General features: G+C 46.0%; 1 long non-coding RNA gene across 5 annotated transcripts; it reads right to left on the bottom strand.

The window, feature by feature from the left end:
- Positions 1-33,836: 33,836 nt before the first annotated feature.
- LOC142830381 (uncharacterized) lies at positions 33,837-134,740 on the bottom strand. 5 transcript variants are annotated; one of them, XR_012905571.1, is made up of 6 exons: positions 134,428-134,731; positions 130,605-130,693; positions 93,805-94,242; positions 41,279-41,585; positions 40,188-40,297; positions 33,837-40,065 (listed from the first exon to the last, which is right to left on the bottom strand). It is a non-coding gene; the product is annotated as an uncharacterized LOC142830381 (long non-coding RNA). The 5 variants fall into 5 exon arrangements; XR_012905572.1 differs by having other exon boundaries at positions 40,183-41,585; positions 134,428-134,740; XR_012905570.1 differs by having other exon boundaries at positions 40,188-41,585; positions 134,428-134,740.
- Between the last annotated feature and the right edge of the window lie 9,439 nt (positions 134,741-144,179).

The following is a 144,179-nucleotide window of genomic DNA, read 5'->3' as shown; positions in this document are numbered from 1 at the left end:
CCCCAGAGAGCAAGAAAGCAAGTGTGAGTGGCATGATCTGCACACTGAAGAGCAATCCCAAGGTGTTTTCCGTGACTGCAGCCCATCACAATGATTCATGGACAGGGCAGTGACATGGCAATACAGACATTTTATGTAGCATTTTGATACATCATGTTTTGTCCATGTATTCCCACAGTTTTCCAGATGACAATGAGATGTCCTGGCCACACCTTCTCTTCTAATTTATGCAGCTACTGCCATATCAGTCCAAGGGGACTATGGAAATAAATCCAATCAATTGTAGAGGCGTGAGTCGGCAAGTGCTACCTTTGTGTTTGGATTTGGAGTATGTATAATTGAAATGCTAAATGCTGCAGTAGAGCTTGTTGGAAATTTGTCAATCAAAGGTTTGTTTAATCAAAAAATGCCAAATAATAAAACTCAAAAATGTTTACAGGAGAGAAGCAATTTTGCCAATTTTCTAATTAAATATGTTGAAAAAAAAAGATTTGGAATTCTTTAAAATGTCCTGTTATTTCATCTGCAAGCAGTTCAACGCTTTGTCGCAAAATATCTTTTATTTTGAAACTTTAATTAATTTATAGTATTTTTTTTTACCATTTTACAGAATGAGAAACCGAGACACCATTTTCAACCTGCCTGATCTGAGATTTTTTTTTATAGTTTTGCCACATTTATTAATTGCTTTGCTGTTCACTTTAGCCAAAGTAAAATACATAAGTACCTTTATAGAATCATGCAATCACAGAATACGACAACTTGGGAAGGGACCTTGAAAGATCATCAAGTCTAGTTCCCTGACCTCACAGCTGGGCCAATCACTACCTAAATAATCTCTGATAGATGTTTATCTAACCTGCTGTTAAATATCTCCAATGATGCAGATTTCACAACCTCCCAATTTATTCCAAAGCTTAATTATCCTGACAGGTAATTTTTTTAGAGTCTTTATAGAAAACTACTTGTAATGAACACATCACATTTTAAGTTTTCCATATTAACATTAAATCCATCATCAATGAACTTTAAGGAGAAAGTTCTTAAAGTGGTGAATGGAAGGGATTTGGGCCTCTCAGCTGCTACCTATGAATGAAATGCCTAAAGATCCTGATGAAAATGTATGCCCCTAAACATTAATATCATTCATTGAATTAATTCTGCTTTTCCTTTACATGAAGTTATTCTTTGCCCATCTCATACCTCCCTGAAAAAGAATAATGTCTAAATCCATTTAGCAGTAGCTGAAAATAAAACAGCTAAACTTAATTCCAACACTATCCCTCCAAACAAATATTTTAAATGAATAACATTAGGCCACAGTCAGAAAATGACAAGTTCTGTTTTCATTAAAATCTTCTCATGTTCATGTAATTGACAACCTTTGTGAGAGGCTGAGGACCTATCCACAGCTTTTTGGTTACCATGGCAACTTAGCTCCCACTGATGAAGCAATGATGTCCTCAGATAACCAGCAACATGACTGAACTTTAGAACGATAGCAAGATCACCAAAAATGTCAAGATCTTGCAGGTTAAAAGTTGCTGTCCCTGGCAACTTTATCACCACTGTCCGATTTGTTCTGTTGTGAAGTTTTAAACCCATTTGTTTCTTGGTATTTTATTTTGTATAAACAAATGGGCTCACTGAATTGCAGCTTTGGAAAGTCAGGTGTGTACTAGATTGTGTCCGGTTGTTTGTTTATGTTTTCTCCAAGATTAGAGCCAATTGTTAAGAAATATTCCAATCAAGGCAGGACATGGTAAAACCCTAATATTTTCCAATCCCCAAAGAGGCTTGAATTCCTAGCTCCAAATGTTTGTGTTCACATAAAATTCCAGCAGGAAATGTACCTACTATCCTTTTTAAAGTGTCATTTTTAGTTTAATAAAACCTTCCCAAAGGGAGGAATTCACAGTGCAGGAAGAGTCAAGGCTTTTGATGCAAATTGAAGTATAGTAAATGGATTGCTGCTAATGGATTTTGAAACATGATCTTCTTTGGCCTTTACAAAAATATTGCCCTTTCCTCCTTATATCACCAACTCCTGGTATTCAGTCTGATCTGATATAAAGAGAATCTAGGTCTGATATAGAAATGACAGATGTACATTTATTTGTTCATCATATTATTTACCCTGAGTACATTGTTTTGGCATAGTAGTAATAGATTTTATCATTTAATTGAATCAATCACTGTCCATTTACCTTTGCATTCCCTGATAGGATCAGAAAATAGTTCCCAACAATCAGACTCCTTCTAGAAATTAAATGAAACTGTAATGTTTGCTCCTTGGCATTCCACAGATGATTACAAAGAAGAAATTTTAAAGTGCAAGTGTTGATTATTGGTGCAGTACAGCCTTAGTTGAAAGCCCAGGGTACTTGAAAGGACAAGGAAATGTAATTTCTTTAAATCAAAAGCTGTGGTTACTTTTTGTACCATGGTAGCAAAATGAGAGAAGTCTCAAATGTATGTTCAGTTTAAAATTCTTCTTAGACAGGATCTCTCTATTATTTTATGTTTAAATAGTATCCAAAAGTCCCTCATCATGAGAGGGGTGCCTGGACACTACTGTAACACAAGTAAAATGTGATCATTAGTACTACTTATATAAATACCCTATGTTGCAGAGGGCAACGTTGTTTAGCAATCATAGAATCATGTGGGCTAGAAGGAGGCACCAGTAAAATACCTATTACATCCTCATATATCCTGCAGCATTGATTGAACTACCCCTAAGCTGGTTTGCTAGGTGACAAATACAGCTTTTAGTATCTTCAGTAAGAGAAAGGTGTCTGGCTATGTGCAGATGCCCTTCACATCCTGATTTAAAACAACATTCAACCCTAGATATTTATTCTAAAGAGACAGACTTCAACTTCTCTTATGCTGAAATGGGGTAATGAGCCACGTTTCTCAGAGTATGTCTGCATTAGCCCCCTAGTTCGAACTAGGGAGGCTAATGTAGGCATTCGAAGTTGCAAATAAAGCCTAGGATTTAAATATCCTGGGCTTTATTTACATCTTCCTGTCTGGGCACCATTTTTAAATCACCTTAGTCCGAACTAACTGCCCGCGGCTACATGCGGCAGTCAAACGTTAACTCAAACTAAGTCCTTATTCCACGAGTGGCTTTTGATGTGGCTCGCCCCAAGGGCAGAATTTCAGGCAGATGTGGGGGGCAGCAGCCATGTGCTCCAGGACACAGATTGCTTTTTTTGAGGAGTAACATTAGTTTGAACCAAGGGGTTTGGTTCAAACTAATGCATCCTGGCGCACACTTTCATTTTCGAAACAGCTGTTGATTGGAGTAACATGCCGGCGAGATCGTGCTAATGAAGCGCGGGATATTTAAATCCCCGCTTCACTGACTATTTCGAATGCCTGCATTTGCATCCTTAGTTCAAACTAGGGTGCAAGTGTAGACATACCCTAAGGGAATGTGCTTACTTTCTGTAGGGAATAATTCCGGACACACTGGGTACTGGTGAAAATAAGCTGAGGATTTATTGAACACCAGTGCTGGTGGAGTACCAAACAAGGGTTAACCTGGAGAGCACTAACTTAACCAAAACATACATTAGATTATATAGGCAGCAGATGGGTGGAGGGAAAATTATTAGATAGGTCTAGCGGCAGAAATTAGATAAGCACATAAGCCAATGAACTACGAAGGTTACACAATATTGTAGCCAGACAGCTCCCCCCCCCTCCCCCCGCCATCTCATCCATCTTATTTGCCTCTCTGAGGTTCCTGAAGCATACAGGACAGAGAAGGAGCAATAAAATCAGCATAGTCTATGCTGGCTCATCTGATCCTGAGAAGCTGAAAACATAGATATGAGGAGAGAATGATTAAGGTAATAAGCTGGCCTCGAGGCTGCGAGAAGTGCCCGGCTGGCACCCATGTTTATACGAACACACAGCCGTCCCTGGGAGAGGAATCCCCCACTGAGAAAAGAATCTCCAGTACTTCCAATTTAATCCTCTCAACTCTCTCTTACAAGTGTAAATTAAGTTCACAACTCCCTTGTAAGAACTGGTCTCACAAAAGGCAGACCAGCACCATTTGGCATCACAGATAAGAAAGAGAAATACGTGACCCCATGGGTATAAAGATGGGTACAGCAGCGCACTCACTTTTGAGTGTCAATCTACCCTCTACCTGCTGGTCGGGTTAGGTGTTTTGACCTCCCGAGGTTCCACGGGGACGCCCACCTCGTATTTTCGTCTTTCCGAGGAATTGAGGGACCGGCCCTGGCCTGACACGCTGGAGTCGAGAGGCACAGAAGGGGGTAAAAATTGTACCTGGATGTGGTCCTCTGTCTTAAGTGTACACAGACTTAGAGCTCTTTAAAGGTTAAGCTGTTACTTGGTACTATTATTTCTGTTTTTCCTATCTTTATCTTCTTTGTAACCATTTTTAAGATCTATATTTTGCTAGCAGTTAAGAAATAGAAATAATAGCCATTGCAACCATATGATTTATAAGCTTCCTCAATAAACCTGTAACTGTTTAAGCTTTAACCTGACTCCTTCAGTTGCTGTAACAGAACCAGGCACAATTTAAAAGAACTTCAGCCAGTCTTAAGGGACAGATATAGGGAGAGCTTGGGCGTTTGGATTTGTGTCACTCCCAGGTGGCAGATCCGTTGGGGGTACTTCTCAGCCTCCCCCAGGCTGCCCGCTGCGAAGGAATCACAGATTCTAGCAGCTAAAATCTGAAGTGTAATAAGCTCTCCCTGCAAACTTATTGGGGCGCTTGTCAACCTCCTCCAGGTTGCCCGCTGCAAGGGACCCCGGTCTCAGCAGTTGCAGTCTTGGGTGTATAGCACACACACACACCACTCACTGCCCTAACTGTCGGCTGACAAGTATCTCTGCCCATTGTCCATTAAACATCTCGTCAATAATACAGGTAGTTATTCCTAACAAACTAAATAAGCCAACATAAACAAAACGGACATGTTGATGTGAACTTGTTTTGCTGAGATTGTGATATGTCTACTGCAAGATGACTACTTCCTTGCATTGGCACAGTCCTTGGGATCCAAGCTGATTTATCTGAAATTACAGGAGACAGTGAGAAAAACTGCGCAGCCTGGCTGGTACCTTATCAGAGTGAAGCCCCTTTGGAATGTGGTTGCCAGAGGAACCAGGGTTATGGTAGCTGCCTGTCTGTATGCTTCCCAGGCCTGGCCTAATGACTTAGGATTTGAATTCTCAGTTCTCAGCAAGATACCATGCCTCAGTTTACCCCTACATGTTCCATGCATTTCTCTCAAACCTGGCTAGTGAAGGGAGCTCACCAGCCAGGTGTGAGAGGCATGCACAGAATGCAAGTTTTTTCCCCTCACTCTCTTAGGCTACGTCTACACTGGCCCCTTTTTCGGAAGGGGCATGCTAACTTTGAAGTAGGAATAAGAGATCCTCCGGAATAGGGCTTTATTCCGGAGGATCGGGCCAGTCTAGACGCTTTTTTTCCGGCTTTTCCCCAAGCCGGAAAAAAAGCGGCGGACATGTTTATATAAATCCGCGGGGGATATTTAAATCCCCTGCGGATTTCCCTACTCCCACTTTCAAAATTAGCATGCCCCTTCCAAAAAAGGGGCCAGTGTAGACGTAGCCTTAGTGTCCAGGGAACAGGATGAAAAGCTAGCCACATCCCAGAGCGAACGACTGTTGCCCCCACTACTGACTCAAAATTCAGAAGTGGGTCTCCACCACCATTTGAAAACTCACCACGCCAGACAGCTACCGCTCCATCAGGAACTAGTTCAGCATGGGGAGATCAACCATTGGGGCTATGCTCATGCAGATATGACTCTCTTGCTATTGTCCCAGGAGGGTGGTGCTAGAATGGGGCTCCTTAGGGAAGAGGGGGGTGGAGTAATCTCCCTCCCCAGGAGGTTGTCCAGTCCCAGAGTCACAAAGCCCTGTTTAAAATACAGCAAGGTGGGGTTGGTCGTGGTGTGAGGAAAGAGGGTTGGGTTCAGGGAATTCCTGACGGCTCTGGCAACCCTGTGATTCTCTGTTTTTCTCCTTCAATGGGTGGTGAGGGTCATCAACACCATACTGCTGCACCATCCAACAGTGCCATCCTGCTGCACCATCCAACATCACTTTGGGCGACGTTGACCCTATCGTCATTGGCTTTGCCGCCATGGGCTTCCCCAACTGTGTGTGTGTGGGGGGGGAGGCTCGATAGCACCCACATTCCCCACCCAGGCCCCCGGGCCCCAGGCATCAGATTATATCAACCAGAACGGGTCCTTCTCTATGGTCCTGCAGGCTGCCAGTTCATGGACCAAGGCCAGTTCATGGACATCAATGTTGGGTGGTCGGGGAAGGCACATGACACCTGTATCTTCAGGAACTCCAGTGCCTCTCAGAAGATGCACACTGGCACATTTTTCCCTGACTGCACCATCAGAGCCAGGGAAGTAATCATGACTTTGTGCATTGTGGGGGACTTCGCCTACCCTCTGCTCCCCTGGCTTATAAAGTTCTACATTGGACACCTGGACCACAGCAAAGAATGTTTCAACTGCAGGCTCATCAGGGCCCACATTGCTGTGAAAGGCATCTTCAGCCACCTCAAAGGGAGATTCCACTGTCTTCTCACCAGCTGGACCTCGGCAAGCCATATATCCCACAACTGGTGGCAGCCTGCTATGTCCTGCACAATATATGTGAGGATAAGCTGGGAGACATTCCTGCTAGGGTGGGGGGGAGGGGCCAAGCAGCTCACAAGGGCCTTTCAGCAGCTGCACATGGCTTCCACATGGTAGGCCCATCAAAGGACTGTGTGCATCCAGGAGGCCCTGAGGGAGAGTTTTAGCCAGGGCCAGGTGTGAGACTCCCCTCTGGGCCTCCCCACAAGGCGCCTCTGCATTGCCCCTTTGTGCCTTTCTTCCTCCACCCCTCCCTTCCCCTGCCCTCCCTTCCCCACTCTGCTCCACCTTCCCACCCTGCAGGTACAATAAACCAGACTTTATGTTTTGAACCAGTAAACTGTTTTTTATTTGGGAAAAATAAAACTGGGGAGGGACTGACACAGGAGGGGGAAGGAGGGAAGTGGAAAAGGGAGCAGGGAGGAGGAGGGACTTGGGGATGGGGCTGGGACTGGTGCCCCCAGTGGGTGGCCCTACGGCCTCATGTGTGAGACTCTCAGTGGCCATGGGGGACCTAGGATCCATAAATATCAATGTAGTTATTGACCCTGATCTAGAAATATGCTTGAAGCAAAGTGAAAGGTGCAGCATGTGTTTTGTAAAGAGCCTGGCTGTGAGGAGTGTAGACACAGGAAGAGCAAAAAGATCCCAAAAGGTCCAGTTATAGTAAAACACTGCACAGTTTGCCTAGAATAATTCTAAATACTAACTGTGAAATCCACTGAACTTAGGAAATTCCATTGACTTTTAGTAAAAATCTTAAATGAACCAAAATGTTCCATAGAATGTCTATGGGTAATGATTTCATGCTCTAATAATAAGATTAGCAGTAATGATATATTATTGACCATCTGATCAGGATAGAGCTAGGACTATGAAATGCTAAGGGAGGTTGGAGATGCTATCAAAATAAAAAAAAAACCTTTAATAATAAATAATAAATAAAAACTCACTAATAAACAAAAACCTCAATAATAGCGGGGGATTTCAACTATCCACTTATTGACTGGGTACACATCACTTCAGGACGAGATGCAGAGATGAAATTTCTTGATACCTTAAATGACTGCTTCTTGGAGCAGCTGATTATCAACCTACAAGGGGAAAGACAGTTCTTGCTTTAGTCCTAAGTGGAGCACAGGAGTTAAGGGGTAAATATAACTGGAACACTTGGAAATAGTGACTATAATATAATTAAATTTAACATCCCTGTGTGGGAAAAACACCTCAGCAGCCCAACTCTGTGGCATTTAATTTCAGATAGTGGAACTACGCAAAAATGAGGTGGTTAGTTAAAGAGAAATTAAAAGGTAAAATCCCTTCAAGCTGCATGGAAACTTCTCAAAGACACTATAATAGAGGTCCAACTTAAATGCATACTCCAAATTAAAAAAACATGAGAAGAAAACAAAAAATAGTGCCACTGTGGGTTAACAACCACGTAAAAGAAGCAGTGAGAAATAAGAACGCAGTGTTTAAAAAGTGGAAGTTAAATCCTAGTGAGGAAAATAGAAAGGAGCATAAACTCTGTCAAATTAAGTGTAAAAATATAATAAGAAAAGCCAAAAAGGAACTTGGAAAACAACTAGCAAAATGTTTTTAACTATATCAGAAGCAAGAAGCCTGCTAAAAAACCAGTGGGGCACCTAGACGATCAAGATGCCAAAGTAACACTCAAAGACGATAAGGTAATTGCAGAAAAACTAAATGAATTCTTCATTTCAGTCTTCAAGGCTGAGGATGTCACGGAGATTCCCAAACCTGAGCCATTCTTTTTAGATGACAAATCTAAGGAATTGTCCCAAATTGAGGTGTCATTAGAGGAGATTTTGGAAAAAACTGATTAACTTAACAGTAACAATTCGGTGAACCAGATGGCATTCAACCAGGAGTTCTGAAAGAACTCAAATGTGAAATTGTGGAACTATTAACTGTGGTCTGTAAACTATCCTTTAAATCAGCTCCCGTACCTAATGATTGGAAGGTAGATAACATTTAAAAAAGGGCTTTAGAGGTGATCCTGCCAATTACAGATCGGTAAGTATAATGTCAGTACTGGGCAAATTGTTTGAAACTATAGTGAAGAATAAAATTGTCAGATACATAGATAAACATAATTTGTTAGTGAACAGTCAGCATGATTTCTGTAAAAGGAAATCACCCCTTACTAATCTACTAGAGTTCTTTGAGGGGGTCAACAAACACGTAGACAAGGGGGATCCAGTGGATACAGTGAACTTAGATTTCCAGAAAGCTTTTGACAAGGTCTCTCTCCAAAGGCTCTTAAGTAAAGTAAGTTGTCATAAGATAAAAGGGAAGGTCCGCTCCTGGACTGATAACTGATTAAAAGGGTAGGAATAAATGGTAAGTTTTCAGAATGGAGAGATGTAACTAGTGGGGTTCACTAAGGGTCTGTCCGGGAACCCATCTTATTCAACTTATTTATAAATGATCTAGAGAAAGGGGTAAACAGTGAAGTGGCAACATTTGCAGATGATACCAAATTGCTCAAGATAGTTAAGATAGAAGCAGACTGTGAAGAGATTAAAAAAGATATCACAAAACTAAGCGATTGGGCAACAAAATGGCAAATTAAATTTAATGTTGTTAAATGTAAAATAATGCACAATGGAAAAATAATCCCAACTATATAAACAATATGATGGGGACTAATTTAGCTATAACTATTCAAGAGAGAGATCTTGGAGTCATTTTGGATAGTTCTTTGAAAACATCCACTCAATGTGCAGTAGCAGTCAAAAAAGTCAACAGAATGTTAGGAATAATTAAAAAAGGGATAGAGAATAAGACAGAGAATATCTTATTGCCTCTATGTAAACCCATGTTATGCACACATCTTGAATACTGCATACAGATGTGGTTGCCTCATCTCAAAAAATATATTGGCATTGGAAAAGGTTCAGAAAAGGGCAACAAAAGTGATTAGGGGTTTGGAACTGGTACCAAAGAAAAGACTAAGGGGTGATATGATAGAGTTTTATAAAATCATGACTGCGATGGAAAAAGTGAATAAAGAAGAGTTATTTACTTGTTTCCATTACAAAAGAACTAGGGGTCACCAAATGAAATTAATAGGTAGCAGGTTTAAAACAAAAAAGGAAGTTCTTCTTCATAAAGTGCACAGTCAACCTGTGAAAATCCTTGCCAGATGAGGTTGTGAAGACCAGGAATTTAGCAAGGTTCAAGAAAGAAGAGGATAAATTCATGGAGGTTAGGTCCCTCAGTGGGTAGGAATGGTTGGCAATTGGTGACAGGAGAGGGATTGCTTGAAGATTCCCTGTTCTGTTCACTCTCTCTGGTGCATCTGGCATTGGCTATTGTTGGAAGACAAGATACTGGGCTAGATGGACCTTTGGTCTGGCTTAGTCTGGCTGTTCCTATGTTCTTATGACTGCTTTGTACTAGAGGGACAGCACAGTTAAATCCCCAAAGCACTGGAGATTCAGTGTCCAAATGCATGAAAGAACTCTGACATACAAAAACTATGTTACCAAGGCCAGGCAAACTTTTTTTTCAGAGGCTCTCTTTGATCATCATGCAAGAAGTTAATCCTGATTCAGGTCTCCCTCGAGCATAGAAAATAAAGAGGCTGCAATCAGCAACTGAAGGGAAAGGCAGGGAAGTTTACAAAACAACCTTCTTTGTAATTATCATGTATTCCTCCTACCTCTGTGCAGGGAGTCCTGTTGACAGGGTGGGGGGAAAAGGGGGCAACTGCCCCACAGCCCAGAAAGTCAAAAGGGCCCAAGTGTCCTGGATGCTGCCACTGCTACTTTGGCACCGGTGGTGGCTGGAGCTAGGGGCCATTTAAATGGCTACCATAGCACCATGCTTTGTGCTATGCATGCAGTGAGGGCTGGCTTTCCTCCGGCATGACCCTTTTGCCCAAAGCCCCACTCTTTTCAGAGCACAGAGCCATCTCTCCCCACTTTGTTCAGAAGCTCAAGTCTGCTGGCTCCCTTGGGTGCAGGGGCTGGACAAGCTAGCCACTGAAGGGTCCCTTCTAGCCTTACATTTTTTATGATTCTAAGAAGAGAGAATTCCCCCATACTAGTTTAGAGTTTGGGATGCAGTCTAAGACCATGTCTACACTACAGAGTTATTTCAAAATAACTCATATTATTTCAAAATAACAAGGTGAGCGTCCACACAGCAAACATGATATTTCAAAACTCTTTTGATATAAAGGGCTTCTTATTTTGAAATACTAAACTCTAATTTCATGAGGAATAACACCTATTTTGAAATTTCTATTTCAAAATAGAGTGAGTGTGGACAGTGCAGCTGTGCTTATTTTGAAACAATTGGCCTCTAGGGCTTCTCACAGCTGCTCTAGTGGCCACTCTGTCCACACCCCTCAAAACACTATAGTTTCCCTTCCTCTGTAGCCTTTAAAGTTGCAGGCAGAAGGGAAAGGGCTTGTGGCATGACACAGGCCCTGCTCGCACAGTGCCACATATCAGCACTGTCATGATTATGAGGGTTAGCCAGCAGCCTGGGGACTAAGGGGTTAACTACACCTAGCCAGGTGGAGTGGCCAATAGGAGTGTAGGTAGGAATTTCAAACTGGGACAAAGGAATTCGGGTTTTTCCCTCCTTTGTCTCTGGGAGAGTTCCTCTGCAGCTACACAGAGAGGAAGACAGACATGTCTCTCTCCCCAAGAAACAATTCTTCACTTTCTGTGGGTAGGGTAAAGTTTAGATAAATCTATCAGGTTTTATTGTTTTAAGGTTTGGGTATGGGATCTGCTGTCCGTGCAGATTCCCAAAATCTAGGGTTTTAAGATTTTGGGGGGAAGTTTTATACCAAAGCCTGGTAGATAAGGCTTTGGGGTACACTTGCTGGCCCCCACTTCTGCATTTATCGTGCCAGAGTGGGGAAGGAGCCATGACAGCACCCTACTCTGCCTTCCCTGCTGCCATGACAGAACCTCCGAGCCCCCCATGGCTGCAAGCATACTAGCAGCCACCTCAGAAGTCTTTTGCCAGGGACAGAAGAGGGACCGATCCTGGACTCGTGCAGAGATCCTGGATCTCAAAGAGGTCTGGGATGAGAAGTCAAATCTCCAGGATCTTCACACCAGGTACAGGAATGCAGATGTCTATGGCTAGATGGCCACCAGCCAGGCCCAGAAGGGCCACATGCACACATTGGACCAGATGCACATGAAAAATAAAGGAGGGTATGTCTACACTACCACCCTAGTTCGAACTAGCGGGGTAATGTAGGCATACCGCACTTGCAAATGAAGCCCGGGATTTGAATTTCCCGGGCTTCATTTGCATAAGCCGGCCGGCGCCATTTTTAAATGCCGGCTTGTTCGAACCCCGTGCCGCACGGCTACACGCGGCACGGGCTAGATAGTTCGAACTAGCAAGCCATTCCGCACTATCTGTACGCCTCGTGGAATTACACCTAGCCAGGTGGAGTGGCCAATAGGAGTGTAGGTAGGAATTTCAAACTGGGACAAAGGAATTCGGGTTTTTCCCTCCTTTGTCTCTGGGAGAGTTCCTCTGCAGCTACACAGAGAGGAAGACAGACATGTCTCTCTCCCCAAGAAACAATTCTTCACTTTCTGTGGGTAGGGTAAAGTTTAGATAAATCTATCAGGTTTTATTGTTTTAAGGTTTGGGTATGGGATCTGCTGTCCGTGCCTACTTAGGAAATGTTTTGGCTTTTCTTTATAACTAAGTTCTAGGCCCCTGGAGTATAGTTTGTTACTATTCTATCTAGTCACGATGCTTGCCACAGGAATATTGTGGTAATAATATAAGTTTTCTCTTTTCTTTTTATTAACCTAGCATTAGTTAATTGTGTGCCCTGATTTTTATTTTAGGGGTGAGATTTCCCAAATGATCTTTCCCCTGATTTCGTGGAATGAGGTGTACAGATAGTGCGGAATGGCTTGCTAGTTCGAACTATCTAGCCCGTGACGCGTGTAGCTGCGCGGCACGGGGTTCGAACAAGCCGGCATTTAAAAATGGCGCTGGCCGGCTTATGCAAATGAAGCCCGGGAAATTCAAATCCCGGGCTTCATTTGCAAGTGCGGTATGCCTACATTACCCCGCTAGTTCGAACTAGCGGGGTAGTGTAGACATACCCGAACTGTGCTAGGCCTATGCCAAGGCCAGGGAACAAAATTCCCAATCTGGAGCAGCACCGCAGACCTGTCACTTCTACTCCCAGCTGGATGCATCCTGGGAGGGGGGGGATGGTCCCTCTCCCTCCATCATGGACTCTGGCCAGGCCACATACATCCTCAGCCTCCAGGAGGGTATGGCTGTGGACCAGAATGAGGATGAGGATGAGGAGAGGAAGAGGAGAAAGCCAGCCTGAACACAATGCCCACTGGCCAGGAGGTGGTCATCACCCTGGAGCCTGTCACTCTCTCTCAGGATGTCTCATAGGGCTTGACCAAGGCCAGGGAAGGCACCTCAGGTGAGTTCTCAACTTTTCCCTAGCTACACGTAGGGGTAGGTGGTGGGCTGCAGGGGGCTATACACTCCTCGCTCAGCCTTCCTGGCCTGGGGATCACACAACAGCCTGTGCACATTGGTGCACATGGAGTGTCAGTCTGAAGCACACATCCCCATGATACTGCCACATAGGAACCTGTTGCTCCTTCTCACAATGTTCCTGGATAGGCCTGCCTTACTCCAGACTCTGTGGTAGGACAACTTCCCACCACAAACAACCACTAAGGACGCTGGGGTCATGGAAACACACAGCAGAGCCGCACATAGCACAGGCTCAAGCTCACACTCTCAGGCAGTATCCCCTCCTATCATAGAATCATAGAACTGTAAGAGACCTCAGAAGGTCATCAAGTCCAGCCCCCTGCTCTAGGCAGGACCAATCCCAACTAAATCAACCCGGCCAAAGCTTTGTCAAGCTTTGTTAAACACCTCTAGGGATGGAGACTCCACTACTTCCCTAGGTAACCCATTCCAGTGCTTCACCACCCTTCTAGTGAAATAGTTTTTCCTAATATCCAACCTGGACCTCCCCCACCACAACTTGAGACCATTGTTCCTTGTTCTGCCATCTGTCACTACTGAGAACAGCCTCACTCCATCCTCTTTGGAACCTCCCTTCTGGAAGTTGAAGGCTGCTATCAAATCCCCCCTCACTCTTCGCTTCTGCAAACTAAACAGACCCAAGTCCCTCAGCCTCTCCTCATAAGTCATATGCTCCAGCCCCCTAATCATTTTGGTTGCCCTCCTCTGGACCCTCTCCAATGTGTCCACATCCTTTTTGTAGTGGGGGGCCCAGAACTGAAAACAATACTCCAGATGCGGCCTCACCAAAGCCGAATAAAGGGGAATGATGACATCTCTGGATCTGCTGGCAATGCTCCTCTTAATGCAACCTAATATGCCATTAGCCTTCTTGGCTACAAGGGCATACTGTTGACTCATATCTAGCTTCTCATCCACTGTAACCCCCAGGTCCTTTTCTGCAGAACTACTACTTAACTGGTTGGTCCCCAGCTTGTAACTATGCTTGGGATTCTTCCGTCCCACGTGCAGGACTCTACACTTGTCCTTGTTGAACCTCATCAGATTTCTTGTGGCCCAATCCTCCAATTTGTCTAAGTCATTCTGTACCCTATCTCTGCCCTTAAGCATATCTACCTCTCCCCCCAGCTTAGTGTCATCCGCAAACTTGCTGAGGGTGCAATCCATCCCCTCATCCAGATCATTAACAAAGATATTAAACAAAACAGGTCCTAGAACCGAACCTTGGGGCACTCCGCTAGAAACCGACCGCCATCCTGACATCGAGCCATTGATCACTACCCGCTGGGCCTGGCCTTCTAGCCATCTTTCTATCCATCTTACCGTCCATTTATCCAATCCACAATCCCTTAACTTGCTGGCAAGAATATTGTGGGAGACCGTATCAAAAGCCTTGCTAAAGTCAAGGTATATAACATCCACTGACTTCCCCATGTCCACCGAGCCAGTTACCTCATCATAGAAGCTAATCAGATTGGTCAGGCACGACTTGCCCTTTGTGAATCCATGCTGACTATTCCTAATCACTTTCCTCTCATCCAAGTGGCCCAATATGGATTCCTTAAGGATCCCTTCCATGATTTTTCCAGGAACCGAGGTAAGACTGACCGGCCTATAGTTCCCTGGATCATCCTTCTTCCCTTTTTTGTAGATGGGCACTACATTTGCCTTTTTCCAGTCATCCGGGATTTCTCCCGATCTCCAGGACTTTTCAAAGATAATAGCCAAAGGCTCCACAATGACATTTGCCAACTCCCTCAGTACCCTCGGATGCACTAAGTCCGGACCCATGGATTTATGTACATTTAGCTTTTCTAAATAGTTCCTAACCTGTTCTTTACCCACCATAGGCTGTCCATCTTCATCCCATCTTGCGTCACTTGGCGCAGAAGTCCAGGAGCCGACCTTGTCCGTGAATACAGAGGCAAAGAAAGCATTGAGTACTTCATCTTTCCCCACATCATCTGTCACTAGGTTACCTCCTTCATCCATTAGGGACCGCACACCCTCTCTGATCACCTTCTTCTTGTTAACATGCCTGTAGAAACCACTCTTGTTATCCTTCACCTCCTTAGCCAGTCGCATTTCCATTTGCGCTTTTGCCTTCCTGATAACCCCCCAGCATTCTCGAGCTATACCTTTAAACTCCTCCCTGGTCATTTGTCCAAGTTTCCACTCTTTGTAAGCTTCCTTTTTGTGCTTAAGTTCACCAAGGATTTCCCCTGTAAGCCAGTCCGGTCTCCTACCATGTTTGCCTCTCTTGCTACGCGTCGGGATGGTTTCTTTTTGTGCCTTCAATAAGGCTTCTTTAAAATACTGCCAGCTGTCCTGGACTCCTTTCCCCTTCATGTTAACATCCCAGGAGATTTTGCCCATCAGAACTCGGAGGGAGTCAAAATCTGCTTTTTTGAAGTCCAAGGTGTGTATTTTATTACTCTCTTTTCATCCTTTGGTCAGGATCCTGAAATCTACCATCTCATGATCACTGCTTCCCAGGTTGTCACCCACCTCCACTTCCCCTATTAGTTCCTCCCACTTTGTGAGCAGAAGGTCAAGCTGTGCATGGCCCCTGGTCGGATCCTTCAGTACCTGTGTCAAGAAGTTAACCCCAACATTCTCCAAAAACTTCCTGGTTTGCCTGTGTACTGCCGTATAGGTTTCCCAGCAGATGTCAGGGTGATTAAAGTCCCCCACGAGAACCAGGGCCTGCGATCTGGAAGCTTCGCTCAGTTGTCCGAAGAAAGCCTCATCTACCTCATCCACCTGATTCGGTGGCCTGTAGCAAACACCAACCACAACATCAATGCTGTTGCTTGCTCCTTTAAACTTAACCCATAGACTCTCAACAGGTTTTTCTCCCTCTTTATACTGGAGTTCAGAGCAATCGTAGTCCTCCTCCTTTTCTCCCCTGCCTGTTCTTCCGGAACAGTCTATACCCTTCCATGACAGCGCTCCAGTCATGCGAGTCATCCCACCAAGTCTCTGTTATCCCAATTAAATCATTTTTCTTGGTCTGGGCTAGGGCCTCCAGTTCTTCCTGTTTGTTGCCCAGGCTTCTCGCATTAGTGTACAAACACTTCAGGTAACCAGTTGATTGTCCTATCTTCTCCATTTGAAACATGGGTCCTCCTTTCTTGCCCCTTCCTCTCTGCATTTCTTCCCAGTATCCGACTTTCCCACCCCCCTCAGGGTTTTGGTCACCATCCCCCGACAAACCTAGTTTAAAGCCCTCCTCACTAGGTTTGCAAGCCTGCCCGCAAAGATGCTCCTTCCTCTCTTCGTTAGGTGGATCCCATCTCTTCCTAACAATCCTTGCGCCCGGAACAGAGTCCCATGGTCGAAGAAACCAAAGCCCTCTCTGCGACACCATCTGCGCAACCACGCATTTACATCCTCAATTTGACGATCCCTGGCCAGTCCTTTCCCTTCTACAGGGATCAAATGCCACAAGGCAAAGGACCCAAATCCCCTCCAAGGGAATCTGCTAGGGGGAGGAGGAGGAGGGAACCCCTGTAGCATTCTGTTCAGAAAGCAGCCTCTGACACACACACACCTTCTCCCACAGCATCTCCCCTCTCCTCCAGCAAGACCTGACATGCGCGGAACACAGAAGGAAGCCGAGTTACTCCCTCTCCCCTACCATCCACAGACTCCTAGCCTGGCTGGCACCTTCTCATGCCTGCTTGTCCCTGGGATATGAGGTAGCGAGGCTCCCCTGGGAAGTCTGTGTCCCTGCAGGACAGTGCTCATTGTTTAGGCAACAGATGGCCTTGCTCAAAGCACATCACCATCATCTGAACCAAGACTTGCATTGCTGGCTCAGATAGTAGAGCTAGGCTTCATGCATTGTGTTTCCTGAGGTGACTTCCCTTCTCACTTTTCTTCACAGGTGGACCAGGTGCGAGCATGTTTGGTCACCACTTCCCGTGCTATCAGCACTTCCTCATGAGAGCCATGGGTGGAGGCGACCCTAGGAATACCGATCTCTGAACTGCAACTTCAAGGAGGAGCGCCAGGAGTGCCATGCGGACAGGGAGCTGCACTGCACCATCTGGAAGCAGCTGTCCTGGCAGCACAAAGTGATGTGTGCATCATATACCAATGTCATTGAGTTCCTGGTCAGCACCACTGAGCAGTCCAGCAGCCCACACCCCCCCTCCAGTCCCGTGCCCCACCCTTGCCCCAACGCCCCTGGCTTTTACTCCTAGCCATCCCCAGAGGTACCGAGGGCCACACACATGAGGTGGTGGGACCTCTCAGGCAGAGAAGGCATCCTAATACACCCAAGGCAGGCACCAATTCAGGTCCAATACCTATGCCCCTCCGTCCTCATCCCCCTTCCTCTCCCCTTCCAGGTTCTTTCACCAGTCCCTCTCCAGTTATATATTTCCCAAATAAATATAACCTTAGGAAAGACTGGGAGAGAGGGTATGTGAATAGGGAAGTTAATAGATTTAATTATCAACAGTGGCAATTCTTGATCAAGAGTCAGGAGGATTAGAAAGAGACAAGGAGAAAGGCTGGAATAATTGTTAAGGGAGCTCATCTCCAACCCCCCCCCCCCCCATTTAGGTGTGCAATAAGCTAATGATATTAATTTACATTAGTTTATAGTTAAAGCTATTGCTTCTTATGTTCTAAAACTGGATTCCAATGGATCCCACTGTTTGTCACCATATGATTCTATGTTATATAGCCATGTCTTAACATGTCCCAAGTTGGGCATCCAATAATAAGGCACCCAAATTAAAACCTTTGAGTCCAGAAGGGACCACTACATCATCTAGTCTGACATGCTGTAAAATAACTCACAGAATTCCCATATTGAGATCAATATTTTGTTTGACTAAAGCATATCTTCCCATAAGGGCAACACATAACCAGTGCTGCTGCTCCCTTTCCAAGCAGACTAAGGATGCTACAAAGAGCAACCTCTTGTAGTATTTCAGCATTTCAGCTTCCCGTGCAAGATGAACTCAGAAGTTAAGAAGTCTGTAAAAGTGAAAAATAAATAAAATGGTTAAACTTTATATATTCATGATGACGGGATTTCCCCCCCCCCCATGTTTTTTGAAATGGACTTATAGACATGAATTTATTTAACTCAAAGGCGTGTAACCCTTATGCTGGGTAGGCCTGGCAGTAACCAGGGCTGGGTTCAATATCTTGGGGTCCATCTCACACAGAACCGGCTTGAGCCCCCATCTAGTAATCTGGGAAATTCACACACCCCTGGGTGCCTCTGACAGGCATTGCTTCCCACGCGCAAGCACTGAGTCTGAGTGTAGGAAAGAAACATTTAATGAAACAGAGAGAGAAATCATACGGCATTAACTTGGGGGAAACACCACAAACAGAGTTCATAGCCCAAACATGAGTTAAGCCCCCCCCCCAGCCAAGAATCACCTGAAGTCCAAAGAGTCCGACACCCCAAAAGTCTCTGTCCCTGGTCTGTGCCACCCAGAGTTCCAAAGTTCACCCACAGGGTTTCACTTCCCAACCTGGGTAGAAATGGGGGTGGGAGGTTAGATAGGGGCACCTTACGACACTCCGCCATGCTCCACCAGTGGTCTCATCCCACACCACTGGATGTTCCGCTGGTCGCCAGCCGCCACTCTTTGTCTGCTGCCACCACTGGCCACTGCTCCTCGTCTGCTGCCGCTCCGTGCCACACCACTGGTTGCCGCTCCTCGCCTGCCGCTGCTCCATACCACGCCGCTGGTTGCCGCTCCTCACCTGCCACCGCTCTGCACCACGATGCTGTGCCACGCCGCTGGTCGTTGCTCCTCACCTGCCGCTGCTCCACGCCATGCTGCTGGTCACCGCTTCTCACCTGCCACTGCTCCTACTGGCCACGTTATGCCACCAGCCAGTGATTCCCACCAGCCACACTGATGGTCACTGCCACTTCACTGGCTGCAATGGCTCTGGCTCTCAGCCAAACCAGAGATTTCAGCTCTCAGTGATTTCAACTCTTTAGCCACCAGCTGAACTGGCAAAGGAACCCAGCTTCCACTGGACTAGCAAAAGAAAAGACTCCTCAGGGAGTCTGCTTTAGGTCTGTCCTTTAAAACAAAGGGGGAAAGGGGCAGGTTGGGCCAGTCTTATAGCTCACACCTGGCAGGTTGAAGCAGGCAGACTCAAGCTCTTTAACCCTTCCCCTCAGCTCAGTTCACTCAACTCTGGAAGGGGGGAGGCTTGTTCTTCCGAGACCTCTTACTATGATGGTTGTGTCTCTCCTGCAAGCACTGGTGGCATGTTTTACAGTTCCCACATTTAGGGGTAGCATGATTAGTGACCCCCACAATAGTCCCAAATTATATACAATTCTCCACATTCCATTCCAACACTGACCCTCCATCAGCCCTAGCTGAATGGGATTTACATAGCCACACCTCGGATTCTCTCCTGAGCAGTATTTACATATCAACAGTTAACAGTTAATTACCTTGCAGAGCTAAACAACTGTAGTGGGCACACCCACCCCTCCTTTTAGCTGGTTGATAGCAAGCAGCAGTTCAGCCCCTGCTTACAGATGCTTTGAGTGAATTATTTCGTGTAACCCATCAATGTTCATGTCATGATCTGCTGGTTCTGTTTATCTTACTCTGTTCTATGTATCATTTGTGTGTGTAAAATTAGACACAAGGGCTGTGTCTACACTGGCAAGGTTTTTCCGGAAAATCATCTGATTTTCTGGAAAAACCTGCCAGCTGTCTACACTGGCCGCTTGAATTTCCGGAAAATCACTGACAATCTAATGTAAAATCATCAGTGCTTTTCTGGAAAAACTATGATGCTCCCATTCGTGCAAAAGTCTTTTTCCGAAAGAATTTTGCCCGAAAGGGCTAGTGTAGACAGCATAGTTCTGTTTTCCGCAAAAAAGCCCCGATCGTCATTTTCCAGAAAAGCTTCCTGCCAATCTAGACGCGCTTTTCCGAAAATGCTTTTAATGGAAAACTTTTCCGTTAAAAGCATTTCCGGAAAATCATGCCAGTGTAGATGTAGCCAAGGAGCGTGACTACTTTGTGAGTTTCAAATGTGTGAATGTGAGACATGGAGGGTGTTACCTGCAACTTCTTGATGAGCCACTGTTAAACTATCTTTTGTCCTTCAGTCTGAGCTGTGGTTGTTAGGGAGGGGCCTCAACTCCTTAACAAAAAGAATAGGAAAGCAGAGGCCTTGGTTTTTTGGCTGGGCTGCACCTGAAGAAAGGAACCTGAGATCCCAGGGTGGGGGAGACAGCCCTAGTTTGGAGTGGCAGCTGGAAAAGAGGTTTTAGGGTGAGTATGAAGAGTTTATACTAAGGTTTCAGTGGAGAATTAGCCAAGGATTTTTGCTTCTTTTGATTTGTAACCTACTTTGCTCTGCCTGTTCTCACTTATGCTACTGATTCCACTTAATAAAATTGTTTTTATTTTCTATCAAACCCAGTGTAAATAATTGTTACCTGGGGAGGAGGGGGCAACTAGTGTGCACATTTCTCCTTTCATTGTTAAAAGTGACTTACACAGATGGGCTGTGTCTACACTGGCACCCTTTTCCGGAAAAGGGATACTAATGAGACACTTCGGAATTGCAAATGCCGAATTTAAATATCCCCCGCGGCATTTGCATGAACATGGCTGCCGCTTTTTTCCGGCTCAGGGTTTTGCCGGAGAAAAGCGCCAGTCTAGACGGGATCTTGTGGAAAATAAGCCCTTTTCCGGAAGATCCCTTATTCCTACTTTCATCTGCCTAAATTAATATGTATGTCTGTATTGTGAATTCTGTCTCTTCATCTACTCCTCTTTTTAGCTTTTTGGAGTTTCCTCTTGGCCAAAAGCAGTTTTTTCAGGTTCTACCACATCTGGGACTATTGCTCATTAGGAAACTGTGTGTCTCTAAGTTATGCAGCATTCTGTTTGTTCTCTAGTCAAGGAATTCCTTCCAGTCAAGAATTCTTTATATCAACATCATGTCAGATAATAAGCCCTGGTACATATTTTCCTCTACATCTAATGCAATGAACTGACAGATGTTGAAGGAAAAGGACTGGGTAGGGATCGTCGAATTGAGGAAGTAAATTCGTGGTTGCGCAGGTGGTGTTGAAGAGAGGGCTTTGGATTCTTCAACCATGGAACTCTGTTCCGGGCACAAGGATTGTTAGGAAGGGCTGGGATCCACCTAACAAAGAGAGGAAGGAGCATCTTCGCAGGCAGGCTTGAAACCTAGTGAGAAGGGATTTAAACTAGGTTCACTGAGGGACACTGACCAAAAACCTGAGTGGAGTGCAGAAGTCGGATACTGGGAAGAAATGCAAAGAGGAACGAACAACAAAGGAGGACCCCTGAGTCGAATGCAGAGGGTAAAGCAATCAAATGATTATCTAAGGTGTTTGTACACCAATGCAAGAAGCCTGGGTAACAAACAGGAAGAATTGGAGGCCCGGGCCCAGTCCAAGAACTACGATTTAATTGGGATAACAGAGACTTGGTGGGATGACTTGCATGACTAGAGGGCTGTCATGGAAGGGTATAAACTGTTCAGGAAGAACAGGCAGGTGAGAAAAGGAGGAGGAATTGCACTGTATGTAAGAGAGAACTATGATTGCTCAGAACTCCAGAATATAGAGGGAGAAAAGACTGTTGAGAGTCTATGGGTCAAGTTTAGAGGTGTAAGCAACAGTAGTGATGTTGTGGTTGGTGTCTGCTACAGGTTGCCAAATCAAGTGGATGAGGTAGATGGGGCTTTCTTTGGACAACTGAGAGAAGTTTCCAGATCACATGTCCTGCTTCTCATGGGGGACTTTAATCACCCTAGCATCTGTTGGGAGACCAATACAGCAGTACACAGATGATCCAGGAAGTTTTTGGAGAATGTTGGGGATAATTTTTTGGTACAAAGTGCTGAAGGATCTGACCAGGGGCCGTGCGCAGCTTGACCTTCTGGTCACAAACAGGGAGGAACCAATAGGGGAAGTAGAGGTGGGTGACAACCTGGGAAGCAGTGATCATGAGACAGTAGATTTCAGGATCCTGACCAAAGGAAGAAAAGAGAGTAATAAAATACACACCCTGGACTTCAGAAAAGCAGACTTTGACTCCCTCCGAGTTCTGATGGGCAAAATCTCCTGGGATGTTAACATGAAGGGGAAGGGAGTCCAGGAGAGCTGACAGTATTTTAAAGAAGCCTTATTGAAGGAACAGAAAGAAACTATTCCAATGCATAGCAAGAGAGGCAAATATGGTAGTAGACTGGATTGACTTACCGGGGAAATCCTTGGTGAACTTAAGCACAAAAAGGGAGCTTACAAAAAGTGGAAACTTGGACAGATGACTAGGGAGGGACATAAATGTATAGCTCGAGAATGCAGGGGAGTTATCAGGAAGGTGAAAGCGCAATTGGAATGTGTCTCACAAGGGATATAAAGGATAATAAGAAAGGTTTCTACAGGCATGTTAACAAGAAGAAGGTGATCAGAGAGGATGTGGCATCGCAACTGGATGAGGGCAGTAACCTAGTAACAGATGATGTGGAGTAAGCTGAAGTACTCATTGCTTTCTTTGACTTGTATTCACAGACAAGGTCGGCTCCCGGACTAATGCTCTAAGTGATGCAAGATGGGATGAAGTTGGACAGCCCTTGGTGGGTAAAGAACAGGTTAGAAACTATTTAGAAAAGCTAAAAGTACAGCAATCCATGGGTCTGGACTTAATTCATCCAAGGGTACAGAGGGAGTTGGAAAATGTCATTGGGAAGCCTTTGGCCATTATCTTTGAAAAGTTGTGGAGATCAGGAGAGATCCTGGATGACTGGAAAAAGGTTCTGTCCATTTTAAAAAAAGGGAAGAAGGACGATCTAGGGAACTATAGGCTGGTCGGTTTCACCTCAGTCCCTGGAAAAATCATGGAGGGGATCCTCAAGGAATCCATTTTGAAACACTTGGAAGAGGGGGAAAGTGATCAGGAATAGTCAGCATGGATTCATGAAGGGCAAGTCATGCCTGACCAATCTGATTAACTTCTATGATGAGGTAACTGGCTCTGCTGATATGGGAACATCAGTGGATGTGATATACCTTGACGTTAGAAAGGCTTTTGATATTCCTACAATATTCTTGCCAGCAAGTTAAGGGAATGTGTATTGGATACATGGATGGTAAGATGGATAGAAAGCTGGCTGGAAGGTTGGGCCCAGCGGGTAGGGATCAAAGGCTTGAGGTTAGGATGGTGTTCGGTTTCTAGCAGAGTGCCCCAAGGTTCGGTTCTGGGACCGGTTTTGTTCAACATCTTTATTAATGACCTGGATGAGGGGATGGATTGCACCGTCAGCAAGTTTGCAGATGACACTAAGCTAGGGGGAGAGCTAGATATGCTGGAGGGCAGGGATAGAGTCCAGAGTGACTTAGACCAATTGGAGGATTGGGCCACAAGAAATCTGATGAGGTTCAACAAGGACAAGTGTAGAGTCCTGCACTTGGGACAGAATAATCCCAATAATTGTTACAGGCTGGGGACCAACTGGCTTAGTAGCAGATCTGCAGAAAAGGACCTGGGGATTACAGTAGATGAGAAGCTGGATATGAGTCAACAGTGTACCCTTGTATCCAAGATGGCTAATGGTATATTAGGGTGCATTAAAAGAAGGATTGCCAGTCAATCCAGAGGTGTGATTATTTCTCTTTATTCGGCTCTGGTGAGGCCAGATCTGGAGTATTGTGTCCAGTTCTGGGCCCCCAATTACAGGAAGGATGTGGATGCCCTGGAGAGGGTCCAGCAGAGGGCAACCAAAATGATTATGGGGTTGGAGCATATGACCTATGAGGAGAGGCTGAGGGAGTTGGGTTTATTTAGTCTGCAGAAGAGAAGATTTAGGGGGAATTTGATGGCAGCATTCAACTTCCTGAAGGGAGGTTCCAAAGAGGATGGAGAAAAGCTGTTCTCAGTAGTGATGGATGGCAGAAGAAGGAACAGTGGTCTCAAGTTGAGGTGGAAGAAGTCCAGGTTGGATATTTAGGAATAACTATTTCACTAGGAGGGTGGTGAAGCACTGGAATGGGTTTCCTACGGAAGTAGCGGAGTCTCCATCCCTAGTGGTATTTAAGTCTCAGCTTGACAAAGCCCTGGCTGGGTTTAGTTAATTGAGATTGGTCCTGCCTTGGGCAGGGGGCTGGACTTGATGGCTTTCTGAGGTCTCTTCCATGTCTATGGTTGTATGATTCTATGATCACCAACCCCACTACCAGCTCCCCAAAATAATATCATTGTATAATTTTTCTGATCAGGTACTAGTAAGCACTGTTGCATTATTATGCAATACACCTCCAAATGATAAGTAATTTACAACCTGTACAACCCCAATTAATTTATCTATTTTGGTAGATTGTCTCTAATACAATCAATTTTCATTGCTTTCAGTCTTCCCTTTTTGTCTATATTTATTAGACACTCTGAATGTTAATTTATTTATCAATGGAACTTTGAAACAGATTGGATACAACAGTTGGTTATGATTTTTTTTAAAGTTTTGTTTTTCTAATTGAGTTTATTTAGGCACAGAAAGATCATATTATTTGCCTGAAATCAAAAAATGATTTGGTTGCTCATTGGGTATTAGAATGCACACAGTGTTCTCACTTTCTAGGCATTTGTGTTGACTGGAAATTCATGCAATCTCTTTGATGAAACAGCCGTCCCTTTGTTATTGTTTCGATGCCCACATCCTCCAGATCGTGATTTCGCATACATGGGAAGCAAAACTGATTTTTGTGGATGATTGGGCTGGATGATCAGGTGGTCTACAAGTGAGCAAGTATGGATCAAAATTGATGAGGTGTGACAATTTATAGCAGCTGATCATTTGATCCTTGATTTTTAAGCTCAATAGGCCCATAGTAATCTGAACATTCACACATTATTTTGTATAAAAAAATCAGTTTTGTTTTTCCTTACTTGCAGTAAATGTTGCCTACACTAAGCAATGTAAAGTAAATGAAAGAAATCAGTACCCAGCACAGTTCATTGCAAATTTAATATTTAACTTGTCTTGTTTCTCCCTCTCACATGTAGTTTTTAACCATTGTTCATTACATAATGTTATTTTTTCCTTTCAGTCTCTTTACCCATCATAATTATTTTTTCATCATAATTCTATCCTGTTGCTGTCAGAGTGACAGAGTACAGTACTATGCTGTTTCTATTTTATCTTTGGAAATATCTTGACTTACGCATAAGTAGAGAGAGGCTAAAAACAGACTCTCAGAGGAGAACTGTTGACTGAGATCTATTGCTACTCACAAGCTTATTTTCTATATGTTCCTCTGACGGGGTGCCCCCGTTCCGGGGTGCGCCCGCAGACAACCCCGAGAGCTGGGGGAAGAGAGCGGAGACTGGCTCGCTCCCCCGGCAGTGCGGCGCATGAACCCAGGTTTGCCCGCCGCATTTAAAAAGTGGCTGGACCAACTGGTCGGGGGTGGAACCGGCAGAGAGCATGGGGCAGACTGGGGCGTCCCAGGGAGCGAGGACAGACGCCAGCCGGGGGAGGATCTTGGCGGGGGTGGCTGGGAGCAGGGAGTCAGCCAGGGCGTCCCCACGGACGATGATGGACTCCAGCCGAAAGAGGAAGCCGGCGGAGAACCTGGGCAGCGGCGGCGGAAGCAGCTGGGAGCATGGAGCAGGTCCGGGTGCCCCAATGAGTAGCCGTGGACGCCGGGCGGAGCGGCCCCAATGCCGAGAGCGCGGAGACGAGTGGCATGCGCCGAGGCAGGGCGACCCGGAGTGCCAAGTGGGCAGAGGCAGCCAGGGAGGTCGCTAGGAGGCGAAGGACTGGGATGCCAGGGGAAGAGCGGTCCAGACCCCAGGACGTGCACTGGACCCAAAGGCAAGACGGCTCAAGACGCCGGCCCCTTGAGCGGCACTTCCGACAGACCCGGAGGGGCCGTGAGTAACCCCCCGACGGGCGCCGGGTCCTCCCCATCCCCGATTACAGGGACTCTCCCGCAACCGTGGGGAAGGGGACAGCTTGCTGGGCGGTAGGTTGGTCTCTCCCAAATAAGTTGGCGTAGACCGCGACCTAACTCCCCATCAGAACGCAAGCCTAGAGCAAAGCTAGGGAGTGGGGCCTCCGTGCAGTAAACGCGAGGACCCATTCCCACACGAGTTTGGGGGGGGGGGGGGGGGAAGGGAGAGGATCTGTGACAGTTCCTCAAGCCTGCTTAAATAGAACTAAAGAGTTCTATGGGCAGGTACCATCTGCTCAAAAAATGCTGATGTTTCAATTTCATTACTTTTTTAATCCTCTTACTCAGTCTTTTTAGCTTTATTTATCTTACTTACTATCCTGAAAAAACATTAAAACTTTCTACCTGCAAAGGAGGAGAAGGTCTTTATAGTTTTATGAAATGAAGGGCAGGAACCCAACCTGTAGGATGTTCGGAGAAGTAAAAGAAGATTGATGGTGTAGATTCTTTGTGTGTGCCATACTGTAAACTGATAGGAAAACTGCTGGGTAGCTCCTGTGTATATGTGTGACTAAGCTAGCAGGGCTGTGATCAGCTCTCTCCATGTTGAAAGGTATGAAATATGTTTCCTAAGCCTCGGCACTGGCCTTCAATTCTATTTTACTTTTTGCATTCTCTGAGCATCACAGGATTAATAACATATCTGAGCATTAATTACATTCTTAAAAGATCATACCCACTTGGCTAGGTCAAGCATTTAAAACAATTGTATAAACAGTATCATAGCTCCTACCTCTCTTCTCTTGTATGGTCATATCTTACCATTAAAGAGAGAAAACGTACATATCTGATTTAGGCAGGCAGTTAAGGTAACAGAGAACAACAAAGAAACACAGCATCCTCCCTTCAGAGACCCACATACACTAGGAGTCTGGAAAAAGCTGTGTGGGCATGACCAAATTGCAACTAAGAAATGGCTGGAACTGTGTGTGAGAGTGTGGAGGTGGCATACTGTCTAGAAGGGAAGCATGCTATCAGAAAATGTGCACTATTTTAATCATATCACAGATGGTAGCTGATTTTTCTCTGTCACATTTTATATACACATCTCTCTCTCTTTTAGTGCATTGCTCCCCTTGGGCTGTCAGTATGAGGCTTCTGGGACCATGACCCAGTGTTTTGCTTTGCATAATTCCTTTGTGGCCTGTGGTCTACCTTTTATAGACTTCCTGACTCCTGTGGCAGAGTCTTTTCCAGAAAGGTGTTTTGCCTCCCTCTCCCCCCCCCCTTTCTTGTGGACAGCACTGATCTTAACATCTCCATCCTTTCCCTGGCTAAGCCCACTTGCTGAATTTTAAGGACATAACTGGATGACCTATGTCATACTAGTGACTCACTAGTAAAAAAGGCAAATACAGTGCCCATCTTTAAATAAGGGAAGAAGGACAATCCAGGGAACTACAGACCAGTTAGCCTTACCTCAGTCCCTGGAAAAATCATGGAGGGGATCTTCAAGGAATCCATTTTGAAACACTTGGAAGAAGGGAAAGTGCACATAGTCAACACGCAGGAGGACGGACATCCCGCCCCGCTGGCGGCACGGAGCAGCAGCGCAGCGGCCCCTAGGGCACCAGCAGGACGAGGCCGAGGAGCCGTACTTGGTGAATGCCCTGGTCGGCTCCGCAGGGGAGTCGGCGCTGGATGGGGAGTGGAAGGAGCCCGGGGCAGACTGCCTTTGGGGGCTGTGGACAGGCGAGTTTCGGGGACTGACCCCGCCTGTCGTGGAGGGAATGTGCTAATCCCTCCACTTAGGTCTCCGGGCTGGGACCCGGTGGAGAGGGAGGGCCCGGGTCCCCCACTCCGTGTCGCCCCCCCCGTCGTAGTCAAGTTGACTCGCTGCCTCTTCTGGGATTTCTGGACGGGAGTGGACCCCCAAATTGGACCCTAGTGGCTGTTGCCCTTACTGGCCGGGCATCTGGGGATAGGACCCCAGGACCAGTGTAGGGGGTGAACCCCCCCCAAACCCATATCAGGGACAGGACGCTGAGACTCTCACCAGGGTCCTAAAGGAGGGTTTGCTGAACCCTGTTGCTGGGTGGCGACGGGTGATCGCACCCACGGACCTCTTCAAAGAGGTCAGACATCGGGACCCACAACTACGGATCCAGATGATGAGTCAGCTGAACCCCACCCGGGAGGGTGCGCTTGCACCCAACAAATCCGTCACCCCTCAGGACAGGGGGACTGGGTACTGTACATGGTGGACTGGGGGTGGGGGGAAAAGGCTTGACCCCAGGGGCTGGTGCCTTCTTGCCCTCACACTTGCCTGGTCAGGGGGAGGGGGGACAGGCATGGACTCATGGGGGGGGCTCCTGTGGGGTAGGAGGTTCAAGGGGGGGCAGCCATGTCCCACTGGGAGCAAACAACCCCTCTCTTTCTCTGTTTAGTGTGCTTCTTTCTCTTCTTCTTCAGGTCGTCCGGTCCATCAACTCTCTGCTGCAGTGCAGAGTCATCCTACTGCAGGACCTGGATGCCACTTTGGGTGGCTTTGCTGTGCTGGGATTCCCCAGCTGTGCACGAGCCATCAACAGCATGCACATCCCCATCCGGGTCCCAGACCATTGAACAGCCCACTTTGTGAATCGCAAGGGCTACTTCTCTGTAATCCTGCAGGCCCTGGTGGACCACAGGGGCCACTTCACGAACATTTACGTGGTGTGATTGGGCAGGGCTCACAATGCCCGAGTTTTCCACAGCTCCAGCCTGTGTGCACAGCTGGAGATGGGCACCTTTTTTCCCTGACATGCTTTTCATGTAAGCAACCAGACTCTGTCAGTGTGAATAGTGTGGGATGCAGCATACTCACTCATGCCCTGGCTAATGCACCCCTACACCAGACAGCTGGATCGCACCCAGAACATTTTCAATGCCCACCACAACAGAGCCTCCCTCTAGGTGGAGTGCACCTTCGGGCATCTGAAAGAATGTTTCCACTGCCTCCTCACCCGCCTGGATGCCGGGGAGCAGAATATCACCGAGGTGGTGGCAGCCTGCTGTGTGCTCCACAACTTGGTAGGTGTGACGGACCGGGCCGTGTCTGGGCACAGCTTAGGGCGTCCGCTCAGGGCGAATTGCTCAAATCCGGGGCTCTTTACAGTCCCCCTGACTGGCGACCTCTCCAAACAGGCCACAAACCAGTCTCACAGAGCGCTTCAGCTGCCTGCCTGAAGCCTCCCGAGCAAAACCCCTCTGACACCCCAGCAATATCCGTGCCCCAGATGGCCCCGGGCCTATACACGGGTGGGGGGTCCTATCACCCAATCCCACCTACCCCGAACAAGTTCTGTCCAGTTCCAAGAAACCAGCCACAGATCCCTGGACAATTTACCCTCTGGATCTTACCCACAAATCACGCTGGGCCAATCCTTTAGAATCTATATCTAAAGGTTTATTATTACAAGAAAGAAAAGCCTGAGAGTAAGGTTATTAAAGTACAGTACGTTACATGCACCGAATCTCCCAGTCCTCGATGCAGGCTCTAGCAGAGATGTTGCAGCTGCTGGTTAAAAGTCCTTATTGCACATCCTACGATCAGGATGGGTTCACAGGTCTTCCGGGCTCTTCAATCCCTGCAGTGCTGCCTCTGGGATGAAGTGCTGAGCTGAGCACAAAATGGCATCGACCACATGGCCTCTTTATACTCCTTCCTGGCCTCTTCTTGTATGCAGCAAGTTACCTGGTCAGAGGCCAATCTCTATATTTCCTGCTGGCTGCCCTCAGGTGACAAATCCCATTCTTTGGGTGTGTCCATAGCCTATTGAGAGTCATTGTTCTACAGGGCTTTGCTACTCAGCCTGTCCATAGCCATGCTTAACCACATTCACAGAAATATTCAGCTTCCACACAGATTACAGATTCCTACCTACACACACAGACATTATACACTCACATAAATAATGTACATAAGATTAACAAACAATAATCTCCCATTCAATACCCCACATGGCTCCCCCCACACCAATTTCTGGGGCCAACACCCCCACCTAGGGGTGCAGCAGCGATTTGGCTGCTTCCCTCCAATTCAGCAACGTGACAGTAGGGCACAAGGCGGAGGCCTTCCTCCTGGTGTGGGTGGTAGAGGCCTCCCGTGAGTGCCGGGGCTTTGGACAGCTGCCACCAGCCAGGCCCATCAGCCCGAGGTGTGCATCTGGGAGGCCCTGAGGGAAAGGTTCTCACAGGAACCACTGTAAGTCTCCCCAGGGCCTGCACCCTTCCTTCGCTCTCCCTTCCCCCTCTCACTCCCTCCCCTTGCCCCTACCCCGACCTCCCAATAAACACACCTGCGTGGTTTTCAAAAAAAAAAAAAGTCATTTTTTAATTAAACATAAACGAAGGAGGGCTGTCTGAACTGGGAGGGGGGCTCATTATTGGGAGGGGGGCTAAGGACTGGGAGCAGTGTTGGGGCATCTTGCTGAGCACCCTTGGGTTTGGGGATGTCATCGGGGTTGGGCAGGTCTGGGGGCCTAATGAGGTGGACAGGAAGGTCAGCTGGAGTGGAGCCAGGGTCCGTGGGGGGGGGGGGGGGGTAGGAGGAGGGGCCATTTGCATATTTTTTGTGCAAGAGGGGGCAGTTTAGACATAGCCCCTTAGACATATAGTCACACAAATCAGTCCTTGGTTGGGAGTACAGACTCTCTTCTGCCCAAGTTGCCACAATAAAAAGTATGCTGTTGCTACAGAGAGTAGCCTTTGCAGGTTAAGTCTCTTCTATTCAGACTGAAATTATTGGGTAAATGGAATGATTTCAGCTTTTCTGGGTTCAGATGTAAATGCATGATACAATAACAAAAATGGTAAGACCTTTACATCTGTAATCTTCACAATACCACTACATGACAAAGTAAGGGTACGTCTACACTACAGCGCTAGTTCGAACTAACTTAGTTCGAATTAGTTAATTCGAACTAAGCTAGTTCGAACTAACGCATCTAGAACTAAAAACTAGTTCGAACTAGCGTTTTGCTAGTTCGAACTAGTAAGTCCACATTGAGTGGACTCTGAACAGGGCTTAATGATGGCCGGAAGCAGTGCCGGCAGGGCATAAAAGGAGGACTTAGAGCATGGAGATGCTGTCTCAGGCTAGCCGAGGGCTGCGCTTAAAGGGTCCCGACCCCCACCCCGGACACACAGTTCTAAGGGGTGCCCCGCTTGCAAAGAAGTTCTGGCTTGGAGTGCCCTGAGTGCCCACACTGGGCACATCACACCACTCGGCCATCAGCCCGGCTGCACTTGCCGCAGGCTGCCATCTGGGGAGAGGGAGTAATTGGGGGGCTGCAGGAGAGCTTCCACCCCCAGAAGCCCGCAGAGCCAGCCCAGTCCTCCCCATCGGGGGCTCGTACCCCATTCCTCCCTCACCTCCTTCCACTTGCCCTTCCCTAGCCCCCCTTCTTATTGATGTACAAAATAAAGATAACGTTTCTTCCAACATTGACTCTGTCTTTATTGAACAAAACTGGGGGAGACTGGGAAAAGGAGGTGGGAGAGGGGAAGAGAAAGGCTGGGAGAGGGGAGGGCAACTAACATGATCAGGGGTTGGGAACAGGTCCCAGATGAAGAGAGGCTACAGAGACTGGGACTGTTCAGCTTAGAAAAGAGGAGACGGAGGGGGGACAGGATAGAGGTCTCTAAAAGCAGGGGTTGGGTGGAGAGGGTGCATTCAGAAAAGTTCTTCCTGAGTTCCCATAAAGAAGGACTAGAGGACACCAAAGGAAAGGAATGGGTAGCAGGCTTGAAACTAGTAAGAGAAAGTTGTTGTTGTTGACAAAGCAAATAGTTAACCTGTGGAACTCCTTGCTGCAGGAGGCTGTGAAGGCTACAACTAGAACAGAGTTGAAAGGGAAGTGAGATCAAGTCATGGAGGTTGGGTCCATGGAGTCCTATTAGCCAGAGGGTAGGAGTGGTATCCCTGCCCAAAGTTTGTGGAAGGCTGGAGAGGGATGGCACGAGACAAATGGCTTGGTCATTGTCTTCGGTCCATCCCCTCCAGGGTCCCTAGGGTTGGCCGCTGTTGGCAGACAGGCTACTGGGCTAGATGGACCTTTGGTCTGACCCAGTACGGCCATTGTAAGCTCAGGGCTCAGTGTCGGGGGTCTCAGTGGACCCCCTTGATTTTCATGCACACCTGGTCCTGGGTGGCCAGGCTGGCAGCTCTCCTGCCCTAGACGGCCACTTTCCTGTGCCTAGTGCGGAGATCGTGGACGAGGTCCACGATGTCCGCACTAGCCCAGGAAGGTGCCCGCCTCTTGCGGTCCAGGGCAAGCTCCTGGGAGCCGCCAGCCTGGTCCCGGCAAGAGGGGGTGGGCTGGGGGGCATCGGGTGGGTGGCTCTGTGCCGTGCCAGGTGCAGGGTCTGCTAGCTGGGTGCTGGCAGGCTTGCACCTGGCACGGGCACCGTAGCCAGCCCGTGCCCCTTTAAGGGGTCCGGGGCCGGGAGGGGGGCATAGAGTTTCCCTGGTGTTGGCCAGAGTGGCCACCAGGGAAACCTGGGGAGGGCTAGCCTCCCACTAGTTCGAACTAAAGGGCTACACAGCCCTTAGTTCGAACTAGCTAGTTCGAACTAGGCGTTAGTCCTCGTAAAATGAGGTTTACCTAGTTCGAACTAAGCGCTCCGCTAGTTCGATTCAAATTCGAACTAGCGGAGCGCTAGTGTAGCGCATAGGAAAGTTAGTTCGAACTAACGTCCGTTAGTTCGAACTAACTTTCTAGTGTAGACATACCCTACTTGTTTACAGAAGGAAAAATCCCGGTCACAGGTTGAACTCATTTATCAGTGTTTGTCTGATTTTACTTAGACTGTAATAATGTTCCGTAAGTGGTAATGTCTGGGAAAGAAGGCACTTTAATTGGGAATAGACTCAAGAAATAGGGTGTGAACGGTAGGTACACAACTTGCATTATAAGGGCTCAGAAATGTCTCAGCTCATGGGGTTTCAGTTAATAGGCTTATGAATATTTATTGCCTGATAGATAAAATGAAAAAGTAGTTGCTTCACTATAGATAGATTTCATTTGAAAGACCCATCTTGTCCCCCTCCCTTGCCTCTCTCTCACATTCTCATTTGTCTATAGGTATGGAACCAACTCCCACCCAAACTGTGCCTTACATTTCAGTACAATCTAATTTTCAGTAATACAAACAGTGGAAGACACTGTTTAAGAAAAACAACAGGAACATTCTGAGGTTGAAATCTCTTCTCTTTCTCAAGAACAGGCTGTGGGGAGGAGAATGAGATTTTGAGTGACAGTTGACTCACACTCATTTAACTCGCAACAGGGAGACTTGAAAGTTAGAGTAAAGGAAAATGGCAATATTGAGCAGGCATTGGGAGTGTTTGGTTAATGATGTAGATGAATGGTGATATAAGTAGTGTCCTCAAACAGAAAGAGGGACAGGAAGAGTTGTAGGGAAGAGAAAGAGTTCCCTGGCAGATAACGTGTGTTTTAATCTGTGGGGGTATGTCTACACTGCCACCCTAGTTCGAACTACCTGTGTGCAGCTACACGCCACATGGACTAGGTAGTTCAAATTAAAGCTCCTAATTCGAATTACTGTTATTCCTCCTGCAAGGAGGTTTAACGGTAGTTCAAATTAGGAGCTTTAATTTGAACTACCTAGTCCGTGCCACGTGTAGCTGTGGGCAGGTAGTTCGAACTATGGGCATTTAAAAATGGCACTCGCCCGGGAACATGCAAATGAAGCCCAGGATATTTAAATCCCAGGCTTCATTTGCAAGTTCGAATGCCTACATTAGCCACCCTAGTTGGAACTAGGGTGGCAGTGTAGACGTACCCTAGGTTATGAGAACTTGTTAATATAAAAACTTATTTCATAGCAAATTGAACCATAAATCTACCCATATTATTTTGAGGAGAAGAAAGTGTTAATTTGGACCCTGCTGCTGTGCATACCAGTTTTGTAGGCCAGGTTTACCCCACAGCCAAAGGTCGGCTTAAGGTATGCAATTCCAGCTACATAAATAATGTAGCTGGAGTCAACATACGTTAAGCAGAACTTCAGCATCATCCTCACAGTGGAAGAGTGACAGGAGAAATGCTCTTGTTAACTTCCCTTACTTCTCACAAGGAGCAGGAATTCTGGTGTCAACGGGGGCACCGTAAGCATTCAGTTTTGCAGGTCTTTACTAGATTCACTAAATCGAACACCAGAAGATTGACTGCTGCAATGTCAATCTTCTTCATAGTCTAGCCGCAGCCACTTGTGTGTTTTGCAGTTAGTAAAAGTGGTTGCTTGTCTCTATTCAAAGGTTTGAACGCCAGACAGCAGTGGTGTTTCATGGCCCTGCAAGTAGTCACTCATGACAGCTGATCCCTCTTCAGAGATGGTCTCTAAGGGCAGGCTGAATAGTAGTAGAGAGGTAGCCGTGTTAGTCTGATCTTGCTAAAACAAAAGGAAAAACTATGTAGCTGTTTAAAGACTAACAAGATGGTTAATAGGTGATGAGCTTTCATTACTGTACAATTTAGAAACTGAATCCAAAGCAGAAACCTAAGAATGGAAAGATTCTATCTCACTAAGTCTTACAAGCTATTCAATCCTCAAGATTTTATCCTGTCATTTTTCATTGTTTTGTTTCACTCTGATGAAGAAAACTAATTATTTTTAAATTTACATTTTAAACAGATTAACAGGAGAGACAAATGTCTTTAAAATGACTCAATTACCTTATTATATAACAATTAAAATCATCCTGGACATTTGACAAATATCTTGCAAAGAATAATATAATCAAGTAAAATTTTTTGAATAACCTAATTAATTTCATAAATGTAAAATTTGATGAAAATCCACATTTTTCACCAGTGCATAAAAAATGAATATTTAATTATAATTAATTACTTATTCACTTAGTAATTAATGATATATGAGAAAGATAAATATTTTCATTAGGAAAAGTTTTAAAAGTGCTATTTCCCCCAGCATCCAAACCTGCCCCCACAATGAAAATCTTACATTCTGCATTGTAGTATTATTTTCTAGTACTAGGAGTATGCATACAATCCATGGGAAAACTGTGGCTGGGCAACACAGTCAGAATAAATTAGTAGTTCAATGAATATTTAAGCTGGTTAAAATCAGAGAGCACCCCACTGGGTCAACTCAGCTGCCTGTGTCACCTAGCCTAAAAATGGTGCTGATCTGGGAGACTGTGGTACTGTGAGAAATGGATGAAGGCAGCCTTTTAGTGCATTGGTTCCTGATTCTGCACATGGAAGGGAATCTAAATTAAGGCTAAATAGTTTTGGTTAAATTATATAGAAAAGACCATTCAACATAAGTTGTCTTTAAGTAACTTTCACCTTGTGTTTCTATAGATTTCTACATAACTTGCTGATTCAAATGGCTTAATTGCTGATCAGGACTAAACAATGTTCAGCTAACTTATTTGCACAGAATATTTTTTTCAACCTTGAAAAATTATTTTGGCGTTTTTGTTTTCTTTTGAGAAGAAAGTCTAGTGTATCACCCATTAACTCCGACTATAAAAAAGATATTTTTATTTTACAGTAATTTAAAAATCTTTCATTTGAAAACCTCCAAGCATTTTACAAACACAAGTTATCTCAGGTTCACGTTTACAGCTGGCTGTTGTAAGAAAATACTGTTATGCCTTCTGCAACAGTTTTAGACATAGGCTAACTACAGTGACCCCATTAAAAAATATTTACTGTTAGAATGGAAAATATCACTAATGCTATGACAAATTTAATTATTAATTGGACATTGTTCAGTTTTCAGAGATAGCCACGGGCTGCAGGTTGTGGTCTACAGCTCAGGTGTTTAAGGAGAATTCCTAATAACAGTAAGACAATTCTGGTCATTTGCTAAAACTGTCTTGAACTATTCTTTTCTCTCTGTTAATATACTGGCTCCCTTTTACGACTACAAACAAGCAAGCAGAAAGAGGGATTATATTTGAGGGGAAATGATGCATACAGGAGACTAGCCAAGCCGTTGAACTAGACAAGAATTGGGAAAAATTGTGCAGATGATGTCCAACCCTTTATTGCTTACAGCATCATTGCACCGAAGGCCAGGTCTGATTATATATTTTGTAGAAGGATGTACTCAGGCAGAGGATCAGGGTGTTTTTAAATGGAACGTGGCTTCTTTTGAAAACCCCACCTTATGTGGCTAGCCCAAGGATGTTCAGTGAGTCAATGGCGGAATCAGGAAAGAAATGAGGAGACCTGATTCTCAGTCTCCTAAAATAATAGCTGGACCATCCAGGCTGACTTAGTATGGTATATTTTAACAAGTAAATGACCTCCTGCATCTATGTGATTCTCATTATGCTGAACATCAGAAAAGGAACAGGGAGGGGGAACTCTGGGTCTCACACACAGGTAAACTTATACCAGCTTACTGAAACACAGGGGTGACACAGTCATCTTTGACCTTATTGAAAATAGTCTCAAGTCACAAAAAATGATACATTAACCTCCAAAATGAAAACCTTTAACTTCAACATGAGTCTTTTACTCTGTTAAATGCTGGGGGGCACTGACCAGATATTTTAATTGTTGCTAGGTCTGTCAAATAAATGTCAGGTCTCCAATACAAGCTGGGGGTCTTGGGCCGTTTGTACCAATAGATGCTGGGGGCTTCTATTGGAAATGTTACGGTAGTGAATAATGATGTCATAGTGAACAGTGAAAGCCTGGCAGATGACAATGAAATAGACGTCAGTTGAAATTTTTCTTAAATCTAGAGGTGTTGTGAAATATATCCAGTGAGCAACTTGTGCTGCCCAGGCTGGACTCTATAACCCCTCAACTGGGTTTGACTTAAACTAGAGCATCTACCAGCCAGGGCCTGATGGCAGCGTGCCACCTTGGGCAAACTCTTTGGCTGGGCCTGAAGGGATATAATTCCACAGACAGAGATATAAAGATCATCATAAACCACTAGTGCAGAATTTCTGTTATATGCAGCCAGAAAGTTGCAAGAGGTATTTTCTCTGTACCACATATTGTATTTTTTATTCATGAAAAATAACTTCTTATTCTTGTTCCTGTCAGCCTGCCATACTGATTATATGGAAAAATAAATAGTAGCTCCGATGTGGTCTACTCTGTAGAGAAGTTTTTGTCAGCCAAAGGTAGATATATTAATCTAGAAAATGGGGAAATTCAATTTCACCATAAAGATATTAGACCAGATGGGCATCTTATCTGAAATCTGTAAAGAACACATATTTTTATCAGTTCTACCATTATTTATGTATACTATCTATCTACGTCTCAGAGATTTTACTTGTGATGTGTACCATGACACTATCCTTCTCAATTTGTCATGGTATCTATGTTAGTGAGGTATAATATGTTCTATATTAGGTAGAGATGTGTATCATTCACACCCTTAAAAAACTGAATACATGGACTTTGGGATAAATACATTACAATCATAGACCTGTTGCCATGGCCACATGAAACTTTGTTCAGTGTGCATATGATAATATTCATAGAATCATAGGACTGGAAGGGACCTCAAGTCCAGCCCCCCACCCTCAAGGCAGGACCAAGCTCCGTCTACACCATCCCTGACAGATGTCTATCTAACCTGTTCTTAAATATCTCCAGAGAGGGAGATTCCACCACCTCCCTTGGCAATTTATTCCAATATTTGACCACCCTGACAGTTAGGAATTTTTTCCTAATGTCCAATCTAAACCTCCCTTGCTGCACTTTAAGCCCATTACTCCTTGCCCTGTCCTCAGAAACCAAGAGGAACAAATTTTCTCCTTCTTCCTTGTGACACCCTTTTAGATATTTGAAAACTGCTATCATGTCCCCCCTTAATCTTCTTTTATCCAAACTAAACAAGCCCAGTTCATGAAGCCTGGCTTCATAGGTCATGTTCTCTAGACCTTTAATCATTCTTGTCGCTCTTCTCTGTACCCTTTCCAATTTCTCCACATCTTTCTTGAAATGTGGCGCCCAGAACTGGACACAGTACTCCAGCTGAGGCCTAACTAGTGCAGAGTAGAGCGGCAGAATGACTTCACAAGTTTTGCTTACAACACACCTGTTGATACAACCTAGAATCATATTTGCTTTTTTTGCAGCAGTGTCACACTGTTGACTCATATTCAACTTGTGGTCCACTGTGACCCCTAGATCCCTTTCCGCCATGCTCCTTCCTAAACAGTCGCTTCCCATCTTGTATGTATGGAACTGATTGTTCCTTCCTAAGTGGAGCACTTTGCATTTCTCTTTATTAAACTTCATCCTGTTTACCTCAGACCATTTCTCTAACATTTCTTGTTTGTTTGTTTATTTGTTTATTTTTAAAGCTCGGTAATGCGTTGAAGGACTTAAGGGATGGAGGGCTGGGCCTAGCAACCCCTGATTACAGAAGGAGTCAGTCCTGGGAGAGTGAGACCAGGGTGATTTCCCCCTGAGGAGCAGCAGAAAGGAGAAATATTTCAGGATTTTAACCTGTTAGAAATGAGCAGATGCTTGCAGAGAGTCAGGACTGAGATTTCAACCAGATAGGGAAGAGAAAACTTTTATTGGTTGATTTTTGGGTGGACTTGAACTTTCCTTTGAATGTTAATTTAATAAATTATAAGCTGAGGAGGGAAGGAAAGGAAGTAATTATTTCTTGAGTTTCTTAAACAGTCTAAGAGGGTAAATTGAGAAAGACTGCTGTGCCCCAAAACCATTAGGGGGCTCATAGGGTGCAGGTGGTCTGGGTACAAGCAGGCCACCTAATTTTTTTGGCCTTTTAATAGAGCTTCATACCTCTTAGCAGTCCCAATTTCATGATGTTGATTTAGAAATCAGATCTTCAATAAAGCAAATGAGAGGCATGACAGTGCTGGTTTTAAAGGTAAAAAATGTACATGTTTTAAAAAGAAATAGGAAATGCACTGTTCAGTTAACACATACTGTATTCCAAAATTAAGAAATAGATTCCTCTTCTTACCCCTAATTGTGATATAGAAATAGTTTTTTATCAATTATTAATAAATAACCAATTATGTAATATAGATGTTTTAACACAATAAATGCAAGATCCATGTCTTTCAATGTTTTAGAAGATAGACAGTCCCATAAAGAGGCATAGCTGAAAAGCTCAAACTTACATCACTTCATACTGGACTCCAAAGGAGTAGAACATTACTGTATGTAGCAAACAAATGGCTATCATTTACATAATTACATTTAACCACAACTTTTAGTGCATTTGTAAGCACTTGAGTGAAACTGATGCATTCATGATGTAAACAATAGAAATAATGGATTCATTTGGGCCTGTTTGGAACTGGACAAAAAAAAAGGAGGAAATCATTTGCAAATGTATTAGATCTCTGTTTTGCTCTGATTGCATCCAGCACTTTATTTGTTCTTTCATTGACGGTGAATGAATTTTAGCTTTGATTTGTGCAAATATGGTGATTCCTATATAGCTGACCATGATTTCATATGCCAGAAGAGCTCGCCATATAAATGAGTGATTGCTTGATGACAAGAGAAAAGTAATGGAAGCCTGCTAGGTGGACAATATATCTGTCATATGTCTTTAACTCTATCTATTCAGGCTCTTATAATGGCACTCAACCTAATCGTATCTGAGTACCTTCCAAAAGAGTCACTCTATATTAAATCACAACTGGCCCATGGTCTGTTTCCTTCCATTTTCCCCCTTTATCCAAAGAAGTCACAGGTATGACTCCTGTTTTTGACATGGTATTGTTAATAAATTATTTCCTCATTATCTAGAATTTTTCAGTTTCTTCTCCCTCTTCTTCTCTGAAGTTCTTGCATCTCTCTTTTTCTTCCTCACATTCCCTTTTTTCTTCTTCTGTTCCTTTTGATTTGGTGTCTGTGGGAATATTAAACAAAGGGGGGTTTACACTTCATTCTGAAGGCAATGTAATTGGTTGCTCCAAATATTTGCTATTTCCTCTTGCTAAGAAAGCAGTAACTGTGAGAGCCTCACCTCACCTCATCATTCCTCACGAAGATCATTTCAGAGATTCTCTCCCTCTCAAGAAGGAAACCATGCAGCATTTAATTTGGGGGGCCTTTTACACAGCTATATATAATACATTTTCCTGTGCAAAAAGGGAGAGAAAAAATATTTAAAATGTCCTAGAATTCTTTCGGCCTGATTATCTTTAGTATCCTTCAAGTACTCACATTTTGTCTTTGAAAGTTTAAAGGTCCAGGAGATTCGTGTTCACTGGAAGTTGAGTGCTTGTGCAGGTGCACAGGAGTGATTCAAATGCCACACATCTGATTAGCAGAGTGCCCACAGTCAGACGCATGTGTTTCTACTGGTGTTTCACATCTGCACATGCATTGGTGCACATGACAAACTTTACTCTTAGAGGGAAAAGCTTAGAGGGAACATTGGTCCATGTAAGTCTATAGGATTTTTCTGTATTTTATTATATATAAAATTTATAGAGTGAACTAGTCAACAGGGATGAAATAAGATTTTGAGGGGCCTAAGACTAATGGGAGGGAAGGACCTAGGTATGAATTACATTTGCAAAAAAAATTATGAAGTCATCATATTTATATAAATTTAACACATTTATTCTACTCAATTCTCTAAACAATTTTGTATTTCTGGGTGTAGCTGTTGCAAAGTCATGAATTATGTCATGGTAATTCAAAGATCTGACAATTTCATTCTCAATGCTCAAGAGGGACATGGGTGTTCTTGAGGCATGGTGGATTGGAGAACATTTTTGACCCTTGTTAGAAGAGAGAAGGAATGTTCTCCCCTGCAGTTAGTGACCATTAATGACTAATACAGCTGCAATGCAATTTCAACATTTTATGGCATCAGAAAACAAGAGGCAATAAAAACAGAACACTTTCATTTTGAAGGTGAATGGAGGAGCCATTGTCTCTTGCCAATCTGTTTGTAGGCTTCACATATCTAAACACTGATTTGGACAGATAATAATTCCGATTGGTGTAGTCTCACTTTGTCAATGAAAAGTCAGCATCTAGATTCTGGTATTTCTCTGGGCTCTTCTCAGTCCAGTATGCAATGAGATCTTGAGAAGTCATGTCCCACTCACCTGGATTGCTGGAGGGTATTTTTATATTGCCATCACTGGGAAAGTCTTCAGAGCAGTGAGGTGGCACTGCAGCTACAGAAGTCACAATGACAGCCAGGCTGCTCCTTTTCATCAGGTGGAGGTGCAGCAGGTTCACTTGGACTGGTAATTGCCTGTACTTTCTCACCACCAGATTTAGAAGGCGGAAAAAACATTAGGAGAAAAGGAATAGCTTTCAGCACAACATCTTGTCTTTGCTTGGCCTCCTTCAATTTCTGTCATCCTTCTTTCTTTGACATGGTGGTTTCTGCTTTCCAGTGTATGTCTACTGTGTACAAAGTTAAATGTTGCTTAGACCCCACACAAAGACAAAATCACAAACACCATAAATTAAATTAATAATCCCCTTCTTCTACACACTGTCATCTGCCTGTCCCATTCCCCCCTCCTCAGCTCTTTCTCCTGTACTATATCATCCCTCTTCCTTCCCCCTGCAAAGGGTAAGGCTTAGACACAATCATCAGCATACACAGAGAGTGGCTGCAAAGATGTAATCTGCCTCTTGGATGCTATTTAATCCAGGCCATGATTTAGAGACCCTGGGCCTGCGTAAGGACTTTGGCTTCCACTAGTGACTTTTGGTTATGGGAGCTAGAGAGAGCCAGATGGATCTACTACAGGTCCTGTCTGTAGCCAGCAGACTCAAAAATAAATACATCTCCACTGCATTCATTAACTCTTCCACAACTAAAATCATAGAATAAAATAATCATTGGACTGGAAGGAAAGTACCTCTTTAGAGGCCATATAGTCAGGTCCCCTGTATTCATGGCAAGGGGACTATTTATTCTAGACTGTGAGATCAGCAGTTCTGACATGACATGTGATCTAAGCATGTGGTCCTGTATGCATGCATATGTTGTTTTAAAGGAGGGGTTGGCAACTTATGGCTCGTGGACCAACTATGGCTCACTAGGGAGCCAGATATAGCTCTTTTGAAGCTTAATCCCAGCTTTCCCTTGCTTCCCCTGCAGCAGGGAGCCCGCGCTGGTGCTACAGCAGGCCTGGGCAAAACAATCGGGCTTGCGGACACAGCAGGGAGCCCCCAGACAGACTCCCCTGCTTGCCCTGCCCCTGCACACAACTTAGCAAAGTGGCTACAGGGCTGTTTGTTTTTCACAACAGGCAGTGTGTGAAGCATAATATAGATTCTCGTCTCATTGGCATGAATCATAGAATCATAGAGCTGGAAGAGACCTCAGAAGGTCATCAAGTCCAGCCTCCTGCTCTATGCAGGACCAATCCCAACTATATCAACCCAGCCAGGGCTTTGTCAAGCCGAGACTTAAACACCTGTAGGGATGGAAACTCCACTACTTCCCTAGGTAACCCATTCCAGTGCTTCACCACTCTCCTAGTGAAATAGTTTTTCCTAATATCCAACCTGGACCTCTCTCACCACAACATGAGTATAATCAGGACTTGACAAACGGTGGCAAAAGCCACTTGCCAATCATGCACTTCGCGTGTGCAAGACCCGCATTGCACATGCATACACTGTAAATGAACGGGGTGCCCGGCTGAAATCTACTCACCACGGGCGAGTAGATTCAATACTTTGTCAAGCCCTGAATATAATCACCTATTCTAGAGTTGCTCCTGAGTTACAGTGAAAGGAGAATCATAGAACACTAGAATTGGAAGGGACCTTGAGAGATCATGGTAGGACCCAGTACTGTCTAGACCATCCGTGATAGATGTCTATCTAACTTGCTCTTAAATATCTCCAGAGATGGAGATTCCACAACCTCCCCAGGCAACTTATTCCAGTGTTTAACCACCCAGACAGTTAAGAATTTTTTCCATAATGTCCATCCTAAACCTCCCTTGCTGCAGTTTAAGTCCATTGCTTCTTGTCCTAAAAGCTTAAATTTAATTAGCTACGTGCTCTTAATACATATGTACATTCTTTCTTAGTAGGTCAAGAGAGAGTAAAGTGGAGCATATCTCTTGGGCAGTTGTCAACTTGATCCCGCCACCCCTGTGCTCTTTAGGCAAATGTCCTATACCTTAACCACCCCAGAACCCACCCCACATGAAAAAAAATCTGTCCAGGTCACTCTGGACCTTATACCTGCCCTCCAGTGTATCTACCTCTCCGCCTAGCTTAGTGTCATCTACAAACTTGCTAAGGGTGCAATCCATCCCCTCATAAAGATGTTGAACAAAACTGGCCCTAGAATATATCCTTGGGGCACTCTGCTAGAAACCGACCACCAACCTGACATTGATCCATTGATCACTACCTGTTGGGCCTGACAATCTAGCCAGCCCTCTATTCATTACAGTTCATTTACCCAATCCATATCCCCTTAACTTGCTGGCAAGAATATTGTGGGAGACCATATCGAAAGCCTTTCTAACGTCAAGGTATATCACACCCACTGATGTTCCCATATCAACAGAGCCAGTTACCTCATCATAGAAGCTAATCAGATTGGTCAGGCATGACTTGCCCCCCATGAATCCATGCTGACTACTCCTGATCACCTTCCCTTCTTCCAAGAGCTTCAAAATGGATTCCTGGAGGATCCCCTCCATGACTTTTCTGGGGAGTGAGGTAAGGCTGACTGCTCTGTAGTTCACTGGATTGTGTTTCCCTTTTTTAAAGATGGCCACTACATTTGCCTTTTCCCAGTCATCTGTGATCTCTCCTATCTCCACAAGTTTTTAATAGCCAAAGGCTCCACAATTACTTTTTCCAACTCCCTCAGAACCCTCGGATACATTAAATCCAGACCTATGGAATTGTGTATGTTTAGCTTTTCTAAATAGTTCCTAATCTGTTCTTTGCCAGCCAAGGGCTGTCCACCGCCTTCCCATTCTGTGTTGCCTAGTGCATTGGTCAGGAAGCTGACCTTGTCTGTGAAGACAGAGTCAAAGAAAGCATTGAGTACTTCAGCTTTTTCCACATCATCTGTCACTAGCTTACCTCCCTCATCCAGTGAAGGCCGCACACCCTTTCTGATCACGCTCTTATTGCTAACATACCTGTACAAACCTTTCTTGTTACCTTTCATATGCCTTGCTAGTTTCAATTCCAATTGCGCTTTCACCTTCCTGATAATGCAATTTATTTATATTCCTCCCTAGTCATCTGTCCAAGTTTCCACTTCTTGTAAGCTTACTTTTGGTGTTTAAGCACAACAAGGATTTCCCTGGTAAGCCAATCTGGTCGCCTACCATATTTGCTTTTCTTGCTGCTTTTCTTCGTGTGACTTCAATAAGGCTTCTTTAAAATACTGCCAGCTCTCCTGGACTCCTTTTCCCTTCATGTAAGCATCCCAGGGAATCCTGCCCATCAGTTCTCTGAGGAAGTCAAAGTCTGCTTTTCTGAAGCCCAGGGTGTGTATTTTGCTACTCTCCTTTCTTCCTTTGGTCAGGATCTTGAAATCTACCATCTCATGATCACTGCTTCCCAGGTTGTCACCCACCTCTACTTCCCCTACTAGTTTCTCCCTGTTTGTGAGCAGCAAGTCAAGCTGTGCATGGCCTCTGGTTGGGTTCCTTCAGCACTGGTACCAAGAAGTTATCCCCAACATTCTCCAAAAACTTCCTGGATTGTCTGTGTACTGCTATATTGGTCTCCCAACAGATGCCTGGGGGTATGTCTACACTACAAAGTTAGTTCGAACTAACGGACGTTAGTTCGAACTAACTTTAATAGGTGCTACACTAGCGCTCCGCTAGTTCGAATTTGAATCGAACTAGCGGAGCGCTTAGTTCGAACTAGGTAAACCTCATTTTACGAGGACTAACGCCTAGTTCGAACTAGCTAGTTCGAACTAAGGGCTGTGTAGCCCTTTAGTTCGAACTAGTGGGAGGCTAGCCCTCCCCAGGTTTCCCTGGTGGCCACTCTGGCCAACACCAGGGAAACTCTATGCCCCCCTCCCAGCCCCGGACCCCTTAAAGGGGCACGGGCTGGCTACGGTGCCCGTGCCAGGTGCAAGCCTGCCAGCACCCAGCTAGCAGACCCTGCACCTGGCACGGCACAGAGCCACCCACCCGATGCCCCCCAGCCCACCCCCTCTTGCCGGGACCAGGCTGGCGGCTCCCGGGAGCTTCCCCTGGACTGCAAGAGGCGGGCACCTTCCTGGGCTAGTGCGGACATCGTGGACCTCGTCCACGATCTCCGCACTAGGCACAGGAAAGTGGCCGTCTAGGGCAGGAGAGCTGCCAGCCTGGCCACCCAGGACCAGGTGTGCATGAAAATCAAGGGGGTCCACTGAGACCCCCGACACTGAGCCCTGAGCTTACAATGGCCGTCCTGGGTCAGACCAAAGGTTCATCTAGCCCAGTAGCCTGTCTGCCAACAGCGGCCAACCCTAGGGACCCTGGAGGGGATGGACCGAAGACAATGACCAAGCCATTTGTCTCGTGCCATCCCTCTCCAGTCTTCCACAAACTTTGGGCAGGGACTCCACTCCTACCCCCTGGCTAATAGGACTCCATGGACCCAACCTCCATGACTTGATCTCACTTCCCTTTCAACTCTGTTCTAGTTGTAGCCTTCACAGCCTCCTGCAGCAAGGAGTTCCACAGGTTAACTATTTGCTTTGTCAACAACAACAACTTTCTCTTACTAGTTTCAAGCCTGCTACCCATTCCTTTCCTTTGGTGTCCTCTAGTCCTTCTTGATGGGAACTCAGGAAGAACTTTTCTGAATGCACCCTCTCCACCCAACCCCTGCTTTTAGAGACCTCTATCCTGTCCCCCCTCCATCTCCTCTTTTCTAAGCTGAACAGTCCCAGTCTCTGTAGCCTTTCTTCATCTGGGACCTGTTCCCAACCCCTGATCATGTTAGTTGCCCTCCCCTCTCCCAGCCTTTCTCTTCCCCTCTCCCACCTCCTTTTCCCAGTCTCCCCCAGTTTTGTTCAATAAAGACAGAGTCAATGTTGGAAGAAACGTTATCTTTATTTTGTACATCAATAAGAAGGGGGGCTAGGGAAGGGTAAGTGGAAGGAGGTGAGGGAGGAATGGGGTACGTGCCCCCGATGGGGAGGACTGGGCTGGCTCTGCGGGCTTCTGGGGGTGGAAGCTCTCCTGCAGCCCCCCAATTGCCCCCTCTCCCCAGATGGCAGCCTGCGGCAAGTGCAGCCGGTCTGATGGCCGAGTGGTGTGATGTGCCCAGTGTGGGCACTCAGGGCACTCCAAGCCAGAACTTCTTTGCAAGAGGGGCACCCCTTAGAACTGTGTGTCCGGGGTGGGGGTCGGGACCCTTTAAGCGCAGCCCTCGGCTAGCCTGAGACAGCATCTCCACGCTCTAAGTCCTCCTCTGATGCCCTGCCGGCACTGCTTCCGGCCATCCTTAAGCCCTGTTCAGAGTCCACTCAATGTGGACTTACTAGTTCGAACTAGCAAAACGCTAGTTCGAACTAGTTTTTAGTTCTAGATGCGTTAGTTCGAACTAGCTTAGTTCGAATTAACTAATTCGAACTAAGTTAGTTCGAACTAGCGCTGTAGTGTAGACGTACCCCCGGTGATTAAAGTCCCCTATGCCTGTTCTTCCTGAACAGTTTATACCCTTCCATGACAGCGCTCCAGTCATGCGAGTCATCCTACTAAATCTCCATTATTCCAATCCAATCATAGTTCTTTGACTGGGCCAGAGCTTCTAATTCTTCCTGTTTGTTTCCCAGGCTTCTTGCATTTATGTACAAACACCTTAGATAACCAGTTGACCGCCCTACCTTCTCTGTTCAAATCAGGGGTCCTCCCTTGTTGCTTGGTCCTCCTTGTGTTTCTTCCCAGTATCCGACTTCCTCACTTACTTCAGGGCTTTGGTCACCATCCCCCAATGAAGCTAGTTTAATGCCCTCCTCGTTAGGTTTGCAAGCCTGCTCGCTAAGATATTCTTTCCTCTCTTGGGGTATTTCTACACTACAAAGTTAATTCGAACTAACGGACGTTAGTTCGAATTAACTTTGATAGGCGCTACACTAGCTCTCCGCTAGTTCAAACTTAATTCGAACTAGCGGAGCGCTTAGTTCGAACAAGGTAAACCTCATTGTACGAGGACTAAGCCTAGTTCAAACTTACTAGTTCGAATTAAGGGGTGTGTATCCCCTTAATTCGAACTAGTGGGAGGCTAGCCCTCCCTAGCTTTCCCTGGTGGCCACTCTGGCCAACACAAGGGAAACTCTATTGCCCCCCTCCCGGCCCCAGACCCCTTAAAGGGGCACAGGCTGGCTACAGTTCCCGTGCCAGGTGCAAGCCTGCCAGCACCCAGCCAGCAGACCCTGCACCTGGCACGGCTCAAGCCCACCACCCGATGTCCCCCAGCCCTCCCCCTCTTCCCGGAACCAGGCTGGAAGCTCCCGGGAGTTTGCCCAGGACTGAAAGAGGTGGGCACCTGCCTGGTCCAGTGCAGACATCGTGGACCTCGTCCCCGACCTCCGCACTAGGCACAGGAAAGCGGCCGTCTAGGGCAGGAGAGCTGCCAGCCTGGCCACCCAGGAGCAGGTTTGCATGAAAATCAAGGTGGTCCACTGAGACCCCCGACCCTGAGCTTAGAATGGCCGTACTGGGTCAGATCAAAGGTCCATCTAGACCAGTAGCCTGTCTGCCAACAGCGGCCAACCCTAGGGACCCTGGAGGGGATGGACCAAAGACAGTGACCAAGCCATTTGTCTCGTGCCATCCCTCTCCAGCCTTCCACAAACCTAGGGCAGGGACACCACTCCTACCCCCTGGCTAATACCACTCCATGGACCCAACCTCCATGAATTGATCTCACTTCTCTTTAAACTCTGTTCTAGTTCTAGCCTTCACAGCCTCCTGCAGCAAGGAGTTCCACAGGTTGACTATTTGCTTTGTGAAGAAGAACTTTCTGTGGTTAGTTTGAAGCCTGCTACCCATTTCTTTCCTTTGGTATCCTCTAGTCCTTCTATTATGGGAACTAATGAAGAACTTTTCTGTAATGCACCCTCTCCACCCCACTCATGCATTTATAGACCGCTATCATATCCCCCTCCATCTCCTCTTTTCTAAGCTGAAAAGTCCCAGTCTCTTTAGCCTCTCTTCATATGGGACCTGTTCCAAACTCCTCATCATTGTAGTTGCCCTCCCCTCTCCCACCCTCTCTCTTCCCCTCTCCCACCTCCTTTTCCCAGTCTCCCCCCGTTTTGTTCAATAAAGAGAGATTCTACTTTTGAATACAATTGTCCTTTATTTTGTACATCAGGAAGGGGGGCTAGGGAGGGGTAAGTGGAAGGAGGTGAGGGAGGTATGGGGTACGAGCCCCCGATGGGGAGGACTGGGCTGGCTCTGCGGGCTTCTGCAGCCCCCCAATTGCCCCCTCTCCCAGACGGCAGCCTGCGGCAAGTGCAGCCGGGCTGATGGCCGAGTGGTGTGATGTGCCCAGTGTGGGTACTCCGGGCAATCCAAGCCAGGACTGCTTTGCAAGCGGGGCACCCCTGAGAACTGTCTGTCCGGGGTGTGGGTCGGGTCTTGGCCGTATCGTTAGTTCCTACATGGAGAAGCAGGAAGGGGTAATGATCTGAAGGTTTGATCAGTCTCAGAAGACTTTTGGTCATATCCTGAATTCGAGCTCCTGGTAAACAGCACACTTCTTGAGATTTCAGGTCTGGACAGCAGATGGATGACTCAGTCCTTCTTAGGAGGGAGTCCCGACCACTACAACCCATCTTCTTCTTTGGGGGAGTGGGTCGTGGAACCCCCATCTTTAGGACTATGCATCCCATGCCTTCCGGTAGATGGTGTTCCCTTCTGATTTCTTCCCTGAGATGTCCTTGCCAAAGCATTCTCCTTTACAGTGCCCATGGAGAGATCCTGAAAGTGGTTACTTACCTCTACAGGAATGGGGGATACTGAGTTGGCCTTCTTCTTCTAGAGGTTACATGCTGCCAGTTTTCTTTGTTGTCCTGCACTGCCCTCACTGGCTCTTCAGCCTGCTGTGCCTGCAGGATTAAACACTGCCTTCTATCGAGGAAGTCTTCATCCTCTCTGATAGAACATAGGGTCCATACTTGGGCCTCAAGTCCTCTAATTTTTCATTCCATGAGGAGTACAGCTAGTTCGGATTAGGAAGCCTAATCCGAACTAGCTACTCCGTGCCGCGTGTAGCCGCGCGGCACGGGGTTCGAACTGCCGGCATTTAAAAATGGCGCCGGCCGGCTTTATGTAAATGAAGCCCGGGAAATTCAAATCCCGGGCTTCATTTGCAATTGCGGTATGACTACATTACCCTCCTATTTCGAATTAGGAGGGTAGTGTAGACATACCCTTACTGAGGTGTGGATGCACTTTTGCACAAGAAATTTTTGTGCAAGAACTCTTCCACAAAAGGCTTCTTGAGCAAAAACCCTGCCGTGTAGACAAAGTCTCAGTGTACACATGGCCTAAAGAATTAAACCCAAATAATGGGTATGCAGGAAGTGTTGGCAGGGACCAGCACAAGCCAGGAGAGCCAATGGGAAGAAAGTGTGAGATTTGAATTAAAAGCAGTGATATGCCTGCTGCACTTCTTTTGAGTAGTATGAGAGAAAAAGCTGGACAAAGAATTGTAGTAAATCTTGGGTGCTGGACATGGAATGTCCAGCAATATTAGGGTGGACATTAGGAAAAAGTTCCTAATTGTCAGGATGGTTAAACACTGGAATAAACTGCCCAGGGAGATTATGGAATCTCCATCTGGAGATATTTAAGAGTAGATTAGATAAATGTCTATCAAGGATAGTCTAGACAGTACTGGGTCCCACCATGAGGGCAGGGGACTTGGCTCAATGACCTCTCAAGGTCCCTTCCCGTCCTAGTATTCTATGATTCATGCCAGAAAAGGATAGAACCTTGGAATAACAAATGTGAGGAGACAGGGAATGTGTAGTTAGATGTGCTCAGGCTATTATTTTTTTATTATTTCTGGTTTGATGCTGAGCCCATGTCCACCCCTTCTCCATACACTGTAACTGAAGCTGAATCCGAGGGAAGCAGTTCTCTGTTTTAATCTATTTTCTCAGTTGCTCTGTGCCACCTGGCAACCAAGTATGCTTTACTAAGTATGGGTATGTCTACACTAGCTCAGTAGTTCGAGCCAGGTAGGCAAATGAGGGCAACCGGAGTTGCAAATGAAGCCCGGGGTTTAAATATCCCAGGCTTCATTTGCATCTTCCCGGGTGCCGCCATTTTTAAATCCCCCTTAGTCCGAACTCCGTGCCTGCGGCTACAGAGCCACAGAAAAGATACTGTGTAAGGTCACATGACTGGTAGTGGACAAGAGGCAAATGGAACCTAGTTTTTGACTCCTAGTCCAGTGCCCTATCAATTGGATTATATTGCCTCCCAAAACACAGTATTGGTCACTGTGCCCAGGTTTATTACTTAGAGGACTTTTTCCCCAACGGAACTTACATTTTCCCTTTTCAATCCTCTCAAATCATGATCCCAATTAGTAGATGGTGAAAGAATAGTAGGAAATTTAATACCTGTCCCATAAGAGCATCAGAAAAATACACCCAGAAAGATTGTCACCAGATCATCCAATTTACACTATCTGTCATGGCAACATTTTCCTAATTCCTGCGGTGACAAGACTCAGGATTCTATTTGAAGACAGAAATACAATACAATCGATGATTTTTAAACAGGTCAGTGCAGGGCTTACGAATGTGTTCAAATTGAAGCTTTTTTTGATAGACAATGGGAAGCAGCGTTCCATTGTATTTTATCTGGAAACCGGATAATGGTGCAAACAAGAAGCAATCTCCATTTTGCTATACATTAATCCAGGGGTGGGTAAAATAAGGCCTGCCAGGACCAGCGGCATAGCGAGGGTGGGGGCAAAGGCAAAAATTTGTGCCTCCCAATTATTTGTTACTATGTTGTGGAAGGGTCAGGGTCAGGCCAGGGAGCTGCTGCAGAGAGGGCCTATTTGAAATCATGGGAAGGTGGGCGGGCAAAGCCCGCCCATATTCTAAAAGCCCCTCCCCAACCTTATGGGAGGGACACTGAATCTGGGGGACAAAAAATGACAACAGGGTCAAGGAGTGCGGGTCACAGGTTTAAAATAAGGGAGCCGGATGGGGACACCAAGCAGAGAACCCCGGACAGCGCCCACTGGTCCTCAAAGCTGTTGATGGAGCCAGTGGACGCCGCCCAGAGGAACTCTGCCCGGATTCGTGACACGAGGGAAGAGCGGAAATAGGCCCCACAGTCGCAGAGAACCCCCTCGTCTAACTTCCTCCTCCTGTTATTATAGATGGAAGCTTTCGCTAAGGCCAGGAGGAGGTTGGCGAGGAGGTCTTGCGACTTTGTGGGGCCACGGATTGGGTGTGCGTAAATAAAAGGGGGAGGGGAAAAGTGCAGCCAGAACCTGAATAAGAGGTTCTGGAGGAGCCGGAATAGGGGCTGCAACCTGGCACATTCAAGGTAGGCGTGCGCCAGGTTCTCCCTCACGCCGCAAAAGGGGCAGGTGTCTGGGATTGGGGTGAACCGTGCCAAGTACACACCCGTGCTCACGGCCCCGTGAAGGAACCGCCAACTGATGTCCCCGACGGGCCGCGGAATTAAGGTGGAATAAACGCTGGCCCATCGGGGTTCCCCACCCTCTATAGGTCTGAGATAGTCCCGCCACTTTGTATTGGGGCGGGACACGAGGATAGAAATGCAAAGCGTGGAGCACAAGCATGTACAGCTGTTCCCTGGGCGCGGTCCAGAAACAGACCGGCTGCAGATTTTGCAGCCGGCTGGGGGTCCAAGGGTGGGAAGGCCGGGGGGGCCCGCGGGACAGGGGCCCGATAATGAGGGACGGAGGCTTTGCAGGAAGGGAGGGGCGGGGCATTCCCTCTCGCAGGGCTCTCTGTAGGAGATCGCGAGCGGGCTGCGACAAAGCCGCCTTCACCTCCTGGAGTAGGCGCAGGGGGATTCGAGGGGTGGAGAGCCCCATGCGTTGAGCGAGTGCTCGGGGATCCACCCAGTCCCCCCGTCATAGTCCAGGAGGTCCCCGACCATGGTGGTTTCTGCCAGGATCAGCCTCGGGCTCACCGAGAGAGACTCCGCCACCTGCACGCGCAAGGCTGGATTGTGGAGCAGGGGCTCCGCGAGGAGGTCTGCTTCCTCGGAGGCCTCAATGGACCTGGTCGCCAGAAACAGCTTCCAGGTCTGGAGGAGGTCCTGGTAGAATTCCGGCAGTTCTGAGAGGTCTCGCGGAAGGCCCCTCGGCTGGATAAAAAAGAGCTGCCGGTCGTATCGGAGCCCTTGGAGGCGGCGGAGGAAGGCGTGCCCCAAAATGCTCCATGCCGGACTACCTGCACTAAAGATGTTTTTCAGGGCCCGGAGCTCCTCCCTCTTCTCCCGGTACGCCTCGCGGAAGAGTGGATCCTCGGGGGCGGACGCCAGGCGCCCCTCCAGCTTCAAAACCTCCCGTTCCAACTGCTCTATCGCCGCATCCCTCCGCCGGCTGGCGCCCCGGGAGTAGTCACAGCAGAAGAGCCGGGCGCGCACCTTCCCCACGTCCCACCATCGCCGCATCAAGGGAAACGCGGGCTACTGCCCCCACCATGCCTGCCAGAACTCCCGGAAGGACGTCACAAAGCCCACATCCTCCAGCAGGCTATTGTTGAAGTGCCAGTAGGCCGGCCCCAGCCTCTCCGATGTCAGAGAGGCTTTCACGGCCACCAAATGGTGGTCCGCGAACGGGGCCGGCCGGACGCTGGAGGAGTGGGCTCGTGCCAGATGGAATCGCGAAAGGTAGATGCGATCCAAGCGGGAGTGGCTCGACCGCTCGTTCCCCACCCGGACGTAAGTGAAGGTGGTACTGTCGTCCGGGTGGTGGTCCCGCCAGACGTCCACCAGGGAGTGATGTTCCACGATCTCCCTGAGGACGTCTACCGCGGCCTGGCAGTTCGCGAGTCCTACACGGTTCCGGTCATCGAGGGTGGTGTTAAAGTCCCCGCCCAGGACCAGGCACTCGCGAGGATCCAGAGTGCCGAAGAAGGTGGCCGCCCACCGATAAAAGGTGACCTGGTCCGGGCCCGCGTTCGGGGCGTAGACATTGACCAGGTTCAACGTCTGCCCCTCCACGTGGGCCCGGACATGCAGCAGGCGGCCCGGGACAACCTCGGCAGTCCCCAGCACCTCGGGCCGTAGGGCAGGGGAGAACAGGGTGACCACCCCGGCCGAGCGAGCGCTGAGGTGGCTAAAATACACCCCGTCCCCCCACTCCAGCCGCCAGCCAGCCTCGACGGCTGGAGTCGTGTGGGTCTCCTGCAGGAAAACCACCGAGTACCCCCCCTCCCGGAGGAAGGAGAGCACCCGGCTCCTGCGGAGACCCGCCCTACAGCCCCGGGCGTTCAGTGTCGCGATGGTGGAGTAAGTCATACTGAGGGCTGGGGTGGGTCCTCGCGGGCAGGTGAATCGGCGGCCCCCCATGGGCCCCACAGCAGACCGCTCCCCGACCCAAAGGTCAGGAGAGCATCTCGAAACTTGCGGGTCCGGCGGAAGGCCGCGTCGTCCTGCCTATTGGCCCCTCTCCCCTGCTGCAATAGGGCTCTAGTGGCCTGGAGGATGGAGTGAAAGTCCCCCCAGCGCTGGAGGGCGAGCTGCACCTTTCCTCTTGCCCCGCGGTTGTCCGTGAGGAATTGGCGCAGCTCGCTCCTCAGCGCCGAGGGGGAACCAGGGTTCTCCTCCGTCCGGGCCCCCTGGTGGAGCTCACGGGCCACGGAGGCGGGCAAACAGGGGTCCGATCCCCGTCGCGGCGCCGACACGGCTGGCGCCGAGCTGCCTGCCCCCGACCCCGGCAAGGGAGGAGGCGGCGGAGGGAACACGGCAGCCCCTAACAGATTGGGGACACAAAAACAACCCCCCGAGGGCCGCCCATAGCTAGCGGGAATGAGACGGCCCTCGCAGGGGTGGCACTAACGGACATTTGGGGAGGTGGTAGGGATGAGTCGGGTGACACGACTGGGACCGGGATGAGAGAAGGACGGGGGGACGGCACCGGAAGGGTGTTTTCCACGGTAGGGGTGGGGAAAAGGGTGGGCTCTAGGCTGGACGATGGGTCAGGGTTGGGGAATGGGGCAGACATGGGGGTAGGAGAGGGATCGGGAACAGGGGAGGGTTCGGAACTGGAGATGGGTTCGTAAAGGGCGGAAGCGGGAGTGGGGGGAGGATCGGGACATGGGAGGGCATCGGAATCCCAGGCAGGGTCTGGGAAGGGGTCCCCCGTGGCTGTCCCACCAGGCTGCGGTGCTTCCCGAATGGGGACCTGGGGGTCAGGAACAGGAACGGGGGGGTCCGCGCCGACGCCGGGCTCAGATGGAAAAACTAGTATTAGTGCCTCGGCGTCGGCCAGTATGGTATCTTGTGGTGGGCCCCCAACGGGAAGGGAGGATGACCGCCCCACCCCGGTTACTGGAGGGGGGGCACCCTCAGCCCCTGGACTCAGCCGCTTGGCGCCAGCCGTCGCCCCAGAGGGCTCAGCAGCATCCGTTCCAGCGCTCGAGTCGGCCGGGCCAGTGGGCAGTATCAGGGGTGCCCCGAGCGTGAGGACGGGGTCAGCCACCTGGGACACGGGGTTAGGGAGAGGAGGGGGCGGCGCCACGGAGTCGCCGCCCAGACCGAGGCCCGCTGGCGGAGGGTCGTCCTCCCCCTGGGTGAGCGGGGTCAGACCCAGGGCCTCGATCTCCTCAAAGATGGAGCTCAACTCCATCCCCTTGACCCCGGAGCCTTCCCCTCCGGCCGCCAAGGCACCAATTACCTCAGCGGGGACGGAGGGGGGGGTCAATTGGAGCCTGGGCTGGGGGGGCTCCACCAGAGGCCTCCTCGTGGATAGGCTCCTCAGGGGGGACATGGTTGTCCCCCCTCGCTGCCACGGCTTCCTCGGCCGGCGCCTCCTGCTGATGCTCGCCAGGGGTGATCTCGACAGTGCTGGCTGCCCTCGGGATCTTTCGGGGGGCCTTCCCGCTCTCCCCATCGGAGGGGGGAGAGGAAGCCCGCGAATGGCGGGCTTTGCGCTTCCCCTGAACGGGCGTCCAGCCCTCCGAGGTGGAAGTGGAGGGCTGGTCAGCAAGGGCAAGGCCGGGGGGCGCATTTGATTTTCAGGGACGGCGTTGTGGCAAAGGAAGGTTGGAAGGGGATACCTCCACCCGGGGGGGGGGCCCTCTCCCTTGCCTGGCAGCAGCCGCGCCACCCTCTCCTCCTCGGGCCCTGCAGAAACAGATCGGGTAGAGGCAGGGCCCTCCTGCCCGCTCGGGCACGCCGGAGGGGACGCCTCCAGCTCCCGAGCAGGGCCGTCGGTTGGAGGAGGGGCGGCCGCGGGGGCCAGACCACCAGGGGTGCTGGCAGTGGTGGGGCCAGCGCCCTCACGGGCCCCGGGGGGCCCGGACGCCTCCTCCGACCGGGCCAAGGGACAGTCCCTCCGGACGTGCCCCATCGCCCGGCAGAGAAAGCACCGGGTCTCCCCCGAGGAGTAGTGGACTCGGTAGAGGGCCCCCTGGTAGGGCACCGAAAAGGACCCCTTGAGCACCTCCCCACCACGCGCCGCCGCCGCCGGCAGCTGCAGCTGTACCTGCCGGCGGAAGGATAGGACGTGGCGGAGGGCGGGGTCCTTACAGCCCAGCGGGAGAGGGCTGATGGTCGAGATGGGTTTCCCCAGAGTGGAGAGGGAGGGCAGCAGGGCGGCATTAGGGAGGAAGGGTGGGACGGAGGTGAGGATCACCCGTACGCCCAGGTCCTCCAACGGTTCGAGGGGCACGTGCACGCCCCCCACCGCCAGGCCCCTCTCCACCGCCTCCTGGGTGGCGGCCTCCGAGGCAAGGAAGAACACCGCCTTGTCGTACATCTTAGAGGCCGCCACCACGGCCGAGGCCCCCACCACCCTCGCCAACTCCCATAACACAGTGTTGTTATAAATTCCATTAGAACAGAGTCAAAATTATCCTGGTCACCCTGTTGTCTATAATATTTATGGGTGTCATCCTGATTTTCTATAATGAGCTTTTATTTGGCCTGCTTAAGCTGTGTAGAAGTCAGTTGATCTGGATAGTGGGGGCTTGTGCAAACTTTTGTTGGGTGTCAGTTCACATGGAACACCCTCTCAGTTTTGCATTCAGAGAGACAAACTTAAAATAAAAATGGGGTGAAAATAAAAATGATCCATGGTATTTCAGTCTATATACATACAAATCACTGAATTTCACCTAGGGTCCCTCACAATAGACATGATTTAAAGGGATTCAAGTTTGCATAGTTCCTTAAGTGCAAAGAGGAGTTAAAGTTGTTTTAAACTAGCATCTAAGTGTTGCTTTACCACCACTCACTCCTGAACTCCTTTCCCACAACAATTATATCAAGATTCCTAATAGTCATTTAATGTAGCCAGTGTCTCAGGTAGGGTACAGGCTTGATGTCTTCTAACCAGGGCCAGATTAAAGTTATGAGGTATCTAAGACTAGTGGAAGGGAAGGGCCTAAATATGAATTGTATATTGCAAAATAATTATGAAGTCAAACATTTATCTATACAGGGCGCCCCTACTATATGTCCAAGATATGTTCCAAAAATGTGGAGGTAAAGCAAAAGGACGTAATTTTTTTTCCTGCATCTGACTTCTGTTTGTGTGAATTGGTCTTTTTTGTTTGGTTGGGTTTTGTGTGTGTGTGTGTGTGTGTGTGTGTGTGTGTGTGTGTGTGTGTGTGTGTGTGTGTGTGTGTGTGTGTGTGTGTGTGATGGAAGAACGGGGAATAGGAGGACTTAAAATAGAACAGTTCCTACTAGGGATGTTAAATTTAGTTTAATCAACTAATCAAGTAGATGATGGAATTTCCATTGACTAGCTGATTAATCGATAAGTGGGGAGGAGGTGATGCACTTCCAGCTGGGCTCCTGGAGTCTCCTGTAGGCTGCTGTGCTAAGCAGCAAGCAGGTGAAAGAAGCTGGCTAGGGGTGTCCTCCACACTGGTCCAGGACTGCCTGAGCCACCCCCCACCCCAGCACCACATAAGAAAGGCAGAAGGGGCTGAAACTTCCCTTCCCCCTGCTCTAGATTCCCACCAGCATTGCCTGTTTCTTGCTGTTCTCCTTCCATCCCTGTCAGGGAGGAGAAGGAACCCCTTCTAAGCCACAGGAGGCAGCTTTGTCTTCTTCTTGCAGGAGGGAGTGCTCCAGGCTTCCGCAGGGCTATGTGAGCAAGCTCACTTCCCCTCCCTCACCCAACTCTAGCTGCCTAAGGCTGTGTCTACATTGGTGCGATCTTGCGCAAAAACGGCCGCTTTTGCGCAAAAACGGCCGCTTTTGCGCAAAAACGGCCGCTTTTGCGCAAAAACTTGCTGCCTGTCTCCACTGGCTGCGAGTTCTTGCGCACGTACACTGACGTTTTAATGTATGAAATCAGTGCTCCTTGCACAAGAGCTCTGATGCTCCCACTCAGGAATAAGCCCACTTGCGCAACTGTTCTTGCGCAAGAGGTCAGTGTAGACAGGCAACATGAATTTATTGTACAAGAAAGCCCTATGGTTAAAATGGCCATCAGAGCTTTCTTGCTCAAGAGAGCATCTACACGGGCATGGATGCTCTTGTGCAAATGCACATGCCAGTGTAGACGTTCTCTTCTGGAAAACGTCTTGCGCAAGATCATGCCTGTGTATCATAGAATCATAGAGCTGGAAGAGACCTCAGAAGGTTACCAAGTCCAGCCCCCTGCTCTAGGCAGGACCAATCCCAACTAAATCCACCCGGCCAGGGCTTTGTCAAGCCGAGACTTAAACACCGCTAGGGATGGAGACTCCACTACTTACCTAGAATTCCAGTGCTTCATTACCCTCCTAGTGAAATAGTTTTTCCTAATATCCAATCTGGACCTCTCCCACCACAATTTGAGACCATTGCTCCTTGTTCTGCCATCTGTCACTACTGAGAGCAGCCTCTCTCCATCCTCTTTGGAACCTCCCTTCAGGAAGTTGAAGGCTGCAGCGTAGACGTAGCCCCATGGGAGAGCCTAATTAGCTTAATGGTTAATCTCTAGCCCATAAGACCGCCTCCTTGTCCCTGACAGTTCAGCACCTTTTGCAAGACACAATCCTTTAAGATAGATACAGTAAGAGTGTAACACTGAAACAGAATGTGGAATCAGAATCAATAATGAAAATGCATCACACTCTGCCTTGAAGCAGATGCTACCTTTAAAAGGGTAAAGTTCATGAATGCATCAATCAGATAGTGGGTTGGTAGGCAAAACAATCTAATGGTGAGATAAGGAATTCTGCCCCAGACTCACAGGTGCTGTATATCACAGAAGCAATATTTCTTTGATATTAAAAGCTCAAAGCAATATCTGTGACATACATTATAATACAATACAGTAAAACCTGTGTTATCCGGCACCCCCGGGGATTAGGGTGTGCCAGTAACCTAAAAATTTGGGTTATCTGAGGGGGGGAGGAGGCAGGAGCCATGCGCGACCTATGGCGGGGGGAGGGGAGAATGTGGACTATGCAGGGGCAGGGATGTGGCCTGTTGGAGGGGAGTGGAAGCCAGGGGCATGAGAGGTGGAGATGGCAGGGGCGGCCTCTGGGGCAGGGGGGAGGGAGCTGTGGAGGGTCTGGACTGCCAGGGGTTCCAGGAGCCATGGGGGGAGCTGAGATGCTGTTTGCTTCTGGCTGCCATTCGCCCCTCCCCCGGGTACGTGCTGCATGCTCGTCTGAAGAGCAGTCAAGAACTTAAGGGTCAGGTTTTTGTTTTTGTTTTGCTTTTCTGGTTTCTACAGTTTTCCAGATGCTTAAGTTCCAGATAGTGCAAGTTTTACTGTACATACCTAGATAGTGATCTTCATAGACAACATCACAGACAGAAAGTCATAGGCAAAAGAGAAAAGGTAAGTTTTGAACAAAGCAAGTGATTCAAAGCTGAGGGAATAGGCTAAGAGGTCCAGCTCAAAGGAGCAAAACATAAAAATGAGCGACCCAATCTAGAAAGGGGATGAGAGGTAAAAATAAAAATCCTCCAAGACAGATTCCTCCTTTGGGTCACCCATTGTATTTTGAGACTGAGCAATGGCATCAAGTCTGTGTAGATTATACAGCTTTATTTACAAGACACAGTTTGTGTTTTCTTCTGTTATTTATATAGAAAACCAATCAACAAATAATATTTATCCAGGTTGGAGAATGAAGTGAGCTAAGAAGGAAGATGTTAGGTACCAGCCCCTTTATAAATAGTGTACAGGCAGTCCCCGACTTATGTCGGATCCGCACTTACAAACGGGGCTTTTCTCGCCCCGGAGCTCACGGGCGGCGGGTCGCCACCCGTGTCCTCCGGGGTGAGAAAAGCTTCTCCCGGTCTCCCTGATCTGCTGGGGGGGGGGGGGGGGTCCAGCAAAGCCGCTGGACCCCCCCCCAGCAGACCAGGGGGACAGGAGCAAAGCCACCCAGGCGGGGGTCCCACTGCCTGGGCGGCTTTGCTCCCGGACAAACGAGCAAAGCCGCCCAGGCGGCGGCTTTGTTCCTGTCCCCCTGGTCTGCTGGGGGGGTCCAGCGGCTTTGATGAACCCCCCCCCAGCAGACCAGGGGGACAGGAGCAAAGCCGCAGAGCACTCCCGCAGGGGACAGCCCGGGCGCGCCTGGGCTGTCCCGCTGCGGGCGTGCTCCGCGGCTTTGCTCTCCGTCTCCCTGGTCTGCAGGGAGACGGGGAGCAAAGCCTTGGAGCAGGCCCGCAGCGGGACAGCCCGGGTGCGCTTGGGCTGTCCCGCTGCAGGTGTGCTCCGCGGCTTTGCTCCCTGTCTCCCTGGTCTGACCAGCAGACCAGGGAGATGGGGGGCAAAGCCTTGGAGCAAGCCAGCAGTGGGACAGCCGCGGCGCGCCTGGACTGTCCCGCTGCCCGCATGCTCTGCGGCTTTGCTCCGCGTATCCCAGGTCAGCAGACCAGGGAGACAGAGCAAAGCCGTGGAGGACTTGGGCGGTCCCGCCACCCCCCCGTCTCCCTAGTCTGCTGGGGGGGGGGTGCAGCTAGTGCCCCCCCCAGCAGACCAGGCTTTTCTTGCCTACCCCTGGGGTAGAGCAGCTGGGGTCTGCCGGGTTGGTCCTGCAGCGCCGCTCCGGACCAACCTGGCAGCACCCCAGCTGCTCTGCCCCAGGCATCCTGATTCAGCTGCTGCTGGTCAGTTTCAGCAGCGGCTGAATCAGGACTCCTGGGGAAGCGGATGGGGTGCTGCTGGGTTGCTCCAGTAGCGCCAAGGAGCCACGCTACTGGAGCAACCCAGCAGCACCCCAGCTGCTCTGCCCCAGGCGTCCCCAAGTCAGCCTGTGAGGGGGGCACAAGGGGGTCACTCACCATCGTAGCAGGGGTCCGTCGTCTGTCCCCGGAATCAGTCCATTCCGTCTGGCCAGGCCTCCGCTCACGGGCGTTTCCCCTCTGGACCCCTTCCAGTCACGTATGTCTCTTCGCCACACTGCCCTCCAGCAGTGCCCAAGTCACTCGCTCTGAGCCCCCCTTTCAGGGGTTTGGTGTCTCTCCAGCAGGCCTCGCCGTAGGCCTAGCAGGCTGGCCGGTTGGCTGTCCAAGCGCCCTGGCCCAGCCTGACTCTCTAGCCCTGCCCTAGCTCCAGAGAGCGTCCTGCTCCCTCAGCAGCCAGGCTCACACCTTGCCGCAGGCCTAGCAGGCTGGCCGGTTGGCTGTCCAAGCGCCCTGGCCCAGCCTGACTCTCTATCGCTGCCCTAGCTCCAGAGAGCGTCCTGCTCCCTCGGCAGCCAGGCTCACACTCCTGTGCTGAAACAGCCCTTCCCCTTTATAGCTCCCAGCTGGGCCTTAATTGGCCAATGCCGCCCAGCTGGGCTGAATTCCCCGGCCTGCTCCAGGCCAGGGTTTGGCTCTTAAAGGGCCAGTACAGGGCAGCTGCCCTGTTACACAGCCGCTGCTGAAACTGACCAGCGGCTGACTACAGGAAGCCTGAGGCAGAGTTGCTCTGCCCCAGGCTTCCTGGAATCAGCTGCTGATCAGTTTCAGCAGCAGCTGACTTGGGGATGCCTGGGGTTCTTAAGCTGAATCTGTATATAAGTCAGAACTGGCATCCAGATTCATCCGCGGTTGAAACTGATCAGTTTCAGCAGCGGCTGACGCCAGTTCCGACTTACAGACAGATTCAACTTAAGAACAAACCTACAGTCCCTATCTTGCATGTAACCCGGGGACTGCCTGTACTGTGGCTTTGGTAGGACTGAGAGTTTTTATACATTGACCTTGTGTTTGCAAAAGGAGGTTTCCAAAAAAATGTTTCCATGTTATTGTATAATGTCATAATTATCATTAAGTATATGAATTCCTCACTCTCAGCAGAGGCCTGGCTTAATGGCTAGTAATAGTATTTGCATTTTAAATTGCCTGCCACCCGTGAGGTGGTAAAATGGTTCTTTGGTCTTTCAATGCTGGAAGTTAAAGCCTAAATCTAACTAATTCTAATTAAAGCCTAATTCTAATTTCTAACTCAAATAACAAAAAAAAGCACACATTTTTATCATTCAGGGCAATTGAACACTGTCACAAACTACCAGAGTAAGAGGTGGATTCTCTATCTCTTCAAATTTTCAAATCCAGGCATAACGCCTTTGTGGAAGGTATATACAACACAAGTCATTGGGCTTAGTACTGGAGTTGTCTTCCTTGATTCTACCCAGAAGTTCAACAGTGATGATGGGGCCAAGAGAAGTCTATTCTTTTCTATTCTATACCAGCTTCTTGCTTTCATTCATCTTATTTTTTTCATGTCATTCTTCACTGTTTTTATACAAAACATCATCAGTCTTCATCTAGTTCTAGTTCCTTGCACTCTGGTATGTAACACCATGTATGTCGTCCTTTCCAGATCCATTATTAACATGTCCAAACCACTGCAATTGTCTCTCTTGAATTTGCTTTAACAGCTTTGTTTCTTGCCCTAGCTATTTTCTTATCTCTTTTATTTTCTGTAGTCTTGACAGTTTCAGTATTCCCTTCATCTGATTCATTTTTTAATCAAAATCTTTCATTCATATTTCTCTCATACTTCAACATTCTGATCTATACAGCAGTATAAGTATGGCAATTACCTGAAACACACTGATTTTTATTGTTATTGAAATATATTTAGTCTTCTAGACCTTGCAGAATTTCCCAAATAAAGCAGCTAATTTGATTCTCATTTTTATGTCATCTTCACAGTTCTCATTGTTCATTACCGGTCCTCCAAGGTACTCAACAGCTTTACTCTTAGCATTATTTTGAAATAACAATGTGAACATCTACACAGACATTCTGTTATTTCACAATAATTTCAAAATAATCAATGGCTTACTCCAAAATCTGTAAACCTCCTTCTATGGGGAATAATGCCTATTCTGAAATAGCTTTTTTGAAATAAGGCGTATGTCGACGCTCCACTGCTGCTATGTCGAAATAGCCCCTCACCAGGGCCATTCTAAGTGCTTCCTGGAGCTCTGTGATGGGGCAGGGCTGCCCCACACTGAAGCCCCAGGAGTTACCCTGGACCAGGTGGCAGAGCAGGCTCCACCTGCACAACCTTGCTGGACATGCTCAGGAGGGAGGCTGGGGATAAAAGTCCAGTTCGTCAGTAAGTCAGGGCTGACCACTGGAGGGAAGGAGCTCAGGAAGGACTCCTTAACAGCCCCTGCAGCCCCTTCAGCCACCCTAGGAGCAGCACCAGCAGTCACAGCCACAGCTTCCCCAGGAGCAGCATCAGCAGCCGCAGTTGCCCCAGGAGCAGCACCTACAGCCACAGTGACAGCACCAGTTGGGGAAGTTGTTGGACTGGGTCTGACCTCCAGAACAGCATGCAGAGGACAGTGCAGTGCATCGGTGGTGGTAGGAAGTAGCCCAGGGCGGAGGATTGTCCTCCAGGAGCTCGGTGTGTTCTGGCAGGCATCCCCACCAAGAAGGCAGCGGAAGCATTCACTGCCAACAGGGCTCTCGGCGGGGACCCAGTGGAGCAGGAGGGCCCAGGTCCTCCTACCTCCCCACCACACCACAATCCAGCTCCTTAGGTTTTGGGGAAAGCTCAATTATGAACTAGGCCAGAGGGTTGCCTACACTCTGAGGCTATGTCTACATTGTATCCCTCTCATGCAAAAATGTATGTAAAGGAAGCACGGATTAGCATATTGCCACACTTCATTTGCATAATGAATATGGGGCCGTTTTTGTGCAAGGGGCTTTTGCCTGAAAAAAAGAGGAAGGACGGCTTTTGCGCAAGAGGGGGTTTTGCGCAAAAAGGAGCTGTGTAGATGGTTCCTTTTTGCTCAAAAGCCTCTTGCGCAAAAATGGTCCCTAACTCATTATGCAAATGAAGCACAGCAATATTCTAATCCGCACTTCGTTTGCATAGGCTTTTGCACAAGAAGGATGCAATGTAGCTGTAGCCTCTGAGAGGGGAGTGCGTCTAGGCCAGAGGGCCGTACATAACCCTGTAGAGGAAACTGAGCTCAAGGGATTGGGCCTAGAGGGCCATATATACAACTGTAGGGGGGGGACTAGGTCTATAAAACAGTATATACCCTAAAAGAGGGACATTGGTGAGAAACTGAGGGTGCCCCTGCCCAAAGGGAGCCCTAGGCCAGACGTTAGGGACATCTGGACCATCCAAGTGTGGGCCACCCCTTGACAGGCTCTAAATCAAGATAGTGCATCTACATTAGGGAAGCCTTCCTGGAACTAATTTTGAGGCTTTCCTGCAGTGTACACATGCTATGCCAAAATAAGCAATTTCAGAATAACTATTCCGGAATAGTTTATTTCAAAATTAGTGTGCAGTGTAGACATACCTTTATTCTAGTTCGTTGTCTGCAACTTTGATGGTTATCGCTGTCTTCTGTTTTCTAACTGCTCTATTTTTTAGCTTTTGGATATTCAAGCTAAATTTTCAGTTTTTCTAGTTTATCTTGTCAGTTATTCCCTGTAAATCCTCCTGTGTCTATGGTGTGGTATCAGTAGGGCTATGCCTAGACTGCAAAGAAAAGTTGGAAAAAGATACACAAATTGCAATTTGTGTATCTTTTCTACTTTTCTTTCAGAAGAGGCTTTTCTAAAATGTGGCCTGTCTACATGGGGCCAAATTTTGGAAAAAACTCCTCTTTTGACACATCCCTTCTTCCTCATACAATGAGGATTACAGGGATAGCAAAAGAACACATCCACTTTTTTAGAAATTGTTCTGAAAAAGCAGACACGTTTCTCGGATGCGGCATAGTTTTTCTGGGATACCTCCAGTATCTCGGAAAAGCTCTGCAGTGTAAATATACCCTATCATCTGTGAATCTAAGTTTATGCACTCTACTACCACCTAACATGATTCCTCTCATTTCAGCTCTTAGTGCAACCATTATTGGTCCTTCCAGTACCAGCTTGAACAAATCTGGTGATAGCATGCATCCTTGTCCCACTTTTATCATCATCCTGAGCCATTCCGTCAGTTTCTTGCCTATTCTCACCATGCTCATTAACCTGCTGCAGATGTTTTCTATCTGCTTGATCATTTTTGGGTGGATGCCATACATTCTGATAACTTGTCATAACACATCCATTCCTGCCAAATGCATTCAAAAGCTTGTTTGATGTATACATTTATAACAGGCTTGGTTTTGTTCTTCTCTGATATCTGTCTTATCACAAGTAACTGAAGGCATGTCTACACAATAGGGATAATGCCGAAATAAGCTACAAATCTTGAGCTATGTCAATTGCTACGTCAATAGCTTATATCGGCTTTTGGCACCGTCTACACAGCAGGAAGTCCAAGAGAGAGCACTCTTCCTCTAACTTCCCTTACTCTTGGGCTGCGTCTAGACTGGCATGATTTTGTGCAAATACTTTTAACAGAAAAGTTTTTCTGTTAAAAGTATTTGTGCAAGAGAGCATCTATACTGGCATGTGCCTTTGCGCAAAAGATTTGCTTTTGCGCAAAAGCATCTGTGCCAGTGTAGACGGTTTCTTGTACAAGAAATTTCTTGCCATTTTAGCCATCAGGCTTTCTTGTGCAAGAAATTAATATGGCTGTCTACCACGTTACTGTCTACCAGAATACTTGCGCAAGAGGGCTTATCCCTGAGCGGGAGCATTGGAGTATTTGTGCAAGAACCACTGATTTTGTCCAGTACAAAGTCAGTGTTCTTGCACAAATACTCATGGACAGTGTAGACAAGCAGCAAGATTTTGTGCAAAAGTGACTGCTTTTGTGCAAAATCTTGCCAGTCTAAACGCACCCTTGGTAAAATGAGGGTTATAGGAGTCGGAGTAGAGAAGTCCTCCAGCTCATCTTTATTTTGACATTGTCAAAATAACTTCTTGTAGTGTAGATGTGGACAATGTTATTTCAGAATAACATCAGCTACTGCTATGTAGATTTGTTCTTACTGATGGTACTTTTCCTTGATCTAAATCCATGCTGGTTCTCTGAAAACGCTTCTTCCATGTACTTTTTTGGTCTGCTGTGGGACATCTGTGAAAGCTTTTCCCCCTGCATCCCCCTCCTGTTCTGAAATGTGATTTGTCCTTTTCATATGTGTTCATTTCTTCGCCAAAGGATTAATGCCCACAAAACAGATATCAGACAAGATCACAAAGAAAAAACAGTTTCTTGCCATTTTAACCAGAAAGGACACTCTCTCAATGACTTAACCACCTGCATTCTGCTACAAAGACCTTTTACGTCTGCACTTGAAAGGGAATCCTCTGAACAGTCATTCATGTTAAAATTCGACACTCTCCGAGAAGGAATGAACAATCTTACCCATTACCAAGATAGCTTCCCCAATTATCACCTCTAATACCATTAGCTCACAAACATCCCACTCTCCCCACCTCTAATATCATCAATTCACAGACACTTTCCTTCCTTCCTCTCCCCCTCCCCCCGCATCTCCCTCCTGTTCTGAAATTTGATTTGTCCTTTTCATATGTGTTCCTTTTTTTTAATTGTATCCTTTGGTATATATGATTGTGACTATTTTCTTCCACTATTTGATCTGAGGAAGTGAGTATGGCCCATGAAAGCTCATCATCTAATAAACCATCTTGTTAGTCTTTAAAGTGCTACATTGTCCTGCATTTTGCATCAGCTACCCCAGACTAACACGGCTACATTTCTATCCCGGGTGCATTCAATAAGCTGATGATTCCTCTATAATTCATGTACTCACTCTTCTCTGCTTCTTTTAGATCAGTGCTATTATTGGTTTCCCCCATTTGCTCAGCACTTGCTCTTGTCTGTAAATCTTGTTGGATAGCTTGTTCATCACTTACAATACACTTCTTGCTTTGTTACTTCCCAGTGCTTTTTCTCTTTTTCAAACTTTCTATCAGAATCTTCACTACTCCTAAGAATTCTGGCATTTGCTGTCCTTCATTTGTGTGGGAATACGCTTTCAATTTGTCTATTTTGTGATCTTAGTTCTTTGTCATTTTTGTAAATTGCTTTCAGTCTCAACCTCAATGATGCCAGAAATACTTTATGATCTGATCTAATATTGCCCACAAATGATTTGTACAACAGCATACTTGATTTCTTTTTGCAATTCTCATGTACAAAGTCTGCTGTGTTCTTTGTTTGCCCATTGAGCGATATCTACAATCACTTCCTCTGCAACTTTCTTTATAGAATTAGCAAGTTTGTTATCATCAGGTTATGGCCGAGGCAGAATTTTTCGCCTCTTTGTTTTCACATCTGGTCAAATGTACCTGTTGCTCCAACCCAGGAATTCCAATTCAGTCCTACTTTTATGTTGCATAAAAAGCCTCTGCCTGAGCTATTACTTGATTTTACACATGCATTTTTCTGGAAATACACTAAAGTGTAAGATCCTGCCAACACGTAACTTAGAGACGACAAAAACCTCCTGCTGACTGAATTGCTGGGGGTAGGAGTGGGGGAGAGGCCAATTGTCTTCTAAGTCAGTCATGGCTGATGGTTTGTCTGCATTGCCTTTTAAACTCTGCAACTCATTGTAATCTTTGTTGAATCTTGCAACTTTTTAACTGTCAGCCACTTTGCTTGTAACTTGCCCTAAACTTCATTCTCCCCTGAGTGAATGAAGAGGGGTGTGTGTGTGTGTGTGTGTGTGTGTGTGTGTGTGTATTTGAAGTTGCAAGGCTGGGCACATGGTGATGCGTCGTCAGATTGCTGCTCTGCTGGACCAAGGGAAGTCTGGACATGCTCTCTGGTAACAAAGGTGGATGAGTCACGGGAGCTATACAGAAACAAAGGAGAGAGAACGTGGTAGAAGGCCCTCTCATTTTTCCTCTTCCTAAGAAGCTCTTCTTTCTACAGCCAATTTTCTTTCCTGACTAGCTCCCCAGCCATGATGAGCTGACAGACCCTCCAGAATCTACATGCTTTGTCTCCTTCTGCAACCCATAGGCCTGTGTAAGTGTGTGAGTGCATGAGGGCAGGAATGAATGTGTGTGAATGAGGGAATGAATGAAGGTGTGTGTACTTGTTTATTTGTGTGTATGAGAGCTAGCTGGTTCCCTCTTTAGTTTAAACCTTTGGTGGCAGCTCTGTCTTCTTTAGTTTATCAATAAATCCATGCTAGTGTAACCCTGGGTGGGCTCCAGTGGGAATTTTTGGGGTAACAATTAACTGGTGGAGAATGTGGGCAGACCACCACAAGGGTACGCTAGTGATAGAGCATGGGTGGGCAATGATTTTTATCTAGCCCAGGAATTCCAATTCAATCCTACTTTTGCACTGGCTAAAAGCCATCAGAACCTGCCTTGCTTTCCATTTTAGTACAACTTCTACAGGAGTAGCATGATGAATTTCTATAGCATGTGTTATCCAGGAGTTCAGACTAGATGAACTAATGGTGCCTTCTGACCCTAATGTCTATTAATCTAATTTGTTTTTAAAGAGATGCATTTATCTTCTAAAACTTCATTTTAAAGAATAAATTACACAGTTATCAGTTTTTCAAATAGTTATTTAACAGTATTAGGTATGCAAACTCCACTGGCATTAATGGGATAAGGATAACTGTATAACATTGGTGTGATTTTCACTGGCTGACAAAAGCTCAAATCCTCTTTTGTCCAGAATTCTATTAATCGTGTTCCTCATGTATCAGCCATTGATGTTGTTGAACAACTCATTCCTTTACTTGGGAATCATGTAAATAATCACTGCCATCTAGCTCCACCCCATCATTTAGTGTGAGCTGTCCTTAGGCATATGCAGCATATGCAGTTCCATAGTGCCCTATGCTGCATATGGCTAAAGCCATCAGCCGTAGGCAGCACCAGATCCAGTGTCCGTGTCCCCAATCCTCAAACACCCTACCCCCAGATCTGCCTCCCAGTCCTGTAAGCCCCAATCCCTTGGCCCTTGCTCCACCTTCCATCCCCATCAGCCCCAATCTCCCAACCTTTCGGCTTGCATCCCAGCCCCATTAACTCCAATCCCCCAGCCCCCTGCCCTGCCTCCTAATCCCAATAAAACTAAGATCTCTGGCACTACCACAATGCAAATTGTATCTCTCTGTTTATTTATATATATATGTCCTAGGGGACGAAAGAGTGACATCATCATGTCATCTTGTATCCTTATGCTGCTGCCGCCACCATCATCCACCTCCACCACTTGCTGTAGCCAGCCTTGGTGCTGTTCCCTCCAGGGATGAGCTGTTCTAGCTCCAGCTCCTGCTTGATGCCCCGGGGCGCTGTGCAACTGGAGAGAAGGTTCTGGGACTGGGTCCCCCCCACCATCTAAGCCTGACCCCCCTAACCCTCTTACTGCTCCCACTGAGAATGCGCACACACAGCCCGCTCCTGCCCCTCAAGCTGGCCTGTCACCCTGCTCCCAGCCTGCTCTTGCCTCCTCCCCCCAGGCCAGACACCTATCCCCACAGAGAGGAGGGTTGGTGAGCGTAGCAAGGAGGGGGTGCAGCCCCCTAGTAAATATTAATAATTTGGTAACACGGAGAGAGAAATCTTAGAACTAACCTTCCCAATCTCTGTGAGTAACTTTTGTACTATAATAACACAAACCTGTCACCCCATCAAGTCATCTCCTGTTTTCTCTCTCTTTACTGCAGCTCCCTCAAGCACTGAATTGCTCCTTTGATTATTGTTCAGTGAAAGGACAAGAACAACACCCACACAAAAATTACCCAGCTTGACAAAGTCTAATCAGAACCAGCTTTTATCACCACTGCAAACAGAATATTGGAATGTTCCATTTTAATCTCAGAGACAGAGAGCCAATGAACTTTCTTACTTCATGGCAGATCTATACTTAAGATCACTTTGAAAAGGAAATTATTAAGGCCTTGCACATTTTTTCCTCCTCTCACTATTCAAATCAACTCCTTGGGAGTTTGATAGTAAAATATTGGATGGGGGAAGAGGGTCACAAAAGCTGTATCTCTTGATTTTAGGAAGACATTTCACACACCCCCTTGTGACATTCTCATAAGCAAACTGTGGTCTTGATTGAATTACTCTAAAATGGGTGTAAAACTATTTGAAAGCTCATACACAAAGAGTAGTTATCAATGGTTTACTATCAAACTGGGGGGTTGTGTCTACTGTGGTCCTACAAAGGTCTGTCCTGGGTCTGGTACTAGTCAATATTTTCATTGTTGTCTTCAATAATTGAGAGAAGAGTATGTTTATAAAATTTGCAGCCCTCACCAAGTGGGGGGTGCAAGCACTTCAGAGGATGGTGTGGCCAAACCATCTGGGAACCCTAAGTGGCCCTGAAAGCTATCAGTTTTCATTTGTGCAGCCCTCAGTAGGCTTTGAGTTTGACATGCCTGTTCTACTCTATTCAGCACTGATAAGGTCTCAACTGAAGTGCTATATACAGACATTACAAATATGGTCAAATGAAAGTGTCCAGAGAAGAGCAGCAAAAATAAGTGTTTAGAACTTATCTTAAAAAAACCCAGGTGGGTTGAGTCTTGAGACAAGAAGACTGAAGAGAGACCTCCTAAGTCTTGGACTATGTTAGGGGCTATTATAAAGAGAACTGAAGGTGGAAGCAAAGAAAAAATTTAGACATTGTAATTTTTCCTAGTTGGGGAAGTCAGAATATAGAATTTCCACTATGTTTTCATCCAAATTGTTAAAATTTGAAAATTTTGACCAGCACCACTCATTACTACATTCTTAAGAGTTTTGATTTGCAGGTATTCACTTTTAGCTGAGCATGGGCTGACATGCTCTGACAAAACGTGTGGTATGAAAAGAACAAGATGTTATGTTCATCCTTCCTCTGAGTTACACTGAATTCCTGTATAAAAAGAATTCCCTTTCCTTAGATGGGGAGGGAGATTTTAATTGTATTTGACCATATCTTGGTAGGGCTTTAAAGAAACCCCTTTCTTCTCAGAAAGTCCTTCTTTCTTTGTAAATCAGAAAAATAGACATTCTTTAACAGTCTGTTCATAGTAAGTGCTTTGCTTTTGTTTTCCTTCCTTACTATTTTAACAGCTGCTTGGTTAAAAGCTCTCCGAATAGCAAAGCACAAATAAAAATACTTAAGGAGAATGCAGTTTAGCATTTCGTGGTCATGTTTATTAAGAATTAAGCCTAACAGAGAGAAAGTTAATTATATGAATGGGATATCCAATAAGCTCTTGTTATTATTAAGACACAATAGCTAATTTATTTAGTCTAAATTAAATCCTTAGACCAACATCATCCCATACATGCAAAATGCCCACCAAGGCCTTAAGAGCTCTAAATCCTCATTTGCAAAATCTCCCCACCGCTCTTTTGTCAGAAGCAAGAATTACCCATCTCAGAGCAGGCAAGTGGTTTGGTCACCTGAGCCCAGTGATTTTGGGATATCTCTGGGGAAAACAGATCTACATGAGTGATCCTGAACTTCCGCAATGCTTCCTTGGACCCTGCACACTCTGGGTTTTGTAGGAGTGCAGGGTATGTCTACACAGCAGTGTATTATTCCAAAATAACAAAGAGTATGTCTACACTGCAAACCATTATTTTGAAATAATAGCGAGCTGGAAGACTTCTTACTCCAACTCCTGTAACCCTCATTTTACAAGGAGTACGGGAAGTCAAAGGAAGAATGTTCTTCCTTCAACTTCCTGCTGTGTAGACAGTGCCAAAAGCTGAATTAAGCTATTTTGACTTCAGCTATGCAATTAATGTAGTTCAAGCTGTGTAGCTTAACTCAACTTTTGCCCTGCTGTGTAGATGTGCCCCTAATGAGCACCTCTTCAAGCTTCCTTTTGACCTGTCTCCTCCTCATACATACTTGGGTACATACTTGGGTACAGGGCTCATGATTTTCCGATTCCAAAAAGATTTGGTTCATGTGAAACTGAATCTGAAATTTGGGGTGAATTTTTTCGTGAATTGAAAAAGGCCATTTTAGATCTGTTCCAGACCAGTGACTTGAACCTATGTGTCTTCCATATGTGAGGCGAGTTTCCTAACAGTGAGCCTAGCCATCCCTATCTTCTGTCCACTTTGTGAATGGCCAAGAACATTCATACCAAATTTGTGAAACATTTCCCATCAATCAAAAATATTTTTCATTAAATATTTGTCAAAAATAATGTGCCCTCCTCTACAGGGCGATGCAATAACATGTGTATCTCTGCATATAGATATAATTAAGAACCTGTTCTAGAAAGAAACAATTTGCTGTGCAGAGTACTTGCAGTCTTTCACCTCTTTATATCCCCTCAGCTTACCACCAGGGAATACCACATCTCACTCCCTAAACTCCTGCTGAAAATAACTTCTTAGGAATCAATTAACATAGAATCGTGGAATTGTAGGGTTGGAAGAGGCTTCAGGAGGTCGAGTCCAACTTCCTGCTGAAAGCAGGACCAATCCCAACTAAATCATCCGAACCAGAGCTTTGTCAAGGTAGGACTTAAAATATAAATAGTTTATCCCAGTGGTTTGTACACAGAGAAGGATATGAGGAAAATTAGAGGGCTTATGGCATTGAGAATAGAGTGCAGAACCTTGTGTCCCAAAGTTATAGGAGTAAACCCACTACTGCTCAGGAGACAGCAAAAATCATTATCATGTAATGGCTGTTTACTGTGTTTCTGGTTACAGTCCAGAGAACACTAGTCCATAGCACAAAAATCACCATGACAACTAACACGGACACTGTTACTGGCTGTTTTAGAAAGGCAAAGGATTGAATGGGCATGGTGATTTATCCCTAGAAATGCTCCCTTTACCATTCATTGAGCATTCTTTGTAGAGAGTGTTTGCTATGTGGCTCAAATATTTACCTTTCAACCCTATTCTTGTGGATACTAATGTAGCTGCCCTCGCTTCTAGGATTTAGGTGAATTTGGTTCACAGAGCAGATCAAAAACAATTTCTCTGAGCTTTGAGAAATGTTTCTATTTGGGAATATCCAAGCTAATTTATTTGGTGATATCTCAATTAACATATGAAATCAATGGGACTTTTAATAATCTCAGATATGACTCAATGTAAGTAAATGTGCCGCAATTTGGTCCTTTGATTTTATTTAATGTTTTCATACATAAGAGAGAATTTCATCCTATTTTGTGAGATCTACTTGATTGCAATCAAGAAATATAAAGGTTTGCGGGAGGGACATTTAAAGCCAAGAACTGGCCTTAATAACAAAGGGAATGTGTGGTAGAATCTGTGTTGTCCTGGGAAAGAAGGGAATTTCATTTCTGTGCATATATCAATTTCAGAAGCTCAGTGTGCTACGGAACGTTGTGTAATGATGATTAAGCTATAAAAAACAATTGGGCATTGCCCAAATGATAGTTCCCCACATAATATTTCATGGCAAAGTAACGGAAGTTCCAAAAGCTCCCTTTTGGCTGAGTTGAGGAATATTCCACTTCAAACCTCTTTTTAGTTGGTGTTACACCTATTATTTAGTTGCATTACAGTATGACTCCAGGCCACATCCAACATTAGGGCATTACTGACACTAGGGCTGTGTCTAGACTACATGCCTCTGTCGGCAGAGGCATGTAGATTAGACACATAGGCAAAGGCAAATGAAGCCGCGATTTAAATGATCGCGGCTTCATTTACATTTACATGGCTGCCGCGCTGAGCCGACAAACAGCTGATCAGCTGTTTGTCCGCTCAGCGCGCTAGTCTGGACGCTCCCCTGCCAACATCAAAGCCCTTTGTTGGCAGCCCCGTTATTCCTCGTGGGACGAGGTTTACCGGGGCTGCCAACAAAGGGCTTTGATGTCGGCAGGGGAGCATCCAGACTAGCACGCTGAGCGGACAAACAGCTGATCAGCTGTTTGTCGGCTCAGCACGGCAGCCATGTAAATGTAAATGAAGCCGTGATCATTTAAATCGCGGCTTCATTTGCCTTTGCCAAAATAACAAATCTACATGGCTCCGTCGACGGAGCCATGTAGTCTAGACATACCCTAACAGCTGTACAGATACAGAGGAAGAGAGCCAGTCACTGCCAGGAAGAACTTACACTATAAATAGACAGATAGGTCCGAGGAAGGGAACTGTAGCTGGCTTATCTGCTCTTAAACACATTTTCTGTGCAACAAGCTATTTTCAACCCCAACTCTGTGTATTCTCCCCTTCTTAGACAATAACTTTGGAAATAAAATATTAACAATTTTCAGAAATCCATGGACCAGACTCTCTTCTATGCCAAATTCTTCTTTGTGCAGGCTAACAGGGAGGCTGCAGCTTAGATCTTCTGGCTGGAGCTGTGCTAGCCCCAGCATTAATTAGAGCAGCCTGGGTGCATAGTATTCTGTCAGCTGACAACAGTTTCACAGGGAGCCAGCTTTAGTTTGAAATTGCCATTGAGCACCACACTTCTATCATACTCTCTTCTTGACTCTTTTTGGCCTTACACACCATGACATCAAAGTAATGTGGGGGTCTGTCGATCAAAGACAGCTGGGGGAATACACATCTGAACAAATCCAATTGCTTTTTGGGATTAATAAAAGGGTTTGAATATGGAGGCCTGATCTACACTAGGACTTTATATCAACTTTAGCCCCATATGGTTCATTTTCTAAGTGATACATCCACACTACAATGCCTATCACATCAACCTTAGGTGCTGCTGAAGTCAATTTCAGTATTCCTGCTTTTCATGAGGAGTAATGCTATTTCCCATCTTGCACAGTCAAATTTACAGTAATGTGGATGCAGCATCGCCAGAAAGTCAATTCTATTTGTTGTTGGGAGGCCTCCTGTAGCTTCTGGCTATGATCACTCTGGCCAGAACTTGTGCCTTTACTGTCCTCCTGCTGGGCCTTTCCCATGTGGCCAGCAATGTGAGCCTATTCTTGAGCAAGCAGCACACTACAGCACATGTGGAGATGACTTTGAGTAATCTGACCAACAGTTCAATGACTTTGAGGACTTCTGCTCCCTTGATCTCTAGTTCTCAGGGGCACAGAAGATCACCAGCATGAAGTGTCCAGGAGATCTTGGACCTCATTGAGGGGTGGGGAGATGAAGCCATCCTCACTGAGCTCCAAACTATCAAGGAGAAAGCCAACATTTACAGCATGAGGGCTAAAGGCTATTCCAGGGACCCCTAGCATTGCCAAGTAAAAATCAAGGAGCTGCGCTCATCCTACTCTAAGGCAAGGTGGGAGAGGAGACAGTCTGGTGTAGCATCTCATATGTGCTGCTTCTACAATGGGTTGGAAGCAATGGGGAGGAGGTTGGCAAGTTTGTCAGGGTAGTTGTGGAAACATCAGCCTTGAAGACGGGGGCTACGTCTACATTGGCCCCTTTTCCGGAAGGGGCATGTTAATTTCAGCGATCGTAATAGGGAAATCCGCGGGGGATTTAAATATCCCCCGCGGCATTTAAATAAAAATGTCCGCCGCTTTTTTCCGGCTTTTAGAAAAGCCAGAAAAGAGCGTCTACACTGGCCCCGATCCTCCGGAAAAAGCGCCCTTTTCCGGAGGATCTTATTCCTACTTCGAAGTAGGAATAAGATCCTCCGGAAAAGGGCGCTTTTTCCGGAGGATCGGGGCCAGTGTAGACGCTCTTTTCCGGCTTTTCTAAAAGCCGGAAAAAAGCGGCGGACATTTTTATTTAAATGCCGCGGGGGATATTTAAATCCCCCGCGGATTTCCCTATTGCGATTTCAAAAATTACCATGCCCCTTCCGGAAAAGGGGCCAATGTAGACGTAGCCACTGTGTTGGCAGAGGGGCAGGGAAGGAGGAGACTAACCAGCCGGCGACTGACAAGAGCCAGGAGGTATTATTGTCAATGGAGCCAGTCCTCTTCTCCCAGGATGTTTGACAGTTCAGCATCGACCCCAGGGAGGGCACTTCTGGTGAGTTCACAAACTGTCTCTAAATACAGGCAATAGGGTGTGTTCACATGTCTTCAGATGGAGTGGGAATCTCCATGAAGTTCTCACATAGAAATTCTTTAATCCTTCTCATAAGGTTTTTGGGGAGACTAACCTTCTGCCATCCTTTGTGGTAGGACACCTTACTATGCCAAGACACCAGTAAGTGGTCTGGCATCATTGAACCACAAAGCAGTGTAGCATAAGGTCCAGGTTTCTGGCCATATTCAGTCAGCATATGCTCCCGATCACTCAATGATTCAGAGAAGACTAATATCTCACATGTCAACCTGCATGAAGGAGGAAGTGAACGTATTAGCACTTTCCCCAGGAGGCCAAGTGTACCAGACACACAGTCCCGCCTCCCTTGCGGGCAGGTAAGGAATCAGTGTCCCCAGGAGGCAATATGTGATAGATCTGGCATGTGCCAGACACAGCAGCAAGTCAGCTGGTCCCTTCCCCCACTTTCCCACCTGCAGGCTCTTGTTCTGGCTAAGAAAGTAGCACTGTGCCGAGAAGCCATATGTGCCAGACCCAGCATGTGCTGGATATAGCAGAAACCTGCCCTCTGCCACCACCCCCACCTCCATCCTGCCTGCAGGCTCCTGTCAGAGCTTGTCTCCCTTTCCATGCCTGCCTGCCACCAGACTGAGTGCATCCCAATGCTCCCCTAAGAAGTCTGGCACCTGCTGTAAAGTACCTACTTTAAAGCAAACATTTGGCCTTGCATGGAACACATCTCATTTGTCTTTACAGAGACTTTCAGATTAGGGTTAGGGTTAACACAATGTATCTGCTGTAAAGTCTGCCTTTGAAACTTTCCTTTGCTTGAATTGCAGGGGTGAGATGGGGAATTAAAGGAAAACATGAGGAATGTAGGGGCAACTTGTGGAGAGCTACCTGACAGAGTATCAAAAGAGGCCTTGCATAAAACTGCCCTTCGGGGCCTCTCTGATTCACACTGCCCATTTCTGTGCTCTCCTGATTACACTGGTATCCAGCTGCTCAAATTCTCTGGTTAGGCGCTCTGCCTTGGCCCCTGACCCTACCAGATAAATTTCCCCCTTGCTCTCACAAAGATTATGGAGCACATAACATGCTGCCATCACAAAGGGAATGTTGCATTGACTGAGATCCAAACAATCAGGAGACTCCTGAACCTCTCCTTTAAACACCTAAAGGCACATTCCAACACCATTCTGCACCTGTTCAGACTGTTGTTGAACTCTTCCTTGCTGGGTTCAGGTTGCCTGTGTGGGACTTCATAAGCCATGGGAGCAAGGGTAGGCTGTGTTGCAAAGGATCACTATAAGCATTTCCACTTCTCTGACTCTGTCTGGTTTGGGGGAAAAAAGTGCCAGTGTGCATCTTTCAGAAGAGGCAGGAGTTCCAAAAGATGCAGACATCATGCACCTTTCCTGACCATCCAACAATTATGTTGATTATATAGCCCTTGTGATCCATGAGCTCTTGCAACACCATGGATGTGTACACTTACAGTTGATGAACTGGCAAGGTGTTCAGGGACCAAGATGGGGATGTGCATGCCATTTATAGCACCACTGAAGTTAGGGAAGCCCATTGCAGCAAAGCCATACAGTATGTTGTCCATGATTCCTAGAGTCGCAATCCTCCAAAGCAGAATGCTATTGATAGCTACTTGTATGACAACAGCCCCAACCGCAGATTTCCCCACTTTGAACTAATTCCTGACTGAGTGTCTGGCATGGCAAACTTCCTTGGGACAATTGCCACATGCGTCTGCAAGATCAGAGTGGGTCTTCTGTGGGTATCCTGGTACCTCGGGGCAGGTGCAAGCCATTTGCAGAGTTCCAGGAATGTGATCTTCCATATGCAGAAGTTCTGCAGACATTGCTGATTGTTCCATCTCGCATTACAATGTGGTCCCACCCATCTGAGCTTGTCTCAAGGCACCAGAACCGGTATTGCCAGAGGACTGACTGGCAGCTGTGCTAGCATCAGTGCCCAGCCTTGCCTGAGCAACACCTCCATGCCATTCTGAGCTTTGTCCTCATCCTCTTCCTGGTGGAGCAACATGTGATGCTCTCAAATTACAGTGGCACCACGTGGCACACCACAATACACATGAGCATGCATGACAATGCTTTCCTGCAAACTGGGCTGGCAGGGCCTTCATTGTGCCACAAACTGTTTCCCCTGTGGCTACCCTTTTAAAGGCTACAGGGGAAGGGAAACTATAGGGCTGTGTCTACACTGGCATGAATTTCCGGAAATGTTTAAAACGGAATACTATTCCGTTTTCAGTTTTTCCGGAAAGGGAGCGTCTACATTGGCATGCTGCTTTTCCAGAAAAGCCCTTTTTCTAGAAAAGCGTCTGTGGCCAATGTAGACTTGCTTTTCCGGAAAAGAGACCCGATCGCAATTTTCGCGATTGGGGCTTTTTTCCGGAAAAGACTACTGGGCTGTCTACACTGGCCCTTTTCCAGAACAGTGTTCCGGAATAAGGACTTATGCCCGAGTGGGAACAGAATAGTTTTTCCGGAATAGCGGCTGATTTTGTACAGTAGAGCATCGTTGCTTTTCTGGAAATTCAAGGACCAGTGTAGACAGCTCGCAGCTTATTCCGGAAAAGTGGCTGATTTTCCGAAATAAGTGGCCCAGTGTAGACACAGCCTAGAAGTCTGAGGGGTGTTGACAGAGTATTCACCAGGGCATCTGTGAGAAGCCCTGGAGGCCAATTATTTCAAAATAACCACAGCTGCACCATCCACACACACCCTATTTTGAAATAACTATTTCCAAATAGGCATTATTCCTCATGAAAAAGGACTCATTATTCCAGAATAAGAATTATTTTGAAATAACGGGCTTGCTGTGTAGACGCTCACCTTGCTATTTCAAAATAACGCTGCAGTATAGATGTGCCCTAAAGGTTTAGGTGGAAATAAGCAAAGCGAGGATTTAGGTAATGTTACAGTCAATGTTTGGGATAAAAAAATCAGCAACTATAGATTGGTTTGATGTGATGTATTTTCTTCAATGCGACATCACATTCATTTCAGAAGAACAAGAAGCTGGGTTGGGAAAGTTTACACTGCTTCTGCCAAACTGATTGTGCTCTGCAAATCACAAGAAAACTATGGTCTTAATGGCCATCATTCTGGCATCTGTTATCCTCACTAAATTCACTTTAATTTTTTTTATAAACATATAGGCTACACCTACACTACAAGGTTTTTGCGCAAAACCGTCCATTTTTGTGCCAAAACCAGCGAAGCATCCACACCTCAAGCGCGTTTTTGCGCAAGTAAATTGGCAGAACAGAGGGCTTTTGACGGTAGAGTTATTCCTCTCCCCACGAGAAATAACTCCTTTTTGCACTACAGGTCTTGTGCAAAAAGGCAGGTGTGGGGGGTTTCCCAACTTTCCCAACCCAGCTTCCAGAGGGGGTTTTGCACAAGAAACCATTATGGGCAAAAGCACAGGTGCTCTGATGGCCATTCTGTGAATAGCAAGCAGAACATTCTTGAAGAAGAATGTCCATGCAGTGTGGACACTCTCTTGCACTAGAGCATATCGCTTTTGCAATGCGCTTTGAGGTCTGGATGCCCTTTTGCACTAGAAGTTTTTGCGGAAGATCTCTTGCACAAAAGGCTTCTTGCACAAAACCCTGAAGTGTAGACAAAGCTTATAAGGTACTTTTATGGCCTCATCACCATCTGAACACTTCATAATCTTTGGTACATTTATCCTTACAACTCCTTTGTGTGAAAGTGGAAGTACAACTGTTATCCTGTTCTGTATGGGGAATTGAGGTATAGAGAGGATGACTTGCTCAAAGTCCCACAGAAATCTGTCAGAGCAAGGAATGCAAGCCGTGTTTTTCAAGTTCCAGGCTAGTGCCTTACCACTGGTCCCTTCATCTGTCTTGGGCTTTGTCTGCATTTACATGTTCTGTCAAGAAAAACTGCCTTTGGACAACAAAAACCTCCAACCATCCACACTATAGCACAACAAATGTAACAGAAAACTTTCACTTCCACCAGGGACTTTTGTCTGTATGCTGTCAAAGTCATGTAGTATGTACCAGACAGGTTTTATTGTCTAGTTTATTGGACTCCAGCATGTATCCCACTGTGCCCTGATTAGTCACCTTGAACTAAGCTGCCTTTCAACCATGTAGGCTGTGTCTAGACTGGCAAGTTTTTCTGCAAAATCATCTGATTTTGTGGAAAAACTTGCCAGCTGTCTACACTGGCCGCTTGAATTTCCGGAAAAGCACTGACGATCTCATGTAAAATCATCAGTGCTTTTCCGGAAATACTATGCTGCTCCCATTTGGGCAAAAGTCTTTTTCCAAAAGACTTTTGCGCAAAGGGGCCAGTGTAAACAGCACAGTAGTGTTTTCCGCAAAAAAGCCCCAATCGCGAAAATGGCGATCGGGCTTTTTTGCAGAAAACCGTGTCTAGATGGGCCACGGATGCTTTTCCGCAAAAAGTGCTTTTGCAGAAAAGCATCCTGCCAATCTAGACGTGCTTTTCTGAAAATGCTTTTAACAGAAAACTTTTCTGTTAAAAGCATTTTTGGAAAATCATGCCAGTGTAGACGTAGACGTAATGTTTACAGGTAGAGAGATTCTTCCTTCATACCTGCAAACCCTGGGAAATTTAAATCCATTTCATGTGTCTGTGGCCCACTGTGTGGTGGTCCTCATGGTATCTTCTCCCAGAACAGGGGTGGTGGCTCTAGACACAAATGCTCCCATTTGGAGAACTGTGGAGCTTTTGGATCTAATAAGTGTGTGGGGTAAAGATTTGGTGCAATCAGAGCTGCAAGTGACCCGTAAGAACTGGGACATGTACAGTTGCATTTCTCAAGCCCTGTGTACCAAGGGGTATGAGGGTATGTCTCGACTAAATGGCTCCATCAACTAAGCCATGCAGATGAGTTTACTAGACATAGGAAAATGAAGCGGCAATTTAAATAATCTGCTGTTTGGCGGCACAGTGGGACAGTCTGGACAAGGGAAGCCTTTGTCGACCGCTCTGGTAAACCTCATTTCACAAGGCATAACAGAGCAGTCAACAAAGGCTTCCCTTGTCGACCATGGCATGTCCAGACTATTTAAATCACTGCTTCATTTTCCTATGTTTAGTAAACTCATCTACATGGCTTCGTCGACGGAGCCGTGTAGTCTAGACATACCCCGAATGAGACACTCTACAATGCAGCGTCAAGATCAAAGGAGCTCTGGCAGGCCTACTACATGGCAAATGAGGCAAACAGCCGATCTGATGCTGCATACGAAACATGAGAGTTTTATAAAGAACTGGACAACTTTCCAGGAGGGGATCCCTGGATCAAACTCAAGGTCACTGTGGTTAGTTCTCAGAAGCGAAAAGAGCAAGAAATACTTGCCCTGGATACACAACAGACACAAGTTGATGAAGAGACTGAAAAGGGCCAGGAGGTGAGGGTCAATCTGGAGGCAACCTGTGCACCCGACACAGAGGAATTGTCTACCGATGTTTGTGAGGACACTCAGCAACTTATCATTGAAGAGACATTGTGTGTGGAATCAATGGAAGGGATACAGGGTATGTTACTATGCAGAAGGACAGGGGTGATGGCTGAGCGGGCTGTGTCAATGCAGGGCAGGATGGAGGTGGTACCTTGGTGGGCAGCTACAGTGCAGACAGGCCAGGTTGGGGGCTGAGTGAATGGTGAACATTAGTGGCCATGTGAGGTGGTTTATGCAGCTAGGGAGGGAAGGTGACAGTTCGGGATGACCAGACGCTGTATTTCTGTGTGGCCAAGCACAGCATTGATGTACGCATGGATAGCAATAAAATCTTCCTGGGAAATGGTGTTGAAGATTTGCCTGATGTACTTATTAATTTTGTCACGGGGATTCCAAAATAGGGCTGCCTTTGTCCCAACCTATGGTATGACACTTTCCCAACCAGCCCTTAATGTGCTCTGCCAGGACCAAGGTGGCACAGTTTCGCTTCGTAAGGACTGGGGAGCCTCCCACTCACCTCCAAATACTCAGCCTGGGTGTGCTTGTTAACCTTCAGCAGAGATATTTCAGTGATTGCAGCCTGTGGCAAGTGCAGGATAATCAAAAATTGTTTCCTTGTACAAGTGCTGCACAATCGCAGTCCGTACTTTTTTGGGAAGTCATAATCAACTCTCCTTCCCCCTAACTTCACCTCCAATTTTAAAAAACCATGGCTATGTCTAGACTACACAGATTTTTCGAAAAATGTAGCCTTTTTTCGAAAAAACTTCACCTACATCTGGACTGTTGTCATATTCTTTCAAAATTAAATCAAAAGAACGTGGCAGTTTTTTCAGCAGTGGTAAACCTACTTATATGAGGAAGAATGCCTTTTTTCCAAAGAGCTCTTTTTGAAAAAAGGTGTTCTTGAATGCAAACAGGGCTTTTTTGAAAGAGAGCGTCCAGATTGCCTAGGTGCTGTCTCTCAAAAAAGTAGATCACTTTTTCAAAAGTCTTGTGGATGTCTAGATGATCTTTCAAAAAGGCTTGTTGTCTAGATGTACCCCATGATAGAAGTATCCACAGAGATCTGCTTGCCTCCTGGATGATCCAAGACTGTGGGAATTTTTTTTCCAGGGCTATGTGTCCTAGAGAACTGTAACAATCTTTTTCATGAAAAGTACAGTCAGTATATTGTTAATAATCACTTTTTGGCGGAATCAGCCATCTTGAACACCATTAGACAGAGTATGCCAACTAAGAAAAAAGCCACAGCCATGGGATGATTTGGTGCAGGATTGGTTGGGCCACACTTCTGCTCAGTCAGAGAAAAGAGAACATAAATGAACTAAGGAGAGGCCTCAAAGAGCTATGGAGAGAGAACAAGGAGCTAGGGAGAGTGCTAGGCTGAGAGATAGGCAAAGGGAGCAAAGAATTAGGGAGAGGGAGCTGAGAGCACAGAGGAGGCCAGAGACAAGATAGGGCCAATGAACAGACAAGAACACTTGTTCCAGCTCCTGCATAACCAAAATGGCATCCTGAGGAGTGTAATACACATGAACAACAATAGAGACCATAACCTAAGATCTCCATCCATAATTGTTTTCCCAGCAGTACTTCTACTTTCCACACAGAAACATAGAATCCTAGGTCTGGAAGGGTATGTCTACACTACAGCACTAATTCGAACTAACTTAATTTGAATTAGTTAATTCGAACTAAGCTAATTCGAATTAGTGCATCTAGACCTATAAACTAATTCGAATTAGCAGTTTGCTAATTTGAACTAGCATGTCCACACTGAATGGACCCTGAACCGAAGTTAAGGCTGATCGGAAGCAGTGCCAGTAGGGCATCAGGTTAGAACTTAAAGTGTGGAGCTGCTGTCTCAGGCTAGCCGAGGGCTGTGCTTAAAGGGACCCAACCCCCACCCCGGACAGACAGTTCTCAGGGTTCCCCGCTTGCTTGTCTACCTCGATGAGGGACAGCTAAACAGTCCTGTCTTGGAGTGCCCTGAGTGCCCACACTCGGCCATCAGCCCAGATGCACTTGCTACAGGCTGCCATCCGGGGGGGGGGGGGTCAATCGGGGGGCTGTCAGAATCGAGGAGACCCTGTAGGAGAGCTTCCACCCCAAGAAGCCCACAGAGCCACCCCAGTCCTCCGCATCGGGAGCTCGTGCTTCATTACTCCCTCACCTCCTTCCACTTACCCTTCCTTAGCCCCCCTTCCTGATGTAAAAAATAAAGGACACGTGTGTTCAAAAATAGAAAATCTCTTTATTTAACAAAACTCGGGATGGTGGGGGGATTAACCTCTGGGGAGACTGGGAAAAGGAGGTGGGAGAGGGAAAGAGAGAGGATGGAAGAGGGGAGGGGGAAACCTGGGAGGAGGGAGCTGGCAGGGGGAAGCCAGGGGAAGAAGGAGGAGGGGAAGTATAAAACTATGGTACGCCCACATCTTCAGTACTGTGTACAGATGTGGTCTCCTCATCCCCGAAAAGATATTTTGGCCTTGGAAAGGGTTCCGAAAAGGGCAACTAAAATGATCAGGGGTTTGGAACAGGTCCCATATGAAGAGAGGCTAAAGAGCCTGGGACTTTTCAGCTTGGAAAAAAGGAGACTGAGGAGGGATATGATAGAGGTCTATAAAATCATGAGTGGTGTGGAGAGGGTGAATAAAGAAAAGTTCTTCATTAGTTCCCATAGTAGAAGGACTAGAGGACACCAAATGAAATGAATGGATAGCAGGCTTCAAACTAATAAGCGAAAGTTCTTCTTCACAAAGCAAATAGTCAACCTGTGGAACTCCTTGCCACAGGAGGCTGTGAAGGCTAGAACTATAACAGAGTTTAAAGAGACATTAGATACAGTCATGAAGGTTGGGTCTAGGGAGTGCTATTAGCCAAGAGGTAGGAACGGTGTCCCTGGCCTCTCTTTGTGGAAGGCTGGAGATGGATGGCACGAGACAAATGGCTTGGTCATTGTTTTCGGTCCATCCCCTCCGGGGTAGCTGGCATTGGCCACTGTCGGCAAACAGGCTACTGAGCTAGAGGGACCTTTGGTCTGACCCAGTACGGCCGTTCTTATGTTCTAAGCTCAGGGTCAGGGGGCTCACTGGACCACCTTGATTTTCATGCAAACCTGCTCTTGGGTTTGCATGTGGCCTTTGGTGGCCAGGCTGGCAGCTATCCTGCCCTAGACGGCCACTTTCCTGTGCATAGTGCGGAGGCCGTAGACATTGGAGGCCTCCACCCAAACCTGGATGAGGTCCACGATCTCCGCACTAGACCAGGTGGGCACCCATCTCTTGCGGCCCCGGGCAGGCTCCTGGGAGCCGCCAGCCTGGTCCCGGGAAGAGGCGGAGGGCTGGGTAGCAGCAGGTGGCTGGCTCCTGCCGTGCCAGGGGCAGGGTCTGCTGGCTGGGTGCTGGCAGGCTTGCACCTGGCACGGGCACCGTAGCCAGACCTTGCCCCTTTATGGGCTCTGGGGCTTGGAGGGGGGCAGAAGAGTTTCCCTGGTTGTGCCCAGAGTGGCCACCAGTGCAGGCTGGGAAGGGCTAGCCTCCCACTAGTTCGAATTAAGTGGCTACATAGCCCTTAATTCGAACTACTTAATTCGAACTAGACGTTAATCCTCGTAGAATGAGGTTTCCCTAGTTCGAATTAAGGGCTCCGCTAGTTTGAATTAAGTTCGAACTAGCGGTTTGCCTGTGTAGCGTCTATGAAAGTTAATTCGAACTAACGGCTGTTAGTTCAAATTAACTTTGTAGTATATACATACCCGAAGAGACTTTAGGAGGTCATCAAGTCCAACTCCCTGCCCAAGACAGGACCAACCCCAACTAAATCATCCCAGCCAGGGCTTTGTCAAGCCGGGACTTAAAAATCACTGGGAATGGAGATTCCACCACCTCCCCAGGTAACCCATTCCAGTGCTTCACCACCCTCCCAGTGAAATAGTTTTTCCCAATATCCAACCTAGACCTCCCCCACCGTACCTTGAGATCCTTGCTCCTCATTCTGTTACCTGTCATCACCAAGAACAGGCTCTCTCCATTCTCTTTAGAACTCCCCTTCAGGTAGCTAAAGGCTGTTATCCAATCCCCCCTCACTCTTCTCTTCTATAGACTAAAAAAGTGCCTCTCCTTGTAAGTCTTGTGTTCCAGCCCCCTAGTCATTGTTGCCCTGTGCTGGACTTTCTCCAGTGCATCCACATCTTTTCTGTAATGGGGCATCATCATGCATGGCTGCAAAGGTGTAATTATACATCTAGCAACCAGGGCTGGCTTTAGGAAGTGCGGGGCCCAATTCGAACCACTTTGGCGGATTTTTTGTTGAGCAAAAAAAAAAAAAAAAAACCGCACCCACACAACAAACCACACACAAATATCACATCAGAAGTAGATCTGATCAAAACATTTGAACATTTAAAAAAAAGCCATCATTTATTACGCAAAATTTTACACAAAATTAAATCAGTTGCCTTAAGTGTAGGTCAAATATTTTCAATTGCAAACTATCCAATTTTCTCAATAAAGTTTAAAGTTTGATTTTTAAAAAGTTACCAGAGGGCGTTGCAGTTTTCTGTTACATTGATTTACTTTTTAAATAGCAAAAAATTGAGTCTTTGTTAAGAAAATGTCAATTCTGCGGTCAAATTCCAGGTCTTAGTTATTTCAGCACCAATGATTTCACTAGGTAATATGGTACCTCACCACCATTGCCTCCTTTGCACTGCTCTTCAACTCATTGCCTGCATGGTGAGTCCAAGATCAGTCTAGACAAGATTTTATCAATGATTTTTGCTCTAGCAATAACTGAGACAAGACAAGGACTCTCAATTGATTCTAGTCAGCTCTGCCTTTAAACACTGGCATATGTAAAGTGTCAGATATAATTGAGGACTCCCAAATAGATTCTACACCACCAGAAATAAAACCTGTTTCCATCTTTTGTGACTTTCAGTTAGATGTGACACACTATCCTCTGCTTAGTGTTCAAGTTATGGTAGACCCCAAGCCAGGTCATATTAAGTTCAGGTCTTTTAATCATACAATATGAATAACAATATTTAATTCTCCCAACTCCAAGTCTTAAGTGAATTTCAACCCAAAAGAGCCAAAATTGATCACCTTGACACAGCAAGTGTGTCTACTGATCTCTGTGGCAAAGTAAGTTGTCTATATAAATAACGTCTGTTCCTGAAGCCTTTTCCAACAGTTGATTAACACATGGCAGTAGATAGCTCAGGTGGAGTTCGAACTAGGGTGGAAATGTAGACAACCGGAGTTGCAAATGAAGGCTGGGATTTGAATTTCCCGGGCTTCATTTGCATCTCACCGGGTGCCGCCATTTTTAAATGTCCGCTAGTGCAGACTCCGTGCCGCGCGGCTACACACGGCACAGACTAGGTAGTTCGGACTAGGCTTCCTATTCTGAATTACCGTTACTCCTCGTAGGAAATATTTCAAGTAGGAATAAGGGATCTTCCGGAAAAGGCTTTATTTTCCGCAAGATCCCATCTAGACTGGCGCTTTTCTCCAGCAAAACCCCGAGCCAGAAAAAAGCAGCAGCCATGTTCATGCAAATGCCGCGGGGGATATTTAAATCCCCCGCGGCATTTGCAATTCTGACTGTTCTCATTAGCATCCCTTTTCTGGAAAGGGGTGCCAATGTAGACACAGTCCAAATGTTTTGAGACTCATGGTAAAACAATGGAGGAATTCTTGTGAGCATTCTTGTGAGCCCGTGCTTTGCCCACAGTACAAATAAAAGCAACAACAACAATATCTTCTCCACTAAACATCCTAAAGAGATACTGCAAATGGTGAACTGAAATCAACAGCTCCTGATATGAACAGGTGTCAACCTAGTTTTTCATATTTGAGATGGGTTACCAGGAATCATATATGACAACATGAAATCTTTCCACTCTCAAGTCAGCATATTCACAAAGCACCTATAATTTTGATCCATTTATATTTTTTTTCTCCCAGGGGCAACTGACCCCTCTAGCCTCCTCACTACGCCACTGCCCCCCCTCCTGCAAATCTATCATCTTATGCATGTGCAAGATCTATGAGAGCCGTCCCATGAATCTGCAGTTAATGTCTGTGGTGCCTGCTTCTGGGTGGTGTCTCTATGCTGCCACATTCACCTCCAAAGAGGGGGCTTCCCAAAGCAGGCCCTTGCTGCTGACCCCCAAGGCATCCACAGGTCTAGTCTCCTTTCAATGGGCTCACTTCCCAAGGCTCATTGATCTTGGATCTGGCTTCCATCCCCTCTCCAACCCCCATCAGAACTACTGTGCACTCCTGGCTTAGGAAAAGAATAAACAGGAGGATTGGAAATTAACCCGCCCAGTCTCACGTCCCCTAGGGAATGAGCCTACATTAGGCCCCAGCTGGAGTATCATGTCCAGTTCTGGGCGCCACATTTCAAGAAATGTGGAGAAACTGGAGAAAGTCCAGAGAAGATCAACACAAATGATGAAAGGTTTAGAGAACATGAGATATGAGGCAAGGCTGAAGAAATTGGCCTTGTTTACCTTGGAAAAGAGAAGACCAAAAAGGGATATGAGAGCAACTTTCAACTTTCTAAAAGAGTATCATAAGGAAGAGGAAGAAAAATTGTTCTCCTTGTCCTCTGAGGTTAGGATGAGAAGCAATGGGCTTAAATTGCAGCAAGGGAAGTTTAGATTGGACATTAGGAAAAACTTCCTGCCTGTCAGGGTGGTTAAACACTGGAATAAATTGCCTAGTGAGATTGTGGAATCTCCATCACTGGAGATATTTAAGACCAGGTTAGACAGACACCTGTCAGGGATGAGATAGGGCAACTCAACTTTGGAAGCCCCAGGGGCCACACTGATACTTACAGAACATGCTGAGGGCCTCAACTTAAGTGTGGTTGCATAGGCAAGCAAATATATACAAATAGCTTCTCTCACACTGACAGGCATGAATACAAAGATTAAGGCAAGACTACACAACACACAGGCCCCATTTAAGTCAGTTCTGCTGATATTAATAAAATGCAATATTTACCCGATTTCTACCCATGTGACAGCACTTTTCATGAGCAATGACAGTCCAAGAATTTAACTACTAAAACACATATCAACAGAAGATCATTACACTGACTACTTTTTTGTTTTGGCTCCCACTCTCCAGCCCCGTGTTGATCTCCACATAAATCCACACTGCACAAACAAACAAACTGTCCGTGGTCAGCATACCAAGTTATTAATAAATATTTTTAAACCTTTACCTTTTTTCTCTGCTGCCATGTCTCCTCTTCTTGCTCCATCATCTCCTCTGGTGCCTGCTGCCCCCCAACTCCTCACCCTCCTCTGCTGTCCTGACTCCTGCCCTTCTCACTGCCCTCCTGCGACCTGCCCCCCCTCCACCAGCCCTTCTCTCCTCCCTGTGCCCACTCCTCCAGTAGCCCCACTCTGCTCATGTGAGCTACCCCTTCTCATCCCCTCTTCTAACACCTCCCTTGCCTCTCTCCTCTGGTTCTGGTCCCTCCCCTGCAGGTGTCTGCCCTTCTGCTTCACCCCAAAATCCCCTGGCACCTGCACCTTCCCTTAGCCCTGCACCCTCCTGGTGCCTCCCCCTTCCCTTACTGCCCCTGCCCCCTTTGCCCTCTTTTTCCCTGATGCCCACCCCCTCGCCACTCTCTGCCCCATTCCCCTCCTGCCCCTCTATGCCCTCACACATGCCTTGCTCCATCCCCACCTTTCTCATGCCCACCCCTTCTTTCAGCCTTCTCCCAGCACCTCCCCCTCTAGCTCCCTTTCCTTCTCTTCTCCTCTCCCAGCATCACCCTGTCCCCTCTCCCACTGACACCTTCGCTCTTGCCTTTGACCCCCTGGCATTTGTCTTTCCTGCACCCCTGTCTCTTGATGCCTTCCCCCCCGCCCAAGCCCCTTCTCCTTCCACCCCTCCCCCTCCGCCCCTCTGCCTCCGCCCAAGCCCCTCACCTCCACCTAAGACCAAGCCACTTCCCTTCCCTTCCCCCCGCCCCGCCGCCACCGCACAAGCCCGTTCCCTACCTTCTGCCTTCCACGTTGCAGTTGCGGAACTGGGGTCTCTGAGGCGCTCAAGTAACTCCCAAGAAGCGCAGAACCTCCAGGGAGCTACCAAGGGATTTTGTCACAGTACCCACATGAGCTATGTATATGGAGACAATATTTTTTTGCCTTTTTTACAAGTGTATACTGAAGTAAAAAGAAGTTAGGCTGCTGGTGCACTAATACTATTACCTATCATGCTGGCCAATATTGTCTTATGGTTTCTTTGTATTCCTCAATCTGCCTGTATTCACCTGACATCTCTTGTTTTATACCTAGATTATAAACTGCTTGGGACAGGGAACATCTTTTTATGCTGTGTTTGTATTGCATCTATTACAACAGGGGCCTCACACCACAAGTTGATTAGTGGAAGCAGCAGTAGTATATAAGAATCTGCCCAATCAGTCCTCTGTTCATTATATTATCTCCCTGATAGCTGCATAACAAACTGAATACTGAAGCTTTGCAGTTTGTTATGGTTGCTTTATATATCTTGCTTTTATCAATCACTTTTTAGATTTGTAAAGGTAGAGAGAATGTCAGCTATATGAAACTTTACTTTTCGAAAACGTAGGAACTAATGGATTTGCTATTCGTTTTTATCATAAAAGATAACTATGCAGCTGAAAAACTTTTATAGAAAAGGCTTGGCCTCTGTTTTCTTCATCATCTTTTCATTAATATTGTTATTATTTTACTTATAATCATTCTGATTTTGGAATGTCAAATAACAAAAATGCACAGTGCAGAATTAGATATCATGATCTGATTCACCCCTAGCTAGTTTATAGTGTAACCCCTTGGACTATAATGGAGTCACATGACCATAAGACTGGAGTAACACAGTAGTAAATCAGGCAACACAAGGTAGTGAGATAATTGAAGCATTTTTGTTTGGATTCAGTTAAGTAGCTTTAGTTAATATGGGAAATTCTGGTTTGGCAGCACCAGAAACTAATGCTTGAAATGACTATCTTCACAGAACAGATACAACACAGACAGTCACAACACACACCGCTGTGTTTGTCCTGCTAAGATGCCTCAGTCTTGGTCTAGGTTGGAAGATACAGCTCTAGGGTAGAATAGGTAGTCAGTTTCCAATTCAGTACTATATATCTCTTCTTTATTACGATTAAGACAGGTATCAATTTGTTGTGGCTACATGCTCACTAGTAATTCAGTCCACAAATTCATTTCCTTACGTAATCAACAATTCATTTTTGTCTATTACCAGTCTGGGTTGAATTATGACTATGAAACAGTCACCTAGATGTGAAACAGACCTGTAAATTATAGATATACTTGCATGGAATTGGACCTCTCTTAGGGTATGTCTACACTACCCTCCTAGTTCGAACTAGGAGGGTAATGTAGGCATACCGCACTTGCAAATGAAGCCCGGGATTTGAATTTCTCGGGCTTCATTTGCATAAGCGGGGAGCCGCCATTTTTAAATTCCCGCTTGTTCGAACCCCGTGTAGCGCGGCTACACGGGGCTCGAACTAGGTAGTTCGGACTAGGTTCCTATTCCGAACTACCGGTACACCTCGTGGCTTCATTTGCAAGTGAGGTATGCCTACATTACCCCGCTAGTTCGAACTAGCAGGGTAGTGTAGACATACCCTCTGAGACTTAGCTCATTTCCCCTTCTTTGTTAAAGTGATAAACACTCCCCTTATATGGAAGAAGAAGGAAGCATCTACTAACACACTGTACAAAGTATCAGAGGGGTAGACATGGTAGTTTGAATCTGCAAAAGCGATGAGGAGTACTGTGGTACCTTATAAACTAACAGATTTATTGGAGCATAAGCTTTTGTGGGCAAAGACCCACATCTGACAAAGTCTGTTAGTCTATAAGATGCCACAGGACTCCTCGTCACACTGTACAAAGTTTGCTTTTTTCCTCCTCTTTATTGAGGTGCAAATTATGTGTGGGCAGATTTTCAACAGTATAAAAATAAGGAGGGCAAAAAGAGATGGCATGCTCAGCCAACCAACTTTTGCAAATATATAATGGGCAAAGTACTTGGGATTTGAGTGGTGAGCAATGAACTGCTTATTTTACAGCTTTACTAATAATAAATTAGTTGTTATATCAGTTTCAGTGAATATCTGACAGAATGCAATTTGCTTACAATTTTTAAAATTACCCTAAAGCTTATTTCAGTCCAGCCCTGTGGAATATTAATCATCACTACATTACATTAGTCAGAAAGAGGCATTGGAATTTATTATCACAATTTCTAATTATAGGTTATAGACTTGCATGGAGATTGAAAGAAAAACTCCATATTATTAATTAGCATTAATAGTAACTCAGTGGAGAGAAAAACAATGTTGCCAATAGGAGATTTTACCCTATGATGCTCAATAATATAAAACTGACTAAAGCAAGATATAAAAAATTATTGTTCAGTGATAAGGAACTGAGTCATTTATTTGTGAAATATAAGGAGAATTTAACTGGACTAGAATTTAGTTTGATGGAATGAAAGGCGTTTCATAAATGTTCCAAATCACTTTACAAACCAATGAAAAATAAACATGTAGACTTTACACAACAGGTCAGACGCTTAAGTGATGTAAATTATTACAGCTATGTTGCAAGCACAGAATGCAGCTGCCCATCTGCGATCTGCTCTGTAGGTCTCTCTCTCTCTCTCTCTATATATATATATAATATGACATACACAGACACATCATGGCTGTTAGAAACATTTTTAATATGGAATGTTGGCCAGAATGCACAGTGTATTCCTTACTGTTTTTTAAAGATCTGATTGAGCCAAAGCCCACTGAAGTCCATTAGAATCTTTCCATTATCTTCAGTGGGTTATAGATTAGACCTTAAAAAGAACCATGAAATTTTTCAAGGAAGAAATTACCTTAGGGAGGAAAAACTTAAGTTAATGTCTTATCCATTAAGTAGTGTTTTTATCAGGGTACAGACCGTCCTCGCTGTAAGTTCAAGATATGTTCCAAAAAACTTGGACTTATAGTGAAACAGCTTAAAGCGGGGAATTCTTTTCCTGTGGCTAACTTCCATTTGTGCAAATTGTCATGGTTTTGTTGTTGGGTTTTTTTTTGTTTTGTGTGTGTGTGTGTGTGTGTGTGTGTGCGCGCGCGCGCGCGACTTCAGGGCAGGGAATGGGAGGATTTACAATGCATCAGTTCCTACAAGCGTCAATGACTTTAGTGTGAAATGGATGTATACCGGGGTGACTTATAGCGGGGATGCCCTGTAGCACCCTCCCCTATCTCCTGACACCACACTAAATATTCAGTGCCTGGAATTAGCTAATGCAGAAAGGAAGTTGAATGGGATGGGCCTCCAGAGCCTGTTTTCTTACTCTGAAAAGAAGCAAAAAAAAAAAAAAGTTGAATGGGATGAGCCTCCAGAGCCCTCGGGAGTGACTATATTCCATACTGGGTCAAAAAGGTTAACCCCACACCTATGGGTAGAGGGAGTTCCGCCCCTCTGACTGTACCAAGCATGTTCAAAGTGCTGGCCCAGTATAAACGGAAGCAGCTCAGCATAGCCTGGCCGGGAAACTGGAGAGGGAGGACTTGAGGTAGGAGCTCTAGAGGCAATCGGCCAGAGAACCTAGGAGTAATTCAGTCCACAAATCATTTACTTACATAATCAACAACTCATTTTTGTCTATTACCAGTCTGGGATGAATTATGACTATGAAACAATCACCTAGATGTGAAACAGACCCTGCATGATCTACTTGCATGGGATTGGACCGCTCTTAGAGACTTATGCTCATTTTCACTCCTTTGTTAAAGTGATACTTAACCCTCTTATATGGAAGAAGAAGAAAGCATCTGTAACACACTGAACAAAGTTTGGTGTTTACTTCCTCTTTACTGAGGTGCGAATTATGTTTAGGGAGATTTTCAACAGTATAGAAACAATATAATTAATAAGGAGAGCAAAAAAGATGACACGCTCAGCCAAAGGTATAATAGGCAAAGTACTTGGGATTTGAGTGGATGTGGCCTCAACAATGCCAAATAAAGAGAAATAATCACTTCTCTAGATGTGCTGGCAATGCTCCTCCTAACGCACCCTAATATGCCATTAGCCTTCTTGGCTACCGGGGCACACTGACTCATATCCAGCTTCTCATCCACAGTAATCTCCAGGTCCTCTTCTGCCAAACTATGCCAGTCGGTCCCCAGCCTTGTAATGGTGCTTGGGATTCTTCCATCCCAAGGACAGGACTCTGCACTTGTCCTTGTTGAACCTCATCAGATTTCTTTTGGTCCAGTCCTCCAATTTGTTGATTAGGTTACTCTGGACCCTCTCACTACTCTCCAACATATCTACCTCTCCCCCTAATTTAGTGTAATCTACAACATTGCTGAGGACGCAATCCACCCCCTCATCCAGGTCATTAATAAACATTTTGAACTAAACCAGCCCTAGAAGCAACCCCTTGATACCGACCACCAACCATACATCGAGCCATTGATCACTACCTATTGAGCCTGACTATCTAGCCAGCTTTCTATCCACCTTACAATCCATTTATCCAAACCATACCTCCTTAAATTTCTGGCAAGAATACTGTGGGAGACTGTATCAAAAGTTTTGCTCAAGTCAAGGTATAGCACATTCCATGTCTATAGAGACAGTTACCTTGTTGTAGAAGCTAATCAGTTTGGTCAGGCATGACTTGCCTTTGGTAAATCCATGTTGACTGATCACTTTCCTCTCTTCCAAGTACTTCAAAATGGATTCCTTGAGGATCCTTTCCATAATTGTTCCAGGGACTAAGGTGAATTTAACCAGTCTATAGATTCTCCTTCTTCCCTTTTTTAAAGATGGGCACTACATTTGCCTTTTTCCAATTGTCCAGGACCTCCCCGATCACCATGAGTTTTCAAATATAATGGCCATTGGCTCTGAAATCACATCAGCCTACTCCCTCACTCAGATGCATTAGATCCAGCACCATGGATTCGTATATGTCAAATTTTTGTAAATAGTTCTTCATCTGTCCTTTCTCCACTGAAGGCTGTCCACCTCCTTCCCATTGTGTGTCACCCAGTGCAGTAGTTTGGGAGCTGACTTTGTCTGTGAAGACAGAGGCAAAAAAAGCATCAAGTATTTCAGCTTTTCCTATATAATCTGTCATTAGGTTACCTCCCTGATCCAGTAAGAGTCCCACACCCTCCCTGATCACTCACTTATTGCTAACATGCCTGTAGAAATCTTTCATGTTACCCTTCACATCTCCTGCTAGCTGCAATTCTAATTGTGCTTTGGCCTTCCTGATTACACATCTGCATTCTCAAGCAATATATTTATACTCCTCCCTAGTCATCTGTTCAAGTTTCCTCTTCTTGGAAACTTCCTTTTTGTGTTTAAGCTGACCCAGGATTTTCCTGGTAAGCCAACATGGTTGCCTATCATATTTGCTTTTCTCACTGCGCATCGGGATGGTTGTTCCTGTGCCTTCAATAAGTCTACTTTAAAAGACTGCCAGCTCTCCTGGATTCCTTTCCACTTCATTTTAGCATCCCAGGGGATCCCGCCCGTCAGTGCTATGATTATTTTATTCTATGATTTTAGTTGTGGAAGAGCTAATGAATGCAGTGGAGATGTATTTATTTTTGAGGACCTGTAGTATTTATTTACAGGACTTGTAGTAGATCCATTTGGCTCGCTAGCTCCCATATTAACCAAAAGCCACTGCGGTAGCCAAAGTCCTCACACAAGCCCAGGGTCTCTACATCATGGCCTGAACTAAATGGCCATCCAAGAGGCATATTACCGCTTTGCAACCACTCTCTGTGTATTCTGATGATTGTGCTTTAGCCTTACTCTTTGCAGTGGGGAAGGAAGAGGGATGATATAGTACAGGAGAAAGAGCTGAGGCGGAGGGAATGGGACAGGGAGATGAAAGTGTGTAGAAGACGGAGATTATGAATTTAATTTATGGTGGTTGTGATTTTGTCTTTGTGTGGGTTAAGTTTGGGGTCTAAGAAATATTTAACTTTGTACGCAGTAGGCATACACTGGAAAACAGAAATCACCATGTCAAAGAAAGAAGGATGTCAGAAATTGAAGGAGGCCAGAGAAAGACAGTAAAGACAAGATGTAGTGTTGAAAGCTACTCCATTTCTCCCAACATTTTTTCCGCCTACTAAATCTGGTGTTGAGAAAGTTCAGGCAATTACCAGTCCAAGTCTATGTCTAGATTGCATCCCTCTGCTGAGAGAGGGATGCAAATCAAGCACTTTGGAAGTGCAAATGAGCCCGGGATTTAAATGAGTACAGGAGCTGCTGGCAGAGCCCCGGCTACACTTTACTTTCACTTTTGACACTGAGTCTGATTGGCACAGTGTCAGAACGTTACTATTCAAAGAAGCCCAGGATATTTAAATCCTGGGCTCATTTGCATTTCCGAAGTGCTTGATTTGCATCCCTCTCTTGGCAGAGGGATGCAGTCTAGACACAGCCCAAGTAAACCTGCTGCACCTCCACCTGATGAAAAGGAGCAGCCTGGCTGTCATTATGACTTCTGTAGCTGCAGTGCCACCTCACTCCTCTGAAGACTTTTCCAGTGATGGCAATATAAAAATACCCTCCAGCAATCCAGGTGAGTGGGACATGACTTCTCAAGATCTCATTGCATACTGGACTGAGAAGAGCCCAGAGAAATACCAGAATCTAGATGCTGACTTTTCATTGACAAAGTGAGACTACACCAATCGGAATTATTATCTGTCCAAATCAGTGTTTAGATATGTGAAGCCTACAAACAGATTGGCAAGAGACAATGGCTCCTCCATTCACCTTCAAAATGAAAGTGTACTGTTTTTATTGCCTCTTGTTTTCTGATGCCATAAAATGTTGAAACTGCGTTGCAGCTGTATTAGTCATTAATGGTCACTAACTGCAGGGGAGAACATTCCTTCTCTCTTCTAACAAGGGTCAAAAATGTTCTCCAATCCACCATGCCTCAAGAACACCCATGTCCCTCTTGAGCATTGAGAATTAAATTGTCAGATCTTTGAATTACCATGACATAATTCATGACTTTGCAACAGCTACACCCAGAAATACAAAATTGTTTGGAGAAATGTATTTAATTTATATAAATATGATGACTTCATAATTTTTTTTTGCAAATGTAATTCATACTTAGGTCCTTCCCTCCCATTAGTCCTAGGCCCCTGAAAATCTTAATTCATTCCTGTTGACTAGTTCACTCTATGAATTGTATATATAATACAGAAAAATCCTATAGTTACATGGACCAACGTTCCCTCTAAGCTTTTCCATCCATATGCAGAGTAAAGTTTGCCATGTGCACCAATGCATGTACAGATATGCAACACCAGTAGAAATATATGTGGGGAGGGATAGCTCAGTGGTTTGAGCATTAGCCTGCTAAACCTTGGGTTCTGAGTTTAATCCTTGAAGGGGCCATTTAGGGATCTGTGGCAAATCTCTCAGGAATGGTACTTAGTCCTGCCATGAGGGCAGGGGACTGGACTTGATGATGTCTCAAGGTCCCTTCCAATTCTATAAGATAGGTAAACTCCATCCTTAGAGGTTTTTAAGTCTCGGCTTGACAAAGCCCTGGCTGGGATGATTTAGTTGGGGTTGGTCCTGCTTTGGGCAGTGGGCTGCACTTGATGACCTCCTGAGGTCTCTTCCAATTCTATGGAAGGAAAGGTACCTCTCTAGAGGCCATCTTGTCTGGTCCCCTCCACTCTTAGCAAGGGGACTATTTATTCTATTCTAGAGTGGGAGATCAGAAGCTAAGACATGACATCTGGTCTAAGCATGAGTTGGTTATGCAGTACACTGGCTATGGTTTGCATTTGTTGTTTTAAGGCATTCTGTAAGAAAAAGCTGATAACAGGCAGCTAAATTAACACAGGTCAGAGGGTTGCCCAGCATTTTTGTACTATATTAGCTCTTCAAAATCACTGTACAGACATTTAGCAAGCTTAATCTAAAGCCTGTTCGCTTTTGAATGACTAGGACAAAACAGAGTTGTTGGGTTCTTTGCCTCCCTGAACAACAACCTTCATCGAAAATCTGCATCTCAAATGAACCATCAAGTCTGACTGGTTTGTTTGCTAGGCTGGTGTAGAGATTGAGGGATCAAGCAGACAGGCATTTTTTCCTCTTAGAGTCAGGAGAAAAGAGAATGACATTCTGATTATCCTATCCAGGAATGAAAAAACAGAAGGGACCAAACTCTAGTCTTGTGCAAAAATCTGTGCCCAACACCGTCCCGCCTCTCCCCACTACTTTGTTCCATCCAGCTGCAGCTCACTCAGGGCACGTCTATACTTACCACAGGTGTGAAAAAGCAGAAGGGACCAACATTTATTATTGTGCAAAAATCTGTTTTTCCAGACTCTGACCCACCCCTCCAACCTACATTGCTCCATCCAGCTGCAGCTCACTCAGGATATGTCTTATCAGAAGATAGATGTTCCGGAGGTTGATCTTTTAGTGTTCAATTTAGCAGCTCTAGCATAGACCTGTAAATCAAATGCTCCAAAGAGCCCTCACTGGTGTCAGTACTCCTCCTTTTGTTAGGAGTAAGGGAAGCTGATGGCAGCATTTGCTCCCATCAGCCTCCCGCTGTGTGGATACCACCACGGCTTGATTTAAGGTAAGACAACTCCAGCTATGCATTTTGCATAGTTTGAGTTACATACCTTAAGCCAGGGGTGTCCAAACTTTTTTCAAAGAGGGCCAGATTTGATTAAGTGAACATGCGTGAGAGCCGACCATTTTGCCTGACATTCTTTGAACCATTAAAATTAAATGCAAATTAACTATTTTATGCAAAGTTTATTGCAAACGGCAAACGACATAACACCAACTATACATGTTGTGTCCAAATATATTTATAACTGATTTAGACCAACTGACATTAACTGAGATTTTACAATGTATTCATCTCAATGGAAAGAAAAACTTGCCTACACTAATGTGAAGGGTGAAACTGAGATCTGGACTGCAGTACATAGGCTAGGTCTGGTTCAAAGGCAGTGGTTTTGATGCGCAAAATGTCACGCAGGTGAGAGTCACTTAGTCTTGTCCTCACGCTGTTCTTGTTAAAGTTCATAGCAGAGAATGTCTTCTCACACATATATGTTGAGCCAAACAAGCTCAGCATTTTCTTAGCCAATGTTCGAATCTCTTGAAACCGGCTCTTATCCAGTTGGCGGTAAAAGTTCACAAGAGAGAGCTGTTGGTGACGACTGCGTAACTCGCTGTCACAATGCAGCTCAATGAGCTCGAGCTGCAGCTGATCTGGAGCATCCTCGGGGTCAACAGAGAATGGAGAGGAGAAAAGGCTGATCTCCTTTTCAATAGCTGCGAAGTCCTGAAAGCGCCGTTTAAACTCCCCAGCCAGAGATGCAATGTCTGCTGCATACCTGCTCGTTTGCGCACTGATATTGTCCTGTGGAAAACTGTTCATTATTTCCTGCAACGCTGAAAAATGTATGGTATTGGGCTGTGTTTGTGACAACTGCCTTATGAAAAGTTGCAGCTTTGTCCCAAAGGCTTTGAGGTGTGAATAAAGCTGGTTCACCGCTGCATCTTTCCCCTGAAGACTCGTGTTCAGTACATTCAGATGCTTTGTTATGTCAACTAGAAACCCCAAATCAGTCAGCCAAATAGGATCAGATAGTTCTCGCATTGGTTGTCCCTTTGTTTCCAAGAATTCTCCGATTTCCTTTCTGAGACAGTAGAAACGCTGCAGTGCAGACCCCCGACTGAGCCATCTTACATCGTTGTGATATAAAACATCTTCGTATTCATCCTGGATGTCCAGTAGAAACTGTTTAAACTGGCGGTGGCACAGGGCTTTAGAGCGAATAAAATTAATTGTCTTTAGCACCGGTTTCATAACATGATCATATTTGAGATGTTTAGCACAGAGAACTTGTTGATGAATGATACAATGGAGTTTAATAGCTTTGCCTCCTTCTTCGATCACCTTGTTACAGATTAGGGTTGATAATCCACTTCGTTCACCAACCATGGCAGGTGCCCCATCAGTAATAATCCCAGTAACTTTGTTCCAAGGCAGTTTCATGTCATCTATGGTGGAACTAACAGAAACAAATAAATCTTTTCCTCTTGTTTGGTCCGTAAGGCTCTGGAGGTCAAGTAGCTCTTCAGTCACATTCATTTCATCGTCTACCCCTCTCATAAAAATCAGCAACTGAGCTGTGTCAGATAGGTCCGTGCTTTCATCACAGGCTATTGAAAAGAAGTCAAAATCCACTCCTTTGGATGTCAACTGTCTCTTAATATCTGATGAAATCTCTTCAATTCTCCGTGCTACAGTGTTACGAGCCAGGCAAATGTTGGCAAACTCTTGCTTCTTCTCGGGACAGATATTCTCAACCATTTTCATAACGCATTCTTTGATAAAGTCACCCTCAGCAAAAGATTTGCAATTTTTAGCAATTAACGTTGCCACCTCATAGCTCACCCTTGTGGCATCTTCATTTGACTCACGGGCTCTTATGAAAAATTTCTGTTGTGACATTAAAACAGCTTCAAGTTGCTTCAACTTTTCACTGCGGTCGTGCCCTGTAAGCTTGTCGTACGTGCTATGTCTCAACTGGTAGTGTCTCTTGACATTAAATTCCTTATAAACAGCCACAGTCTCTTGGCATATCAGACAAACACAGTGATTCTCTATTTCAGTGAAGAAATATTCCACTTTCCACCTGTCCTGGAAGCGGCGGCCCTCACTGTCAACTTTCCTTCTCTTATTTACAGTCGCCATTTTTTTAAATTGACCAGAAGGGGAAGGGATCATGTGAGCGCAGTGCCAGAGGTTTAATACACTGCCCAAGTAATACATTGCACTAATACACTGCCCAACAAGAATTCTCTTGCCTTTGTGGCTGTTTGTGGCGAAGTCTCTAATGATGAGCTCCACGTGCCTGAGCCCGTTTGTGGCAAAGTCTCTAATGTTCGCAGCTCCACGTGCCTGAGCCCGTTTGTGGCAAAGTCTCTAATGTTCGCAGCTCCACGTGCCTGAGCCCGCCAGGAAGCTGACAGTGCACAGGGCCAATCACAGATACTGAGCTTGAGCAGCTGCGGAGTCCGTCCCTGATCTCAGCAGCTGCGGAGTCCGTCCCTGCACTCTCGGCCCCAAGGTAGAGGGCTTGCAGGGTCAGAGGCGGGCGGAGAGCGCAGGGCACGCTGGCCTCACGGCGGCCCGGGGGCAGGGCGAACCCGTAGCCAAGTGGGGGAGCGGGGCTGCGGACGTGCCCTACATGGAGGACTTTAGGACCGCAGCGGCCGCCATGGACAGCGGCGGCGCGGTCGGAAGCGGCGCCAGTCAGAGGAGCACCGGGGAGCCAGGAGAGGGGGAGGAAGCGGGGGCTGTCCCCGCACTCTCAGCCCCAAAGCGGAGTGCAGGGGCAGGGTTTGGGACCGTGGCGGCAGCGGCGGCCCGAAGCGGCGCGCTGAGCGCGCCAGTTAAAAAAAAGCACCGGGGAGCCGGGAGAAGCGGGGGGCCGTATTAAATCCGACCGCGGGCCGCATTTGGCCCGCGGGCCGGACTTTGGACATGCCTGCCTTAAGCCAAGCTTCCTGGTCTAGCGTAGACCAGGCCTCAGTGCTTCTGCCTCCTAGATCCCTATCTGCTGCCCCTAGCCCCTGCCATGCCTAATCAAGAGGGCCTTAACAATAGAAGGGCCTAAGGCTATAGCCTTATTAGCCTAATTGCTAATCCAGCCCTGGTGATCTTTGATGTGTAATATAATCTCTTTAGATCTCAATTCCCCTTCTGTACAGTGGGAATAAGAGCTCTTCCTTTCTCCCACATTTTGTCTATTTATATTGTAAGATCCTTGGAAATGCGATTGCCTTTTATTCTTTTTGTCTTTGTATGAGTAGTACAGAACCCACACAATGGTGCCATAATTAGAGCTGGTAGACATTTTTTCACTGAAGCCTTTATTCAATAAAAATTACTTTTTGACCAAAGTGGGTATTTTCATTTTGGTCAAATTTTACAGTTTATCATCAAATTCCCTCCAAACCTGGAAGATTCTTTGGTCAATTCAGTACATTCAGTTTTAAAATGGAAAATCACTTTTAAAGAGCAAAACAGTTTTAAAAACTGGAAATGTTTTGTTTTCAGTATGTTTTTCGCTGTCCCTTAAATGTGCATATTATTGTAGTACCAAGAGAACCCAAGAAAAATTGTGGCTTTTTTGTGGATATAAAATGACAATTATATTTTGTGCAGGGGTTTATTTCATTTTTTTATAAGTCCCTAGTTATACACCCTTGGTAAAACACTGGGGTCAACGGCAGATATTCCATTAAGTGCTAGCTAGGCTTCAGAGATAGGCTTTGACCTTAGTTATCTACAAAACCAGTATGACATTAACTATAGACCATCAGAAAAACATGCTACTGCAGATGCAGTCTTTCTTTCCCTTTCTCTGGGTATAGAGTTTCTTTCCTAGATGACCTTCCCATTATAACTAAGGTGGTCACCTTGAGACAAAAGACCCCCAACCACATTGCATTGAAAGTTTTCTTTTCTAACACTCAGCAATCTTCAGTGCAGTTCTTTTTCAGATATCAGTTATGTATTAACTTCGATTTATTAATATCAGATTTACCAAGAACATTTGGCAAGACAATAAAGAGTAAAAACCTCACAACATATCTCTCACGTTTATAGTTTTCTATGTAGGGAAGACATTATGGGTGAGAGATGAACAGAGAAAAGGGTAAAGAGTAAAGCAGACATTGGGACCAGTGACATATTTGATAGAGACAAAAGGGGAGACAAAGAGGAGGCCCATTGATAAACTGTTCCCATAAAAACAGTCTGTATGATTACAAGGAGTTAGGAAAACTAGCTTTGCTGGCCTTGAGGAAGAGGAGAAGGTGGTGTCAAAAAATGGTAACCAAGACAAGGAGAAATTGTCCCTGGAGGGTATGAACATGATAAAACTCAAGTATCACTTTCTCTACCTGGACATCACCAGCCATAGTGAAATTGCAGACCTCCCATAAGGTTAAACTTTTCTTTCTTTCTTTCTTTCTTTCTTTCTTTCTTTCTTTCTTTCTTTCTTTCTTTCTTTCTTTCTTTCTTTCTTTCTTTCTTTCTTTCTTTCTTTCTTTCTTTCTTTCTTATTGGGGTATTTGTTAAAGTCTTTAGAGGGGAGAAGAGGGCTGTGTTGAAATTACAAGCTATTATTTTAAATGAGACTTAAGTGGCTTCTGGTACTGCTTGCAGATTAGGGGGCTCAGCATGAAAGCATGTTGAAATATAACAGAGTCTGGGGGCATAGCTGTGAGGGTGAAATCAGGGCAAGTTGCTTAAAACCAGGGTTACCTACAGCCCAAGACTGGGGTCCTCCTCTATAAGGCAACAAACCAGTCACACAGAGCACTTCAGCTGTTACTCTAGCCAGCAAGATGTCTCATCAGCAGTCCCCTTACAGCAGGGGTTCCCAACCTGAGTTACGCGTACCCCCAGGGGGTACAAGAAGCTTGTCATGAGAGTACGGGGACCATTTGGTAAATAACTAGATTATCCTAATTGAAATATTCCAAAAGTAGTAGTGTTAGTGAAAAAAGTTGTGGATTCTAGAGTCTAGAATTTATTTCCTTTCATATTGAATAGGGAGTACGGGAAGGTTTACTAAAAGCTAAGAGGGTACGGGGACCAAAAAAGGTTGGGAATCCCTGCCTTAGACACTCTAGCATTACCTATGCCACAACCAGCACCGCTCCTTACACAGATGAGAGGCCATGAAAACCAATCTCACTGAATCCAAACTGGTCCTACTAACCCCAAAGGATCAGCCGCAGTCCCATGTCAGTTTATACCTTAGGGCTATGTCTACACTATAGCCTCTTGCGCAAAAACATGCAAATGAGGCAGAGCATGGAATATTTCTGTACCTCATTTACATAATTAACAAGGCTACATTTTTGCTCAAGAGGCTTTTGCGCAAAAAGGAGACATATCCACATTTTTTTCAGGAAGAACAGCTCTTGCGCAAGAGATGGGTTTTGCACAAAAAGGAGCCGTGTAGACTCCTAAAAGAGCCATTTTTGCCTCTTTCACAAAAATAGAGCCTAATTAATTATGCAAATGTGGTGTGGCGATATTCTACGCTCACCTCATTTGCATATGTTTTTGCGCAAAAGGCTATAGTGTAGACATAGCCTAGATCTTCCCCAGAAGAGCTCGCTGGGACAATCCTTCAGAATTTAAAATCTAAAGGTTTATTAATAAAAAGAAAAGGTTGAGAGTAGAATTGTTAAAGAAAACACATTACATACACCAATCACCAAATTCTCGATGCAGGATCTTAGCAGAAATGTAACAAACTGCCAGTTAAAAGTCTCTAGTGTACATCCTATGTCAGGATGGGTCAACAGATCCTTTTGGGCTCTCTGTCCCTAGCAAAGTTGTCTGGAGCAGCGGGCAAGAATGAAGACTATTGCATAAAAGCCTCCTCCTGAGCTATTACTTGATTGAACACATGGATTTTCTGGAAATATTCTAAACTGTAAGTTCCTGCCAACACATGACTTAGCAAATGACAAAAACCTCCTGCTGACTGCATTGCTGGGGGCGGGGAGGGAATTGTCTTCTAAGTCACTTCATTACTATGATTTGTAAATGATTCTCTGAAGCTTTGTAATTATTTCAGCTGCATTGCCTTTTAAACTCTGCAACTCGTTGTAATCTTAAACCTTGCAACTCTATAATTTTTGTAAAACCTTGCAACTTTGTACCTCTCAGCAATTTTGCTTAATGAGTTCAGAAAATTACTGTAAGCTTGGTGATTGTTGAGCTTCGTAATCTTTGTAACTCTCAGCCACCTTGCTTGTAACTTGCTCTAAACTGCATTCTCCCCTGGGATATGAATGTGTGTGTGTGACTGGAAACTATCGAGTGTTTGGGATTAGAAATTGCAAGGCTGAGCACATGGAACCAGGTGATGAGTTGTCAGACCAATCAAGGCTGAGAAAATGAAGGAGACTGCTGCTCTGCTGGATCAAGGGAAGTCTGGGCATGCTCCCTGGTGACAAATGTGGATGAGTCACGAGAGTTGTACAATGGCAATAAAAGGAGAGAGTATGTGGCAGAAACCCTCTTTCTGAGACGCTCTTCTTCCTTGCAGCCAGTTTTATTTCCTGACCAGCTCCGCAGTCATGATCAGCAGACAGACCCGCCAGGTGCAACATGCCTTGGTTCCTTCTGCAACCCAAATGCCTGTGTAAGTGTGTGAGTGCCTGAAAGCAGGAATGAATGTATGTAAATGAGTGAATGAAGGAGTGTGTGTGTATATGTGTGAGTGTGAGAGAGAGAGAGATCGCTGATTCCCCTTTAATTTAAACCATCAGTGGCAACTCTGTCCTCTTTAGTTTAACCATATAGTGCATATAGTGGAGTGTTAATTCCTCAATCAATAAACCCTAGAGTAACCCAAGGTGGATTGCGATGGAAATTTTTGGGGCAACGAAGACCAAGATGGAGGCACCCCCAGGACACTTTTATAATCTTGTCCATCCAGAGTGAAATCTGTTTTTCTCCTGCCTGATGGTACCTCCCAAAATGTAGGTGATCACATGATCACCATGTCCTTTTAGGCAAGGAGACATGGAGTACCCAGGTATTTCCTTCTTAGGCAAGGGGCATGTAACAGGTCCACCTGCTGGTGAGCACCCCTCTGCGGCCAAGTGAGTCTGTGCAGGGCCCTTGCTTGGTTGTCTAGTCACCCTCAAAGTCCTGGAACAGTTGAGGCCAACGTGCGGCTTGCAAGCTGCATGTGGTTCTTCCCCCAAAAAGTGTGGCTTGTGAAACCACACCTGTACCCCTGAAAATAACACACCTCCCAGTTCACAAGGGCAGGAGAGCCATCCGGCATGGCCGTTCAAAATGACATCTTCACAATGGAGGCGGTCGGTGGGAGCCTAATGTGGCCAAAAAGACTTTAACCGCGTATCTTAAAAGGGCAGTCCTTTTTTTCCCCTCAACTAAACAAGGCTGGGGGCTATATGCACAACTATTTTGGCTCTTCACCTGTAATGGGTTGGCCACCTGTCCTGGAACCAGGGCCTGACTAGCCCTGTCCACAATGCTAGTAAGTCTCTGCTTGTGGCTGGTGTTTGCCCACTGCATCTGGATCCTACCCAGATCTAGGCTCAGCTCACACTGGGAGCTAGCCATAGTGCTGATCTCCCAGTCAGGGTATAGTCCTGGCTGGGTGGAGCTCCTGAAGGGAACTGTCAAGCTCCAGACCTGCAGCTTTTTATACCTCTCTCCTGGGTCCTGACTGGCTGCCACGGAGACAGCCACTATAGTTTATGGCAGACTACTCCTCCTGCTAGGATGGGTTGCGGCAAGACTGCTAGCCTCCTGTAGGAGGCGTTAGGGCCTAGTCCAGCCCATCACACTCCTCCGCCTGCCCCCCCCAAAAGTTTTGGTTGGAAGTATTCCCGAGATCGACAGCTGCATCTGCCCAGGAAAAGAAATCTGCATTACCATGTTGGGACCATGGATGGTGTTCAACTGTGAAGGCATAGGATTGTAATGTAATCCGGGGATTGGTGTCCTTCATCTTCTGCAGCCACCTCAAAGATGCATGATCTGTAATGAGCTGAAGTGGGGCTCCTAGTAGGTAGTAGCGTAGGGCTACCACCACCCAGAGGACAGCTAAACATTCTCGCTCTATGGTTGAGTACCTGGTCTCCCGCAGGTGCAATTTTTTATTTAAATAGAGGATGGGATGCTCTACTGTAGAAGCTATAGAAACCATTTTCATATTTAGCTAGAAGCCATCTTGTATATCAGAAACCATTTCAGCTTTTCTCTCAAGCACGTAGACCAGAGTGAACTTTCTGTCACCTCGTGAGAAGAGGCCTACAGGATGGGCTATTGGTATGTGTTAATTGGGCTGGTTGGGACAGGAGATGTACTCCTTTGTACCTCTCCACCATCTGGTTGATAAGGCTTTGTTTTTCCAAGTTTAATTGAAGATTTCTGTAATTGGATGCCCTGACGTTAGACTGTTTGGCTAAGGGTATAAAGATACTAGGATTAATTGTATTAGCCAGCCTTACTGGGCCTGGCTTTGCTGGGACCACGTTTGGCTCATGCTGTGCTTTATTAATTAATAAAGCTGTTTGTTAGCTGCCTAAACAGAGAGGAGCGTTTTTTTTGCTTCAACAATTTGGAGGTTCCACCAAGATTCCTAACGTGCCATTTGCCCATATGGACGGACCAGCATTCCACTTCCAAACCTCTCAGAGCACTCAATAGAAGGTAAGGAGATACCTGTTATGAAATCTCCTGGTGAGGGCTTAGGATTTGGAGTGCCGGCCGGCCATTGAGATAAGGGGAGCTACGGAATTCAATTTTGTGGAGCGGCTAACATTTTGTCTGTCTGTGTCTGTCTTTGTCTATTAGGCCTGTCTTATGTGTCACAGTTCCAAAAGGGCACACCGGTGTCTCTAGTGAGCCAGCCATGCGCTGGACCCTCTATGTTCGGACACTAAAAGCTGGTGTGGCGCCATTACTCTTTCTCAGCACGTGGAACTGTAGAGAAGCTTTGTTGTCTCTTTCTCTTACTTGTGGACGTAGTACTGACCTCTGAGGCTAACCCCAAGCCATAGTATTTCCCCATTCCACCAGGCTGTCTCCAGGCGCCAGGACGTGGTGTTCTGCCGGGCTGGGGCAGGTGCCGGAAACCCCTGCGAGCCAGGTGGACTTTGAGTCCAGTGCCTTGCAACAAAGAGGGGGAAGATCAGTGCGAGCAGGTGGATTTCTCTTAATTCGGTGACTAGCAGAAGATAGTGTAAGCAGGCGGACTTTTGGTTCGGTGCCTTACAGAATCTGTTTAAGCGCGCGCAGGAAATGAGGGTAGGTCAATCTACAGGAATTCCAGTGCCTTTATGATAAGTACCTTCTGGTATAAGATCCTAATGAAGTCTGATATTAAGTGCCGGGTGTCTTAAGGCAGCACCACTTAATAGAAACCCATGGGAACTAGACAGTAAAGAAAGATGCATCGAAATGTGGAAACTGTAAGAAAAATGTGAAAAGGAGAAAAAAAATGTGTGTGGAAAAAGATGAGTATGAATGTAATGAGTGAAGAATGAATGCCGCTGCATAGGTCTGAGACTTGAGCTAATCCCAGCTGCACCAGGGCTCTCCCACAAGGGAGCTCTGAACACAAGGGGGGGGGGGTCAGCTGAACCTCGAGACTCAGCGGATATGTGAAGGAGTGACGACTCCCCTTATTTCATGAGCTGCTAAAGTCTGACACTCTAGACCTGGCAGACTCTTTCTTTGGAGTGTGTAAAGTTAGTTTATGTAGGGGTTAGTCTAAACACACCCCCCCCACACACTGCCGAAAGGCACCCCTGTATACTACTTGTACATGCATAATGGTCCAAGGACCTGTAAGCATTTAACAGATTTGAAAAGAAGAAAAATTAAAGCCCTGAGGGATGAAAGTAAAGCTCAGAAAAGCAAAAATCCGCCCTGCAGTAAGATAGGTAACTTACAAGCTTGTTGCAGCGCCTCTGTGCCAAAATAATGCACAAGAAGTGGAAGAAAAAAGAAAAGAGATTTCTCAGTTGGCACACCCATATCAACCAAGCTTGGGGGGAAAATTTGGCACAACATCACCCCTCTATCCCTCTTTATAACACATACACAGATAGGGAGGAAACATGAAAAATAACTGAAAGGAATTAGCTCTTCCCTTTGAAAACACGGGCTCCTGTAACAAACTTGCTCGATCCAAAGCAAAACACAAAGTTTAAAATAAGTTTAACAGTTTAAGGAAAGTGTTCCTCCAAATCCTAAGGGGGAGAAAAAAAAACTGCTTTAAGAAATGACTCCTTGTTTCTTGCAGCCTCTTTTAATCATCTAAGCAAAGAAACAATCAAGTTAATCATTTAGCTACAGACACTTTGTTAAATCTATTAAAGGGAAAATAAAGAATTCTACTGAAACTTAATTGGTTAACCGCATAAAAGAATAGAATCTGTACATTGTAAATTTGTAAAACCTGCACCCTAAGGGTTAAATGTGTCTTCCAAGGAAACTAATTATTGTTTAAAAAAATCCAAGCCCAGAAACTTCACGGTGTTTCTGTTCAAAGCTGAGTTGATAGCACTTTTGGTTTGCTTTCAGATCCAAGGTTGTGTGTGTCTGCAAACTGCCTGTCTGTTCTGGAAGGGGTGGGGAGAACTGTCTCCCCATAAGTAAGCCTGTAACATTGCATGTGATTCTTTTCAGGAAAAGAAAACCTTTTTGCTTGCTAGAATAGTAACTAGCAAGCACCTTGTTCTAAGAAAGAGTTTCTGTGGGGCAGTAAATCATTTGAAGCTTCACATTAAAAAAAAAAAAGCCTGGTCTGCAGTACAAGAGGGAAACTGAGGCATGCCACTGTTGGGGAGGGCTAGCAACTCTGAGGTAATTCAAGGGAGTGGAAGGTCACGACTACCGATGAAGTGCCCTTGTTCTCGCAAAGTTGCAGCTCACTTGCCCATGGAAGTGGTTAGGAACTAGCTGTAACCGGTTCCCCTAACAGATATTAGGCAGTATTTTAAGTTATGATGGGCCACCCCAATGGGGGTACAAGTGTTTTCTTTGTCTTTCAGATCATCAAAAAGCGCTAATATCAGCTGAAAATTAACTGAAAAAAAATCATGGTTCTGTGTCATGACATAAGTTTGTGTTCTGTCCAGATTTGTCTTGTAGGTCTTGATTTTGATATATGTATTTCAAACATTGTTGTTGTACAATATTGTTGTTTTAATGAAAGAATAATTTAAGTTCCCTGAATAATCTTAACTTTGTGCTTTACACAGATGGTTCTTGCTTTTATAATTCTAGTGGAGTTTTAGTAACAGGCTATGCAGTTTGTACTGTCTAGAATGTAGTGAAATATGCTCCTCTACCTGCTGTTTTTCCCTTCTTTCCTACCATTGCCAGCTCCTTTGCCGTCTGTCAGAACTGGCCCTCCTGCAAGACCAAGCCCCAGAATCGGAAAAGCAGGAGTGGAGACTGGCAGGGTGCACCTTGCACCCAGACCACTTGTGGTGCAGCTCTGATAGCCACATTGTTGCCCCAGTGGTCTTGCTACCTCACCTTGCCTCCGTGCTCCCTGAATTGTCGCACGTTGGCAAAGGGGGGATGGTGGCAATCCTTAAAACAAAATTGGTTTGCTCCCAAATTCTCCCAAGCAGCCAAAGATTACGGTCTGGCTTGCCCTGTCTGCCAAGCCCACAACGTGGGTAAACCTGTAAAGACAGTTTCGGCAACCAGACCTCCGCCTTTGGGACCATGTCTGAATTTACAAATAGACTTTATTCAATTGCCTAATGTCAATCCTTTAAATATGTGCTGGTTATTGTTTGCTTGTTTTTGAGATGAGTAGAAGCTTATTCCTGCAGGAAAGCTGATGCCATCACAGTGGCAAAGAAACTTCTAAATCATTACATCCCATCATGGGGAATACACCTTGTGATCTCCAGTGATGAAGGTACACACTTTACTGGACAAATTGATCAAAAACTGGCAAAGCACTACTCTACCAGACAAGCATTGCACTGTGCGCAACACCCGGAGATCGCAGAAGCAGTAGAAAGATGAAACAGGACTTTAGAGAACAAACTTGCTAAAATATGTGAGAACTCTGGCTTAACATGGGTAGTAGCACTCCCGATTGCCCTAATGAGCATGAGAGCCAATCCTAATCGGAAAACTGGACTCAGTCCACATGAAATTGCATGTGGCTGACCTATGAGACTGTTAAGCAGCCCAGAAATTAACCTGGCTGATGCCACACTTGTTAAAGGAAGCATAGTCAAGTATTGTCAGGAACTTATGAGGTGTGTACAGTCTTATCATTCACAGGTTAAGGACGCCTTCCAGGAGTCCCTGACTGAGCCATGCCTTAAACTACAACCAGGAAACTGGGGTTGCGTAAAGGTTCACCAGCGAAAGACTGCCCTGGAACCCAAGTGAAAAGGTCCCTACCAAGTCCTTCTTACCACTCATACTGCTGTAAAGTGCGAGGGATTGCCTGCCTGGATTCATGCCTCCCACTGCAAACCAGTTCCAGCCCCTACAGAGGTTGGCCCCAACAAGGAGCACTGCAGACCTAGTACCAGAGACACAGGTCCAGAAGTAGACAGGGATCAACACAGGCTTGGTACCAGCAATCCAGGCCCAGAAGCAGACAAGCCTGAGAGACCAAGGCTAAGGTAACAGCTGCAGCCCAGAAGAACCTGCCAGCGATAGGTGAAGCAAACTACGAAGTCCTGAAGAACAGCCAGCATGAGGCTGGACAAAAAATTCATGTTGAGCTTATGCTTAATCTTGTTTTTAATACCTAGCAGTTATAACCTATATAGTTCAAATGTTTCCCAAGAATTTAATTCCACGGGTTGCTAGATATGTGCTCACAGTCCTGTACATTCAGAAGGAGGTATCCCAATAATTCCAGTCCCACTAAACAACACTCAAATGAATGGCACACTGATTACTACATCATCCAGGTAGGCTGCAGAGAACTGGCTGCAACACTACAGTTGGTAATGCAGATTTCTTCTCCTGGGCAGATGCAGCTGGATGATGTAGTAATCTTTAGTGAGGAGTGGAAGTCTCATCTGACCCATGTTGCAGCTGTCCTGTAAGCCCTGAGGGAAGCGGGATTCACAGCAAATCCAAAAAAACGCAAATTTGGAATGCAAGAGACCAGACACTTGGGGTATCTGGTAGGGATACAACCTCTACAATATAAAACTGAGGCCTTAAACAAAACCCCAGTTCTAACAACAAAAAACAAGTGTGGTACTTCTTGGGGTTAGCCAGTTATTATTGCCAGTTTATCCCTAATTTTGAAACTCTGTCAGCCCCATTGTCAGATTTAACCAAGACCTCAGCCTCTAATACAGTAGTTCAGGCACTGGTTTGCCAAAAGGCCTTCCCAAAATGTCCTTTATATTTTAGAAATCAGCCAATACTTCCGTGCCCTGATTTTTCTTTGCTGATTATCTTACAGACAGATGCTTCCACTGTAGGCATAGGAGCTGTGCTCTCTCAAAGCTTCCAAAGGGTAGAGCACCCCATCCTCTATTTAAATAAAAAATTGCACCCGCGGGAGACCAGGTACTCAACCATAGAGCAAGAATGTTAAGCTGTCCTCTGGGTGGTGGTAGCCCTACGCTACTACCTACTAGGAGCCCCACTTCAACTCATTACAGATCATGCATCTTTGAGGTGGCTGCAGAAGATGAAGGATGCCAATCCCCGGATTACATTACAATTCACCTGGTCCATAAGGCACTGGAAAGCAGCCAGGGCACCATGGACCTCAAAGGGCATGGTTACAAATTGGAAGAGTCCTAGCGGGTTGGCAAATGCTGTTTTCTCCCAGGAATCCTTTGTAAGTGTTTGCCAGTAGCCCTTTGTTAGGTCCAAGGTGGTGATGTAGTGTGCCTTCTCAAGCTGGTCTAAGAGTTCATCTGCCCAGGGCATGGGGTATGCATCAATCTGGGAGGCAACATTCAACACTCTGAAATCCATACAAAAGCGGATGGTACCATCAGGTTTAGGGACCAGGACTACTGGACTGCACCAAGGGCTCTGGGACTCCTCAATAACTCCCAAGTCTAAGATGGCATGGGCCTCTTGTTCTAGGGTGCCCCAGAGCTTTTCAGGGATTCTGTGGCTACGTCCAGGCTGCAAGCCTTTTTTGAAAGAGGCTTTTTCAAAAGATACTTTCAAAAAAGCCTCTTTAAAAAAGAGCATCTAGACTACAACCAGTACTTTTGAAAAAGCAAGCCGCTTTTTCAAAAGAGCACCCAGGCAGTCTGAATGCTTTCTTTCGAAAAAGCACAGTTTGCATTACATAGAGCCTTTTTTCAAAAGAGCACTTTCAAAAAAAGGCGTTCTTTCTCGTAAAGTGAGGTTTTCCACGGTCAAAAAAACTGCCACATTCTTTCAATTTACTTTGGAAAGAACGCAGCAGCAGTCTATATGCAGGGGAAGTGTTTTTTAAAAAAAGGCTACTTTTTAAAAAAAAAAAAACCTGTAGTCTAGACACACCGTGTATGTCCTGTGTTAGGGGTTAGCTGTATGTGAGGTTCAGATCTGGTGGGCCACCAGGTGGGTTTGACCAGGTTGTGAAGAGAAAAGATCGTTGAAGTGCTCCAACAGGTCCCTGGCTTGCCATTGCAATCATAGAAGTATATCAGCAATTGGTACATCCACCAGGCCTGCTGGGGGTTGCACCTCAGGACCTAAACCCTCTGAATCTTCCTGGGGATCTATGAACAGAGCTTCTTGTGTTTTCCAGGGTTTTAGTAGAATAACATGAAAAATTTGTTTCTCCTTTTTCTTATCAGAGCAATGGATTTCATAGTCCACCTCCCGCACCTGCCTCATAACTTCTTAAGGGCCCTGCCATTTGGCCAAGAGTTTACTTTCTGAACTGGGAAATAGCAGGAAGACTCGGTCTCCTGGTTGGTAGACCCTTTCTCAGGATCCTTTATTATAGTAGCGGGGCTGGGTTTGTTGGGCTTTTTCTAAGTTTTCTCTGGTGAATCTGTCCACTAGGCTCAGCTGCTCATGCATCTGTACTATGTATTGGATTACATTTTGGGATTGGGAGGCTTGTTCCTCCCAGGTTTCCTTGAATAGGTCCAATATCCCTCTGGGTCATCGGCCATATAAAAACTCAAAGGGCGAAAAGCCTGTTGAGGCCTGGGGTATCTCCCATACTGCAAACATCAAGTAAGGCAGCAGCTGGTCCCAATTCCGAGGGTTGGTATTCACAAATTTTCTTAACATAGTCTTTAGGGTCCTATTAAACCTCTCTAGCAGGCCATCTGTTTGAGGATGGTAAATGGTGGTTCGAAGAGGTTTTACTTTAAGGAGGGTCCACACCTCTTTTAGCAGCCATGACAAAGTTCGTCCCTTGGTCTGTCAGGATTTCAGTTGGAAGGCCCACCTGCGAGAAAAGACTCACCAGCTTTGTGGCCACAGCTCATGCCCTTATCGAGAGCAAAGGGACTGCCTCTGGATAACACATGGCATAGTCTACAATGACCAATATGTACTGGTGGTCCCGGGCACTCTTCTCTAGCGGACCCACAACATCAACTCCTATTCTTTTCAAGGGGGTACCTACCAGAGACAAGAGTATCAGGGGAGCCCGCCCTGAACCGTTCGGTGTGACCAGCTGACAGTCTGGGCATGATGTGCAGAATTCGGCATCCTCCTTATAGATTCCTGTCCAAAAAAATTGAGCCAACAAGTGGACCAAGGTTTTCTCCCACCCCAGATGGCCAGCAGAGGGAACTGAATAGGTCAAATGCAGAAGCGTTCTTCAGGCCTCCCGCGGGACCAAGAGCTGATAACTGACTTCTCCTGTGTTTGGTTCCTTGTTGGCTCAAAAGAGCAGGTCTTTCCTAAGCTTGAAAAGGGGGAATTGTGAGGCTGGAGCTTCCTGAGCAACTACCCTGTCGATGATTGAGATCCAGGAATATGCTTCTCTTAAGATTTCATCTTCTTTTTGTCCTTCGACAAAAATCATACGAGCAGGTTAACTGTTCCAAGCCTAGCTCGGAGAGAGGAACCTCATATGAAGGGTCCCCTGAGTTGGGGGCTGTGTCTCCTTCAGATGGGGTATCATCCCTTTGCTGAGACAACGCTTCCTCTGGCTCAGTTACTCCCACCAAATGCATTTGGAGCTATGCTTTGCCCTCTTTCCATTGTTGTCGGTGGGATTTCTCCACCTTCTATGGGGAAGCAGGCCCCCCCAAAAGTCTGAGTTAACTATGGGGAATAGCTCCTCCACTGCCTGGGGTACTGGTTCCTCTGGTGGAGAGGGTTCAGTTGGTGGAAGGAGCAACAAAGGGAACTGTTGCCAATACCTACCAATTATTACCTTCCACAGAAGGTGTTTGGCTATGCTGACCCATATCTTTGCCTCGTAATCCTTCACTTCCAAGTGGACCTATGCTGTGGGATAAGGATGCACATCTCCAGGTCACTTTCAGGGGGCGGTCATATTGAAGAGTACTAGGGTCCAGCACTGACTCCTGAATCAGAGTTTGGGAGCATCCAGTGTTGAGCAGCCTGGGCATCGTGCACTCTCCTACAGTGACTTGCAACACATAGGCCTTGTGCCTTCAATCCAGTTCCACACTCAACCCTCTACACGTTCCAGCAAGTCCACAGTCTAGAAAGTCACACTCCACAATGGGGCAGGAGCAGCTGAAATGTCCAGGCTTCCCACACTGGAAGCATACCAATGGTCCTTTTGAGTCATCTGGGTTACGATTCAGCAAGGGCTGGGATGAAGAAGGTCACCATGGGGCACAAGAATTGCAGGTAACCTCTCAGGGAGCTTCATTACTTGGCAGTTTGGGTCTCTTAGGCCCCTCTTTCTGGGCCCAGGCTGGACCTTCAGCTGCGTGGTTGTGCCTGCACAGGGCCAGGCTGGCTAGATGTACTAGGCCCAGTCACCAGAAGAAAGTATTTGGTATTCTGGATGGTGACAGCCAGGGAGTCCGGGTTATGCCATCACACCTAGGTCTGAACTGGCATAGGCAAGATGTCCAAGTACTGTTCTAAGACTGGAGTCCATAATATTAAAGACAGTGTGGCCCTCAGGCCTTAGCCAATGGGAGGCCCAGTCCTTGAGGCATTGGGCCACTGCTCAAGGCCAGGCATCAGCAGGAAAATGTTTGGTACAAAACCAGTGACAATATGTCTCAAAGCATATCCCCAGGTGATCCACTATGGCTGCTTTCACAGTCCCATGGCTGGCTGCAGTCCCATCATCTAATGATCGATAAACTGCCTGGGCTTCCCCTGAGAGGAATGGAGCCAGATGAGCAGCCCAGGTGGTTGGGTCCAACACAGTGGTCATGGCACACACTCAAAGATTACTAGGCAGGCTTCAGAATCAATGGCTTCGTCTAGACTGGCATGATTTTCCGGAAATGCTTTTAACGTAAAAGTTTTCCGTTAAAAGCATTTTCGGAACAGAGCGTCTAGATTGGCAGGATGCTTTTCCGCAAAAGCACTTTTTGCGGAAAAGCGTCCGTGGCCAATCTAGACGCGCTTTTCCGCAAAAAAGCCCTGATCGCCATTTTCACAATTGGGGCTTTTTTGTGGAAAACAAATCTCTACTGTCTACAGTGGCCTTTTGCGCAAAAGTTTTTTGGAAAAAGACTTTTGCCCGAACGGGAGCAGCATAGTATTTCCACAAAAACACTGACAATCTTACATGAGAGAGTCAGTGCTTTTGCGGAAATTCAAGCGGCCAGCGGCCAGTGTAGACAGCTGGCAAGTTTTTCTGGAAAAAGTGGCCAGTCTAGACACAGCCGTCGTGTGGCCCAGGCTTGGCTAGTGGTATCTCAAGTCCCGAGTTTACTGGATTAGCCGGACCTGGGGTTGCCAGTCATTGGAGTACTGTCTCCTGAAAGTGGTGTTCGTGATGTTGCCTCTGCTGTTGCATTTGGAGCACCTCCAGGAGTATATTCTGTTCCTGTCAGGACACTTGCTGAGCCTCTTGCTGGGCTTCCTGCAGGGTCCTCTCTGCCTCTGTGGCGCTATGCTGCTGCTGGGCCAGAAGCCTCACCAGCTTATCCATTACCCCTTGGATACAGGGGCAGATTGAGACCCAGCTCCTGGTACAACTGTAATGGGTCCACATGCTGGTGAGTGCCCTGTTGCAGCCAAGTGGCTGTACAAGGTCCTTGCCTGGTTGTCCGGTAGCCCTCAAAGTCCTGGAAGCAGGGCCTGACTGGCCCTGTCCACAGTGCTAGGAAGTCTCTGCTTGTGGCTGGTCTTTGGCCACTGTGTCCAGGTTTTACCCAGATCTAGGCTCAGCTCACACTGGGAGCTAGCCATAGTGCTGATCTCCCAGTCAGGGTATAGACCTGGCTGGGTCAAGCTCCTGAAGGGAACTGCCAAGCTCCAGCGCTGGAGCTTCTTTTATACTTCTCTGCTGGGTCCTGATTGGCTGCCACAGAGACAGCCACTTTATAGTGTGTGGAGGACCTCTTCTCCACTCCTCTTACTAGGATGGATTGTGGCAAGGCTGCTAGACTCCTGTAGAGGGCGTTGGGGCCTAGTCCAGCCCATCACAGGGCAACTGTGTACTCCTCAGGTGTCAAAATGGCAACACTTAAGAGCCATTGTCCATATAGCATCACTATTCCCTGGGCTGCGTAGGGCTGTTACATTTAGATTAATGGGCTAATCAAATAGTCAATGCAATCTGCATTGACCATTTGATTAGTTGATAAGGGTGCCTCCGCCTTTGAAGTGTAGCAACAGCCGCGGGTTGAGAGTGCTTCAGGGAGCATGGGGCTAGTGAGGGACACAAGCAGTACCCCGCTGGAACCTTTGCTCCCTGTGAGGTTTCAAAGCGGTAGCGCCACATTGAGCTCAGGGTCAGCACTCCACATGGCCCTGCTGCTTTGAAGCACTCCTTCTTTTTCCTCTCACACCCCTGCTGCCTCTTTCGTATAGATAAAGCAAGGGAGGGGGAAAGCGACTAGTCCACTAGTGTCTTGACTATCTGATAAGCATTTGCTTATTGGCTAGTCAAGTAGTCAACTAGTCGTTCACATTCCTAGGGCTGCTATCCCTCACAATAGGAGGTCAAAGCCTGCTGCTGTCTCCTAGACAGAAAACCTTTGACATATAAGTACAGGGCCCATATTCATAACTTTGCATACAAAAATCATGCAAGTAGATGAGTAGCACAAACAGAATCAGCCAGGCATAAGCTTTCATTAGACATCTCACTTGGCACAGAATTCAGGGCAAACAGACAACAGTGGGTGCAGCAATGACTGCATTTTCCTACTAAAATCCAATAACTTGACACATGTGACTAGTCAGTCCAAAGTGAGCCATTCTGGAGTACAGGCAGTCCCTGACTTACGCGGATCCGACTTATGTCGGATCCGCACTTACGAACGGGGCTTTCTCGCCCCGGAGGTCGAGGTAGCGGATTGCTGCCTGCGAGCTCCGGGGCGAGAAAGCCCCGTTCGTAAGCTGCTCCGGTGCCCCATATCTGCTGGAGACCATCTCCAGCAGACCAGGGGCACCAGGCGGGTTCCCGCACTTCTAAGGCTTTGCCAGTGCCTGTGGTCTGCTGGGGAGGTCCCAAAGCAAAGTCTCAGAAGCGCGGGGAACCGCCGCTTCTGCCGCTTCAGCTGCGGTGCCTGTGGTCTGCTGGGGACGGTCCCCAGCAGACCACAGGCAGGGGACTGAAGCGGCAGCAGCAGCGGTTCCCCGCGCTTCTGAGACTTTGCTTTGGGACCTCCCCAGCAGACCACAGGCACTGCAACTGAAGCGGCAGCAGCGGGCGGGTTCCCCCGCTTCTGAGGCTTTGCCAAAGCAAAGTCTCAGAAGCGCGGGGAACCGCCGCTGCTGCCGCTTCAGTCCCCTGCCTGTGGTCTGCTGGGGACCGTCCCCAGCAGACCACAGGCACCGGGACTGAAGCCGCAGCCGCAGGGGGGTCCCACGCCTCTGAGGCTTTGCCAAAGCAAAGCCTCAGAGGCGCGACACCCCGCTGCCGCTGCGGCTCTGCTCCCGTATCCCTGGTCTGCTGGGGGGGGGGGGGCACGGCTAGTGTGCCCCCCCCCCAGCAGACCAGGCTTTTGTTTTGGACCCTGGAGCAGAGCAGCTGGGGCTGCCAATTGGTCCTGCAGCGCCTTCTGGGCACTACTGGACCAACCCGGCAGCACCCTAGCTGCTCTGCCCCAGGTCCTGATTCAGCCGCTGCTGGTCAGTTTCAGCAGTGGCTGAATCAGGATGCTTGGGGCAGAGCAGCTGGGGTGCTGCTGGGTTGGTCCAGTAGCGCCGAGGAGCGGTGCTACTGGAGCAACCCAGCAGCACCCCAGCTGCTCTGCCCCAGGCGTCCCCAAGTCAGCCGCTGCTGAAACTGACCAGCGCTGACTACAGGAAGCCCGAGGCAGAGTTGCTCTGCCCCAGGCTTCCTGGAATCAGCTGCTGATCAGTTTCAGCAGCAGCTGACTTGGGGAAGCTTGGGGTTCTTAAATTGAATCTGTATGTAAGTCAGAACTGGCGGTCAGTTTCAGCAGCGGCTGAATCTGGACGCCAGTTCCAACTTACATACAGATTCAACTTAAGAACAAACCTACAGTCCCTATCTTGTACGTAACCCGGGGACTGCCTGTATACTGGGGTGACTTGTTCCTGCATCAGAGAACAACCTGCATGTTTTCTCTTTCCTGAGAGGTCTTGTGAGCTGTATGGAGGCAGCATGGCCTCCTGAGGACCCAGAAGAGGAAGTTCCCCTAAGGATCCCTTGGTGGATGGTGCCAAAGTGTCCCAGCCCTGCCCCCAGGAGGCAGAAGGGGTGGCGGCCGGAAGTATAAGAGAAGGAGTTCCCAGCTCAGTTGCAGCCCAGCAGCCAAGCAGACTCAGCCAAAGCTCCGGAGGCAACGGCAAGTCTTACCCTGCCAAACTCAGCAGGATGACTGGGTTGGGCTGCACCCTGAGGACTGCTCCAGGCTGCCACAAATGCTGGGAGAGCACAGTGACCACAGGATACTGCAGGGACCCCTGCTAAGGCCTGAGGCCTACCCTGGACCCCTGAAGCCCAGACCAGGCCCCAAAGAGTGGGCTGGGCTCCCTGGGTCTCTGCTTCAGCCATCCCTGGAAGAACCAATGGACACCCTGCCAGCTCTGTTGACCCCCGCAGAGCCTGCTGACCTGAGCTGGAGCAAGGCAGGACGCCAGGGGAATCTGGAAAGCAGCCCAGGGAGAGCTGACCTAGCACTGGCCAAGGACATGGACATGGACATCAACTGGGCTGCAGGTTGCGGCCCAGACCCCTGCTAGCTCACTAATTGGGCCAGTGTGTTGCGGCCAAGAGCCCCACCGACCCAGAGGCAGCTAGTGCTGCTGATAGGGCCTGGGGCTGGGACACAGTGGGGTGGGTGGGCCTGTATCCTCTCCCACCACCCTTCCCCTTGGATGGCAGATTCCCCCCTGAAGGGTGAAGCCGCCTGCACCTGTTGGCTCTCTGCCAGCAAGGAGACCCAAACCCTGGCTCATAAACTAACTGTTTGTCTGTTTGCCTACCCTGATCCCAGGGCCTGGCTCAAGACTGCTACTATTGGTTGGTTCGCCCTGCCCCGACCCCACAGTGGGGTTCTGAAACTTGTCATAGGGAGGTAGCAAGGTCGCCATGGCCTAAGACTACTACATGTACTAAAGTTGTGGCTTTTAAGAAACAGTTATATTGCAACCTTCCAAAAAGTGCAATCCGTGTTTTTATCTGTTTCCAGTCCATGCCTGAAGCACCTTCATGTGTAGGGTGGAACAGGAAAGCTCATGCTGCTGTTACCCAGGCTGTCTTTGTTTTGGTATAGAAGAAACTTTATGGCTGAAGCTGTGAACTCAGCACCTTTCATCAGCACTGAAATTCTGCTGCCCAAAAGTCCCATCAACAATAATATAGGAAGCATCCTGGAGTGTCATTGCATTCAGAAAATGATTCTGACATTCTTACCCATTTATGGAAGAGGGGTTAGCATTCCCCACCTGTATATTGGAGATGTCCCGAATGTCCCATGTGTTCTATTGCAGTCAAGTGGTTAATGATATTGTCTCTAGCCTTTCACTTGATGTCAAGTTATATTAACACTTATTTCTAAGCAAATTGGAAAGTGAACTGACTGCTTTAGCATTTAAATTGGGGATGTTTGTGGATCTTTTTGGAGCATCAGTTGTGTCCATCCCCTTATCAAAGACTTACACCGCCCCAAACAAAAATACTCCAGTCTGATAGTCCTTTAGGTGTCTGGCAAATTTGGAGGTAAAAGCAGTTCCCAGAGGAATTTTTCATGAAAAGATAACATCAGCACAGCAATTACTTTATACTCATTTTTGCAGATTATTTGTCAAGCTGTTGCAAGTCACATCTCTATCTGCAATCTTTCTCCCCTCACCCTTTAAGACTCTGCCTGGATATCTAGCTCAAAAAATGTTTCCCTTCTGTGCTAATGACATGCTTTGTGTGGTGAGCTTTCTGCAGATAGCCACTGATCAGCAGGATGACTCCATATCCTATTATAATCTGCCAGGTAGAAGCAAATAAATCTATTAGCCAGGGCTCAGCTTGTTTCATCATTGTGACAGCTTCCCATGAGCCTGCATTCATCAAAACCCTTTGAAACAGCTCCCAAATCATCTGACAGCTAAATCTCCATGACCAAACTGCAGGTTAATAGATCTGTAATCTGTTTAATTACTCATTAATAATCTAGCTCCTGACCCCCCTTTCCCTTTTGTTTTAAATTGATTACTAGCTGTTTCCTAAGAGACCAGACTGATGGGTAAAATCACTCCAGTGAATGCTTTGATATTAGCTTCCTTGCAATTTTGATCATCAATATAAAGTAAAGTAAACACCAAAATCCCCTGTAGACTTTTAAAATGCTGAGTTCACGGTCCAGTTAAATACAGCAACAGAATAGAAGTCAGGGGAAGGTTATTATATCACCTTTTATGCTCCGTTGTGCAAATGTAAGCAGAGAAATAATCTTGCTATTGAGGCTTCTATTTCCTGGCTTCTACGCTATGGGCTAGCAAAAGGAACTGAATCTTTGCTCCCACTTCATTTACTTAGAGGCCTCTCTGATCCGGAGGGCTCCCCTTCCACTCTCTTGCATGGCATAGTCCTTGTAACCCCAAAAAGGCCAGAATCCCTGGGGACTCAACTCCCAAACTTGACTGCATCTAGATTGGCATGATTTTCCGGCAATGCTTTTAACAGAAAACTTTTCCGTTAAAAGCATTTTCGGAACAGAGCGTCTAGATTGGCCCGGACACTTTTCGCGGAAAAGCATCCGTGCCAATCTAGATGCGCTTTTCCACAAAAAAGCCCCGATCACCCTTTTCGCAATCGGGGCTTTTTTGCGGAAAACAAATCTGTTGTCTACACTGGCCCTTTTGTGCAAAAGCTTTGCACAAAAGGGACTTTTGCCTGAATGGGAGCAGAATAGTATTTCCGCAAGAAGCACTGATTTTTACAGTAGGAAGTCAGTGCTTTTGCGGAAATTCAAGCTGCCAGTGTAGACAGCCGGGACAGACCGAACCCTCCTGTGCGGGGCACTTACACCATCTCCCCTCCCCCCCCCCGGTTTTCCCTGGGGCAGCCCATGTCTTCCTTGCAGCTCCCTCTCCTGGCCCAGTGGCCGGTGAGTGCTGTATCTGCATGTGCACTGCTCCAATGGTGGATATCCCCATGCCGAACTGGTTCCCCACGGATCGGAAGCTATCCAGCATGGAGAGCTTCCAGAGGGCAATGGCCACTAGCTTGTGGAGGGGAATGGTGGGCCTCATGCATGTGTCCTGTTGCCGCAGAGCAGGGGCAAGCCACTTGCAGAGCTCTAGGAAGGTGCCCTTCATCCTGAAGTTCTGGTTCCGTTGTCAGTCTCCTCAGCACTCCAGGACAATGTGGTCCCACCAGTCGCTGCTGGTGTCCAGATGCAGTGGGGCACACTGGCGTCCGGGTACCACTCCTCCAGGGCCCCCAGGGGGAGGGCCATGGGGCTGGCCTGCAGAAGGTGCCAGGCAGCCTCCAGCAATTGCTGCCAGGCTTGCAGCAAGACGCTCAGCATGAGCACTAGAGTGCCCAGGGGCGGTTCTGGCTCCATGGTTCCAAGTGCTGCAGTGTCCCAAACGAGAGTGACCAAAGCAGGTGGAGAGGAAAACGCTTTGCTGTCCCTCAGCAAGGTAGGCAAGCAATCAGGAAAACTGAGAACCAGCTGTCCGGGGGGGGGAGGGGGGGGAGAGGAGGAGGGAAGAGTCCTTTTAAGCATGAGCCTCAGACAATAGCCACACAAAGCAACTACTGACCTGATGCCCTGCTGGAACCGGTTTCTGCTGCCCTTAAATGCAATCCAGCATTCAGTGTGGACACACTATTTCAAATTAGTTTTTGGATCTAGATGCGTTAATTCAAAATACGCTAATTCAAAGTAACTAATTCAAAATAGTGCTGTAGTGTAGACATACCTCACAAGTGTACAGATTTAGGGTAACTGACTAGTTCAGGGGTGGCCAACCTATTCTGGGCAAAGAGCCAAGAAATCACTGCTCCTTTAAGAAAATGTGTTTAGAGGCTTTTTGGCCACATCAGGCTCTCGCCGGCCAATGCCATCTTTAATGGCCATGCTGGACGGCTCCCCTGCCCAGGTCAGCATAGGGAGCCAGGAGGAGAGGGCTGTTTTTTTTTTTGGGGGGGAGGGGGGGGGAACTTTGCGAGTCACACCCTGGAGGCTCACGAGCCACAGGTTGGCCACAACTAGAGTAGTTAATCAGTTAGCTAGCTGCCTAGCAGTGATCCACAGCAGAGGAAGAGTTTGCCTGGACTCCAACTGATGATTTCCTACAAGCAAGCATGAGAGAGATGGTCAGCATATGGCTCAGATGTGATGATCAGAAGTACAAACAGACTTTGGTGAACTAAATCTAAGTTCTTGGGATCTCTTTTCTTATTGAGTTTGTGTGGACTGAACTGTTCAAGTTTTACTTTCAGTTTTCTCTTACATTTACTGTAACTGGGTTATAAACTAGCTGTTTTATGTTGTAAGAATTATTTGTTTCTTCATAAGATTTTATAAAATTACATTCATTTCTTCAGTTTTTTTGAACTTGAATGTTGGGAAGATGACACTGGGCAATCCTTGCTGAAATTCCTTACAGACTGAACTCTGGGTCTCCAGTACTGCTGTAGGAGTGGGGTTTTTTTTTTTTTTTTAAAGACACTGGAGAAGGGCAGTGAAGTCTAGTCCACCCAAAGTTACACTAGGACAGGGACTAAGGTATCCTCATGCCAAGGTGCTTTCTTCACATGTCATTTCCTAATGAAGGGTGTATCTAAACTTATGCCTCGTAAAATGAGGTTTACAGGAGGGGTTGACAAATCCCCACTTATTACATAGAAATCAAAGCAAATGCAATTAACTAGCAATCAAAAAAGAATCAGGAAAACAGAAAAGGTCACTGGAAAACATATCACTTCATGCTGTGGCATGGAGACCTCACAAACGGTGTACGCGCACTGTAAGGCCAGTTCCTTAGAGCTCTCAGGCCTCCTTCTCAGGCCCTGGCTATGCTGCAGTCATGCTAACAGCCAGACACTTGCTCTGGGTGGTGGAGTGTTCCTGCACTGGGCCTCTACCCAGGGTCTTCCCTGCTGCTCGCCACACCCAGCTCCACTCTCTGCCTCCAGTTCCCAGCTGGCTTCTCTGGGCCCCCTGGCTCCAGCCCTGCTCCCATCATACATCTGCTCTCTGAGTCTCTGGTTGCGACTCTTCCCAGCATGGATCTGCATTAGGGCTATACCGCTGGCTCTCTGGCTGGCAGGACTCCTCAACTCAGCTTGAACCCCTGCTCTTGCTTTAGCTCAACCTCACTGTCTGACACAGGCAATTCCCAGATCACAAGGAGGATGGGACCCCGTGGTCTCCTCACTCCCTCATCAGCCTGCCAATCAGGCCTACCTGGAGCATGGGCCACTTCCCATTGTTCTTGGGCAGTTTCAGGGTCCTGATTTGTCATTGACCCTTCTCCTTCCTTGTGGTACTGGGACTATCCAGCCAAACAGACACACTGGGTGTGTCTAGACTGGGAAGATTTTGCCAGCTGTCTACACTGACTGCTTGAATTTGCGCAAGAACACTGACTTTGTAATGTACAAAATCAGTGCTTCTTGCCCAAACACTTTCACGCTCCCGCTCAAGGATAAGCCCTCTTGCACAAGAATACTTGCGCAAGAGGGCCAGTGTAGACAGGCACCTTAATTTTTTGTGCAAGAAAGCCCGATGGCTAAAATGGCTATTAGAGCTTTCTTGCACAAAAGCGTGTCTAGATTGGCACTGATGTTTTTGCGCAAAAGCATCCTTGCCAATCTAGATGCTCTTTTGCAGAAATACTTTCCGTTAAAAGTATTTCCGCAAAATCATGCCAGTCTAGATGCAGCAGCCACTGAGTTTTAGTAAAGGATCAACAGTCCCTTTACACAAATCACACTGAACAAATAAGTGGGCCTCACTTTTCTCCAACACTGCAGTAAATCAGGAGTAACTATGATTTATACAAGTGAAAATCCATGTGGATAATGGAGAATCTATCCCATTGCAATATATTTTAAACAGTTGTGCTTCTGGAGGAGTCACAGTATCTTTTACAAAGAATAGTGGAATGAAACCAGGTTTCCTCTTGCATTAGAGTTTACTTGACTCTGCTGCTTATTCCCACATTTGGTAAAGACCTCTGAAAAGTCCTGTGTCAAAGGGAGAAAAGCGTAAGGAAAAGCAAAAACATTCAAGATCGCAACAATCTGTTAAATATTCAAATCACATCCCACCTGGAATTTGTGTTCCTCCATGTTGTCGCTGCTCAAATTAGGATTGCATCTGAATGAGAATGGTAACATGCGTGACCCATCTATCAGGGTTCTGCACAGAATCAGCTGAATCTGCTTGTCATGCAGTTTTACTATCCTCACTTATGAAATGTAATTTGTGTTACTGAAGGCTTTTATTATATCAAGGCCAGCTATTAAATACGTTTGAGTTCTGCAACTCTCCTGTCTCTGCGCTACACTCAGACACTTGCAGCTCCCTACCTCCTTCACTGTTATCCAACTCACTAAAATTAATCTCCCATCTTTGTACTATTTCTGCTCAAGGATTACAAAAGCTAATACAAATTCTATTACTTAGTTCTTTATGGATAGAGAAACCAGAGCTATCCAAGCTGATATGAAGAGGTGCTTTTGTATCTCCTTGAAAAGTAACTGGATTTATTCCAAATAAATTCAATACCTCTCCTCTCTTCCTCCGTCTGCTCTGTGGTAAGGCCTTCCATCTGAAGGCTGATTGGGTTAATTCAGTATGGAAATGTCAGGTAGGAGGAAGCAAAATTTCACTAACTGCTTATTCAATAACCCTCCACCTCACTAGACCTTATTCTGGGAAGCAAAATGTATATTTGCTGTGCTTGCTGACCTATCATCCAATACTGTGTTCTCAACCGATTGAACTAAAGTCATCGCTGGTGTAAGCTCTGTTAAGAAAATGTGGTTCATCCGGGCCATCTTTCCTTCATCGTCCCTGTTTATTAACGTATCTTTAGACAAAAAAATGTGATGTCAGCATTATGGTATAATAGTAGTAATCGTAACCTTCCATTCTTTAAAGAGAACGTCTGTTACTCATAGGCAATGGCAGCATTTTTCATCATTTTTGATGAACGTCTGGAGTAAGCCCATTGCAAATACTTTGATCGTTCTGTTTCCATCTAGTAAGGCCAATGGCACAGACATACAATGAACAGAAGAACATTACAGCTTCTCAGTGGAGCTCACCTTTTTAATAGCACCACCATAGATAATGTGAGCATTGGAGTTAAAGCTCCCAACATAGCTTCAGTGGTTCTTCCATCAGCAACTCTGCCCTCCTCCCCCCCTCCCCCCGCCTCCCACAGAGCTCTTGCACCCCAGAACTTTGTATATAGAATCAGCCACAACTTTTAAGATGATCATTTGGATATTGGTGAACATTAGCCACAGAAGTTCTGAGAGGAGATCATCCGCTTGCTTGGTATATACTTGATTTTATCTAGTCAGTTGAAGTTGCTTATATAGTAGTGCTAAGAGCCTGGATAACAAACAAGAGCAAATGAAAAAAAAACCTCATTGATGAACATACATTCAATCTAGTTGGTATTACTGAAACCTGGCAGGATAATTCTCACAACCAAGATGTTAAAATAAACCATAACTATAATCAATGTTAAAATCAATGTTTAGAACCTACTTGGGCAAGACAGAGGGCCAAAGGGGAGTGGAGTAGCACTGTATAGCAAAAATGGCATTATCTGTTCCCAAATCATTGAGAACTAGGAGGTTTTCTTGAATGCTTATGGATCAGTGTCCTAATAAAGTGCAAAAAGGAATAGTAATTGGTGTCTTCTTCAGATCAGCAAATTGCAGTAGGGAACACCTACAGCACCTCCTTGTGCACCTACCTACCTGTAATGTGTAGGAGGGAAACTGATCATGGGGGAGATCAATTTGAAGTCTTATTCTGTCAGTATTAAAACAGTCTTGGAACTGTAAAATATTATAAATGACAATTTCTTATCTCAAAAATAGGGCACTCAAAATGGGGGAATTCAATATTAGATGTTTGGCCTAACAGATAAAGAGGAACGGATTGCAGAACTAAAAGTTAACAGTAGTGTAGTGAGACAGGGCAGGTTAGAGGGTTACTTCAAGGCAGGAAGGAGTAGCTGACCCAGAGTTTTCACGGGCAGAGTGGAAGCGGCTAGGACAGGCTGCTATAAATCAATCAGGGCCAACTGATCTCACTTCAGGCTGCCCTGGGGCATTTTAAAAAGCTTTCCTTGCGGCGGGTAGGGAGGACAGTGAAAGAGCAGGTTGAAAAGAGATGGAAAAACTTTAACAGATAAGCAGAGAATCAGAAAAGCTGATAGAGAGAAACTTAAACAACAAATAGTCTGGTAGCACTTTAAAGACAAAACATGTAGCCTTCATGAGTTTTCTTGGGTAGTTAGTGTTGCCAGAGACAGCAGGGGCTCCAACAGGGAGTGTTCGGGCTCCCTTCCCCAAGTAACCTGAGGGTTTCAGCTGATGGCTGGGGAGGACTGCTTACCCCTGTCAAAGTTAGACAGGGCTCACAGATTTGTCAGACCGCTCTATTTTAGCAAAGCTCTGCTAAAATGCATTCAGAAAATGTGATCATACAAGGTTCAAACCCCTTGATTTATACAGTCCAAAGAAAGTCAAGTTAACAGGATTAAAAGGAGAGGCAAAACTTCACATGATTAGTGAGAGACTTAGTCAAGTATCTTCATTTCCACATCAAGCACACAGCAATCTACTTGGTTCTCAATTACTTTCTCCCTAACACCTAATGTTCCTTTTCCTATTAACTCTGGCTAGCACTCTGGAATCTGCATACCTACAAACAACATTAATACACTACTCTTCTTCCTGTTCAGAGACGAACAGTATTCCTTTAACTTATTCAATTACAGCATAATTCATCTTTCTCTTACAGTATAATTCTTTCTACTTTCACACCCCAAAGCCCTTCTAGAACAGGGACAGAAATCAAAACCCAGCAAGGGGAAGAGCAAGAGGGACCTGTGCCACAGTACCTAAGCTATCCGCAAAACTGTGGGTTGAACAGGGGCCTGGGGCTCAGAAGTGGGACTGACCCTACCACAGTAGGCATAGGGGATCATGTGCAAGCAGAATAAAGTGAAGATAAGAAATGTACATCCCTTCATAAGTCCAAATGATAAGGTCTCTTAATAGGGCCAAAGCTGAACATAATTATGAGCCAAATAGGAAACTGGGGATAATTTTAAGAACATGTTATTAGATGCCCCAAACAGCACAACTGTGGAAGAAGTTTGTGTTGGTTAAAAATACAAAGCAGTTTAGAGATTTTAAAAACTTACATTTTGATTCTTTGGTCCAGGACTCTGTTCCAGCAACATCCCTAGGCCAGCAGGATCATAGATATTGCTGGACCAGATAGCCCAAGCAGCAGAGTTTGCCAGTGACTGAGAGCTGACGTGACCAGTGGGGTCTAGCAGGGCAGTGGAGTCCACAGTGTACCAGAGCCTGAAGCTATGAGGCCAGCTGTGTTGTGGGCCTCACAGGGCCAGCAGGGCTACCAGGACTGTGGGTGCTCATGGAGGGCATGTCTACACTAGGGATGCATATACATTGCAGGGTTTAACTCAAAATAAGCTATGCAAATTGAGCTACATCAATTGTGTAGCTTATTTCAAAATAAAGTGCATGTAGATGCTCCCATTTCGAACTAGAGCACTATGAGTTACCAATATCATGTGATTGTAAAAAAGAGGGGAAAATATGATGGAGTGTGGAGAGCTACTTGAGCTAAAGGATAGTGTTGGCACAAGAACAAATGGATAAAAACCAGCAGCACACAAGTTCAGGCTGGAAGTTAGACTATTTCCAGCCTCCCAGTTGGAGTTGGACACATAAATTTGTCTTTTAAAACCAATTAAAGAGTGCAACTTGATGATGGTGTGGCTTGTAATGAGAGGAAATAGCACTCAACCACCTCATTTCTGACTTATGTTCCTAAATGATCATGCTTCAACATGATACCCAAAAGGACCTGGAAGGGATATTCCTCCCCCCTTCCCCCCCAGTGTATTCTGAGAGGTTTCATTTGCTCTCCTTCCAAGGTTTAGGGATGGCTAGGGCTGGAAATGGGACATTGAGCAGGGAAGACCAGGGCTGTGAGCATTCTCTCAGGTGCTTGGCTGTTTGGTTCTTATTGAGATGCACAGGGGCTAACCGATCATCATATGGTAGGCTCAGGAACAATGTGCCCTTTGGATCAAAGTGGCAGTGGCCTTGGGGATTTTTCACCTTTGGCACCCAGCTGCTGGGTGCCAGTCACTTGCCAGATTATCTGGGTATGTCATGCTTAAATATTTGTGCCATTGCAAAGTTATCAGGCACTAATACACCTTGATCCCTCTTACACTGTGTTTGTGGCACATAACACTCTAGTGTCCTGTCCTTCCTCCAACTTCCCTTACTCCTTGTACAATGAGGGTTACAGGAGTTGGAGTAAGAAGTCTTCCAGCTTGACAGTATTTTGACACTATTTTGAAATAACTGCCTGCTAGTTATTTCAAAATAATGTTGCAATGTTGATGTACCCAGGAAATTTTGAAATAACTACTAAAATAACTATTTCAAAATAGCGTGTCCACACTACAGGGAAGTCTTGAAATTAGTCTGAGACAGACTCCCTTCATGTGGACGATGTGCCTTTACTAAGAGCCCCAGGAAGTCCTGGTGAGTAATTACTTTGAATGATTCTGAGGAGTAGTTATTTCAAATTAGCAGCAGTGGAGTGTTCACAAGACCACTATTTTGAAATAAGCGTTATTCCTTGTGGAAAGCTTATTATTTTGAAATAACCAGCCCCTTATTTTGAAATAGGCTTGGTAGTGTGTTCCCTCTGCTTGTTATTTTGAAATAAGGAGATTTCAAAATAACTCCCTTGTGTAGACCAGGCGGAGCTGCTGCAAACAGCATCCAGAGGCAATAGTGCAAGTGGCTGAAGAGAGGCGGCCAGCTGGGAGGCTTGTGCCCTCTCCCCATCCGAGATCTCTCTTGGTCTGGAAAACTCCTTTGTCTGAGATCTTTCAGGTCATGAGGGAGCCAGGCCAGGAAGGCCCAACCTGTATTAGGAACAAAATGAATCTTGACAATGGTTTTGGTTCATCATTGGATGGAAATGGTGAAATGATGAAACAATGCAGAAAGTTTTCAATAAATATTTCTGTTCTATAATTGGAAAAAACATGATGCAGTCTCATTGAATATTAACACATTTTTAATTTCATTGGTATCTCTGAAGGGTGGTAAATAGAGGCTACTAAAATGGAAATTTTAAAATCAGCAGGTCCAGATAAATTATATCCATGAGTTTTAAGAGAGCTGGCCTGGGATGCTAATGCTGATTTTTTCAGTAAGTCTTGGGACCCTGGAAAATCCTCAGAATAATGTAAGAATTCTAGATGTGTGTCAATTTTTAAAAGTAGGTAAATTGGATGACAATTATAGGACTGTAAGCCTGACATTGATCCCAGGCAAAATAAGAAAGTGGTTGGTACAGGATATTAAAAAAGAACTAGAGGAGGGAAACTTATGAATGATGATCAACATGGATTTATATTACATAAATAAATTTATATTAAATAAATCCTCACAAACTAATTTGACATCCTTTTTGGGTGATATTACAAAGTTGGTTGATAAAGATAAGTGTTGATGTAATATTTAGACTTCTGAAAGGCATTTGACTTGATACCACAAAACATTTTGATTAAAAAAAACTAGAACCATATAAAATTAACACTGCACACATTGAGTGAATTAAAAATTGGCCATCTGGTAGTTCTTGGAATATTACCATCAATGGGGAAAGTCATCAAGTGGGCCTGTTTCTGTTAAGTTCTTGCAATGTTTTGTTTCTTGGCTCTAAACTATTTGGGTATGTCTACATTGCATCCCTCCTGCAAGAAAGGAATGCAAATGCAGACAAACGAAATTGCAAATGAAGCATAGATTTGAATTTCCCCATGCTTCATTTGCATAATGGCAGCTGGACGCTTTTCCAAAATAGTGTATTTCGAGGAAAAAAAAGGAGTTTTCGAAAAGAAACCCTTCCTTTGAAATAACCCTTAAACCTCATTTAAGGAATGAGGTTTAATACATTTAAAAGAATGTTTTAATATGAGTAAATGTACACATTTAGGAACAAAGAATGTAGGCTATACTTACATAATAGATGGCTCTATCCTGAGAAGTAGTGGAAACGTTTTGGAGGGTGAGGTTGATTATCTGCTCCGGCCACAAGAGTTAATGTGATCCTTGATTGCATAATCAAAGAGAAGTTATTTTACTTCTTTATTTGGCCCCAGTGCAATCATTGTCACAATACTGTATCCAGTTCTGGTACTTACATTTCAAGAAGGATGCTAATAAATTAGGAAGGACTTAGAGAAGAACCAAGAGAATGATGACAGCATTAGAAACATGGAGAGACTATAAATGCAATCTGTTTAGTTTAAGACAGACAAGGTTAAGAAGTGACTTGATTATAGTCTAAAAATACCCATATAAAGAACAAATATTTTAAAACTGGGCCCTTCAAAGAAAGGGATAACAATGTATAACAAGTTTCTAATGGCTGAAAGTTGAAACTAATCAAATTCAGACTGGAAATAAGGTAAATATGTAACAGAATAATTAGCCATTAGAACAATTTAATAAGGCAGATAGTGGATTCTCCATTATGTACAATTTTTAAATCAATATTTGGTGTTTTCCCAAAAGATATGCTTTAGGAATCATTGGGGGGGGGGGGGGGGGGGCATTTGTATGCTCTGTTACAAAGGAGGGCAACTGTGGTTCCTCCTGGTCTGAGAATATGTGAAGCAAGACTTATGCACTTGCAGCTGCTACAGGATTGGGGCTAGAGAGGTGAGGAAAGGCTTCCCAGATGCTCATCCTGAATTGTCCCCGGGTGGAATTTGGAGCAGCCAAAAGAAGCTCTAAGATGTATCATGTACAGAGACGGTCCCCCCCTCCCCCTAAGGACCCCTATCATCAGAGTACAATGGCTGCCAGCTACTCATCCATACTCCCAACCCCAACCAGGAATGCCCACAATGTTTGCAAAGATATTCAGGAAAAAAGGTGGGTAGATGGAAATGAGCCATGTCCTGGGGCTTAGTTCTGGATCCAAAATATGTTAGTTTCCACTAATAAAAACTAGACATCAAACTATATACAATTTGTAAAGCTTTGCTGACCTGTATGATTTGTGTTTTTTCTGGGAGATTGGCAAAGATAAAACATTCTCTATGTAAGGGCTGGGCAATAATTTTTGATGGGAGGCCACTCCAAGATTTTGGAAAGTGGCCAAGGGCTGCACTCTATGATATTAATAGAGGCAATGCAGGGTCTGAGATGGGGGTTGGGTGAAGACGGGAGCTTGGGGGAAGAGACTGGGGTACAGGAGGGAGACTGGGAGGAAGTTGGGATGAAGCAAGCGGTTGTGACCTAGGGCAGGAAGTGGAGTGCAGGGGTTTGGGTTGTGACCTGGGGAAGGAGGGGATTGTGATCTGGGGTAGGAGATTGGGGTGTCAGATCTGGGAGGGGGCATAAGTGTAAGAGGGGGACAGAGTGTTTGAGTATGTTGACTGGGGGAGGGGTAGAGAGTTGGGGCAGGAAAGGGCTGGGGTGCCAGAAGCAGGCTGTGGCCAAGAGATTTACTTGCCAGCTGCCAAATGAGCTTGCCTGCCTGCAGAGCTTAAAACGTTTCCCAGCCAGCCTATCTGCCTGGTCAAGTGCTTCATGAATAACTGAGCTGAGGAGAGTATGATTCTTCTTAGCTGCCTGTTAGTCTAACAAGCAGCTCCCATTGGCTGGTTACTTGCAGAAACCAGCCAATGGGTACGTGCTGGGGACAGGTCAGCTCCTAAAACTTCTCCCCTCCAGTTTTAAAACAGAAACAGAGCCCTGCAGCCACATTTCTGCATAGTGAGTGGGGCTGAGTGGCAAGCAGAGGAGCCTGCATGGGACTTCAGATCCAGCCCACAGAGGCAGCATGGTGATTTGGTGGGCCGGATCTGGCCCATGGGCCATATTTTGCCCAGGTCTGCTCTATGTGCTTGGCAGCTAATGGCTTCCTGGAGTAGCTGAAAGTGACAAAGTTTATGAGGAATGTGGTAGAGAAAAAGCATTACCATAAGTTGCATGGAGAAGCAAAAATATACGACAACTTTGAAATAGATTCATAGAAACTAATATAAAAACAAAAGTTCACCCTCTATATTGATCTAAAAAAGTTCAGACATATTTACAGAACCCTTTTTCTCAGTTTTGAATGAACTCCATGCTCTAGAAAGTGAAGGATTGGTAATACTAACAAGCCAACTATACCAGGAGCTAGGGAGATACTGGAATAGGTATGAACTAGAATAATATGAGCCTAACTCAGTTCTAATGGGGCTCAAGATACTGTGCTACATAATACAGTGTGGATGCTCCAGAGTGCTGCAGCTCAGGTTCTAAAGTTCCAAAAGTGCACTAGCTCGAGCCCCACTTGAATGAGTCAATCTCTCAATCATGGGCAGCAGGTTTGTATTTTTGGTGGTGCCCCACTAGCCACGCCCCTCCCCTTCCCATTAACCACGCCTCTGGAGGCAACATGCTCAGGGCAAGACAGACACATGACCAGAAGTAAAAGGTGTCATGTCACCCCTCTTAAAGGGCTTTTCCCACCATCCTCCTACCAACAAGGATTAGTTTAGCTCCCCACCACACCCCCCCCCACCCGCATGCAACTATCCTGCAGTTGCATTAACCCAATGTGACAGACATTAACTCTTGCAGCTTCTTGTGCAAGTACAGTCGTTCTTGTGCAAGAACCCACAAAGCATCCACACTGTCTGCCTGCTCTTGCGCAAGGAAATTTACAGTACAGCATGGTAAGAGAGGGCATATTGCGCAAGAGTTATGCTCTTTTCTAACAGGTGTAAGCTCTCTTGCACAAGAGGGCCATGTGGATGCTCAGCTGAGATTTCTTGCACAAGAAACCCCTTTGGCTAAAATGGGCATTGGAGCTTTCTTGGGCAAGAGAGCGTCCACATTGCCATGGATGCTCTTGTGCAAAAACACAGCTCACACATGGCAGTGTGGATGTTTCTTGCACAAGAAACTACTGGCATAGACATAGCCTAAGAGTTTCCTCCCATGAGCAGAATCAATTTTATGTTGTGCACCAGTACTGAGTTCATGTGGCTTGTTCGGATGTGCCACTGTGGCACCCAAGTTACTAATACACGTTTTTAAACCTTTACCTTTTCTCTGTGCTGCCATGCCTCCTCCCCTTGTTCCATCAGCTCCCCTGGTTCCTGCTGTCCCCCCCCCCAACCCCTCACCCTTCTCTACTATCCTGACTCCTTCCCTTCTCACTGCCCTCAGCCTTCCTGAGATCTGTCCCCTTCCATCAGCCCTTCTCTGCCCACTCCTCCAGTAGCCCCACTCTGATCATGAGAGTCACTCCTCATCCCCTCTCCTAACACGTCCATCTCCACACCTGCCCTGCCTCTCCCTCTGATGGTGGTGGTCCCTCCCCTGCAGGGGTCTGCCCTTCTGCTTCACCCACCAAAACCCCTGGCACCTGCACCCTCCTAGTGCCTCCCCCTTCCCTCTCTGCCCCTGCCCCCATTGTCCTATTTTTCCCTGATGCCCACCCCCTCACCACCCTCTGCCCCCATTCCCCTCCTTCCCCTGTGCCCTCACACATGACTTGCTCCATACCTGCCTGCCTCATGCCCACTCCCTCTTTCAAACCTTCTCCCAGCACCTCCCCATGCACCCCTCTAGCCCCCAGTGCCCTTCCCCCCTCCTCTCCCAGCATCACCCTGCCCCCCTCCCACTGACACCTCCCCTCCTGCTCTTTCCCTCATTGTCTGCACTTGGCCCCCTGGCATTTTCCTCTCCTCCACCCTGTCCCTTGGTGCCTTCGCCTGTCTCCTCCTGCCCTGCCCCCCTCACACAAGCCCCTTCCACCCTATTTCCCCCCCTCCCCTACCTTCCAGTTTGCGGGGCAACGATCAGGCCCCGCCACCGCGCTGTCCATCGACGGGGTATGGGCCGCTCTGGCGCCCGTTCCTTCTGGGGCTGTGGAGATGCCTGCTGGGTTCCAGCACCGCCTTGGGCTCCCTCCCCCTTGTCTGCCACCCCGCCAGCATTTAAAATACCCGGCGCGTGGCGTGAGCATGCGCCGCAAGGGGGCGGGGCTAGCCAGCCGCGCCGCTCGCTGCAGTGGCAGACAAGGGGGAGGCTCCCATGGCATCGTGGGGGGAGAGCAGGACCCCAGGCCAGGGGGGTTGTCTGGGATTGCCGAGAGGGGGACTCACCTTCCAACGGCACTTGGCTGGTGCATCATGTGGAATGAGGGGGCAGGGCAACAGCTGCTTTGATTCCCTCCCGCCCGCCCCCAATTGTGTGGGCTGGGCTCTAGGCCCAGGTGGACTTCCCCCTCCCCCTCCCCCTCCCCCTTGTCTGCCACGCCGCCGGCATTTAAAATACCCGGCGCGTGGTGTGAGCATGCGCCGCAAGGGGGCGGGGCTGGCCCGTCGTACCAGGGGCGAGGCCTCCAAATCCCATCACCCCTGTCTGGCGTGGCGTGCGCATGCGCTGCAAGGGCACCGGAGGCCGGGGGGGGGGAGCCTGCCGTGACAGCTTGCCATGGCGTGAGTCCAGTGGCAGAGCCCTTGCGCTCCGGCACATTGGGGCTGCGGGCGCCCCGTTACAAGTCCTCTTCTCCTCCGGGAACGCTCTGGAGCCGGGGGAGGAGCAATATTCAGAGCCAGGGGAAAGGCCCAGCTCCAAATATTGGTGGAGCAGGGCCCCCCGGCTCTGAATATTGCTGGAGCAGGGGCACCACGAGCCCATAGAACTCGCCGCCCATGCTCCCAGTTGCATTGCAGAACTGCTACTAGATCACTACTTAATGATCCCTCCTTTCCCCTGCCCCCCCTTTCCTTATTTATTCTTGGATTTGGACTTCCAACACTGATCATCTGAAGAGTGCCCATGAAAGCTCATGATACCATCTACATGTTTTGTTAATCTTTAAAGTGCTACCAGAGTTTGTTGTTTTTTAAATTTTTACTTAATGAATGTCACTCTTGACCTGAAATGCCCCCTTGCTATTTCAGTCCTGATCCTTTCTTAAAAAGAAGGGCTGTGTCTCCACTGGCCAGTTTTTCCAGAAAATCAGCCGCTTTTCCAGAAAAACTTGCCAGCTGTCTACACTGGCAGCTTGAATTTCCGCAAAAGCACTGACTTCCTACTGTAAGAAATCAGTGCTTCTTGCGGAAATATTATGCTGCTCCCATTCAGGCAAAAGTCCTTTGCGCAAAACTTTTGCGCAAAAGGGCCAGTGTAGACAGCTCAGATTTGTTTTCTGCAAAAAAAAGCCCCGATTGCGAAAATGGTGATCGGGACTTTTTTGCGGAAAAGAGTGTCTAGATTAGCACAGACACTTTTCCGCAAAAAGTGCTTTTGCGGAAAAGCGACCATGCAAATCTAGACGCTCTTTTCCGAAAATGCTTTTAACGGAAAACTTTTCCATGACATCCTAAATGCCAAAATGATCTCTTTTGTATTCCTTCTGTTGCTACCTAGTTAACGCCTCTCATTTTTAAATCTGACTTCTCCATCAAGAAAACAGAGGAGAAATTGCTGACTGCACTGTAAAACTGAGCTGTGAGGCCCATAGATCAGCTTTATTTGAGCTGATATATTTTCTGGGAAAAAGCTACTAGCAGTCTATCCATAGATTAGATGTGTCCTGGCTACATAATTTCCATTCTACGTCTTTCAAATGGTCCTGGATAAAATGAAACTGGTCTTCCAATAGTAATGACCTGTCACTCTAGGGCCAGGTTGTGTCCTCCTACTCATTCTGAATAGGGTTTTCCTAATCTAGTAATCCCATCAATTTTAGTGGCATTACTTGGGATGTAAGACCAAATGTTGTTTTGCTCAATAGACTCTCTCTTACAGTTCAAGGTTAACACCCCTTCTTACTCACCTTACACATGTCCTGGCTAACCTCACAAGCCCAGTGGTATAGCAAGGGGAGGGCGGGGAGAAGAGGGAAGTTGCCTACAGGAGCCACACTGGGGAGGGGGCAATTTATCTGCCAAAAGTTATGTTATTAACTTTTTATGATTATTTCCTATTTTGTATATATTCCATCAGACGACTGTGAAAAGGTTAAGCAAAACCTTCAAAAAGTAAATAGGCATGCTTTTATCATTCTTGTTGCTCTTCTCTGGACCTTCTCCAATTTCTCCTCATCTTTCCTGAAATATGGTACCCAGAACTGGACACGATACTCCCATTGAGGCCTAATCAGTGCAGAGTAGAGCAGAAGAATGACTTCTCGTGTCTTCCCACAACACTCCTGTTAATGCTTCGCAGACTCATGTTTGCTTTTTTTGTAATAGTGTCACACTGTTGACTCATATTTAGTTTGTGGTCCACTATGACCGCTAGATCCCTTTCTGCAGTACTCCTTCCTAGACAGTCGCTTCCCATTCTATATGGCTGCATCTAGACTGGCAATCTCTCAACCTTGCCAGCAGTCTACATTGGCCGCTTGAATTTCTGCAAGAACACTGGCAATCTCATGTAAGATTGTCAGTGTTCTTGCAGAAATGCTATGTTGCTCCCGTTCGGGCAAAAGCTCTCTTGCGCAAATGCTTTTGCGCAAGAGGCCCAGTGTAGACAATGCGGTATTGTTTTGCGCAAAAAAGCCCCGATGGCGAAAATGGCGATCGGGGCTTTCTTGCGCAAAACAGCGTCTAGATTGGCACGGACGCTTTTCTCCAAAAAGTGCTTTTGCGGAAAAGTGTCCGTGCCAATCTAGACGCTCTTTTCCGCAAATGCTTTTAACGGAAAAACTTTTCCGTTAAAAGCATTTGCGGAAAATCGTGCCAGTCTAGACGTAGCCTATGTGTGACATGGTAGGTTCTTCCTAAGAGGAGTACTTTGCATTTGTCCGTATTAAACTTCATCCTATTTAGCTCATACCATTTCTACAGTTTGTCCAGATCATTTTAAAGCAGTTGCAACCCCTCCCAGCTTCATATAATCTGCAAATTTAATAAGCGTACTCACTCTCTATCTATCTAAATCATTGTTTAAGATATTGAACAATGGCTTTTGGTCCCTAGTGTTTCAGGTCATATGATGGTCACCTAGGTCTAGTCCTTACCAAATTTTTATTTCATCTGAACAAAGCTGTAAGCAATTAAGTTAACTGACATAATTCTGAACTCAGTTTAGCCAGGTGGGGTTGATGCCTTGTTAGCTGCATTAATATTTTTGAATATTAACCAAAACCATAAACATTAGGTTAGAAAGAAACATACTCCCAATTTTCCATACTATTACAAATCTGATGTATTAAGCAAAGTTACCATTGGATACAGTTAGAATCACAGGCAACACTATAGCCAGTAGAAAAACTATCAAAATTATTAGAAGTGGTGAGCATAGCTTCTCAAGAGAGGCATTCCTTTTTTTCTTTTTTCAGTGATAAATGGCTTTTTTTCTTTTAAAACCAAACACTCTCCAAAAGCTTTAATTAAAAAAAATGTGTTTTGTTTTCAAAATGTAAAACATTTCACAAATTTGTTTTATTTTATCCTCTTCCTATATTTGGCTTTATTTCATTTTTCCAGTGAATGCAATATAATTAATGATGTGCAGAATGCTTTTGCTTTTATTTTGCCAATAGAAAAGTTTAAGTATCAATAGGGAAAATGAAAAGAGGTAATCCTTAATTTTCACATATTGCTTATTTGTTATAGTTGGTTCTCCTCCCATGAAAACTTTTTACTATTTGGGAAAAAAATCAAATTTTCCCATGTAAAATTTTGGTTTAGAAGAGACAACTTGGTTTGGAAATATTGCATGGTGTCTCATGGGAATAGTAATTCATGTGCTTCTTCTCCCCATTTTTGACTATGGGCCAGGCTCCATCTCCCAGGTAACATTAAGGTTTTCACTCTGCTGAACTACCCATGTGAGCCATGGAATTACTTGGCCACTTTCAAATATTAAAATAACCCTTTTTTAATTAGAAACTTTTCTTTTAAGAAAAATCAAATTTTTCCAGGAAAAGGAGACCTTCGTCACAAAAGTTGGAATTTAGTCAAAACTCTCATTTTCTTTCGTGAAACAATTTTGACAGTAAAATTTCCACATGTCCTACCCATTTTCAAATAAGGGGTAGGGCAGAAAAAAACTCTTTATTTTTTTTAAATCACTTTGAAAAGAAAAATTATTCCACTAAAACACTGAAAAATTGAAGTAACCTTTTAGATATTTTCATATTTATTATTTTAGCCTGTTCAAGAGATAAGTGTCTCAAATATTGTTTACTAAACTTGAGATCTTACTGCAGCTTCATTTTCAGAGCATGTGTTGTCAGCATTTTTTGATAAACAGCCAGTGTTAAGTATAGTGATAGAAATGTTGCCGTGTTAGTCTGGTGTAGCTGAAGCAAAATACAGGACTATGTAGCACTTTAAAGACTAACACAATGGTTTATTAGATGAGCTTTTGTGGGCCAGATCCACTTCCTCTGGCATTCAAAAATCATTGGTCAGGGTGTTTGCTAGTTTGACGGTGATTGCAGTTTCTTTAGATGATTATGAAAGACATGCAGGGAACTAAAACTGTTATGGTAGTAATTGATTTAAAATCAATAAAACAAACTATAAACAGGCTATAGTGAAAACTGAAATAGAGCCTATTAACTACCCACTTATTATGAAACAATACCTAACTTAAACAGTCAATTAAATTGGTTTATTTTGTAACATTCTGTACAATATTTTTTAAGAAATGGAAGAAATATTCTCTTGTCTTTTAACAATTAGCCAAAATCCAGGGTACTATGGGTGTTTCTATTAGAGGGAAAAAATTGATTATATATCTTTCTTTGATGGAACAATGTTTAATTATATAGAATATATACAATCTTCTCTTTGCCCTCCACTCCAATCCTATTTAATTTAACCTATAGCAGTATTTTTAAAGAAAGGTTATATAGAATAGGTATTTTTCTTTCTACGATTCATGTGTCTGTAAAATGACATGAATATAAAGATTATTTTAGTGGGTAACATAGCTACTTCAGCTTTCCTCCTAACAATCAAATCTAATCAACTAACCAGACCTTTCAAAGTTATTTTCTTGGCAATATATTGGCAAAGAATCTACTGTTACACACCTCAGATGTCAGTGTCTCACAACTGTAGTATGATAGGTGACATGCAAAATTATCTGGCCAGAGCAAAAGAAATATTTGTCCAGATTTTATTTGCACATCTACTCTCCAAAGCGCAGTTATGTGAAAGAGGAAACTTTTCCTTTGCCTTTTAGTTTACATTTTATACAGTAAATTTGTTTTACAGTTGTTATGTACCATGACAAATTTGGTTCTTTTATATTTCCAAAACAATAGTTAAGTTATATATCTTGCTTAGGCCAACAATGAGGTTTGAAATCCTCATCTGTTAGGCTATGTCTACACTGTGGAGTTTTTCTGGGGTACCAGAGATAGCCTGGAAAAACTCCTCCATGTCCAGGGAACACATCTGCCCCGTAAACCTCATTTCACAAGGAAGAAGGGCTCTTCTGAAAGAGGAGGTTTTTCTGAAATTTGGCCCAGTGTAGACAGGCCAAATTTCAGAAAAGCCTCTTAAAAAAAATTGGAAAAAGGTACGCAAATTGCATACCTTTTTCCGAAAAAGAAGTGTAGAGTAGACATAGCCCTAGTAATAAAAGCATGAGTCTCCTCTGCTTGAACCAAATGATTAAGGCTCCAGTTCTGCAGGTAATTTAGTTAACTGTCCATGTGCTTAAAATTAATCCCATACTGGCAGGTGTAGTCTACACATTCATCCAAACACCCATACTACAATTTTCTGAGTTACACTTCCTTGCATTAAGAATATTTACATAAAATGCTATTTTAGAACAATTGCATCTCTATGCTATGTTCATGTAGTTAGACATTAAGAATGGTCAGAGTCCAAAAATTCTGGATGGTTTTGTTTAATCATTTTTAAGACAAACTATATTAGGATCATGTGGATTATTTAGCTTCTCATTACTAAGTATATGAACTGCATTTGTATTTCCTATTCACAGCATGCTCACTGATGAATTCGACCTCTACCATTCCTTCCAAGGGCAAACACGTGCATGTGTTAACCTTCTCCTAAATCTCGTCCCATAGAATTTAATAGTACCTGGTGTGTTAATGTTTCTTCAGGCCTGAGGGTGATATGGCTGACAAAGCACTATACATCAGCACTGTGTTTAAGCATTCTAGTAGTAAATGACATAAGGTTGGGATATTAACTGGATGAGAAAGATTCTTTATCTCTGTTTCTCTAGCAAACAGACATAACAAGATTTGTGATGGTGAATTTGATAAATGCAAGTTTGATAGTGTAGTTCTGCATATACTATTTTAAAATATTAATGAAACTCAAAATATTGCAGGTGAGCAGGGCACAATATAAAGCAACGGTTTAATTATGTTCTAATTGTGGCTGCATGAATCCAAACTAACTCAGATGAAGCTAATGGGCCAAATCCAGATGTGAGTCATTACTGGCATGGCATCATTCAATATTGCCACCCTTACTTCTACACTGCTGCTGGAGGGGTGCTGCCAAGAGAGCTGGATGCCTGGACAACAGATGCTGCTCTCTGGCCAACCAGCTCTAAAGGCAGGTAGAAGTAAGGATGGCCCCCATAAAATAATCTTGTGACCCCTTCGGCAATTACCTTTTGGTTAGGACCCCCAACTTGAGAAACACTGGTCTCCCCCATGAAATCTTTATACTATAGAGGCTAGATTCACTGTCCATGATACATTTTTTATGGCTGTGAATTTGATAGAGCCCTAATTATAGTAGATGTTGCACCACTTGATTCTGGTGCAGGTGGGGACAGGGGGAGAGGAAACATTAAGTTTCCTTCATTTTGCCTCCACTTTTACTGTACAGGATCTGGGAGGACAGCACCTTCTTACCTACACTCCTCCTCCTGTTTCTGCTTGCTTTAACCAGTTATACAGCAGCATGTGTGTGTCACTGTCTCTATGCTGCTGACATTTAAGGCTATGTCTAGACTGCAAGCCTCTTTCGAAAGAGCCTCTTTCGAAAGATACTTTCGAAAGAGCCTCTTTCGAAAGAGAGCGTCTAGACTGCACGTTGAACTTTCGAAAAAGCGGCTTGCTTTTTCGAAAGAAAGCATCCAGTGAGTCTGGATGCTCTCTTTCGAAGAAGCCCTATTTACATTGAAGAACGCCTTCTTTCGAAAGAGGAACTTTCGAAAGAAGGCGTTCTTCCTCGTGAAATGAGGTTTACCGCCATCGAAAGACAAGCCGCGTTCTTTCGATTTAATTTCGAAAGAACGCGGCTGCAGTCTAGACGCAGGGGAAGTTTTTTCGGAAAAAGGCTACTTTTCCCGAAAAATACCCCTGAGTCTGGACACAGCCTAAGATAAATATAAATGGGAAAAAGAGCAAAAATACCCAATTTCCCACAGTGGATGTTGCACATCATCAGAGAAGGTGGGGTTAAAATTATAGAATGGATCCAAGTTTTCTGTAATATAAATGGTGCTTTCAATGGTCCACTAGAAACCTTATATTCTGAATTCTCTTTGTATTGGTAGAAGCAATATCTCAGTTTGCCAGATCTCACTGCTGTTTAGTGAAGGCATGAAGCCATCAGTTGGTCATATGCACTGACTCCACATAACCATACTTTGGGATTCCTCTGAACATAAGCAATACTCAATTATGTGTGCCATTGTCAGCTACATATCTGCAGCTCTGGCAAGTGTGTGCACAAGTATAAGCATGAGATGCTGGGAATATTTCTGAGAACATCTGCTTTTAAAAGCTATGAACCTATGAATCACAATAATGATGCTCATCAAGCACCTCATATTTCTTCCTGCCTGGGTCTGAATTCAATGACAGACAGAAAGTGTTTTACCAAGCCAGTAGTAGGCACCATGTGTGCATGAAATTCACCTACATGAGAAGTGACACAAGTGTCTGTGCAAGATTTATATTCTTCTTTAAAGACTGAAAACAGACTGAAATTTAACTTAAATTATGCTTGTCCTCTACACAGATTTAAGTTCATAACTTTGTACATAAAACATTATTGTAACTCACAAGATATGGGATCTTATAGAGACATTATATAGAGATTAGGGCTGGAAGAGACCTCAGGAGGTCATCCAGTCCAACCCCTTGCTCAAAGCAGGACCATCTCTAAAACTAAATCATTTTTGACAGGCTTTGTGAAGCCTCACCTTAAAAATCTCCCAAGGATGGAGATTCTATCATCTCCCTAAGCAACCCATCCCAGTGCTTCACCACCCTCCTGGATCCTAATATACAACCTGGATCACCCCCATCTAATATACAACGTGGATCACTCCCACTGCAACTTGAAACCATTGCTCCTTGTTCTGTCATCTGCCTCCACTGGGAATGCTCCATCCCAGTGAGGGGCATTCCAGCCTAGTGAGTGGGCTGCATGATTTGCCCTTCTTCTCAGTGGGCCACAAGATTGTCATAACCAAGATTGTCATCTCCAGCTTGCATACCTAGAATTTGCAAAGTGTGCTGATTGAACCAGAACAGCACTTTGGCTGCAAAGGGAGTGCACGTTACAGTCAACGTTGTGTGCAATCAACATGTATCTCACTTCACGTTCCCTTTCTTTATGGCTACGTCTACACTGGCCCCTTTTCCGGAAGGGGCATGTAAATTTCACTAGTCGTCGTAGGGAAATCCGCGGGGGATTTAAATATCCCCCGCGGCATTTAAATAAAAATGTCCGCCGCTTTTTTCCGGCTTTTAAAAAAGCCGGAAAAGAGCGTCTAGACTGGCCCCGATCCTCCGGAAAAAATGCCTTTTTCCAGAGGCTCTTATTCTTACTTTGAAGTAAGAATAAGAGCCTCCGGAAAAGGGCACTTTTTCCGGAGGATCGGGGCCAGTCTAGACGCTCTTTTCCGGCTTTTTTAAAAGCCGGAAAAAAGCGGCGGACATTTTTATTTAAATGCCGCGGGGGATATTTAAATCCCCCGCGGATTTCCCTACGACGACTAGTGAAATTTACATGCCCCTTCCGGATAAGGGGCCAGTGTAGACGTAGCCTATGTGAATTTCACTTTAGTAATACCTGCAAAGAAAAAAAACCTACATGGATGGAAACCAGCAGGATCTGGTAACTCGACATATGGGCAATGGTAAACAAATTGCCTTGCAGGCCCCACACAGAACCCTGATGGACAGCAAGCTGCCTGCCATTGCTCCATCCTTTTTGGAACTGTCCTTCAGGTAGTTGAAGGCTGCTATTGAATTCCTGCTCATTCTTCTCTTCTGCAGATTAAATAAATCCAGTTCCTTCAGGGAGGGGAGGGAAAGAACAAAAATATCTGCTAAGTACTTTGATGAACTATCAACTAAGATAACACTAATTATAAAAACTACAGAACTATCTACAGAGATAAGGGTGCTAAGGGCACATGAAGTGTTCCCGCAACCGTCTCAGGCGGTAAGAAGGAACTGAGAGAGTGGAGGGCCAGCAGGGGTACATATGCGCCGATATACCGGCGACACTCCAGGGGGCTCCTTAGCTGGCCCAACGGGTACTGCTAAGGGTAAAAAGCTTCTGGAACCCGTGCATGCGGCACGCGTGAACCTAAGTGGAAAGGAGATAA

The sequence above is a fragment of the Pelodiscus sinensis genome, chromosome 8, assembly GCF_049634645.1.
Source record: "Pelodiscus sinensis isolate JC-2024 chromosome 8, ASM4963464v1, whole genome shotgun sequence".
Classification (NCBI taxonomy): domain Eukaryota; kingdom Metazoa; phylum Chordata; order Testudines; family Trionychidae; genus Pelodiscus; species Pelodiscus sinensis.
This window is presented reverse-complemented; position numbering and strand designations above follow the sequence as displayed.